General features: G+C 40.9%; 2 protein-coding genes across 5 annotated transcripts; one reads left to right on the plus strand and one right to left on the minus strand.

Annotated features, from left to right (window-relative positions):
- Positions 1-35779: 35779 nt before the first annotated feature.
- Positions 35780-41608, plus strand: anp32a (acidic (leucine-rich) nuclear phosphoprotein 32 family, member A). Of its 2 annotated transcripts, none has more exons than XM_068724388.1 (7): positions 35780-35940; positions 38595-38744; positions 38827-38949; positions 39044-39242; positions 39332-39477; positions 39524-39578; positions 40344-41608. In XM_068724388.1, exons 1-7 carry the CDS (start codon positions 35887-35889, stop codon positions 40409-40411), a joined length of 795 nt encoding a protein of 264 aa, XP_068580489.1. In that variant the 5' UTR covers positions 35780-35886; the 3' UTR covers positions 40412-41608. The 2 variants fall into 2 exon arrangements, with proteins under 2 accessions (XP_068580489.1, XP_068580488.1); XM_068724387.1 differs by having other exon boundaries at positions 39332-39441.
- coro2ba (coronin, actin binding protein, 2Ba) lies at positions 41596-86093 on the minus strand. Of its 3 annotated transcripts, none has more exons than XM_068724385.1 (12): positions 85639-86093; positions 57414-57614; positions 51049-51165; positions 50141-50290; positions 49324-49488; positions 48011-48127; positions 47788-47892; positions 46941-47037; positions 46683-46795; positions 46019-46109; positions 44661-44800; positions 41596-43862 (listed from the first exon to the last, which is right to left on the minus strand). In XM_068724385.1, exons 1-12 carry the CDS (start codon positions 85651-85653, stop codon positions 43728-43730), a joined length of 1446 nt encoding a protein of 481 aa, XP_068580486.1. In that variant the 5' UTR covers positions 85654-86093; the 3' UTR covers positions 41596-43727. The 3 variants fall into 3 exon arrangements, with proteins under 3 accessions (XP_068580486.1, XP_068580487.1, XP_068580485.1); XM_068724386.1 differs by lacking the exon at positions 85639-86093 and adding an exon at positions 60635-60783; XM_068724384.1 differs by lacking the exon at positions 85639-86093 and adding an exon at positions 60630-60783.
- Positions 86094-101789: the final 15696 nt, after the last annotated feature.

A 101789-nucleotide genomic window follows, 5' to 3' on the forward strand; every position in this document is an offset into this window, starting at 1 on the left:
TGTTTTTTTTTCTTCTTGGTGTGACTCATAGACAAACATGTTGATTTAATAACGGCACTGTTGCAGTGAGCAAATGAACCGCTTTGCAAAGAGATTAGATTGTGCTTGATGCAACCGCAGAGCTAAACAGGTTGCTGCCCTTGAAGCTCTAATCCAATCTTTAGTTAAACCACATCAGACTTCCATATTCAAGATGAGAAAGACAAAGCCGAGACCTTAAAGAGTCACAGTGGAGATAACCAAGAGTCTCCACTGTTCAACAAGGAGGAGCATGTCTGACAGTGGGAGAGGTATCTTCTGCAGGGTTACCGAAGACTAATAACTACTTTCACAGATTGGACAAGAAGGCCCTCTTTGACACCGTTCACAAGTTCAACCGTTTGTTCCTCAGTTTGTAACCCAGAGCGTCCGTGAGGCTTGGCTGTGACACTACTGCCACGATCAGACTGCATACGAATCTGTAGGTTCACGACTAAAACTCAACATAAATGACATAAATACGCCATAAGCTGTTTCTGTTTTCATCAATATCAGCTAGAGGTGCTCAATAATAACCATTTCAGATCTAACAATAGCTTTGAAAACACGTTTTGTTTTCATCAGATGTTCCTCACTTTCTCAACATGATGCTGACATATTAACATCCACCATTGTGTTTCCCTGACACAAACAGGGCATAGGGTGTTAATGATTAACCGTTTAACAGCGCTATCAGTTAAACTATTCAAAGAAATATTTTTAAAAAAAGCAAATACAAAAAGGGAGTGGCTTGATAACACCTGGTCCAGAGTTGTAGCGTTAATTCACTGCACACACACACTGTATAATGAACTATATTTACCCTCCGCCATCTTATCTGAGTGGCCAAATTCCAAGTGTGATATTTATGCTTGTATTTAATACCGTGCCCTCAAGAATTCCCACAATGGAAGAAAAAAAAAAAAGGTAATGTCCATGGCATGCACACTACCATCCATCAACAATCCCACAATGCAATGCATTGTGGGATTGTAGGTTAGAAGTCATCCAACACTAAACCCGGTCAGTAATTAGGAAAAATGACAGTTCATGGGGTAATGTGAAATGCCTATAGAGTAAAATAGAGTGAGTATTACATATGGAGCAGCTGGTGACCTACAGAGTTGTCCTCTTTACTGCAGCTGGAAACATAAATGACCTCATTCATTACCTGAAGACAGAAACCCGCCTCCATACTAGGCAATGAGGCTAAATCACAGAAATAAGTCCAAGGGGCCATTAAACAAAACCCTGAACAACAAAGAAAAACCCTCTTTTTATCTATAGATTCCTTTATCTACAACAACTCATCTAGATGTGCAGTAGCCTTCCCCTTTTTACTGTCCAGCACAAGCAAGGCTCTTTCCTCGGTTGTATAATCACAGTGTCTGTTTTATATTAGATGGATAAAAGGGGGTTGAAGATATGACTTTGAGATAGCGATGGTAAATCAAATTCGTCATCGCCAACAGGGCCGTCAGAGCTGAGCCGAATGGCTAATGCGCTACTCAGGCACGGGATCGGGTTTACAGTAAGAAGCAGAGAGGAGAGCGGAGACATGCCTGAGCTGTGATGGTACAGCAAAGACTATTTATTCAGCTGCTCTTCTTCTTCTTCTTCATCTGTGGAGCTCTACAGAGACTCACTCCCTTTTCTGCAGGCAGCATTCCCGCGGCTTATAGACTTTATAATGAGAAGGCAGATGTAAAAAAGGAATGTAAAAAAAAAAAAAGGGAAAAAAGAGGGATCATTAAACTCTCGCGCAAATGGTCATGAACAGCTCATACTGGCTCCGCGCTCACATTAACTAACGCAGGAGATCGCTGGTGGAGGAGGGCCATCTGAAGGAATCTGGATACTTGTGGATTGGCCAAAACATTACAAGTGACTGAGTGTTGGGTTTATTGGTTTTAACAACCACTAATCTGAAGGAAACTGAATTTAAAATGAGCTAAAATACAATTTGCTTTTTGACCAATCAAAAGAGGAATTCTAAAATCGACCTCAGTCATCCAAATTCTGATGTAGAAGGAAAGTAAAAACCCTCTTATGAAGGCAATCGACTAAAGCCTATTCCAAACTTTGAGAACAAAAAAAGGCACTTTTACATCTTCATCGTCTGGCACTCTGCTGAGACTTACAAGCAGAATAACACTTTAATAACTCATTGAATGCAAAAGCGTTGACTCTTGCAGAGGGGATCGATGGGCATTTCAGTGCGTCCAGTTCACCTGGCCAACATGTCTCTTGACTGTTGGAGGACGCAGCAGCACATTTCTAACAGATTCCACGTATTTATTCTGTTCAGATGCAGCAAAAGGAAGTGAAATACTTTTGAGTGTTTTTAGCTCAACGCCATAATTAACAAGACACGATGCAGATGGATCCGTATGTTGGTACAACAACAACTAAGATCATCTAAGAACATCCTAAGAACAGAGCCGTTGTTAATGGTATCAGTAACTGAGGCTAAATGTCTTCGTGTGAAAAAGGTAACGCTTTGTTAACATTAAAAAGTCTACTGGAAATGATAACAGAGAGCAAACAATATCTACGTTTCTGTTACAGTTGAAGCCTTACGGTAAAAAAACAGACCTTTCTCAGTGTGGGCTTTCGACACAAGTGCAAGCACAGGTGTAATTAATAACTTTAATGGAGGCTCGGATACATTTAGTTGTTCCAGTAAGCTATTCGAAATGAAGAGGCTGAAAAGATTGGGCAGTTTTACAGCAAATCAACCCACAAATGGGGGCTGTCTTGATCACAAGCAGTTAATCTTCATCTCAAGTTATTAGATGCTTCCAAGAGTCCAGACACGAGGCTACGGAAGAGAAGCTGAGACAAGAGTGCTGATGAAGCTGGAGCAGAAACTCTGCTGGGACAGCCTCCCAGCTTAATATGTCCAGCCAATCCAATAAAGACTTAACAGGTCTCTGGGGCCAAGGTCGCGCCTCCTACCTCAAAAGAAGGAAAACTTCATTTGCAAGCCTAATCAAGTGTGAATGTCACGGAGGCGAAGCAGAGGAGGGTTGTGGAAGACTCATTTTGTTAAAAGGGAAGATGAGAGAGCTTCAGTAGTCCCCCAGTTTTGCAATTTTGGAGGGTGTTGTGTTGTAAAGATGGCTATTACAACAATTAACTAAGACATCATTTAGCTGCACTGAGTAGGAAGAGTGGACGGCTCTCATGAGAAGGAAGTCAAATGGCAGCCCAGAGACAAGTTTCAGGCACTAAGCGCTTCAATTACCAAACTGGATGGAGAAGAACTGCTTCATATAAAACCATATATTGTGATTTGTAGGCATAACGTTATTCATCTGGCCAGATGCAAAGAACCAAAAAAAATTAAATAATTAAAAGGTATACCCATCATAACTGTATTAAGCCATTTGCTTTGTCTGACCAACAGTCAAGAACGTAAAAGTATTTCCTGTCATATAAGACAAAGAAAAAGCAGCAAAATCTTCACATATGAGATTCAGGAACCAGAGACTGTTTGGCATTTGTGCTTGAAAAATGTCTCCAACAATTAATTGACGATCACAACAGTCGCAGTTTGATTTCCTGCCGATCTATTATGCGACTAGTTTTAGCTCTATGGTGAATTCTCTCAAAACTAATCAAATAAACGCAAACTCAACGCTTCCTGCAGATGCTTCTTTACAAATATGTGATATTTTGATCTAATTTGATTGTGGCTTATGAGCATTATGCAATCACTGCATACATAAATAAGGTAAAGGAGACTTAATACATCCCTATTCAGTGCTGGAGGTCTAAACATGAGCCATCTGACACCACAGAGCACTTTGAATTATCATTTATTGAAGTAAAATACTATGCTGCCAAGTCCTCTTTTATGTGAAGACCTTACTCAGGTAGTTTAGTTTCTCTCTTTCTGGCAGTAATGGCAAATAGAAACTGAAATTATGGGTCATGCTAACTTTGCACAACTGTGTTGACTAACTGGCAAGTTGTCCTTGAAGTAGATCGCCATGCAGTTCCTTAAATGATCTCATCTGGGGCCTACTTCCTGATGAGTGTTAAGTGACATCACTGAAGCTGCCCAGATACATGTGTGGGTTTTTTTTTTTTTTTTGCCAGAGTCCTTGTGTCACAAATCTGGACAGCAGAGGTGGTGAGTCCACAGCATGACTCACAGTCACAATGGTCCACGGTTTTTGAGAATAAGACAATCTGACGATGCATAATGAATAACAAGCAGCAGAGAAAAAAAACCCATTCTATTTGCACAAACACCAACACGCAAGGAGTAGAAGTCAAACGAGCTTTTTGTGCAGCTGTTGCCAAGTTAAGTTTTTATGAACCTCAATTCCATTATTGACTACAATTGTTTGAACAAGTGAGTGACACAGGAAGTCTGCAGTGAGCTAAAAAAAACAAAACAAACAAATGAAGTGGGAAGCATTCAGCTTGTCAGTGTAACACAAGCCGTGTTATTAACTTGGGTTGCACAGAACACAAGCTGCGAGACAACCCGGTGGCGTCTCTGTTTACTGCCGTGGAATAGACAATTCAGACCGCTGCAAGAGACAGTTGCGGCCGGGAAAGAACGGCGCTACGTTATTGGCTTGAATGTGTGGCTAACCCCAATGTGTATGAAGGGAGGCAGGCAGTGGGGTTCTTGGGTTTGGGTGCCGACACCGACAGACGGCAAAGGCACAAGATCACACATGATCGCCAGCCAATCAGACGCTCTCGCTCCCCCCGTGGAGTGGTACAGTTCCTTGGACCTACCGGCTCTTAATCCACAATGCAAAATCAGTGTTGGACAAAGGTTTTTTTTTCTTTTTTTTCTGAAAAACTTGCTCACTGAAAGCCAAAAAAGAATGGTGAATAATGAGACTGGAGCGTAGGTCCATATCTGTCTGCATGGCTGGGGGGCAACTGGGGGCCATTCTTTTGTTGTGGGGGGGGGGGGTTGGTATTTAGTGTAGAGGAACGTGCCTGGGGGGTGGTGGGGTGGGTGGGGTGGGTGGGGTTATGAGTCCAAAGTATGCAGACATAAGCTGTCTGCGTGGTGCCTTTGAAGCCGGCCGTGGTTGGCTGTTCTACGAGGGTCACAGGGCAACGGTTTACAACAGCAGTGTCCCACAGCAAGCCCGGACTCATCCAACCCCCTCAACCCACAGCCAAGAATTAACACAGAATGAAGGCTGCGAAACAAAGGCGGCCATTATGAAGGGCTTGTTGGGTTAGTGAGCGTTCTGGAAATTTAAAAGTAGGACCAACTTTCAAACCGTGAAGGTCTACTGAGGCCAAAGTAGTTGATCGCTTTTTGACAATTCTAACAACAGCGCCACACCTTTCAACAACATAAGTTAGTTTATGAAATGTGTGAAGTCAATCGTCAAATGTAGATGGCAATCCTGGAGCAACAACATATGGACAATCTGGGAGAGGTTGTATGACAATGTCTCTAAACCACCTGTGCTGTGGCTGACAAGAGAAAAAAAGATCTTCAAACACTGACACATTAATACAGAGGTTGACACTCTATTATGAACATCTGCAATCCAATGCAGAGACCAGGCTACATGATATCAGCTAGATAATCACCTGACATGCCAGATGTAGGGAATGAGCGTTGGGCGCCCCTTTTTGAATTGCTCATGATCATCTCCAAAACACAAGGTATAAGTCTGGTCCCTGCAGAGTACAATCGAAACGTCACCTGGTCCTTCAAGTCTATAATGTTGAGTTCCTCATGAACTTCATAGAGAAGACAGAGGTTCAGGAAGTGTCATGTCCGTTGGTCTATCATTAAGCAGAAGGACAACCTGGCTTTTCACTGCATTAGAGACTTAAGTCTCAGCATGAGCAAGCTCAAGCAGCTACAGCAGTGGGACAGAAAATGACATCCTGTGGGTAGAAGACACATCAATGGCATTTAGGCTGAAGGAAGATGGTAGAACAGCTTGGTGCCAGCAACTGTTCTTTGAAATGCTATTCTGATGGAAAACCAAAGCAACAAATACAAGTGACATTCTTCTCTCTTTTTCACTTCAGTTCCCTATTTGTGCTGTGGACCTTTGTTTCCTCAACACATTACAGATTTGCATGGCAAGAATTTAAAACGGCACTTTATTTTCAATGGAAGCACCTATGTGGAGAGAAAGGGGAAGTTGACACAGAGCAGATTTGAGTGGGGAGTGGTTTAGTGCGATAATGAGAGATAAAACATCAGGCACTTTGCATTTTAACTGTATGAAAAGAGAGTAAAACAACCATCATATGACACTAACTTTGGAATTTCATTTCAATGACTTGCATATGCATTTTACGTCTACATTTATGCTGATTCTGAACTATATTAGCTATATATATATATATATATATATATATATATATATATATATATATATATATATATATATATATATATATATATATATATATATATATATATATATATATATATATATATATATATATATGAGCTACTCTCTAAGATTATGATTTTATAGATACAATAGAAAGATGATATATTTAGTCATGCTTTTACAATTCTCTGATTGTCACAAAATCTTTGCAGAAAAGGTCTTGCTGCTGCAAACATACTATAGATTTGCCATCTATCCATCTGACTGGCTATTCAAAGACATTGTGAAACTTCCTTCACAGGTCTTAAGGAGGACTAAAGAGTCCCAGATGGGTCAGCTCCCTGCTAAGAAGAAGAATGAAAAAAAAAAAAAAAGGTCCTTGGTGTAAAGTGGAGATAAAGCCGAGCCTGTTTTATCAATATCCAACCTCCACTCAGCCGGCTATTCAAGTGGATCCCAGCAATAAAGGGTCTCAAAGGACCGTCATACACAAGACGGCAGGTTTGACTGCTTCCATGCTCGATGGTGGGAGGTGAGGAGGTGAGGAGGTGAGGAGGCGAGGCGAGGCGAGGATGGATAATATAAAGAGGATGTTCTCGTCAACTTCAGCAAGAAAAGGGAGAATCATCAACAGTGGAGATGTCGGCCGCCAGCTTGGTCACAAACAACCCAGATCTGATCATCTCTCCTCTGCCACTAGGAGTGGGCAATATGGATCAAGTCTTAAATAGAAAATATGGGATTAATATCATAAAGTAATATATCAGGAAATATAGTCTACAGGCCTTTTTCTGGTAAAAAAAAATAGCCAGATGGGAATGTCTGTTTCTTTGGCTAATCCTGTGAATGAGGTCTGGGTACTTCATCCCACCGATATTACAGCGATAGCTACTTTGGTAGAAACACTATAATAAACTCTGCACTGGCTGAGGAATCGTCATTGTCTCCTGACGTGGTGCTCTGACCAACTCTATGTAAACCTCTCCCATCACATCATCACAAACCTGGAACAAAGACAGAAACGTTTAACTTCTGATTATTTAGTCAGTGAGAGGCGGCAAGCAAACAGACCTAAGGCTCACACACTGAATGCTGAGGACATTGACAGGTAGTATATTAGTAGAGTATATTGATAAATACTCTAATGTCTTATCATTTGGCAGCCTTATCTCTTTTTGGGCTGCTGGTAGAAGACAGATGGGAAAGCCTCAAGAGACCTTTCCGCGAAAACTTAATCGAGATGATAAACACAACAAACACAGATGAAAATAAATGATACATTAGATTTGCATGTTCAGATGAGATTTGTTTTTCCATTATTACAGATGTATAATTAGTTGATTATAATTGAAAGAAAATTAAACTTTTTAGAAATATACAAAAACTAACCTAATAAGGAGGAAGAAATGTCCTATATTAGCTGGCATCTTATCACACTGGCAGCTGCTTCAGAGCCAAGAACAAAATATGATTTGCTACATTGGAACCCTCATCTGGCTGAAGCAGCAGAGGATTCATCCAGAACCTCAGATCTTAAATCTTGATGCTGTTGGTTCTTGTTGAGACAGACATGCTAAGACTTGGCAGAAAGCTCAGGCCTAACAGCAGGATAATAGGGAATGATATTGGTCTACAGGCAGCTGGCTGATTCAGAGAGCAGGACTCAGGTACGCGTCGCACGGCTTCTACTTTGCTCCCACTGTGCAGTGAGAGTGCTCCAGAACAAAAAAAAGGAGACCGGAATGGAGTGGAGTTCAGTATCAAAAAACACACCATTTCACAGCTTTCCGTCCGCCTCGAGCTCTTAAAACGGACCCCGCATTTGAAACAAGACAAGAGAACTTCAGCCACAAGGACACTTGACTGCGTCAGGGCGCCTGGTGAAATGTGATGATTAAGGGCACTCATCAGACAACAGATTGAAATGGCTTTGGAAGGACTTACGTCAACAATATAAATCAGAGCACGGCGACACAAAACTGCACTCTGCCAAACTCAGCAGATAGCACTGGATATTTAATATCTCCTGCAGATGACACACTGAAAGGGAGGGGGGGGTTTAAAGCTACAACTGTGACATGTGAACGCCACAGAATCATAAGGGTTTGGCAGACGCTGCCGTTAAAAGACTCCAGGAACTATGAACGGCAACATGCTCACGGGTCAGAGCTGCATCTATAGGGGGGGCTGCGTGACTGTGCCTATGTCCATGTGAATGCACACGTAACTGACACGTATGTGGATTGTATGAGAAAGCTTACGTGTATTATGGAATGATGAAGCCAAAATATCACACAGTCGTCCCGGAAACTGAAGACTCAATAGCGGTACTGTGTCGCAATACATAAAGACATATCAGAATAGACAGTTAAATCAAATAATAGAAGAGAACTGTAGCGTGAACGTGGATTTAAAAACCATCACGCTGCACGGTGTTTTATCTGCTGGAAGACTAACTTTTGAAAAAAGGTGCATTTTGTAGCACAGCAGGAAACAGCCTTACTAGATCTAAGAGGGGCGTGTGGAGCTGTTGATCAATACCAGTGACTAAAGGATTACTCCGCTCAGGTGCTCAGGTTTATGGATCTCAAAGCTCTTTGTTTGGGTCTAAATTTGTTCTTGGCATTTCGAGTCTAACTCAGAATTCTCCTCTCTTACTGTTGAAGTCATTGCTTGTATTATCTATTCAATAGCGTTCACATATATTTTGCAACGGAACTCAGCCTTTCTAGGCATTTTTATAAACTCTGTGTTTTCCGATTAGCCGACTGCCTAATTAGCGAGCTGCCAACTTGTGTCAGTGTTGCAGCAATCTGCCCCCCCCTCAACAATAGCACTCACACTCTCTGGAACAGGGTTTGCTCAGAGGACACTTCTGGAAGCACTGCCTGACTATGAAACCATATACCAAACTATAAAACCATACACATACGTTCTCATTCTCCTTTCTATTAATTGTATTTTTTTGTATTTTGACCTTTTCCCCGACAGCCAGATGGTTCCAACTGGTGGACCAGTTAGTTTTAAGCAGCTTTAGGCGGTAAGTAGACTAAAGCTATAATTCTGCAAAACCAAGCTTAAAAAGATGCAAACCAGGAAATAAGCAATGGTTTAAATGTGCTGCTTAAAACTAGCACCATATTGTAAAACATTAATGTCAAATTAAATAACAAAAACCTACTAATTATCTACAGTAGTGTGAAAGAATAAGCAAAGGCACAATATGACCAGTGACATAGGATGGAAATGTCACATAAACTGTATATTTATTATATATTTATGCACATGGACAAACAAACAAAGCTATCATTGCCAGTGCATGAAGTAGAAAGTGTTTCATTTAAGAGTGAATATTTGCAGGGTGTGCATTTATATGTGTGTAATAAAGTGGTTAAGTCAAACACACACACACACACACACACACACACACACACACACACACACACACACACTGTTACTAGAATGTAAATGAGAAGAGTTAAATCCAGACAGAAACTGCGTATTTAGATGGTTTCCACGGATCACAGTGACACAACTCACCGATGACTTGAATGAATTGAATCATTATGACGAGACGAGTGTGTGCCAGCAAGCAGCGAACATATTGATGGCACAACGGAATACGATGAGCAATATTAAACATAAATAAATACCAGGAAACGATTTCCTTATTCACACCATGAAAACTACTGATCTCCTCTTCCACCTTTAAAATGTGAGTCTTCTGCTTCACTTTCCACGAGGGGGGGGGGGGCGACTACTGTGCATCGGCTTCACTCCACTGCCTTCTGGTTCATGTGCAAAGTCAGAGAATTAAATGAAACCAGAAAGCACCCGACAGCAACTTTTAGAAATGGTTGCCAGGCTGGCTGCCAGGGATCAATGACGGTTGCCAAAGTTGACAGAATGCCTGCCGTACATTTATAGATTGTAACTGAAGCAATATGATGTCTCTGGGTGATCAACACATCATATTTAAGTTGAAGCAAAGTTCACTAGAAACTAAAAAAAGTTTCAACCGCATCTCTCCAAGGAAAGAGAAAGTTAAAAGGGTAAATTTCAGTTTGAGAAATATATTTTTCATCTTGCAAAAGACTTGTGGAACACAAAGAAAGTGTTATTAAACACCTGAATGTATTACATTTGAAAGCTTTTGCAAAGACAGTCTGACTTGCCTTGTTCATACTCTGACGTGAGTCACTAATATCTCTGATCAGTCAATGGCGTGCACATAATAACTTCCATATTCAGTGTATTATCTTATCTCAACTGATTATAGTCAAATGATTAATGCGCATATATATATATATATATATATATATATATATATATATATACACTGGGGCATTTGTGAGGAAAGAAGTAGGCGTGTGATTAGTGAAACATTTAAACATGTTTCAGCTGGCTCTTGAGTGAAATGTGAAGCATTTAAGGTATTTGATAGTCAGTCAGCGTAATAAAAAAAGCCTATAGCCGGTGGTGTAGTCTGACGTATGGAATCTAAATCATAGCTGTATGCAGAAAGACCGAACGCAGAACATCCATCACGACATTTTGAATCTTGATCTCCCTAAAGCAGCCATAAAAAAAAGAAAAAAAAGAGACGCCGCTCTACTCGCTCCTTTCATCCGACCGGCTATTTGATAGTGTAGACGTGAGCTTATTTGTTGTATTCGGCAAACACACACGAGGAGAATCACAGACTCACACATTTTGCCAGGTTCAGCCACCTAGCCTTCATCAAAAAAAAAAAAGGGAGTAAACATAGTACATGAGGAGCATGTTATGTGGCCTGTGAACACTGCAGCACAGAAATGCCAAAGTAGAAGAACGCTTGTCCATCCATCCGTGATATTTCCACCTAAAAGCGCCACGCATTACTGCAGCTGTCCTCTTATTAGAGACCAAAAGGTAAAAGACCGCTTTGTGTAATTGTGCTTCTGGTAATACAGCAAGCGGAGATCCAGTGGCACTAAATGTACCGTTCAGTGGTGCGTTCAGAGTGAAGGGATCAGTATCACTATATTAAAAAAAATGCATAATTCATTGCTTGTAATTTGGAACATTGGAACCCAACAAATGAATTAATGCATTACACCCTCATTAGCACATTCCACTTTGTTTATTTCTTCATCTTTCTACTTTCATTTGACTAGTTTTATTTTGGTATACATGTACATTTGAGTTTACTATGTACATATATAGTACATTTATTTTGAAAGTCCATCAGTATGAATACAGATATATGAATACAGAGTATATGAATACAGAGTATATGGCCACTTAACTCAATGTCAGTACCCTGAAAATAGCCTCTTGCCGTCTACACCAGGTCCTCAACAATGCACACTGTTAACAGCTGTGTAGTTACCAAACATAAAGGGATTCGGCTGCAAAGGACTGGTCTGGAAAGACTACTTAAGATGTATATTCAAGGACCACTAAACGGTGCATTTAGTGCCACTGGATCTCTGATTGCTGTATTACCAAAAGCACAATTACACAAAGCGGTCATTTACCTTTAGTCTCTAATAACAGGACAGCTGCAGTAATGCGTGGCGCTTGTAGGTGGAAATATCACGGATAAGGGGGGGGGGGGATGGAGAAGTTACTGCACATTAGAAAGAGACACTAGTATCAGGGTAAACTTGCAATGAAAAGGAGCTATTTCGTGGCAACGAGTTGCTGGTGAAAACTCATCTTTATTGGAAAACAAACAGCAAAACTGCCCTTTAAAACCAAAGAGGACTGGACGTTAGCTAACGGGTGGCACAAGTTAAGTTTGTCAGTTTCTGATCTGGTCCATTCACAAAAAAGCCTGTCATCACATCGTCGCGTAGCCACAAGACCTATCCAACAGCACCACCATGTAACACGCTGATATTTCAGGTGAGGAGCTGGCAGGGAGACCTAGCCAAGCTAGCTAGTAAGCCAGCCAAAGGCTACTTTATACTAAGCAGATGTATCGTTAGCATACAAGCTAACAGGGGTATTGCATTCCAGAGAGTCAACACTGAGCTGGACAGAAAGGAGCCAACGAGACGTAACGTTAGCAGTCTTACCTGCAGGATTAAAGGTGTCCTAAAAAAAGCCGGTGTCTGTTTATGAGCCAGCAGAAGTAGTTGTTTTCGGCCGGTCGGTTAGTTTAAAAGACTCCTGTTTCACCTCCGGCTTGAATCAAGGTTCAAGCGAAGAGACTGGCTGACTGTGCTGCCTCCCAGCCACAACAGCGACTGACTACAGCTCGCTCAAGAGCTGCTTCTCACTGGGAAGGATCTGTAGTATCGCGAGATTAGGACGAGAGCGCGGCGATATCTGTGAACCAATCAGATTGGCCGGCTGGAGAAAGCTTTTTTTTGTTGTTGTTGGTGCTCTCTCCATGGTGCTCTGTGAATAAAATAAAATAAAATAAAATAAAATAAAATAAAATAAAATAAAATAAAATAAAATAAAATAAAATAAAATAAAATAAAATAAAATAAAATAAAATAAAATAAAATAAAATAAAATAAAATAAAATAAAATAAAATAAAATGGTAAATCAGGTAAATAAAGTTAAAATAGAAGTAAAAAATATTGTTCTTTTGTGTAAAATCACATTCACCTGTGGTGAGTTTGCCAAAATTCTGTTAAAAGAACAACTTGAATGTTGAACTGTTTACTAGATTTATACTCAATCTTTCCTGAAAATTACCATTCGAAAACTTAGTGCACAATTATATACATATATACATATATTACAAGATATAATGGAAGAAATTCATTAGAAAAAGTATGCTCCTAAAACTAACATTAAAGGAGCCATTGTCCTTGACACTGTTTCAGCTCAACTTCTGGTAGTAGGTGGTGACATGTGGTACACAGGTGGTACATTCCATTGCATTTTAGAGTTAGAGTTAAAATCATAAAAACAAAGCAACTCTTTTAAAAAGGTAACAAACAGCAATAAAGAAAAGGGTCATATAAACTTAAATAATTGAATCATGAACATAATGGTAATTGTAAAGAATGAAAACATCAGTAGTACAAATTCATCAAAAGCATCAATCAGTCAAGAGCAGAATCATAAAACCTATACATACTAAAGTATCACAAGAGTGTTGAGCTTCAGGATCTGCTACAAAGCAATCCCAGTATTTACAGAACCTGCAGCAGAAGTCAGTCTGCAGAATGTGTTGATGAATTACAGATGCCCAGGTGAGAACTATATCAGTTTAGGTGCATGACAATGTATTTTTATTTATTGAAACCCCTTAATCTCATGTCAAAAATACACTTTAGATTTAAAAATATATAATATGGCAGTTACAAAACAATATCAATTATGCTTTGATTTCATGACATCATAGAAAGACTAAATGAATGAAATGCTCAAATCATATTTATTTGGTTAATCAAAACAATCATAAATGAACCATTGGTTTTGGCATTCTGCTATCATCTGCTATCATTTCAAGTGCTGCCTTCCATCTCACCTCTGTCTCTCTCCATAATGCATTATTCACTGTGTTCAGGCCAAGCCTTGCCCATTGTAACTCTCCAGTTAAAAAGAGCGACACTTGATTCTAATGTGGCGAGGATGTGTCACCCTTTGGTGATAGGGTGTTAATGACATCATGCTGCATAATTGTAACTCCTTCAGTGGCAGAACTTGTTCAAGATCCTCACAAAAAAAAAAATCATGTCAAGTTGCAGCATTGTTTTTTTTGTTTTTGTTTCAGTGTGAGTGAGTTTCCCTCCACAAATTACTATTGTTGTGAAAGTATAGTGGCAATATAAAGTTGATTGATCTTCCAACATGCCCCCAGATCTCATCCCATCACCTCCTGTTCATCCCTTTAATTCATCATCCTGACTTTGTGTGGAGTTTCCATGTTGTCCCTATGTTTCTGTGCGTTTCCTTGCAGTATTTTGTTTTCTCTTCCACAGACTAAATTCTTATGCTTTGCTCAGCTTTGTTGTCAGCTTTGTGCATCATTTGTTCCCGGCACTGTGTGTAAGAACACAGAGAATCAATGGAAACTGGAGTCAAACATACTTGGCCAGTAAGGCTGTTTCTGCTTCCTATTCTGATTTCAAAGAGCAGCCTGGAGTATAATTCATCCTCATATGATTTTAAATGTGGAATCAGCCCTGTGACAGACTGGTGACCGGCCCAGAATCTCCTTAGCTTTCTCTTCAATCAAATCCACGCCTCCCTGCCACCGTGAAGAAGAATACAGGAAATAAATGCACTATTGTCAAGGATTAAGGCAGAGTGCGCTGCGGCATTTTTGACGACAATCAGGAAACAGTGCTGGAATGTGTTACATAAAGTGCAATTTTAATCTTTTCTTTGAGCTCTAATGCCTTTTTCATGAGGCTGCATGATGATATTTCATCAAAGACTAAAATAAATGAGATAATCCCCTCTCTTCAGTATATGCTGATGCCTAATCTTATGAAAAACACTATGAGAAAGAATAAAAGATTATATCATCACAGGCATGATGCAAGACAGCGACATCTCCCCTTTGAAAAAAACCCAAACTGTGTGTTTGCTCTCACACTCTCACTGTAAGTGTCTTGTATGCCCCTAGGGTTGACTGGTAGTGATGTTGTCATGGAAATTGTAGATGTTCAAGCCGAGGATGCTCATTAAAACCAGTCGGTGTAGATTCACCACATTCTACTTATTTTCTCAGTAATTTAAGATCAAAGTTGCATGCACTGTAGACTTTGAGACAATTCAAGCTTTTTATCTATGTATGTTTTACAAAAAGAAGTGTCTGACATTCCTATCATTCACAATAAATACAACTATTGCAAAGCCAAATGAGGAATTCATATCACAGGCGTTATTGAGACCCTAAAATATTGTCTATGTTAATGAGTTTTAGCCATATGGTGGTGTGGCTCGAGGGATGGCAATCTGTCTGGTCCAGGCTGAAATATCTCTACTATTATTTGAGGAATTGTGTGCTGACATTCACGGTGCCCAGAGGGTGTATTCTGCTGACTTTTTTTGATCCCCCGACCTTTCCTTTAACGCAAGTGAAATATCTCAAAATCAAATCTATGGCTTCGTACCAACTTTTGTACAGCGTTCATGGTCCCCAGAGGTTGAAGCTTAATGACTTTGGTGAACCCATGATTTTCCATCTAGTCCCACCATGAGATTTTGTGTGAAACCATTGAATGGACTCCCACGGCAATTGGTGCAGCCATGTGTGTCCCTCTTCAGATGGACTGTAGTGACTTTGGTGATCCTTCGACTTTTAATCGAGCGCCACCATCAGTTTTGATTCGTCAACATTTTTGAATGACCTGAAAAACGAATAAGACTGTTGCAAAACTAATGACAATGTTAGCATTGCCATTGTGATCATGTTAGCATGCTCACGTTAGCCAAAGCACCGCTAACAACAAACAACGCAGCTAGCATGGCTGTAGACTCTTAGTCCTGTTCTTTAAAGTCAGATATGAACCCAAACATGTGATGATCATCAAAATAATATTATGTTCATTATGAGGTGTTCATGTATTCCTTCAAGCAGAATTATTCTTAATGCTAGTTTCCCACTGTGTCCCATTCTTTTTAATATGTTGTTCATCCATACATCATTTAATATTCCTCTTTTACAAAAAACAAGGAAACTCCTGGTGATATTTTTTTCATCAAAGCATTGTGTGAAACTGACTGTGGGAGGACGGTGCTAGCCAGACAATGTGGAGCTTTTCAGTGTGATATATTGAGCACTGATTATGTTCAGCTTGCCTCGGATCTCTTTACTGGAGCTTTTTTATTTATTTATGTATATTTTACATTTTTTCAAGAAACCAAAGCCCCTGGGCTGTTTTTAATGAGAGGTTTAATAGGTTCCATCAATGTAGAAAACTTTGGATAGGATAATTCATTTTAACAGAAAAGACGAGACAGAAGGTATTTTGATTTTAAATTTGGTATTTATGACATTATACTGTGATTTAGCTAAAGGTAAAGACAAAACATTGCATCTTAACTGTATACACTCTATAATATAATTGCAAGTGATAACAGGTGTGAGGGTAATGAGACTGATAACATTAAAATGTAAAGGAAATGTGGCTTTACAGCTCATTTATCTACTCAACATGCACGCAGCATGATACAACAAGTCATTCACTGGGTGCAGTTGAGTAATATTCTGCACTATCACCTTTGAGAGGAAGATGCACTGCCAGCAAAAGTACAGATTTGGGATTATATAAAGTCAATTCAAAGCAGATAATTTCCGCTTTTCATTCCTTTCACTGTAGAAATCGTAACGAGAATGTGAGTCGCTTTTGGTGAAGACTCAACAAGAGTTCTTCAATCGGCAGAGAGTATTTCTGAGCTTAATCATATCTCTGGTTGACAAGCACCCTTCTTGCACTCGCTGTCGCTGAGGAATAACTGAGGAATTTAATGGAAATTATCCGGCTCTTTTTTTTAAATTCCACTCAAAGGCTGATTAAACACATCACAGCTGAAGAGATTTCTGGGTGTTTTTTCTTGTACCTCAAACTCTTAAAATCGATTGCTTACCTCTAAGTTCAAAATGTGGACTCACCGAAGCTGTTTAAAAAGAACTTCAAACACCGGTCCTACTTTTAATACCCGTCAGAAATCATAGGAAATAGGGATTAGCAGGCTTAATGCTCTGTCTTAAAAATCACATTCCCTCTTTAAAAATGCTGCAGAAACTGGAGTCGGATGAACCTTTCTGGAAAATGTCTCTTAGCAGAAGATTGGCAAAATACAGCGTGAGTAGAAAATAATTCTTTGAAAAAGCTATAAATATACAACAAAATATTGGATGCAAAATTGAACGTATGTGTGTGTGTGTGTGCAGATGTACCCCTATGTTTCCCCTGCAGCCAGAGGGATAGCTGGGTGGATCTCTGAGGTCACAGTCCTCTCTCTGGGTCTTTGTAGCGGCCGCCATCTCCAAACTGACTGACTGAGTGAGATAAGGCGCTCAAAATCCCTACCATTCATTTGATCTACGGCTATTGGTATTCTGAGTCTGTTTCTCATTTCAACTTTTGGAAAAGGAGAGGAGGTGCGGCGCTTTAATGTGGCGCTCTCCGTATCTGACATCAACCTCAGGCACAAGAAAGAGAAATGAGCTGAGTGACAGCGCTGTGTGGAAGGGGGGGGGGGGGGGGGGGGATCTCACTGCTCCCTTCCACAGCTTCATCAGTGTGACAACATCCAACCATTTCTAGGCCATAACCCCCGGAATGCCACTCAGTGATTTGTGTGCTTTATACCGGGGCCGATTTTGTCACATTATGGACCCCAGGAAGAGTAGTTAACAAAAGCAAAAAAAAATAAAAAAATTGCACTAACAAAGAGTTTCATTGTCTCGTAAAATACACAAAAACCCATGGAGACCATTCAGTTTCAAAACAGTTTGTTTGCTAGAAGGCTAATTTACATTCTTAGTCCTCGAGAACGCTAGTGTTGCTAATGGAAGAAGAAGGAAAGCAAAGGGAAATAATCAAATGCTAATTTTCACACGAGGCACCAAGGGACATAACTGATACAGGCCTGGTTGCAGTTGGCATTAGAAATGATTTCCCTGCAAGCTGTCTTGTTTTATGATATTCTTAAGTGGAAAAGTGTTGGACAAGTGTGTTTGACAGGGTACAGACACTCAAGTTAGACTGACATGAAGCAAGAAGTGATCTACAGTATGTGACCATAGTTAGTTAGCCAATGTTGTTGATTGTGTCGCGCACATACAAGTGCCACCAAAAAAAAACCCCCCACCAAAAATACTGTTCCATTGAAACAAAGAGTTTGTCTTCTGTCCCAAGTTAAAAAAATAAAATCTCCCACAAAAAAGAAACTCCCAATGAGACACGACTCAAGTTTCTCATACTAGCGTCTATCCAGAAGACTCATCATGAAGGACATTTAGTTTAAATGATCATATTATAAGGGAGCCCAGTGGACCTACCGCTTCTACAGCTAATGTATCTGCACACAGAAGTCTGCAATATCGTTGTTTTTCATGGAACCATATGTTCAGAATTGTGGTTTGTACCAAACATCAACAGACCATCTTTTCTTGTACATCTGTACTGGAATTTAAAATAAATAAATGAATACAAAATAAAGATTTGACATTGTGTCTGTGGATGGATCTGTGAATCACCACTTCATTCACACAACATCGTATCAACACTCCCTGCAGGCAAGTGATTATTAATACCTCTACAGTTCTGCAGATCAGCTGAAGCAACTTATTAGTCGGCACGAAGCAACAGCACTTTAGCACTCGACACTCTCCTCAAAGGCACCGAATGAGTCACACAGACGCTCCGATTAGGATTCCTCACAGAGATGAGTCCGTCTGCCCGACATTTGATTGATCTGAGTGTCCAGAGTCTTCCGTCTTTCACTTTATCGGCTCTCTCCGGGTCATAAAAGATTCATGTGCTGTGGCCTCCAGTGTTTTTCAATTTACTTAGAGCGTCCCAGAAAGACACCGGGAGAGAACAGTGGCGCGTTGATTTTATAAATATTTTCTAAGCCTGAAAAAAAAAGTTCTGTTTAACCAGAGAACAACGTGAGCGAAAGCTGGCTGGAGAGTAAAGAAGAGGAGCTCTTTAAACCAAAGTATAAAGGAGCAAATCGCAGTCATTTCTAAATGCAAATCTACTCCCAAGCTTTGAATGAATGCAAATGCAAACAAAGTCACTAGTTGTGTTCCTCAGCATCTCCAGTGCAGCTAACCGTAGCACAGATTCAGAGATTAAAGATAAGAGTTGAAATAATACATTTAAATGTGACATTAAATGTGATGACGTATTTTGTGAAAAAAAAATAGATTCATATATTAGTACTGGCATATTCAACCCGACTTAGATATATATGTGAAAACTCCCCCACAAAAAAAACTTTAATACTTCTGAGGCAATTACCATAAAGCTGCTCATTTTAGAGGTTATAGAACTGCTGAAGCAGGCAGCTCCTCCTGACAGCCGAATGAAAGCTCAGCTTTTTTCACTTGCAATCCATCATTGAGCTAAAGCGCGCTTTGACAAATTTGAGTCTGTGCAGTTTTCGATTCATGCATATGTTGTATCATCCACACTTGCACCGAAAGGGAACCGGTCGCAATTTGTTTTCGGAGCTCATCTGCAGTAAGCGAAGACTCCACTCCTGTCATCTTACCTCAGCATTGAATTAAAATGTATCATAATCGGGTTCTGCACATTAAAACAGCAACAGTTCTGCTGATAACCTCAGCTGGTAATTGAGGTAGCTGGTGCAGTCGTTAGGGGACGGGGGTGGGGGGGTAACTACAGGCCATGGCTCATTGTCACCAGGCCCCACCCTCCCTCACACACACCAGTCGATACACACCGGTGACCTGGACGACTAACTGCATTTTTCATGGTATCAAGAGCCAAAGACACACACGGCTACTTGAGTTGGTCGTGTATGTGAATGCAACTTTCTCCTCCGCTTGCTTTTTGGTTGCAGCAGAAGTGGATCGGTAGCTGTTCATGGATGAGCTGTTCGTTCCTAGTTTAAAAGGGGAACTGCACCAATTTGACATGTCAAAGTCTGTTTGCTGGTCTTTGGGAGTGCTGGGGAGAAAGGTTTTATGACCCCTTTTGTGGCTCCTGGAGGTAGCTGCGTTAAGTCTGATGAATTGTCTCAGGAGATGAAAGTTGAGTCAGCGTTGGTTGGGGCTGAACACTACAAGTCTGGAAATGAAAAGAAATTCTGGCCGTGAAGTGAGACCTCTGTAGCTCCTCGTCTCTGCTTAAGGCTACAAATACTATTAGCACAGCACACTCACATCTCAGACAGAACTGTCTGGGTTTGTGTTGCATTGTGGATAATTTAGGCGCCAGAAATGACAATTTCTGCTGCATCAATCTTGATCTTTATTTTCAAACTGTCCATCGTGAGTCTGACAATGGCACAATGCTGAATCTGCTGAGTGCTCTTTTAATACTAATTTCAAAGGAATAATTTGACATTTTGGGAAACATAATTATTTGTTTTCTTGCCAAGAGTATAAGATAAGAAACTCAATGCCACTGTTATATTTGCCCATGGCTAGCTTAGCTTAGCATTGAGACTGGAAGCAGGGGGAACGGATAGCCTGGCTCTGTGTAAAGATAACATAACCCGCTCACCAATACCTCACATCTGGTTTAGTTTAGTTGTTTTAATGCTAAGCTAAGTTAACTGTTGGCTCATGAGACATACCTAATGGACACAACAGGAGCTGTATTGATTTTCCCATCAAACTCTTAGCAAACTGACATTGAGTCGATGTCTGTTAATTGCTGAAATTTGTTTGTTCAGGACCAAAACAACAAAAGACCGTTGATTAATTTGAAGCTGCGGTTTTATTCTGGCAGGGGTTTCCAGCAGTGAGAAAACAGTCGGTGCTCACATGTTTCTCTGACGGCTGCCTGTGTCTTTACCTCCTACAGGCGAGAAGTCAGAGGCAGCAAGAGGTAAGGAGGAGACAAAACACAGAGAATAGGAGCGTATGAAGTACAGCGCTGCCATAAGCAGACATCAAGAAGGATATATTAGAGAATTTAAAGAGAAATTATTTCAGGACAGAATAAGCTTTTCAGAGGACTGACAATGAAATCTACTGTTCCTGTTTTGTGTTCTTCTTCAGTATACTGTTTATATATTATATATCTATTGTTTACTGTTAAATTCTTTAAAAATGGGATTAAAAAAGGCTTAAGATTGCCACAGAGAATTACTTTGTCGACCCATGAAACAGCTTGTTGATAACAAAGCGCTGGCTGCTGAGAGGAAAGCCACACATGGTTCATTGTAGTATCTTCCCATGAAAAAGGTTTAAGAGGCGTGTAAAATAACAAAACAGTGTAGGATAGACAACAACTTTGCTCAGTGAATCCTTAACTGTTAAATTTGGAGCAATATGGATTTGCTTCTCCATAATCTATGCCTTTCTTCTCAAAACTAAGTGAGCAGAACATTTCCCTACAAGAGGAGAGAACGGACTGATGAGTAGAGCAGCTTTATGAAGCTTCTTATGGGATAATGGAAATTATGCAAATGAGGGCCAGACTTTAAAAAAACATTAACAGAAGGAGAAGTCGTGAAAATTACAACAACAAAAAAAATCTTGATCCCAGATGAATTATAGTTTCATTTATCCCCACAGATTCTCTCTTTTACTGCAGAGATTATAACTTTTTTTATCCGGAGACTGAGGACAAGGTGCTTCTCTCTGAGAGCAACAAGTGGTTGCCTTCATGAATGTCATGTTATGATGGCTTCTGCTGCTGAAGCAAAGGCTTGACTAAGAAATAAGAGCTTGCGAAGGCCATTACACGGTGGAGGAAAAGGACTGAAAATACAGCCAGGCTAGTGTAAGATGAAATGTGTTTTAGTGAAGATGTATTTTAGAGATTGTTAGTGAAACCGTTTCCATTAGGTTCAGCGGCGTGCTACGCAATCCGACAGAGAAGTGCTGTATCACATTTATTGTCAGAGTTCTGTTGTCCTACAGTTGAAGTGGATATTAAAGTGAGAATCAGCACCAAACACAAACTACTGCTGAGGCTTTTGGGAATGAAATTAGTTTTGCAGGGTCAAAACCAAAGTGACCCGATGGTGACGGTGGAGTTATTACAATTTATTCTGAGTTGAGTGTCCGTCCCCAAATTTCAAGGCTGATAGTTGTCGAGACTGGTGGTGACCAGAAGTCAGAGGATCAGAAAAGTCAGTAGGTGCATCATCTGAGAACCATGAATGTCTCTACAAAATGTCCCAGTCCAATCCATTTCATGGATTTCGCTCCTGGTGGAGCTAAACGTCGAAGGAAAAGTGAGAGGATCACCAAAGTCATTCATTCATCCTCTCAGCACCACGGATACATGTGCCAAATTTAATGACATTTCACTTAAAGGCAAAAATGGTTGTCTTCATGGTGGCACTGAAGGAAAGGAAAGAAACCGTTCCGTACTAAATTCCACGGCAATCCTCTTTGCCTAATTCCAGCACACTGTACAGATGATCAGATCGGCGTTCGATGCTCCTCCACCTCATTATAAACATGGCGAGCCTGCTGCAGATTATCACTAGGCAAATATGTAATTATGCATCATCCACCGTGCTGAAATATGATTAGGCAGAGGCAGGGATGTTTTGTGTGAATGTGTGTGAGATAGAAATAGACAGAGACACGGATGGATGGATGTAGTGACCGTGTGTTCTGTCTGTATGAACTGTATGATTGTATGTGCACAACAACACTGTAGACTGAGCGAATCTCAGGAAGGTGAACACAAGCAAACAGTAGAAAGAAAAGAGGTGAGAGTTGAAAAGGATGAGGCAGAGCATGGCGTGTGTGTGTGTGTGTGTGTGTGTGTGTGTATTCAGGCACAGGCGAATGGTTGAGTAGGAGAAACAATGTTCTTTCCTTGATTAACGCTCCTAATGTTCTCATATGTCTCGGCTACAGTAAACCAAGGAGAGGTGCGTCTAAAATATTCCCTTGGTGTGTGAACTAGATCTCACATTGATAATCTAAAGAAATATCATCCTACTGAAGATGAAACGCAAGCACCATCTCCAAAGATCAAGATCAATCTGGGCTTTTTAAAGACGGCTGAATATTCATTTTCACGTGGTTTGTTTTGAAATAGCATGCCAGTGGAGGGGGGGGGGAAAAAGCTAGCAGGTGACGGGAAGGAAGAGGCTGAAGTGCAGAGAGTCTGCACAGTAACTGACTGCTCTAGATGAGGAGAATGGAGAGGCCTCATTAAATTTTAATTGCAACGCGATGCTGAGTGCATTGCCATCTACATCAAGATGCATGTGACCTTCTTTTATTTCCTTTTTTTAACTTCCACCAAATGTGAGTGTGCGCAATCGCGTTTGTCCTCTTGTGGCGCTTAACAGCCTCGTGATTAAATAAAAGGATGTTTGGGGGGGGAAAACACGGCCACAGTTCATTTTCACCATTTACATTTTTTAAACGAGTAACAGGAAAAGAAACTCAAAGTAATTCAGTGTCCCACAAGAATAAGCTGCGTTTGTATATATGATCATTTTTGCACCGGCGTGGTAAATGTTCTACATGTTACATGAGATATTCTGCATATAGCATTGCAATAAGTTACAAAAAAAAATATATATATATAAAATATGGGACGTTTAGCTCGATTAATATGTGAAACATTACACCCAAATGTTTTTTCAATATGAACAATTTCCCACTTGAAGACAAACAATATTCACAGCAAACACCATGAGGCTCTAACAACACAAATCACACTCCGGCATCGAGAATAAAACCAGAGTTCTTCACAGGTTGATGCGAGAGTCGTGCGAGCAGGAAGCAGCCCGCTCAGTATGCACGCTGGAGGAGATTAGTGTGTGTTTATCGTCTTCCTGTCCTGGGTGGGTGTTGCATTACAAGGTATTGTTTTCAAACTGCCAGAATCAATTAATATGAATAATGAATGCCGACTGACGCTGACGCTCGTGAGTGCTCGTTTTGTTCAAGCTCCCATTGTTTTCCGACGCATGCGGAGCGATTTCATTTTTGCAAGAGGTACAAGAAGCTAATTCTTTTTATGGCGAAAAGTACAATGTTCTTTATCAAGTTATCAAGCGCGTGAGTCACACCACAGACTCACGCGCTCCCCCAGCACGGCTAAACACGATCCATCCTGAAGGAGAAGGACGCCGATCTCGTCTCACGTGTGGACTAAAACCGCAGAGTGAAAACAAGAGACATCGATGGCATTACTCACGCTACTAACATCACTTTACACTAAAGCAAACTCAGCCAGGTGAACAGGCACTGACCAGTGGTCACCGAGCACTCAGCTGACATGTGGCTCTTTACGGCTTGCTTCAAAATGCTAATTTTCTGCTCGGTAATATCACAAAACATGCTATCCACTCAATCATTGACAAGGTTCAGAGTGTCGTAAGTAAAGTAAGTAAAATGAACTGACTAGTGCAACTATTATAGTGCAACTATGTTGAATAGTGCAACTCTGTCAAAGCAAATTGTTTTTATGTAAGGGACAAATCTAAAAAGAAAAGAGACTTCGGATCAAACCGACGTAGAGAGATGCTAGCAGCTGAGGCTCCACTGAGGCACAGCTGTGCTTTGAGCGATTATGTTCACTGTATTAGTTTATAACATTAATAATAATAATGAATTAAAGAAATGAATGAAATAATATAACGAAAATAAAATAATTTAGTAAAATAATTGAGTGAAATCAACAAATACAAATAAAACAGTAAAGCGACCTCATCAAATAAAGCCAGGGTGTAAAAATGTGTTTTAAGAAGTGATTTAAAAGAGATGATTGATTCTGCGAGCCTCAGCTCCTCAGGCAGCTCGTTTCCAGAGCTGAGGGGCCCTGATGGAAAAAGCACGGTCACCTTTCAGCCTCGACTTTGCTCTGAGTTTTGGTGTGTTAGCACGCTAACATTCGCTATTCAGCAAACACTCAGCTGAGAACAAAGTTGCCTCCAGCTGAGGCTGATGGGAATCTAACCAGTGTTGCAGGCGTTTGGTCTTAAACCAGGCGGCAACCTCCAGCTCTGAAGTGCCTTAATACAGATGATAAAATGAATTACAGTCACATTCTATTTAGTCATTCATTCCAGTGAGCCAGCATTCACAATACCAGGACCCTGGCCCACCTAAATGGAACAGGGCCATAATGAATGTTAATTATACTACTGGTACTGCTCACTAACAATCAAAACAAGCTCTGCTTTGCATGACACGCTTCCATGTCTGTTGCTATGGAGATCATCCAAGTAACATGGATGCATTCATTTTGCATGTCACACTCCTGAAGTAGGGGAAGAGGTTATAAAGAATTTATTGCAGTAGATATTAGTTGCCAGTGTCGTGTTATTGGTTGTTCTGTTGTAAATAATTGATATTCGAGGTGTTCACCTTTGACCCTGTGTCTGAAAAGGTAGAGCCCCGATTTAATTTGAGAAAAAGCTAATTTAAAGCTACATCAATGCATTTTTTTTCCTATATGTCCTGATGCACTGAACACATTTTTGTGCTTCATATAATATAAGTCTGTCTTGGCAGTGCAGCTGCTGTTTTCATTTTACACAGAATATGAGCACACCTGCCTGAATTCTGCATCTAAAAACCTGGTTGCTGCTCAGAAAAGCTGCCAAATTGCTCCAAACAACAGAAGAAACCCTTCACTGTAATCAAGTCCCTTCACTTTTTTTTTTTTAAATGTTCAGGCAGCTGCTGGTGGGAGATGAGTTAATTAGAGCCGACAACTAAGTAACATTAACAGAAAGATTATATGAAAAATCTTCCCGCGTGTGAGCACTTACATCGGGGGTTACCGCAGGCACAAAGTGCTGCCATGTGGAGAAAAGTGGAAGAGCTTGATTATTTCTGCAGCAGTGGTTCTTCCCCGCCATCACTGTGCCACGAAAACAAAGTGTTCACCTTAAACCTGCCTTGTTAAATCATTCATTAACGCATTAGATAAAGGCGTGAAGGTGTGATCATCTGAATGATTTTTTATTTTATTTGTTTCACACATGTGCTTTAACTTTTGCAATGTGGCTTTTTTTTTGTGTCAGCAGATTCTATTCAACGTTAAACGCGACAATATAATTTGTTTCCATTATTTCCAGAAGCTGCTCAACATGGACTGTTGATGGAATCTCTTTTGAACCAATATCACCCTCTTGTGGTACATTTGCTCTCTCACGAGCACATTCTCAAGAAGCCAGTATCGTTTTCTTTGGGCCGGCCGCCATTTCTGCCACATATGATACACACAATAACATTTACAAATGTTGCCCTTATTGTATTTTTGTGTAAAAAAGCCAACCGCATCGTACGAAAAATAATTTTCACCAATACAATAGAAGCGCGGTAGATTCTCCGGGACTGAAGTTTGGCTAAAAAGGATTTGTTCAACTCTACAGTGGGTTTTGAAATGAAATAACTGGTTGAAGAAAACTTTTAATCTTAAACTAGGACCAGAGGGTTTAAAGGTCCTGCTCACTCACACACTGGTGTTGTCAATCATTCTGGCTGATTAGACTTCTGAAATGGACCTATTTTGACCGGGCATAGGAGGAAAAGCACAGGTGTTACTCGTATAGCTAACGATGGCTCTGTTGTTAGCCACATCTTCTATATTTAATCAGGTTAACTCATTGAGATCAACATGTCTTGACCCGAGTACAGCAGATAAAATGAAAGAAACCAACAAACATAATCTGATACACAAAGGCACTTAAATCTCAGAGACCATTCCAGACATCACTGAAGAGATAAAGTTATGACTCAGTCTGTACACGCCCACACAGTCCTGAGCAGATGTCTAATGAAGCCAAAAACACCCGTTGGAGTGTATCAACATCGGGGCCTTTCAATGAAATCACCAGACCGCAAAATAACATTTGGTCACATTTTTGTCTGTAAAAGCTTCTGATTATGTAACACATTGCTACCTGAATTCAAAAACACCGTTTTCAGCATAAAAGTGAAACAGTGGTTTCAAGTTTTTGCAAAAACAGAATGACTTCTGAATGGCATCACTTGTCCCATACATGTACGCTCATATTCATATTCACTTACACACACACACACACACACACACACACACACACACACGCACAGACACCTGTGTTCATGTATACAGACACAAATGCACACAGTGTGTTTTGTTGATTCCGTTGTTTCTATCCTGCATCTGTTTTATCCCCTTATTCATTAAGTTGTTTTAACCTTAGCTTGTGTACATTACATCTGCTTTTAGTGATCTGTATTGTCCCTGTATGATAAACCAACAACTAAAAGTAGACGTCACCTGTACCATCCACACAGGAGACACGTGCACGATCTAAACACTACAGTGTCAAACATCAAACCTTATTCTTAATGCAATTATGCATCTAAATCACTTACGTATTTTCCAACATAGTGAATCTTATTGTTCCAGTGGGCAGCTTCACAAATCAGAGAGCTATGAGTAAAAAAAAAAAAAAACAGCATCTGGGTCAGATTTAAAAACACATGATTTGATAAAGAAGTGGACAATGCCTCGATAGAATTAGCTTGAAAGATCCAAGAAAAAATGTTTTCCATGCCGGCATTTCCTGAACATACAAGTCTCCTCTTTAAGATTGCATCTTAAACAAGTTGTTTTGGTAGATGAAGATCTAAATTCAAAGCCCGACAGCCGAGAATCTCCAACAGAGAACGCCTGCATAAGAAATCAGAAGATTTTTCATGTCTGCATAAAGACATCTGCAGACGCTATTTCTTTCTCCGGCGGCAACAACTTCTGAGTTAAATACATTTGGGATTATTTGGATTTGGATGAGCCACATATTTCTGCAAACAATCTAAAAGAAGAATGACTCTCTTGTGACAATGAACAGCTCCAGGCACATTAAACCATTTTCAAAAATTATTTCACAGAAGACACCAGTGGTAGTGGTGAGTCAACTGACATTACAAACAAAGGAATCAGATTATCAGTGGATTTCTGTCGTGTTGTCCAGAAGTAATAAAGTTAAAGAAGCATTTAGTGCTCCAGTATTCCAGATAAGTGACGTAATTCAAGCCAGACCTCCCCAATACGTGTCCTAACATGATTCCAGACTTGCACGGTGAGCTGAGCAGTCTGGCGTATATATTTATATATACACATCAAACAAATCTCATCTCATGTGGGTCTTTCTGGCAAGCTAACTAAGATTTATACAAACAGTATTGTGTTTGTCATGCAGGGGAGATTACAAACTCCAGCCAGAAACCTCTGCAGCTCTCTGCCAAGAGAAAACAAGCAATCTCTGTAAACAGTTTCACGGACAAGATTATTCAAACCATCTCCTCATGAACTCCACGTAAAGGAAACTAGATCGTCTGTCTTTTCTTCAATGGTGACGTCTGCCGCTGACAGTTTATATCAAATCTACCGTACAAGTGGATTAATCTGTTGTCATGGTGCTGCTTTGTTGCTCATTTGATCCTGGAGGATCATTTATGTTCTTAATAACTTTGTTAAGGATCATTATTAATACAAAGCTTTCATATAGTCTAGTGAATGCCTAAATTGGGGGGCTTTATGATTAATTTTTAATTCCTACTGGGATTTAAAAGACTGCAATTTAAAATGCTTCATTACAAGAAAAAGTCCTGCAATTAAAATGTCACTTAAGTAAAAGTATGTAAGTATTATTACAAATAAAAGTAGTCAGTAAAATTCCTGTATATTATAATATTATTATGATTTATTTATGTGTATTTTAATTTAAGCTATTTAAGAAACGGTTTGGTAGCTTAATATAAAACAAAAGAGCCAACACAATAAAATAAAATGGAGGAGAAGGAGAAGTCTCAGCTAAAAGCCTCTCGACATGTCGACAGCTGAGCCGGCGGCTCGCAGCTAACGGTGCGAACAGCGCTAACGGTGCGAACAGCGCTAACGGTGCAAACAGCGCTAACGGTGCGAACAAGAGCAACCCAAAGGTGGGCGCTACGCTTCCACGAACACGGCACCGACGTATTTATTTAATGCTCATAAGATACAAGTTTCTGTCAATGTGTGAGGCAGGAACCTTTGGCGGCAAAAGGAGCAGAGCAATGATGTAAAATGAGGGCATGTGATTGAAGAACCGCACTGCATGCCTCCTTGAATATGTACAACACCTATAGCTTGAATAGTTTATTCATGAGATTCAGGATATTTGACACAGTGACATGCTTCTGCCCATCAATTCTCAATGGGAGTCTTCCAGATTCTTCATGGTGGAGTCGCCCTCTGGTGGACGTGTCCCTAACTTCTCCATCCCAACCGTCTCCACTGCTGTGTCCCGACAGTACAAACTCATGCAGTGCAGCCAAACATTGTTCAAACCCAGAGATTTACTGTCTGTATTCAATCGTAGTGCAGATCCCAGAGTGTGCAAAGACAACAAGTAAGCGTGTTTAAAATGATGCACAAGACATGAATATGTCAATTTGATGGAACAGTGCAGCCGCAACAAAAACACAGTGTCTTTGGGTTTTAATATTTTCACTCACTCAGCTTTAATGAAGAGCTGATGCACAATTCATATGTGATGCTGTCAGACAGAATCACACGGCCTTCAATGCTATTTACAGTAAGAGGTATTATAAGATATAGAAACTGTATTTTAAGAGGTAAAACAGCTTGAATTCTTAATCTCTGTGTTTATTCAGTGTTGACGTTAAATCTCCATCTTAACAGAGTTTTATGATCTTGGTGAAGCAGACAAAGCCACATTAAGCAGCTACTCTGCGTTGCATTTATTATCTATCAACAATCTGTTTTGCTTTTTTTACACCAGATTAATAATACATGGAAAAGTTAGCCTCATTAACCGTGATGCATGTGTGCTGCTTTTCTAATGTGGCTTGTTTGACACTAATGGAGTAAAGCGGGGAGTTAATGTGGAGAAAAGGCTGCTGCGTGAAGCGAAGGGGAGAAAGGCGGCTGTCTGGCAGATCGCCTCGGAGGCTGGTGAGGGAGACGTATTGGCGGCAATAACGCCGTTATTGGCAGTTACTCACATGTCTCCTCATCATGAGCACGCGTGTTATTTGTCACGCGAATGAAGTTACATGGACGAGGAGCGAGACACTCCTCCCTTTAGATAACCATCGGCATGTATTTCTATCTGGCAGACAAATGCTCCATACATTCGGGCTATCGGTTTTCTCTTCATTAGATACTGTGTCTGTGCTGTGATGAGAGCCCCTCCTCCTCAACCTTTACTCATGTATTCTTTTTTTACATTTGTATTAAGAGGTCGTGTGAAAAATGTCAATTTAAACACACTAGTGATGGCCACTGGCTTCAGACGACTCTGTTTCCCTCTTGTGGATAAACTCAGCCTGAGCTCTACTGCCTGATCACTGGACAGAGGAATGCTGACTAAGTTTATTTTTCGGAAAAAAGCCACTCAGTGGAGGTCTGACTAACTGAATGCATGGTGAAAAAGTTGATTTACTAAGTGTTTGTTTGTTTATAAAAGCTTGAGATGCTATGTATAAAATATTATATAAAAAGAGATATATATATATATTCTCATTTATGATTTAGAAAACTAGAAACTATGGTTTTATTGTTATCTTACTTCATTTGAATAGATATTTACTATTTACTTTTTATGATTTTTATGTGAACTGATTGTTCTTTTGGTGGTGACCCCTCTAATGTATTACAAATAAATAATGCTTTTATGTTCATTGTTCTAATGTCTAGGCCTAACTATTTTTAACAAACTATACTAGGACTTTTCTTAGGACTTTTCTCACCATTTAATACGATGACTTTTTTCGGCATACTTTATGACTTTTTCTGACTATTTTTGACATACTATAATATGACTTTTTATTATTTATTTTTAACTTTTTTAGACATACTATCTTATGACTAGTACACCTTGTTTCGACATGCTATACTACGACTTTTTTAGAACTTTTCTCGATGTTCTACAATACATAATGACATTTTTCAGCATACTTTACTAGGACTTTTTTCAAAACACTACTAGGTCTTATATAAAATAAAAATATTTTTTGACATACTTGAAAAAAATACTTTTTTTTTACATACTATACTATGACTTTTTAATATCTTTTTTGGGGTACTGTGCTATGACATTTTTTCGACATCCTATGCTATGATTTTTATGACTTTTTATTGACATACTATACTACCACTTTTATCAACACACAATACTATGACCTTTTTCATAACATGCTGCACTCTGACCTTTTAGTTAATTTTTCATGACTTACTATACTTTTTTATTACACACAATACTATGACTTTGTAATTACTTTTTTATAGCATACAATACTATTACTTTTTTCAACATGCTAAAGCAATTACAGTTCAGCACATAAGTAATGAATTCAGATGCTTTGCAATGAAAAATGTATACAAAAACCTTTGCTTCAAGTAGGCTACCTTAATGACAAAAATAAATATCAATAAGACAACAAATCCGATGCAAGGTCCAAAATCAACAAAGCATTAGTCCGTTCTCTCAATATGTTACAACTTCCCTACAACCCCCTACTGAAGACGTATATCATTTCAAACGCATCAATCAATTTTTCTAACAAGGCTAACTAGTCTCTTAAGCCTCTCTGTAGAGGCATAAGCTGCAAAACCAATATGTGTTGGCAGTCAAACACTGTACAGATGCTTTTATTTCTGAAACAATATAGTGAACACTTGCTCGGCAGGGTAGAGGTTCAGAGATATTGTGTAAAAAATGTATCATTTGCAGCGCAGCCTTCAATGCTCACAACTCTTATGAAAGAGATATGGAGGACTGATCCTTGCAACAGCAATTATCTCTGGAAAAGAGAGTATATATGTGCACAAAGACCTTCTCATTTAAAGGCAGAGGCTGTACCAGGGATGCTCAGAAAGCCCTGGTGTATTTCACAGTGCCTTCGGAGATCATTTGGCTGATTTACATTGACCAAATGGTTCTGCCTTGTTTCAATGTGTTGATGGTATCATGATTTGCAGTCCCACAGAAGAAGCATGCAAATTAGATACAGTTGTCCTACTTACATTTTTGGCTAGCCTGTCTGAATTGCAATTTTTTTCCTAAAGTTTTATATCTGGGACATGTGATCACATTTGCACAGACTCTCGCGATGCCTTTGCCCTTTCTGACATCATCCGGGAAGCCCATTTCTCACCGTTGTCTCCTATCCATACTGCTCCCTAAAACTGTCTGAGTAATAAAATGTGATGCTCACACCAACGCCTCTGATCCCATTTCAACAGGAAATCCTGCAGAGGATGCTAAGCAAGCGGCTGCTTCAGGTTACTCTTTTCAGCTCACAACACTTATGCTAAGTGTGCTATACCACCCCCCCCCCAAGTGTTGGGCCTCATCTGGTGCAATTTACAAAAATGATGTATGGATGGGCCCAGACACTAGGCCCTGTTTGTCACACGCTCTCTTCCACTGTTAGGTCACGTCGAGATCATGTGGGTATTATGTCATTTGTATTAATTCAGCATGATAGAACGCAGCTAACAACGCAATATGCGTTGATTTTTCAATAAATTGTAAATACTAAAATGGCCCGTCTTGCTGTAATCTCAACCTGATGGTTGTGAGAGCTCAGAACCTCCGCCTTTCTCATAAAAGCAGAAAAAGGGGCACCTGTCAAGGCCTGGACCCGGCCTTGACATCTTAGCTCCATCCGAAAAAGGGAGTACGCCTGCAATGGGGGGGGGGGGGGGGGGACAAGATAATGTGCAGCTGGAACAAGCAGCTCAGCTTGTGTGTAGTAAATATACTCTGAAAATCCTTGACTTGTTGTTAGACCTCTGAACCATCTGTGGGGTAAGAGCTCTGACTATTCAGATGAATTATTCTATGTGTCTGTTTGATAAAATACTTAAAAGTCCTTTTTTTTGAGAGTTTTTCTCATCACGTTTATTTCTCACAGGGAAATTAATAAGACTCCACAGAGGACAGTAGTGTGTGGAGGACATTGTCCTGAGCATCCAGTAGTGTCAAATACAATAAGATCAGGCAGAATCAGATTTATTGTATATTTTCTGAAATGCATATTTTGGGAGGTGTGGGAGGAAACCCACGCTGACACGGTGAGAAAATGCAAACTCCACACAGAGATCCACACGCGCATGTGTAGAGGTCCCGCGCGTGCAAATCGAACAGCCGCGCACGTGTATTACTTTTGCGAGCGCTTTCACGTCACTCCAGATTATCCAGAGTATCTCTGCTCTAGCTCTACCTCTGGAGAGAACCATGCTTTGAGCGCGAGGGGCGTCCATAGCGCACGACTACTGTCACTGCTCTTCTGCTCGAGGAACTTTAACCTGTAGTAGTTTTTCTTTCTAACAGTAAGTGGGTGGACCCAGTCACCATTGACAGTAGTGTATGGAAGAAAGTATTGTGTGGAGGACAGTAGCACGTGGGGAGCCTCTCACCTGCTCGCTCGCGTCTGTGTCAGAGTGATATGCAACCAATTTAAAGGCGAGGATTGTAACCAATTAAAATGTAGTGATGCGATGGTGACTGGGTCCGCCCACCTACTGTCAAAAAAAAACAAACGAGCAGGTTAAAGTTTCGCGAGCAGAAGAGCAGTGATGGTAGTCGCGCGCTAGGGGACGCCCCTCGCGCTCAAAGCATGTTTTTCTCCTCTCAGGCTTCAATTTTGCTCAAAAGCGTTAGCAAAAGTAATACACGTGCGCGGCTGTTTGATTTGCACGCGCGGGAGGACCTCTACGCTCAAGCGCGCGTGGATCTCATTTGTGCTCACGGATTTTGACATCGATTTGCCTTCATAGCCTCAGCAACTATGGACGTATCTTCTAACCTCTTCTTCGTCGACAGTGATGCAGCAGCAGAATGACCTCTTGGCTCAGGAAAAGAAGCGCCTTCAGCACTTCAGTCATTTGCCACACACAATAACACATTAAATATGATTGAGTGAAGCATTACATAAAGTAACAGTGCATTATTTTTGCTTTAGTAGAGGGGGAAATATGCACAAAGTAATAAATAATAAATATACTTTGATACCAAAGTATTAACACACTCCACTGTCAGTCTAAACTGTAACTTGCAGCAACGAGTCGTGGTTCTAGACCTTTCCAAAATATATGTGTGTATTAATGTGTTTGTGTGTGGAACTTTGTACTTGTGTCTGTTGATCAGGTGTGTGATTTGCATGTTGGACACTTTCGGCGCTGAGCCAGACTTAAATCATGTAGCTTTGGCCCAAAAGCAAAACCTTGGGAGTCCATTTTGCAGCCTGAACGTGATCCCAATGCAGTTCTGCACCTGTATTATATCTTTCTGCTTCTTTTTGTATTCCAACAGCTAATTGAGTGATTGACATACGTTGCGTGACAAATCATGGGGATCCAAATAAATTAATGAATCACAAAATCCACTTACATGGGATTTGCAAAGGTAGCGCTGCCTACAACATCAATCAAAGTACAAGCTGTATGACTGGATCCAACCATCAACTGAGGTCTCTGACACCCCACATAGAAGTGATGTATTGCTAACAACATGTTAGCAATACATTCTTATTAAAATAGGGGAAATCATGACATATGGAGTGGATTAAACATTGCTAAGTAACACTGTTCAACAATATGAAATGTTCTGTAAACACTTAAAACACTGTGGAAGCAGCTTCACACGTTCCATGTCTGCATTTTGCATGTAAGAGAAAATGACGTACGCAACGTTTTATAGCCTTTCCCTATTTGAATTGAAAATGATTCAAACCCACGCTGTGCATGAGCTCTGACTGAAGGAGCTGAATTCATCAGATATTGTCCTGGTGTCGGCTGGCACCGTGTGGTGACAGTGAAGCAGTGCATGTGGTCACCATAAACCTCTTCGTTGCTTGTACGGGTTGGATTGTTTGGATTGGTTACACCCTCTGCAGCACAGTTCTTCAAGGGAAACTTCACAAAACTTTATATTCAAAACTGAGGCACCTATAAACCATGATCTGATAAACAACACTTCCTTATGAAGAGGCCTTGGATGGTATATAGGGGATGTATTCAAACAATTCAATTAAAGGGACATGTGTGCGTGCATTTGTATAGGCTGATATGTAATACCTTGAATAATTAAATCTTACATTTAAGTCTGTTATCAAGACTTCGGGCGAGCCAGAACCATTGTGGAAATAAGTTGTACTATATTTTAAGAGTAAATCAGCACTAAATCAACTTTATCTGAGTTAGTAAATAAAATATACAGATGTGGTTTTTATATATTTGTTAAAATAACTATACTTCATGTTGCTTCCATTCTATCGTGTTAAACGCCCTGGCAGCCCTTTTCCATAAAACAAATAAAAAGGGTGCATTTGCAAATTGTCTTCAGTTTTGAAGAAGGTAAAACATTTCATTTGTACAACTTAATGTTCTTCTTTCTTTGCATGTTCATGTCCCATGTGGGATAACATCTGGGATTTTTCTTTATGTTATTAGTATAGGGACAAACATAGGCAAATTGTGTGTATGATGCTTTATGACAGAATATTTTTAAAAAATCAATAAGATCTGCAAAATGACCAGGTTTATAACAAGACTTCACGTGTGGTGGATGATTAATAGTGATTATTACACACGTGGCATCCCTCCCCCATGGCGTGTATTCCGTGTAAACCTTTAAAGCGCCACATTAAAGCCATGTAAACTTAAGTTAACTAAACAACCAAACTTCGACAACAAAACCCCACCCAGTCTTATAAGGGCGTCCTCATTGGCCCGCGTGTCTGTAAATCCGTTCCCTCTTTATTTGGCGCGCGCCATTGGTCGGCGGTGACGACAATCCCGAGACGTGCTCCCGCCCACCGAGCGGATCAAGTTTGAATGAACAACAGCAGTCTGTCCTGGAGGTGGTAGTTGCATTTTGCAGTAATTATTTGAAAAAGTGTGCATCGTATCGAGGGGGGCGCGCCGATCGAGGATGGACATGAAGAAAAGAATCCACCTGGAGTTGCGGAACCGCACTCCGTCAGATGTAAGTCGGCTTCACGTCTCAATGGTGATGTTTTTTGTTACTCTCAAAGATAATGGAGAATCTTTCGTGTGATGCCTTGGCGTGGAGGAGAGGAGAGGAGAGGAGGAGATACAAAGTTTCTTTTGCAAGTTTAAAAAAAAAAAGATGACGGAGACGTCGGGTCACATTGTCGAACGTGTTTACAGTCGGCGGCTGCTGCAGGAACTTTTGTTGCACGTCTCTGATGTGCAGCTTTGACAAATGCACCGCGGCTCTTTTCATGCCAGCGGTATAAACAAGGCAAAGCGGTACGAGGAGCCATATTTGTAACTTTTGATCTACGAACGAGCCCCCTTTTTAAACCCCCCCGGTGCTCTTGTAATGTACTCGCTGTTTGACGATGCTTTGACTAGGGGGGCGCTTTTACTCAAAACATTTAAAGCCGTGCACTTGATGCGGAGACTCAAAGTCATGACATTACCAACGATGCGTAAAGATCAGAGCCTCGACTTGTCGCCTTACAGCTTGCATCCTATACCCTTCATATATGTCCTCGACCCGTCCGGTTGGAGTGGCTTTTTATTTCTGCAGAAAAGTGCATTCAAACGTTGACCGTCTCACACCGGTGGAGCCTTGCAGAAAACCCCCCACGCAGACTACAACCGGAGCCACCGCGCGCACAGATGGCCGAAAGAAAAGCGGTGTCAGCGTGGACCGTTACGCGCCACCAAGGCCGGGGCGAGAACACGGGGGGAGGGAAGAGATGACACGCAAACGAAAAAGCATCGTTTGGGTGTTTCATTCAGCCGTTTACATCGAGACTCTTTGTGCGGGGGGGAGGGGAGGGTTTCAGCAGCCATAATGAAAACAAACCGTCGAGCCGCGTTGTTGCTCTAGTTTTCCAGAACTAGGACAAGCCGCCATTTTACCGTGAAACAAAGGCAATCCGAAACACGCCGAATGTCCCGTTTCATTCGACACAAGCGCACACACACGACGAAAAGTTCTTCATACCTCCTCATTTACAGAAGTCTACACGCGCCACTCAATCCAATCGGCAACTGTTTTAGCGCGAGCGACAATGTAACGTTTTGCCTGGCAGCTTTCTAATGTGCTTCCGCGGCCCCTCCTACTCACAAATGACCCTGTGCACGACTCGTAGGTCTGATTCTGCCTCCGACTTGTTTTGACTAACCGCTCTGAACCAGTCTCACTCACACACACACACACACACACACACACACACACACACACACACACACACACACGCGCGCGTACATACACATCTCTTATTACGGTTTAACTCTGTGACCAGTAAATAATTCAAATAAATAAACGCCTACTAAACTGTCGCTTGATGTCTGTTGCAACTGGACATATTTACGTAATGGCCGGAGAGCCAATGCATCGCGATAACTAGAGCGTTGACATGTTTTCGACGGATTATTGATGGACCGTATGTTTTTATTGTTATTATAGTTCCGGTCGTCAGTGCTGATTGGCGGAGTCACGTTCCAAGCCGCGGTGAAATATCAAATATCAGATAACAGCACATCTGTGACCGCATTTCAGTCTAATCAAATATCAATGCGCCCGGTGAATAGTCAACACTCTTAAAGCCCACTGTCGTATGTGATGTATTTATCAGGGCTGTGTTGATGGACGAACTGTTTATCTGTTTAACTGTCGGGGCGAATTTTAATGGTCATTATTAAATAACTGACTGATTGAAATACTCGAGTAATGTACAAGTACCTCAGAATTGTACTTAAGTGCAGTACTTGGGTAAATGTTGCCTACTTAATTACTTTCAAGCACTGGTAGAAAAATAGATCTTTTACTTCACCAAAAACAGCAGTACAACACAATATAAATACTTCACAATTGTGCTTCAAGTCCTGCTTTAAAAGTTCAAGTATTTATCAGCTAAATTTACTTTAAGTATCATAAATCAAGATACTCAAGCATCAGAATGTTATAGTATAATGTATAATATATTACCAACATTATATACTGCTGATCTGTTGTGTATATATATGTATGAATGGATCATTATATTTGAAAAATAAAATAAAAACTGCAAAGTAAATAGTAAATATAGTGGTCACGTAGTGAAGTAAAAAGTACAATATCTCCCTCTGAGTGGAGTTTAAAGTGACAAAACATGGTATTACTTAGTAAAGTATAAGTACTAAATAACGTACTGTGCACTGGCAACAAGCCACTTTGACTGCAGATAAGGTTTTATGGTTGAAGTAGTGTGAACCATCCTGTGATAGCTTTCTCCTTAAATACACATTTTATTAAACGTTTTAAATTAAGAGGTCTAGTCAGGAAATGTCTTCCCAAAAGCTGAAACACAATCAGTTTAGAGTGGCACATACTACTCAACATTTTTACAGTGTATTTATTTCATAGTCGTTATTGTCCAAAGCGACTTACAAGTAAAGTCACATTCAACTTCAGTCGGAATAAGAGCTACAGGTCATCAACATTCTAAGTGCGTCCCTCCCAAATATAATAAAACAAAACTATTATCAAAAGAGTTTCAACCTTGAAATAGCTTAAACTTAATGTTCAATTTCTGAACACATACTTGTCATATTTTATGCACTTTGTATTTGTATTTTGAAATGTAAGAACTGCTGACAGGATGCCTTTGTTTGTTTGTGCAGGTCAAAGAACTTGTTCTAGACAACTGTCGCTCAAATGAAGGGAAGATCGAGGGTCTAACGGACGAATTTGAGGAGCTGGAATTCCTCAGCACAATCAATGTCGGACTCACGACGGTCGCCCACCTGCCCAGGCTAAATAAACTCAAAAAGGTGGGTGTTGCTCTGCGCAAAACCAGTCCGTGACTTACAGCTTCAAGGTTTTGCATATTCTGATTGTTTGATTGGCCAACAGCTTGAACTCAGCGATAACAGGATCTCAGGGGGGCTGGAAGTTCTGGCAGCGAAATGCCCCAAACTCACACATCTCAACCTCAGTGGCAACAAGATTAAAGACCTCAGCACAATAGAACCATTGGTAAGTGGGACCCAAAAGTACTTAGGCGAGGGGACACAGTATACAAAGGCAGCTGGCTGATATTCTTCATCAAACTTGATTCTTCGTTTGACAGAAAGAATTGGCGACCCTGAAAAGCTTAGATCTGTTCAACTGTGAGGTGACGAACCTGAACGAGTACAGAGACAACGTCTTCAAGCTCCTACCCCAGCTCACGTACCTGGACGGATACGACAAAGACGACAAAGAGGCGCCAGACTCTGACGCCGAGGTCTACGCAGAGGGCTTGGAAGATGACGAGGACGATGAAGACGGTGAGTTTTGAGGCTTTGCGTACCCGCCGCGTGTTCTATCTCGCGTCTCTTGGAAGTTGCTAATGTTGGTGGTTTTTACCAATATGTAGACGAGGAGGAGGATGATGAGGATGCAGCCCCAGGAGACGAGGAGGAGGAAGAGGGAGAGGACGACGAAGAGGAGAATGAAGAAGAGGAAGATGAGGACCTCAGTGGAGAGGTGAGAACAAATGCCATTTACACTTTGAAGTGCTCAGTCTGAAATAATGACATTAACTTTGTCTTGTCTGTTTTTCAAAAAGGAGGAAGAGGAGGAAGACCTGAATGACAAGGAGGTTGAAGACGAGGATGATGACGGTGAGTAAAATGGTGGCTGACATTTAAACTCAGCTGTCTCCCAATTCCATACTAGTGTATATCACATAAATTATGTACTTAGTGTAATAGTATTCATTTTATTTTTGGGAAACAAAATTATGTTTTCTACCTTCTGGGTTACTCTCCAAACAACAAAAATATTCAATTAATTTCTTTGCGCATAAAGCATCTGCAAATCCAATTCAAAATGATAAATCTAATACCGTATGCTGCTTACTTCCAATGTTGCTAGCTAGCTTTTGTTGGTGCCATGATTTTCACAAAACCAGCTCAGGAAATTTGCATCACAGTAGATTAAACTCTGGTCAGGAAGGATTTCCTCTTCCTTATTGAGAAAAAACATTTTGTATTGGATTTGTATTGTGCAACGAAATAGGGACCCACTGGTGAAACCATTGCTCCATAGCGCTACTAGTGGTCAAAAACTTCAGAATCCCATTGACTATTCAACTGAAGTGTTTTCACCACCGTTCACTGGTAGTTGTCATTTTTTCCAGCTGCGGGAAGCTCCTCCGTTCTCTTTGCTGCATTGCATTGTGGGTAGAATAGAGAGCTGACAGAAGATTCATTCATTTTGCCTCACTCAGCTGATTCAGAAAACCTTTATTGTCCACCACAAAGAAATGTAAATTTGACTTGTAACGTGAAAATTGCATACAGTTTGAGCCGGCGTTGCTTTTCGTTGCGACGAGAGAACCTGAACGTTTGTGTCCTTTTTTTAAAAATCCAACTGTTGTTTTCTAGAAGACGAGCGAGGCCAGAAGAGAAAAAGGGAGCTGGATGAAGAAGGGGAGGAGGATGAAGACGATTGAGAGTCCTCTGGAAGCTAAGTTGTGAACTGTTTTAAACTTGTATCTCCCTGTCACTTCCCAACAGCCCCAAGTATTTTACCCCCAGTTTCATATTGCAGTAGGAGTGGTTTTTGTTATTGGCCAGTCAGGTAGACGGGGTTGTCTGGGGAAATAAGTTAAATTTATGTACCTTTTGATGCTCCCATGTTCCAGTCTTTACTGTCCACTTTTAACTGCTTTGTGGACACCAATTTTGTAATCTCAAATAATAGCAAAGATAAACCTTTTTAAGAAATGTTTTTTCTTTTCTCACCGTTTTGTGTAAGACCAGTTTCTGATGACGTATGTATTTTAAAGGAGCCCCCTTCAAAAGAAAAAAAACGAAATGAAACAAAAAAAAGAGTGCATGTCTAATACATTTTAAAGTCAACTACTGGATTTCATGTATGGCTGTCCTCTCCTCGTCTTAAACTTATTTTTGCATTATTATTTTTTTTAATGTAAGTTATGTATTTGTAGTGTCACCAGTATGCCAATACTCTGCTGTCCTGGTGTGAAACTTCTGTCTGAACATGCACAGTGTGACCCCTCACCGGGCATATTTTTAAATCATAGCAAAAAAAAATGTCTGCCCTTGTCAAAGCTGCTCCTCCTCCTCCTTAAACCCTCAGCTTTGATAGTTCGGAAATTACGTGTTCTTGTAAATAATGACCAAATCTATTTTTTTGTATTCTCTTTGATGACGGCAGACATTGAACAGACAACTGAGGTGAAACTATGAATTGTAATAAGATATTAAATATGTATGCTGCTTTATCTAAACTACGCAGTGTGAAATTTCTTGGAATTTGAACATAACTTTGTATGCATAATCTTTCCATAAAGAGAAATGTTCAACATCGGAACTCATTATCGCTTTTTTTTTTTTTTTTCCACGTTCCTTTCTGTGACACACGGGTGGCAATGTTTGTGGTGGTAGTGTAGAGAAGTACTTGATATACATAAATGGAGGTTACAACCGCAGCTTATGTGCATTGAAAATGTATTGTTTCAAAGACTCTGGAAACGGTCAGTTATTTGGACTTTGTTTTCACTATTATATACGTACTGGTCAAATTGGCCTACCTCAGTGATTTTTCACACTATGTTAAATCCACTGTCATCAACCAAATTGTTTCTTTTTCCCTCCCATTCACATCAATAAATCCCTTTTATATATGTTTTGAAGTTTGTGATCCTTGTACAACACAGTCAAAGTCAAATGGTGATTCAGGATTCCAGTTGTAAGGTATTGTTGATGGAAAACTCATCTAGGATGCGTTTTCTGCAGAGTGAGACCTGGTACTTTAAGCCTTGTTCAAAATAGAGTAAAAGTACTACCAAGACCAAATTTAAGCTGGGGTTTACTTGCTTCCTATAAAGTTGATTAGTGCCCAACAAATTGGGAGGAACTGCCATGGTACTACTGTCTAAGCCAAAATTCATCCAACAACTGTACAAAGAGGGTTTCAGTCATTTTAAAAACCTGTTATCCGTCTGTCCTGTTATCCTACATTCACAAAGAGTTACCAGCTGCGTGGTTGGTTTTCATTCCACAGTACACCTACATGAGAAGCCCTGACATAACTCCAGCCCAACTGTAGCTGATCCATCTCTGGTAGATCCGTTTCCCACTGTCTACTTTCACTGTAGCCTTTAAACTTCTCCTGCAAGAAACATACGCATTTACCATTGTTGTCAGTGGCTTCAAGTCAACATTTAAAGGGTTCTGTTTCTTAACGGAAGCCATAAAGCGTTGTCCCCGCCTCAACTACTCACTTTCAAATTCCATTCTTGCTACTCATGCTGCAGATTCATCTTTTCCTTTTCTTAGTCCATCGAGAGCAGAATCAGTAATGTGACTGGGCCTGGATTAAAAGAATAGTTTTTGGTAGCAGAGTGCCTGGCTGTCATAATAGATCCAATCTCATGTGAAGCCAGTAACCACAAGGGAAAAACTGTTGAATGGTGAAACGGAGTGATTTAAGCTGCAGTATAGACTAAGACTGTTGGTGGTACAAGTAGAGGAGGAGAGGCAGATGACCTGGAGACTCTAGATCAAAATTACACATCTACAGTTAAACACATCTCACTAATAGTGACACTTAGTTTTAAATGTAAAAGGACGGTTATTATTACAGTTTTCTGCACTGTTAGGAAAAGGCAAGATTATATTTGTATACCTTATCTGCAGTTATGTTGTCGGAGTCAAAAGAACTAATACCGTCAAAGGTACAGTTTCACACAAATCTTGCATCTTTTCAATCGGAAAAACATTCAGCAAAAAATCTATCAAGCATCACAATCATAACTTGCGCAGCCACACCATACAAAAACAATGGGATTAAAAGATTTACATATTAGCTAAAAAAAGGTAACATGACAAATAAATAGAAGTCAATATACATTACGCTCCTCCGTCCTCAAAATGAGCCCTAAAATCCAATAACAGCCTGCAAAGCTTCCCTTGAGACTATATTCCAGTTACATAAGTGGATCAGTTTCTCCCCCGCTGCTTTCCCAATATTTAAATAAACAATAAAATACTGAAAGTGAATGAACTCTCCATTCTCCTTAGGAGGAAAGGCTGCACTCGGGTAGCTATGTCAGTATTGTGAAGTCAAATTATAACCAGCAACATCTGTAGGTGAGAACAGAAGCTACGGGATAAGCTGCTCTGTGGAAAAACATGATCCATGTCTGCACAAAGCTCGTCTCGTCTGTCAGGTTCAAAAGTATTTCACGCGGCAGCCATTTTGAAATGACGTTGCAGCTCGCTGCAGCAGGGTCTAAGGCCTTGAGGAAGGAAAACAGGAGCCAGTGACGGTCTTTTTGTCCTCAGCAAAAGAACTAAAAGGAGGATTAGATGGCAGTTTGGTCATTACAGGAGTGTAGGGGCTGTTTTTGAATGCAGACTAAGGTATTTCCACGTGAATGATAGGGTAGGCACAGTGAGACAAACTCTCAGGAGGTCTGGCAGAAACTAGATCAAGAGTAAGTTGTAAAACTAGATGATACCTAAATGGATTTTAACTCTTTCCTAGCATCGATTTCATGTTTAATGAATCCATAAACGCTTCCTTGTCTCCATTACTCATATTTGTCATTATTACAATATTCCAGTAATTGCACCAGTTAAGACATTATCCACCACTTATCATATTGTGTGCACTATGCAGGGCAGCAGGAATGAAGTAATGATATATCAAAAAAGAGGCATAGGAGGGCTCAGAAGCTTGTTGGAGGTCAGAAATTGGAGGCAAAGGAAGCGGCTTTGCCAGTCCAGGAGGCTGAGAGGTCAGACGTTGTTGGGGCTAACGTTCTTCAGGTTGTTGAGCTCCAGCTCCAGCTGGCGTATTCGCACGTCCTTGGTGGTCAGCTCCTCCTTTAGCCGCCGCAATTCATCCTGCTGCCGGAAGAACATCCGCAGGAGCTGCGTAAAGAAAAACAAGAGCTTGTGCATGTAAAAAAATATGCACTTTAACATTCAAGCACGGAAAGCTACCGTTAATACAGGACATTTGGAGAATGTACAGTCGCTTCTTCACCCATTCAATCAACTACATCGACCCGATCAATCGATCCCTTTCAGTGCAGCTCACATGATCCTCATTTGTCTTTTTGTCAATTGAATTTGGATCCCCATAAACTGTAATAGCTCCTCTTTGTTGGGTCAATAGGTGAAAACAGTCCAAGAAACAGGACATGATATATATAGCATGGACCACGCCCGTTAATAAGCAGTGCAATCAATGCTGTCAATAACACAGCCGCTATTGCTACCGTTATCTGCGCTGGGAGATTATGATATCGGTCGTGTGTGTGTGTGTGTGTGTGTGTGTGTGTGTGTGTGCCTGAGTGCGTTTGTGTGCATCTCTGTCTGTCCACGGCTAATCTCGCATACTGCTGCACCAAACGGCTTAATATCTGCAGCCTGCGCAGAGCCGGTGCCGACATCGGCCTGGATTACAATGAAAGCGCATGTTTTGTGTGAGCTGTGCGAGTAAAATTCAATCAAACATTAAAGCAGCGGTCGTTGCAGACACACCTGGCGGAGATGTGCACTCTACTGAGTCTCTAGTTCAGTTTGCTTCTCTGTTCATAGTTGTAAATGCTCTGATTCCTCCCTTGCAACTGTATTCTAAACCTAGTTTTATTAAATACTTTTATAATAGAGGAACAACAGGGTTGAGTAATGACAGTTGCGTAAAGTGATTAGCTGTTCACACACCTCGTTCTCTGTCCTGGGTGGAACGTTCTCCAGCAGGTCGATCCCGTTCACTACCATACTCTTCTTTTCCTTCACTGGGGCCTTAAACACTAACTGGTGTGGTCGCTGGTAACCCTCCTTCAGGGACATTAGGACCGGGTCTGTTAGCAAAAAGTGAGCAAAAAGATGTGAAAATCCACCTTCTAGAAACAGTCACCTCCTGGATTAAATGCTCAAATAGCGATGCTTTAATTTAAAGACACCATGAAATCCAAATCAAAGCCCAGTTCAAGCTGCATGATTTTGATAAAAAGGAAATATCTGTGGGAGTTTTCCCCATATTGGTAAAAAATACAAGCCATATGTTCAGTGAGAGCATGTGAAGAGTTGGCAATGAAAAACAAAACAAAAAGAAAGACAGTAATTGAAAGTGTCAGTATTTCATCGCCAGCCTTTACTGTAGCTTTGTTTCTTTAAGTTCCCTTTAAGTTTCACATCTCTGAACTGAGTAGTCCACTCTGCGTTGGAGGTTTCAGTTTTGTTTTCCTGGTGTTGTGTCAATATGTGACTGCATTTGTGTGCTGGACAGCCACTGGCTTTCAAATTTAAATCTAGTTTGCCCGGGGTATGCATGAATTTCAGATTTTAGAGATGTGCATTGACATCTCCCCCTTCAGTGGAGGGAAAACTTGCACCACAGTGACACACTTTGCACGGACACAAGTCAGTTTGGTCATGGTCAGACATTTTAGGAGACGTAAATATCAGAAAAATACATGTTTTGAGTGGAGGGTATCTTTAAATATTTGTAATACCTAAGAAATGACTTCCAGCACACCTGTGGTGGCCACAGCCCCACAAGGAAAGTTACCTGGCTGCTGAGTTCCCCTTCCTGGTCTGACAAAAGATGGGGCTGAGAGTGGAGCCTGGTTTTATGCAAGAGGCCAAGGACCAAAACCGAGAGCTCTGACAGCATGGGGGGGATCTGGGCAGTTTTGTGTTACCTTGTGGTTCTTGTCTTTGTTGTCCTCCCCTGTGTGCTTTCGTTGGTTTCCCTCAGTTTCATTCAGGAGGTTTATTGTTAATTAACGTCTTGTTTTGCTAACCTTATTCTTTAATAGAGTTATGTTTTTTGACCTCTTTTATAGGGGCCCTATAACTTTGTTTACTAAGTTATTGTTATTGGATGATTTTTGGGAAAATAAACCCACTTTTTGAATTTAAAGCCTGTTTCCTTGGTCCACGACAACATCACATCACCACATGCAGGATGATATGCCGGTATTAGATTAAGATCTTTGCCTGACATTGGTTTATATTTGGCAAAAAGAGGAGAGGAGAGTCAAACCAACCCAGTGTGTCTCTGACGTGTTGTTTACCTCTATTAATGCCGCTCAGCCATTCACTCGCTGACAGCGCAGGTTCTGTCCCTGCTGTCATGGGGTAGATGTCCTCCTGGTATGTGTCCGACTGTAAACCAGGAAACACCGCAGATGTTCTTATTTTACTCATTTGGAATCTGTTTTAAGATTTCTTTGTCTCAAAGCAGCTCTGATGAAGGTCCTTTAGACCGAAAGCTAAAAATAAAGTGTTCTATGCAGAGATTTAAGTCTGCGGGTATCTGTTCTACCAGTTTGAGCTTTTTGATTCTTCCAGCACCTTATGTAAGATGAAGCCGGGTGAAGCGGTGGTTATCCTGCATTTGTCTCGAAGCATAAAATGTAACCTCTCTGCATGCCTCAGAGAGGTTTGACACGTACTGGATTCTTCCTTCTGTTTTGGTCTCAAGTCAAACCAGTAAAGATCCATGTGCGTTCAGATGAATTACATCTGTCCCTGTTAGCTCTCAACTCTGTATTTCTGCACATTACATGACTGTATGTCAAAGTGTTGCCATGAAAAGGTTGATTACAATCAGACCAAAACCTACATTATAGCTCTTTCACCCATCATGTGCTGGATAAATGTGACATATTGCAGGAATGATTACTAATGAGAGAACAGAGGAGAATCGGTTCATTCCATTAATTCCTTCCCACTCACCCTTCTTGGGACAATCATCGAAATGGGCTCGATCAAACCCTTCAGAGTGACGAGCTTGTAGAAGCGGTACACCTCACAGGCTCCCACATCCAGCCCGTGCTTCGGCATCACACCTGCAGACAGGAACAAGAAGCGCGTGGTTCATGCAACCGCTTTGACAACATGACGTACTTTCCCAGAATTCACGGCCAATTGAAGTCACATCAACATGAGAAAAATAGCGGGAGAGATCATATTACTGGTGAACAAATGACTTACCGAGGCCTTTCTGTGGGGCCGGGGACCGGAACTCCGTCAGGTACTGGAAGTACGGCTTCTCTGTGGTGATCTCAAAGTAACGGATGTTGCCGTCCCCCTGCCGAGGCACCAGAATGTGTCTATTACACCACAGTTCAAAGAGGTAGCTTGAGTTTCAACCAAGCCACATTTTTTTTTACATTTGGTTTGTTAATGCTTTAAGTACGGCCTAATCGGATTTGGTGCTATGCAACGATTACCAGAATTTAAAATCCTTGAAGTTACTTAACACTAGAGCACTAAAAATGAATGTCTTTGAGCAACCATCTTACCAGTTCAGACATAATTCATTCATTGTGGGGCATTTCTCATCTGCACAAAATCCACATTCTATACAGCTGGAACGCACTAAATAAACATTTTGACGTCATGCATAGTGTGGATGGTGAGTTACTGTGTGATTCCGAATACAGCCTTTGACCTGTTTGTTTAATTCATTTATGAGGCATTTCCTCTGTATTTTGTGATAATGGGATGCTATATTGGCCACATTTTTAATTATTTATTCTGTTAATTAAGTATGTATGCTCTTGTTACTAAATAAAAGGCATTGTTAACATTTGTAGTTTATTACTTTGTTTGGTATTTGCCACATAAGATTTGCACTGATTGCCTTTATCCTGTTACCTTGTCAGGTAAATTCATAATAATTCAATGTGCTGAACAGTTTTGTTCATTTGATAAACTTCAGCGTGGAAAAGTACGCCAACGTGTCAGAGTTCAGTGTGGATAAGAAAGTGATAAATCTGAGAAATATTACAGTCCTGAAAAATAGAATCCTTGTGACCCAGTAAGGATCAGCGCTGACCTTGCCTGCCAGGTACAACATGTGTGTGTCGGCATCATAGAAGGGAAACAACAGTCCTGAGAGGCCGTCGATGTCCTCCTCCACAATGGGCATGGACAAATCCTCCTGAGAAGAACAACACGCACACTGGGAATTAATCACACACACACACACACGCACACACACACTAGCTCCACCCACTCTGGCATTACTTGCGCGCAGCCATATGGAGGTATTGTCTGACCTGATCCCAGAGAGCGATCTGCCGGGTGTTCCAGCGTGAAACCCCTGTGGTGAGCAGTCGCTTCATGTCGCCCAGGAACACCACTCGGTTCACACGGTGGTTCTTGCAACTGGCTTGCTGGTGGAGCAGCACACAAAGACAGAGCATTAATGATACGTGCAAGGTTCTCTTATATATTACCAGTATTTATTCTTGGGACTATCATATTGTTGTGACAATGCAAAGAAAGGATAAAAAAATACATTTTTAAGATTATTTCGATTTAGAAGATTTAGAACACCCAAGGGGCATTGGCTCTATAATGGGGGACCCTTCAATAATTTAATGGCATGAATTAAGATATGAATGTCTCCATGCAGTTTTTATGTTTAAATACAACAGCTAACAACTTGCTTTGTTTGGAGTCTTCTCGAAAGTAAATCTGTATTTCAGGTGCAGAACACTTTCATGATTTGTTGTTGTTTTATTTAACATTTCTTTAAGTAACCTACAGTCTATAGATAAGAAATTAATTTGACCAAAAGTTTGGCTTTAAAAATGAAAGTTGTGATCTCATGCAGCTGCAATTTCTGCAATGACCTTTAATGGCTCAAGACCTGCTAAAGAACCAAAGAGACTGCTGTATATGTCCATATATGACACCTGAACATTACACAATATGTGGTTGTTAAACATCAAATCCCAAAACCATCAGCATCAATCTGCTGCTATAACAGCCACTCTTCTGGTTTCAGGCTCTCCACAATGATTTCGCAACCTGGCTGCAGAGATTTGCTCCCATTCAGCCACACGAGCATTAGTGAGGTCGGGTGCTGATGTTCGGCGATGAGGCCTGGCTCTCTGTCGGCGATCCAGTTCATCCCAAAATGTGTGATGGGATCGAGGTCAGGGTTCTGTGCAGGCCGGTCAGGTTTTTCCACACTAAACGGGGGATTTCATTCTCTTTATGGACCTCACTTTGTGAGTGGAGGAATTGTCATGTTGAAACAGCGCCTCCCCCAAACTTTTACCCTGTTGTGTAAAATATCACAGTGTGCTGTAGCAACACATTTTACCTTCATTTGAACTAACAAACCATGGAAAACAGCTCCAGACCAAAAGTAAACAAAAGTACACATACTTTGATGATGAACTTGTCATCTACTATTATGTGGACACTATATTGTTAAAATAATGTGGTAAATAAGAGGTTCAGCAGAGGTGAATCATGTCACCATTATTATTTGATACAGTATAGAGGCCAGACAATTTAAATGATCATTATATAAACAGTTGTTTCTTTAAATTCATGTGCACAATACACTCCCGCTGACCTGAAGGACGGCCCCGGAGCGCGGCTCAATGACGCGCAGCTTCTTGTCTTTGCAGCTGGTGGCCAGCAGGCTGCCGTCTGTGTTGAAGGACATGCTGAGGATGACGTCCGTGTGGCAGTCGATCATTTTCACCGGCTCTCCGATCTCCAGGTTCCAGATGAGGATCTGAGGGAGGGATTGTTTGGGTGCAGCGGTTAGATGGCCGCGAGGCTTGATTCAGTGACGTGATTATGTCGTGAGCTTTTTGAATGGAATTTGACTTTTGTTTTTTGTGTGCTGTTCTCCAAACATCAAGTGAAAAAAGAGCCTAAATTTTATTTGGAAAGCACTAATTTAGTAAAGTAGGCCACTTGAGGGGAAGTTGATACACAGAGCTTCAACAAATGATACATTTCCATTATCGATTAATCTGTATGTTAGTGTTTTGGTCGATCTATTAATCGTTCAGTCTATAAAATGACAGAAAATAGCGAAAATGCCCACCACAATTTGTAAGAACCGAAGGCATCATCTTTAGAATTCATGTTGTATCTGACTAAAACCCAGAATATTCAATAGTCAATGATATAGAATGAAGAAATTGATCAGGTCCTCACAATAGAACCATCAAATAATGCCTTTAAAATGTATCAACTCATAAAAAATATTGCAAAACATGACAAAGAAACTCCTGAAATGAGCTAAATGATACACAAAATCAATATCTAACAGTATTTGAGTATCTAAGAGGGAGTATTTCAAGGCAAATCACTGAGCTGTCAGTGTTTCTTTGTGTCGATTTGAGCTCGTTCTGTTTGCTGTTACTGATGCGGTATACCTTGTAGTCGTAGCCAGCGCTGAAGAGGATGCCGCTGCTGGTGGGGTGCCACTCGATCACACCCACCCGTCTGCTGTGGCCGTACAGCTCCAGCACCGCCTCCGTCATGTTGCGTCTCAGACCGCCCTCTGGGATCTCCCAAACTCGCACCTGCCACGTTCACATGAACACAGTGAATATAAAGGAAATACAAGGCGCCTCATCATAAAGAGCACACACACACACACGCATGTATAGAAGACGTCAAAAGGTACAATGCTTTTGTCATGAAGGCCTCTTCATCTTGTATTCAATGTGAGCTCTAATCTACAATCAGCATGACACAGCTAGAGAGCCCTCTGATCAAAAATAGCACACGGTATCAATGCAGCCCATTGCATTAGGATTAGACTGGATTATGGCTAGAGGCTCTGTGTTGGACCAGAGGAGATTATGCTTCAACAAGTGAAAGTACTACACAGGACACAGTGCTACTGTGGCTTCACTATGCTCGGTAGAGCAATGTAACAGGCGCACAGGTTGTTAGTATGTGACATGTAACGTCTGAGATTAAGAGAATGCGGTCGGTTACCGAACCGCTGGTGGATTTGTGCTTTGCTCAAGAGCATCTCGCATCCGTCATTTGCCATTTTCAGGCCACTGGCTCACAACAGCAATAACAACCAGAGCAGCTGCCAGACGAAATCCACTCACAAGCTTGTGTCCAGCATTAACGCTCTGACTCAGAGGGGTCATAATAACGAGATGACCTCTTTGTCAACCTCAGCATCTCGCAAACTCACGATTTAACAGATACAGTATGCTTTTTTTTTCACATCTTCTTACAGCATCATCACCCTCTATAATCACCCTGAGCATATACCTGTTTGGTAAACAGCATTCAAAATGAAAGAAAGTGGGTCACTTACCGAGGTGTCCTCCGAGCAGGACGCTATGATGTTCTCAAAGAAGGGATTCCACTTGATGTCCAGTACATTGCCTTGGTGGCCACACACTTTTGGGTAATGAGAGTCCAGACGACCAGACTGAAACAGAGCGACAGAAGTTATACGTTATGTTACATTTGCTGTACTTTTTCCTGTTTTGGACTGGGAGCCACACCATAAATATGAAAATAATATTAGTGAGAATTAAATGGAGTAAAAAAGATTAGATGTATGCATGTTGTTTTTGCACATAAAAGTGCATAAAAGACACCCTGTATACTGCCTCTGTGGTAACACAGAAGAGTGAAAATGATGCAAAACAATAGCAGCAAAGAAAAGAAAATATCTCTTCCAAGACTTAATAAGCAGTGATAAAAAATTATAAGAATAAATAATTTATTAAATCATTTGTTCCTGGACACAAATAATGAATTCATCTATTCAGAACAATACTGAACAATATTCTTTTCTTTTTGAACGTGGACATGAAAGACCAACATGATGTAATAAAAGTTCAATCGCATCAGTGAGACGACTTGATAAAAAAACAAAACAGACCTGCTTATTGTACAGGGACATCTGAGCCACTTCAGTGTTATTGCAATAACCCGTAGAGCCCACAGAGGGGCAGTGGCTCATAACAACAGACGACAGAAAGCTCTTAATGTCGGTCATGTTGTCATGAATGTTTTATGTCAATTAAATCCACTGACCTCTTTTTTTATTTCCTCAGAGATTTGTTTCGGAGCGTCGGGTCATGAAATCCCGCATGTTTAAATGAACTGTCCTCACTGAACCCTGAAGATTCACTCCAGATGCTTTATCAAGCCTCACAAACTCTACGATGAAATAATTCAATATAATATAGATCCATAAGAAAATGCTATTAGCAGCATCTTTGCACCTTAATCCTTAAAGAGAAAAATGCATTTTCTAACTGCGCCTTTGTGCTCCTCCCCCAAACTAAAAACAATACATTTCACTTTATAACAGCAGGAGGAAAAATGGTGAAATACAATCACACATCCTTACTGTGTACAAGGGCTTTGGGTGAAAATTAGCTAATCAGCTAGTGTTTACCCATATTAATCAATATAAATATTGCTACTGACAAATAGCTAGCATATTGTCATCAATATAATCTCAGCAACATACATAACCGATACATTACTTATCAACATATACACTAAAAAAAGCAGATCAATAGATACTTTTTGGATGTCAAAAAAAACTAAAAAGCAGCGAGCGGGAAGTCTGCTCACAGAAAAATGTTTGCCAAAGATACTGAAGTCTTCACTAACAAGACCAGGAACACAAGCCAAAACCAATAGTGACCAACGTCTGCCAACAGTGAAGAGGGACATCAGTTTAGGAGACGGTGTGACGGAGCGAGACAGAATGATTCATAATCAGAAGCAACTCGAGTTAGCATTGAAGGCTCTCCTACATGTACAGATGTAGAGATTTCAGGAAAGTAAGAACAAATGTAAAAACAAAATGACACGCCAGGATTGATGCCAAGTTTTGACCACGCATTATCTTTTTTTTTTATTTAGAAATCTTACAGTGACCGGGCGGTTTTAACATGGCCTCAAAACCATTAATAACATGCGATCATAAGAGACTCCTTATTAAGGTGGAGCTAATTATCTGCAAAGAAATAATGTCTGTTGGGAACCTTATGGGTTCAGAGGGTTCATGAGGTATTATGAGTCAGAAATAATCATGATATAAATGACAGACAGCTATCTCTCCTCTACCACAAAGAATACAAATAAGAGAATCTGAATGGAAATAGTGGTTGCTAACGTTTATCTGGATGACTCTACACCAGGCCTCATCGTCTTTCTGCAGCTCATTCATCAGGCGAACACAGATGTGCAGGCCCGCTGCGACAGAAGCACCACAGCCTGTTTGCTACCAACGCTTGTTGATCCGTAATTCCCAGTAAATCCGCGTTAACGAGGCGGTTCAACGGCTACAGTAGCGGTACATCTTCTTCTAACAGCAGCATTCTATGACTCCTCCGGCTATAAGATGCAATAATATGAACAAATGAATTACAGAACAGGAGGGAATTAACAACTAATGAGGATTCAATAATACAAGTTGAAAATTAGCAATTGGGTCTTTTCTATTCTGCTGTCATTGTCGGTTTCTTTCTAATGAATTCACTGTTCCCTGAGAAAAGAACATGCTGAGTCATGCTTATTCAGTTTATCACATGATAATGGTCCAATGCGTGCTGATGCAGCTTTCATACTGTGTGCACCAGCAGCACGGTCTGCAGTGTTGTCGTTGGATCACTGCTTAGAGTTGTTTATAATCAATAACATCCTGGTTCATGACTATAAGCAAACTGCACAATATGTTGGAAATATCCTTTTTTATAAATGCTGTTAAAACATGTACACAGGAAATCACTCTACATAGATGCCTTAAGAATAGGCATACAGGAGATTACAGGCCTGCAGGTGAACCAGCAGTTAAAATAAGCTGCAGTAGGTTAATTAAAGTGTTTAATATTAGCTGGCAGCAGCTAATGATTATTTTCTTTGTTGATTCATCTTCTGATAATTTCCTCGAAAACTTGATTGGTCGTTAGGACTATAAAATGTCAGAAAAAACTGAAAAATAATCGTCATAATATCATCAAGAGCAAGGTGATGTCTACATATTTCTATTTTATTTTTTTTCGATCAGCAGTTTAAATCCTAAAGATATTTATTCTGCTGTCACATCAGACAAGGAAATGCAGGAAATCCTCATGTTTGAGAAGCTGGAACCAAAAATGATTTTGGCATTTTTTGCTGGAAAAATGACTTGAATGATTATCAAAAAATGTGCAGATTACTTTTCTGTCAACTATCAACTACATAATCGAGACCTTGATTCATACAACTCTCATACACAGTAAAAGTCTCGGTGATAGTATAACAGCAGTAGTAATGGCAGCAGTGAAGTAGAAAGGCACCACACCCACAGAGCTCTCAGTCTTTGTCTGAGGTGATGAAAAGGTGTTTGTGACCTTATGTGTCGATTTCTGGGCTGGGGTGTGTGTGTGTGTGTGTGTGTGTGTGTGTGTGTGCCAGGTGGTGCCAGCGGTAGTCCTTCCACTTTCTACTTGAATTGTCTGGGGGGGGGGGCAGCCATATGGCCGTCTCGCCGGCTGTCAGCGTGATATGTCAGTCGTTCTCACACCTTGCTATTAGCCAAACCCTCCCCAGATTAGTTTGTATTTTTAATGGGTGAGCTCATTTTGAACAGGGGCTCATCTTTTCACCCTTAGTCTCATATACATGAACACAGACTGCCTCTGATGTCGCCAGCTATTGATTTCAATGAAAGTAAATAATCAAAGTGAAATCGCTCTGCATACCATACCGTAGCAGAATGTGCGTTGTATTGTATGACATCACACTCCAGTGTTCGGTGATTGATCATTTTTCTTTTCTTTTCTTTTTTTGAGATTATTCCATTTCTTCAATAGTGACAGTCAGGAGGAGGGACGACATGCAGCAAAGGGCCGTGGGTCGGATTCAAACCCCACACGTACATATAATATCTAAACTTAACTTCTCTACACCATTCTTTTCAGCATAAACAATAACACAAGTCCTCTTCTGTACGCTGCCATAAAAAAAGACAACATTAGGAGCCTCACAAAGTGTAAGGTCACCGAAAAAAGGAAAAAAAGAAGTTTGCTGTTTTGTTGTTTTGACAGGAGGATACTGCATGAAACAGCAGCGATCCTCCCGGCTGTCATCTGAGCTGCTGAATATGAGGAATGCCTTTTCTGAACTCGTCAACTCAGCAGAAACCAGAGGAAATGCTAAAGTGCTAAAATACTTTGACAAGGAGGAAATCGATCGAGTTATGGCCTTTATGTTATGTTTAAGTTATGGTCATGGATAAAGTCTTTGCACAGCAGGAAAAATATCACTTTAAGAATGACTAGTTACTGTAGAATGACAATGTGCAATATGTATGTTTTTAACCTTATAATCAGAAGATGCCATTAATCATTCAAAGAGAAGATTGTCTCGTTGTTTAGCGTTGATTATTTTCACTTTCTTGAGATTAATTACTTGTTTCCTCTGTACACCTACCGTTGACACATGTCATCTATTAATGTCTTTCTATGTAAATCCGCTATAATTAAGATTAAATGATACTATACCATATAAATAATGTTATTATTGGCATTATAAGTAACCTAGTAGTCACATGTGAAACCAGCCAATATGACCTTCTCGTTCTATATTTACGAGCGCTATGAATCAACATGATGCCAGCAGGCATTACTTTAATCATATGATGCTGTGCAGCTCTTCTTCATGCGCTCAACAAGCTCAAAACAAAGTGAATTTCATAAACAAAGAGCACCTAGAGACCTCTGTGTATTACCTTCAGCCTCACCAATTTGAAAAGCCGCATCTGAGGTACAAGCAGTGTAGGTGGACGAAATGAAAACCCACCTTTGCGTAAATTAATTTCTGAAAGGCTATATCAAGCGATAAAGTGAGCACTTGTTATGTGCTCTGATGTTATGTATATGAAATGATACGGAATGACAACAGTGGAGAGAGGTTGCTGATGTAATACTGTTTATTCTAGGGATGACGTATTTTTGTAGGCCAGCCTGGAAGTTAGCATCTCACTGGTTCCCTCCATAATCCAATGGGATTTGGGATTTTTCCATTGGATTTTGGATTATTACAGAAAATAAACTCTGTGGGAATCAGACGTTTGTGATATTTACACGTTTGGTTCGGCAAGATAATCTTTACAAATCAACATAACTTTTAGAATTTTTAAAGCGTAAATACAATCGTAAAAAGCTGACGTTGGGCTATAAATGAACAACACCTGAGCACGAGTTTACACAACCGCCTTTTTAAAAACACTTCACACGAGGTGTGTTTACTGATGTATCTTATATCGTTGAACAAAATGTCAAAATCTCTTAAGCTTGAGTTAACTGCAGACCTTATTTTAGGCATCTAACCAAAAACCTATTGAAAAAAAACCCCATTGACTTTGAGATGAGGGAACCAGAAGTTTAAAAAATGCTGACTCATATCTGGGTTTTAGTTCTCATTCCTGCAGCACTCAGTAGTAGAACCAGTCGTATGTCTTTTTCCATGACGGAACACCATAAACTAATGAAGACGTAAAGTAAAATGTAGCTGAGGTCTCCCTGCCTCACACAACATCACTGCTCGGCGTACTGAATACTTCTTCTGCCTGATAACAGCTTGACTCGACCCTGGAGATCAACCAAGAGCCTCCCGAACACCTTCGGCAGAGTCGCTCTTAAAGAGACAGGCAACATTTAGAAACTATTCCACACGCTTCATATCAAACCTAATATCGACGCCACATAAAATGTGAGCAAACACATTTTCAGTTAAATGCAGTTCTTTTGAATTATTACTCTCCACCAAAGTGTTAGAAGATTAATCACTCTACTATCTGCATAACATCCTCTACAATGTGCGACTGCGAGGCTTATCGTCCATATTAACATCTGCACTACTGTTGTGTAATGAATAATCCAGTAAAGCCGAATGTTTCTGCTGAATGTGAAGTCAAAATAAATGCATTCCTATCATGAGAAAAATTATTTCACGTCTTTCAATTTCAACAGTGCCCTTTTGTCTTGTTTTTAGGAAATACCAATATGCCTTTATGTGATTCTATTGGCAAATCTACCCTGTTTCAACTTTGGCTTTAAATTCTGCCTTGAGTTTTTAAGGCTGGCATGCAATAGAAGGCAGGGAGGGTCTGTGGTGAATTTGTGTGAAAACTGTGTTTTTAAACTCCAGATCTAACTGTGCTGTCAAGTAGCTGAAACAACAGTAATCTGGTCTAAACCTTACATTATTACATTACCGTCTTTTATCCAAAGCGACTTACAAATCAGATTCTATCACATCAGGCCGTAGACACAGGGTTAAGTGTCTCGCTCAAGGCTTGCAACTAGCAGAGCCAGAGTCAGGGATGAATGAAGAACGGCCCTGCTCTCCACTTAGCCATGGTCGCCCAAAACAAATAGTTTTAAATAATAGTTATAAAGCATAGTTATAAAGCACCTCAACATCCTAAATGCTTTGACTCTCAGTGAAGCTGCGATTGTTAACTAAACATTTTGAATTTTGAATACAAATACTCCGACAGGACCAACAATAGAGAAACATCACATATCTCCTCCGACACTGAAATGTACAGTCAAGTGGAAAAAATAACCTCAGGGTTCTCCAAAGAGGGAAGAAGACCCCATTTATCTTTGACCCTGGTCACCATGACAAAAAACAGCAAATCAAGAGTGTGTCGGTGCCTGTTACCTGGGATACAGGTATAACAATGAAAGAGCCTCCGCCGGCGCTCTCGGTGACGACCGCCAGGAACTTGGAGTTGACGGCGCAGAAGTGGTTGTCATGGACGTTCTTGGTGATGGGGAAGCCGTCGAAGCAGTGCTCCCGGTTGCCCACTTTTCCGTAGACATTTCGAAACTTGGAGCTTCGGTAGGTCGGACGCCATGACATCTGAGGAATATACACAAACACATGAATCAGTTGTTTGTTATTTTACAGGACATCCAGATAGATCACTTCTTTAGCGGTTAGGGATGCACCATGATGTCGGCACATCATCTATAAAGGCTTCAAAATGAAATATCGCCATCGGCCAGAAGTGAACGTTTCCTCCGATATGACAAGCTGATAAGACTTGTCAATGCGCACCATTGACGAAGCAGGTGCAGAAACAAACATGTCTGCGGTAAGGATTGTTTTGCTACTTGCAAATTTGCCCGGGTCGTTCTTTATTTTCAGGATTGTACAATATATAGTTTTATTTATTCAATAAAGAAGAACAGCTCTGACCTGGATTTGCCCTCCAGAACAAGTATTTTGTACATTTAATGTATTGTGGTTAAACTACAGGTATTCTTCGGGTGACAAACATGCTTTTGTACTGTTCAGTGTGTCCAGTGTAACCGTGAGAAGGCAGAAGAGAAGAACATTTAGCCAAGCTGGGGCAACATCATAAAAAAAAAGAAAGAATCACACTGTAATTAAAACAAGTGATCTATTTCCTTCAAGTATTGGTTGGCACTTGACATGATTATGATAATGCACACAGAATTTATGAAGCCTAATGTCAATTTCCCTTCCACCAAACCCACAGTTGCAGGATGGGCTGTCCCATCTGTGCAGACATGATAACTGTCACACATACAGTTGTGGGAAATCGTCCAAATTGATCATGCGTGTTACACTTTCAAAGGGTGAGAACTGGGTGAAAACTGTGTTGACACCATTTAATGTTGCCTTCGAGCCTGTGATTCATGTGTCGAGAAGGAAAAGCAAGAGTAAATATATTTTTTCCCAATAACATAATCACAAAAAAAGACAGCTGTGTAAACCAAAAATGACGTTTTGAAGTATGTTGTTCGTCACCGTATTTTGGCTCATGTGGATCTTGTACTACAGAAAAGAAGCCTTTGTTTGCAGTCGCCACACACAACAAAAGACAAGTGGTTACATTTGACTCAAGACACTTCTTTTGTTTGTCACTCCACCACAAGAATGCATTGATGGAGCTCTTCATCTGTTTTGGCGTGACGATGCCCCGCAAACGGACTCAAAGGTTGACCCAGTCACAGGAAGTGGACGTCAAACGCCCTTTGTCCCCGTGAGGACAGAAGTTGGTGTCATTTCTCTCTGATGAATGTGGCTGCATTCTGAGAAATCTTCTGAAACCGGATCTGTTTGTGAGACTAAATTCCAGTGACACTATTGGTGGACTGTATCGGTTATAAAACAGGATCTGGCGGGACAGGATTTACGATTCTTGTCAGATCAGTAGCGGCGGTGCCGGATGACATCAGGCAATCCTCTATTCAGCATTGTTCTTGGGATGTGGAGGGGAACTGGTGGGAGTGGCGAACACATGCAAATAGAAACATCCTCAGACCATGCGGCTGCCATTGTCTTTCCCCGTCCCTCCCTGTCTCAAACTAGACTGGAGAAATGGCATCCAGTGGTGTGGGGGATCACGTCGCCCTCCACTTAAATGTGGCAGCTGTACTGAGCCTGCAGCAGCATTACAGTACCACTGATTTTACAGCGTCGCAGCCGTTCTTTTGTGTTTTACATACAGTATGTGCTGAAACTATTGCTAAATAATTTAAGGAGGCAAGATAATAGTTTTCTGCTTCTTTACTCCTCTACTTAACTACATGTCAGAGGGAGATACTGGACTTTCATCTCCACTACATAGAGTTAGTAATTACTCTTTCAGATTAAGATTTTACAAACATCAATAAAACATGAGGTATTGGAATAGATTTAGCAACCTGCACTGGCTATTTGTCCAGAATCTAAATCAAATAACTTTGAAATCAAAAGGCGAATGAAATGTACACAGACAAAAGATGTCCACTGGTAATGCAGATGTTTCTGTTTGCTTGTGGTTTATTTACCCAAAGAAACAAACAAAGAAATTATAGCTCCTCCTGCCTCACTTGCTCTGGTAGAAAAAAAATAAAAGGATAGACCCTCCCAGGTGCATGCTGGTCCTATACCTGCCCACCTAAACAGACCTGAGGTGCCTGTAGTGTGAAAACATCTGGAATAAATCAGTCCCAACGGTACATAAAATAGTTGAAATTAACTCCAACTGGGCAAGCTACAACATTAAACTGCTGTGTACACCTAATGCATATTATTTATATGTATATAAAATATACATATACATAAAGCAGCCACTCTGCTTAACAACTGCTTTGGTATTTGATAGCTTACTTCTTTACTTTTACTTTTAACTTTGAAGGTAAGGATCAAAGTACTTTTACCAACCACTGTTAAATGTGAGGATTTTATTATTATTATTATTATTTTATTTAACATACTTGGGTTTTAGACTGCTGGTCAGACAAAACAAGCGATATGAAAACATGTGAATAACCGTTAGTTGCAGCCCAACATGATTCTATAAACGTCTCCCCGTGTCTGAAGCCCCATGTCTGTATGAGCAGCATAAAAGCAGCTTGTTAGAGAATTAATGTAGAACAGAGGAGCAGCAGAAAGTGGCCTGAGGGACGGTTGGAGGAGAGGGGAAGAGGAGACTCATTCATTGGTCACCGGGGGCACGGCACAGAGAGGATATCTGTGTCTTTCTTATCTCACGAGGGTTTGCAGCAATAAGAACACACACACACACACACACACACACACACACACACACACACAGACCATGAGCAGCGGCGTGCCCGTACACAAAAACACACCAACTGAGACAAGAAAGTGACTTTGTATCCATCGATGCGGATCACAAGACTTGTGCGTTGTGAGTAAGATCCCTCTTGGGTTAAACAGTCCTTCTTAGCTTTGCAGACATTTGTTGTTGTTGTTGGTTTTTTTTGCATTTTTTTCCCCATAGAAAAAGTTTTAATGGCAAGTTGGATTCAAATAAAGACCCCCTTCATATCCAATACGCAGTACATATCTGTGCGCCACACTACCGTCCTCGTAATGACCCTGAAAATGCCGCCTTACCTTACCAGTGTCCATACAGAGACACTAAAGTCGCAGTGTTGCTGCGGCCTTCTGCAAACATCCACCCTCCGTCCTCAACCAGCCGCCGGGATTCTCCTCTCTCCCTTCCTTCCCCTTCAAATCCAAGCAGGCAAGCCAGTGTCTGCTCTACCTCCTTCTCTCTCATGTTTGCCCCCCCCCCCCCCCCCCCCCTTTAAACTCTCTCTTCTCCTCCTACTGGTACTGATAGCTGGAGGGCTCACACTCCCCCCCCCCCCCCGCCCCTCTTTCCTCCTCTCACCCGTCTCTCCCATCCTGCCACTCAGCCGGCCCTCTGTCTCTGTCTCTCTCGGCCACAGTTCGTGCTCCAGCCAGTAGTAGCCATTCATCCTCTTTCCTCTCCCACACACTGCTTGTTTGGAATCTCAAGGCCCTTCTGGGGCCGATTCCCAGCTTCCCAGCACCACCAGCAGTGTTTCACTCCCCCTCCATCCTCCCCTCCTTTCAATCTCTTATCTCCACTCTAATCTTTCACTCCACAGGTATGAAACCTACCAAATTTATGTCAAGAAAGGTGAACGTCTGCAACTGTTGGCCTTGTAGCAGATGGTAACAATTTCAGATATACTACGAAGCAATAAAACATTTTAAAACATGAAACATTTATTGACATGGAATGTAGAAGACATCTTCTAAAGAAGGAGTTGCACAATCTACAGTTGCCTCAAAGCTAAAATGAAATGTCCTCTAACTCTTCTGTATTTTATACATAAAGCTTATGTAATGTAGCTATATGAAGACATGTAGCATCATGCCTTTGAGGTTTTCCTTTTTTTGCTTCATGTAATGTAATAGTTTGATTAAATATATTAATTCTTCCATCCTTTAAACAATCTTAGTATTGTAAAAGTAGGCAGATAACATCTTTTTCCCAGCATTGAATGATATAAAGTTAACTTTTAACTGAAGCGATAATTAAAGTTAGCTGTTAGTTAAGGGACATAAGCGTTGACATTTTGTATTTTGTTTCCACATTTTCCTCAAAAAAGATCTTCTCACATGGCTGTGATTTCATACTCTATTATTATGAGTAATTACTTCATCCTGCTCTTATCATAAAAAAATGAATTATTATGATAATCGTTGATAGGCGTTACCAACAATGTATGTTAAATTAAGCTTTACAAGAATGTATTTAGAAACTAGAATAATGTCCTTTGGTGTTAAAGTCTATTTTAGCTATTTATTTTGTTACAGTGATAATAATACTTAGGAGCTGTGTAAGACTTGAGTGCTACGCAGTTAAAGTAATTAATAATATCTTTGACACACATATTTCCGTCGTTATGTTACCAGAGTCTGAGATCTATCAACAACACTTGAAATAACTGAAGTTAATTTGAGCCTCAGTGTTTGTTCCTATTTAAATGGATGACTCCATTAGGAACAATAATTACATTCATAGATACTCATATACAAAATGCTGACTAAACATCTTTGCCAGGAAGATGTGAACTTTATCCAATGACAAACTAATATTAGAAAACCTGTAAATCCTAAAAATGTCTTTTTCATCCTATATTCAAATGGAGATAATTGTGTGAATGATGAACTGACGGACCCTGGAGTCATTCCTCTTTCACTACCAACAGTTTCTGAAACGACCCCCGGTCAGATCGATGCACAGGCGCAGGTGTTATAGTGAAAATTGCATCCCCTGACGATTGTGTGTTTGAAATGTAGGTGGAGCCCTGCAGGTCCAATGTGAAGGTGGTTCTCCTCGGCCTCTTTGCCTCTTTGCGTGTGTGTGTGTGTGTGTGTGTGTGTGTGTGTGTCTTTTTCATGTGTTGTACACGTGTGTGCGTTTCTGTGCCTGCGTCCATGTCCGACCATGTGTTGTGTGTTTGCAGCAGTATACATTTACTGTTGTGTTCGTAGCTTCAAGGCAGACCACTCCAGAGAGTAGAGTGTGTTTATTGAGTTTTTTTTTGTTTTACGTCTTGCTTCAAGCCACTGCTGCTGCTGCTGCTCTGTGCACACTCAATCTTTCTCTTTCCTGCTCTCTCTGTGGGGTGTTAAACCTCTTTTCAACATCCTAAAAGCAGCACATATTTGAGTCTCAGTTAAAAACAATATTATAAGAAACAAAATATAAAACTAGCTGTCGAACTGCAACAAACCACAAAATAGCAACGTCTCTCGGCATCCCAGCTGCAGTCCTCTCCCTTCTCGAACTATACACAGCAAATGGCAGCTTACTGACTCATTATGAATCATAAAAGGCCATTCAAACATCATCCATGGGTTAAACTACTCCAATCAAGATTTTCTCAATGTCGGTGCCAAATGAGGAAGTAGGGCCATCGGAGCTCACATTCAATAGACACAAAAGGGAAATCCGCAGGGCGACTGCATGTCTCGTCACTCAGACATAGTGATGTCCTGTCAAGTGTCCTGTTCCGTGTTTTCCTCCTCTCCCTTGGCAGTGGCACCGTCCACTCATTTATGATGACTTCCCATCTCCGTGAGGCGCAAATACCACAAAAAGCGAGATATCCTATTGGTTCTTTTAACCAAATGTTCTCTCAGCGTGAAGTTGGATCTCACACAGGAAGTGTCACAGCTTGGCTGAAAGCGCTGGAATATTTTCCACACTACGATGGCAATGCCTGATGGGACAACTGTGGTCATAAACTGCTTTTGTGGGCGATGAAGTTGCAGACTATTAGAGCAAAGTATTTGCAACCCAGTAGTTATCAGCTGACAATCTGCATCCTAACCCATAGAGAAGTCACATTTTCTCACAAGGTTTTCTCACTTATGAATATGCATTGTCTAAATGTGCAGTAATAACGGGCTCTCTTGCAGTATATATAAACCCTACATGCAACCTACAAACATGTTTATGTGTTGACGTTTTATTTATGATGTTGGTCATTGGCACTTTTTATATATATTCATAATTACAACTATTTTTCCACATATTTGTGTCCAGCTTTGTTGTCTTTGTTAACTGTTGACTGATTTTGTGTAAGTAAACTGGGAGCAATGCAAAAACGTAAGTCAGATTTGTACACATACTTTGCCAATAAAGCTGAATCGTATTCTCTCTCTTTTTTTTTTTTTTTTTTACAGCAATTCGTGAGATTGAGTAAAATTAAGGACGCAAAAACTGTGCAAAGATTTAAAAAAAAAAAATGGGAACATATTTTTAAAGAAAAGTCAGTCAGTCTACAACAACAGTGTAGTCTTTCCTTGTGAAAATACATGCTGACAACTGTGTATGTTAACATGATTTTACAGGACAAATCAAATGCATGTATTGCAAAGCATGAAGATTAGGCTTTGGTGAATATGACGGTGATGATGACATAAGAACCTGCGCTGCAGCGCTTTCTCTGTGCTCACAAAATGTGACTTGTCTTGGAATATGGAAAATAAATCCCAGGAACACGCTGCATTTACCCAGAAAGAAACGCCGAATGAGAGATTGCATTGAAGCCAGTGGAACAGAGGATTGACTGGACGTGACGTCAATGCTTTAAGCGAATCAAGTTCATTTCTACAGTTGGCAACAATGACCGGCGGCAGATGTCAGTCAATAAAGGAGAATTTAGCACCCCATTGCACACTTAAAAGTTTCCATGAAGCAGTAGTCCAAAAGCCCACTTATAGAGCAAATCTCACTTCATAAGACAATCAGCTGAAACTGCATAATGCCTGATGCAGACAGCCACGCATGCACTGTTTGCTTACCGCATCACATACACACATAAGTGAACGGAAGGCTCTGCCAACTCTGCCAGGCGATAGCAGCTGTGAGCAAGTGGCAAGAGGAGTAAAGTGAAACAGAACGGAATAGATTCAGCACACCTGCTCCAAAGTGAATCAGTCCATCTGGATTGTTGTCGGATTTTTCCAGATGGCCGGTTCAGGAATGTTGGAAAGGTAATCTTTTATTTGGAGCCTGCATTCGTTTCAATCAGTTGAAAAAGAGAGGTCACATGGGCCCTTGGAACACACTCCGGCCCATTACTGCCCATCAAATCCTTTCTGGAGTTTTTCAAACAATTAAGAAGACGCACTAAAAGCTGTGGTCATTCTAAAGCGTTTTACATTGACTTCAGAAGTGGCAGACAAAAAAAAAATTGAGTGGCTGGTAAAAATGTTCAGTGACCTGACACTGTGGTAGGTGAGAAAACCCCTTTTACACACCCCAGTTAGGAGGCCACTAAAGTCAGTGTGTTACATCCATTAGGGACCATGAATGTCTGACTGACACAACATACTGAGTGCATGAGGCTGAGTGTACTTTAAGCATTACAACAAATACATTGTCTATCACCGACAGGCTAAATCTACAGCGGATTGAGCTTTTTTAAAAATTATTATTATTTGAATCACTGAGTCAGTAGAACCGCTGCCGTTGTTTGCTTGCTAACACTGTTAGCTGCGAGCCGTCGGCTCAGCCGTTGCCATTGTTAGCATAAGGCTAAAACTAGCACTGCGCATCAACACAGCCTCACAGGGCTGCTAGCATGGCTGTAGTCTTGTTATACAGACTGTGCCAGCCACTGTTTCGGTGTGCCGTAGATAGTGCATTGGAGAAAAAGGAAATATTGTTGCAGCTGTAATATTGTCCAAAAATGCTCAAAAGCTAGTGGCCGAAATTTCACGAGTAGTACGTTTAACCTTAGTTTACAGTAACACAATCATGAAACTCATTGACTCCATCTTTGTTAATAACTTTGTAACAAAAAACCCCCCAAAGTAGACAGTTAAGTATTACTTAAGTGTTCCTTTATACAGTCTTTGTGCCATGGCTAGATGGTGAAACAGCTGCCAGTGCTGTTTGAGTTTTGGAGTGTGCGTTCATGATGATAGGGTATTACTCAGCCATAATGACAGGAGATGCAGGAGCTCAGCTAATGGCAGCTCTTAGGCCTTTAGCCAGCCCCATTAAGCAGCTGTAATGGTGCAATGAGCACACCACCCAAGGACAGGAAACCCAGAAACCCAGCTGAAGGGCACTTATCAGAGCACAGGCATGGAGGAGTGGGTGTCTCGGAATCCATCCATCCATCGCCCCGTGGTGTCAAAGGACGTGGATGACAGCAGTGTTATCGTCCAGCTAATAAAATCACTATGGATATATACAGTACTGTGGTACTGTGTACAACATACAATAGTTCACAATCAAATGCAGACAGACACATTTATTTCCAATTCCACTTAAAAGGTCAGTCATTGAAAACCAGAAGGATGGTCTAAATTAATAATCTCCCTTGTGCTTGCCTTTCCTTTTCCCAGAGGAGTTTTTCTGCCATGTGCTTTTTGGAGCATAATGATGTGAGCTGGCCCTCGCACCCCGAATGACAGGGGGGGGGGGGGGGGGGGGGACTCAAGGTAAAGGAAAAGTCCAGAGGAAACAAAGACACAAAAGAGGACATGTGAGGCACAGTGACAAAAGAGAAACAGAGATGATGTGAGGCGAACGCCGCCTTAAAGAGAGAATAAGGGCCTCGAGGTGAAGGAGAAGACGAGATAAGAAAAGAGAAGAAGAAAAGGCAGGGGAAGACAAACAAAAGAATGATGAAATATTGAAAGAAACAAAGGAAAAAAATCAGACAGAGAGGAGGAGCAGAGGAGGTTTTTACCAGACAGAGATTAACTCCCCTCTGTCAGACCACCTGCCTGCACACACCGCTCTGAGCCAACTGAAACTGTCTGGAGATAAATGGATTGATATTTCAGTATCTTAAAAACTCACAACTGAAGCATCAAAATGATGAAAAAAAAATAAAAAATCAACTTCCAAGAAGCATTTAAGCTTCATCTTTATGTTGTCCTTATCCTGACGGCAATTCCCTCAGATGTAATGCCAGTGAGCTGTCATTTAATACATCCTCATACCTGCAGATTATACTTTTATATAAAAGTTGAGCAGCAAAAGCTGAAATAATTTGATTTTGTTGTCATTTGAAAACACAACTTGAACCACAGTTTCCATTCTATACATGGTGGACATGAGCAAAGATGATACGTAAGGATGAATGAAATTGTGCTTTAGGAGAAAGCTTCCAGACTTTTTGGAGAAGCGACACTAAAGAAAGTTGATTAATGTCATAGTACACAAATCTCATCAGCTCTGAAATGAAATCCCTCTGGCGGTGGTTCAAATTGAGAAAGCCAAATGGCACTGAGCCAAAGAAGCAGGAGCACTTTCATCAGATTATTGAAATCAATCATTGAAGTAAGATCACAGAAACCATTTCTGTGGAACGATTAATCATTCGGTCAGTTATGATTTCAGATCTGTTAAGATATTGCCCTCCAAAACTTCAAGGTGATTGCTGAGGGTGCAAGTTGACGGGCATTATAATTACCTCTTGTGAGTCAAATACAAGCAGTAGCTCTGTCTTGGCTTTTTCTGACCAAACAGTTCTGGGAATTTCCTGAGAGGAACTGCCCATTGGGAAGGTCCCCCGAGCATTAATTACCTTCAAGGGCTTTTTATCCGTTTGCGTATGCAAGTGGCGTCGCTCGCTGCTCTCCCAGATGTGCTGGAGCGGTGAGTTTGCTACCTTTGCTACAAACTCTTTTAGCTTTTTTTTGTTTTATCAGAATAAGTGAACAGCTCTGTTACAGGCCACAATTATGTCACAAAAGTATCTGTCGCTATTTCTGCTCGAATCCGCTTCTTCAGCTCAGTGGGTGTGCTTTGTGCTACCGGGTTAGCCTTTGTGCTAACTTTAGTGGGTTAGCGGTTGAGTTACTGGGTTAGCCCGCTGAGCAGAGGCTCTCACTTGTTCTTTAACTCAGTGGGTGTGTGGTCATGAACGAGTTAACTGGCGGTCCATCTGTCCGTGTTTTCTTCCATTTCTTTCAATCTGAGCTTTTTGTCATTGTGTTGTCTGTTGTTTACACAACTAATTGGTTGTTAAAAATTGCTGTTGCCAGTGCTAAATTGGCTCAGGTGTTTGACCAATCCCCGCACTCATGCGTCACTCATAGTTCCTCTTGTTCTGGAAGAGAACCTACTTACTCCAAAATAGGAGCTAAACAAATCCTTCAAAACAACATTCTAGGAACAAGGATTGTTCCTAGTTCTAGTTCAGAAAAAGATCGTTCCTAGATTATAGTTCAGAAAAGGATCGTTCCTAGTTCTAGTTCAAGAGATCGTTCCTAGTTCTAGTTCAAGAGATCGTTGTTAGTTCTAGTTCAAGAGATCGTTGTTAGTTCTAGTTCAAGAGATCGTTGTTAGTTCTAGTTCAAGAGATCGTTCATAGTTCTAGTTCAAAGGAGCGTTCCTAGTTCTAGTTCAGAGGATCGTTCCTAGTTCTAGTTCAAAGGATCGTTCCTAGTTCTTGGGGTGCGGACACCCCAAAAATTTGATTGCTATGAACTATGAAAAAGTTCCCCTGGTCCAAAAACTACTTTTGATGGGTATGCTAACACTTTAGCCGAACTGTAGGCGGATGAACGTTTTTTATTTCAAGTGAGCTGAGGTGTGCTTGTGTCTTTGTGCAAGAGATGATGGTGCCTGTTCCTTCATTGGTTATTAGGTGACCGAACTTTAGCCCAAGGTTTAATGAGGAGCCCAACCTTGACTGTGACTTGACTGACAATGTAAAACACATGACATTACGTCTGTAGCTTAAGTTACGTTACGGTCGATCCTGCTCAATTGTGTCAATGACCAGATGGACTGAACACCCGTTCGGTATCTCTACCACCTCGATCTATCACATGTCTCCTTTCTCTTTCTGCTGTGTCCTCTCACTGTCTCTTTCTCTCATTCTGTCTCCCTTTGTAGGACTGATTGGATGGATGAGCGTGAAAAAGAAAACCTTGACAGAGAAAGTGGCCCAGCTAAGTGCCAGACCATCTGCTTGGCCAAGGACTTCTCCGTTCCAGACAGTGGCCAACTGAACCTTGGCAACAAGGACTTGTGCTGCTAGAATACTGATCTTCCTATCATCTATGTGATACTGCTTGGAAGGACATGTAAGAATATGATAATTAATCCAAGAAGGAACTAAATCAGAAAGATCAAGTAATCATCAATCCAATAGAAAAATGTTTGCCATCTTGGTGCAAAAAAAATACATTTACATAAAGCTAACAATACTCATTCATTTTTGAGATAGTACTTTGATTAATAATATATATACACAAGCACGTTTGTACATGAAATTAAATGGTTACATTAAATATGAAAGCAACTGTAGACATAACACCAAAATAAAGGAATACACAGAATAACAGTCTAAAGCATCGCTGGTGGTTCCTAAGCTGCAAAGTTCCTCACATCTGACAGCATGGACGTGATGGAGAAACAAAATACATTTTTTTCTTGTGTACAGGTGGTCATTTTGGTCAAATGCTGGTGCTACACAAACAGTCAGGGATTCACCAGAATCTTGAGGAATCATCATTGGTTTACTTTGAATTTTCACAGCAAAACGCTGTTTTCACCAGTCCTTCCAGTGGTCGTTGAGATATCTTGTATTCAATACAACAAGTATTGATTTACTGACGGACAGAAGGTACAGATGCTGGATACCAGTCGCGGAAGGATATTATATAGCCATTTGTCTGATACAGTTACCCAGGGTAAAGAGATAACGAATGTCCTTGTACAGGAACCTCATACACGTCAATATCATATTAGAGCACCAGGTCAGGTCTCTGTAATCTCTTTATAGTTACTGACTTTAATGGAGTAGTTGATTCACATTGTTGGAGGGTCCATGGAATAACTACAGGTTCTAAGAAATGCAGAATGTACTTGCACTCCATATTATGAATGAATTCATCATTTGGGAAAGGTGAGCTGTGGTTTGTTGATGTTGGAGTAAAAATCCAGTAGCCAGAGGACAGGAATTAAACAGCAGTAACAATTTAAGAGAGCATAGATAAAGCTTCTTCCTGACGTTAAGAGGGCTAATTGGGCCACAGGATTTTTCTCCTTCTGTTGGTTCTTCAACGCAAATTAATGATGTCACAAGTCACAGTCTATTATCATAGTCAGCATACAAAGAAGGGCAAATCTGTGAGAGACAAACCGATTGCAGCAATGTTGGCACTTTTGCCAGTTTTAGAGTGGGGGCAGGGAAACTCCAGATGTTCCTGTTTATCCAGAGCGGCGGTTGTGACGAAAGACTTTTAATGTGTTTTTCTACCGCAGTAAGCAGGTTAAACCACAATTATATTATAGAAATCAAGCCGGTGCAGATCAGAACATGTGTGAAGATGGCGAGATGTGTATTGAGATAGTGCTGTTTAAAACAAACATATGCACTCCTGCACATCTGGTATCATTTCTCCAGTGTCTCTTCAATATTGTCTTTCTCAGCTTTCTGCTCCAATCAAGAAAAAGAAGAAGAAGAAAAAAGGCATACCTACTCAACACTTCAAAAATGTGCACACACACACACACACACACACACACACACACACAGAAGGGAAAGAGAAACAGGCAACAGTAATCGCCTTTGCACACGTGTGAGCTTGTTAAGCAACATTTGAAATGACAGTATTCCCATATGTGGGTGAAGGTTAATGTGTTGTGAATTTGACCTATTTCAGGGGAGCCACTCTGTTGATGAGATCACCCCGAGAAATCTAACCACAGGACTGCAGTATTTAATGCTGCTGTCATTCTACATCCATATGCCTCCATATGCTTATTATATTTTGTTCCATTTATTGGAAAGTTTATATAAGAGCAGGACTCTCGCATGGCAGGACAGCGTTTGTCTAGCTAGCAATAAGTTGGATATCAATCAATGGTCACTCATGCACATTTTTCCAGTCTGTTGCATTGATCTGTTTATTGCCAGCCTGTCATTTGGACTTCTACAGTACAGCAGACCTATGTGTCCCAGTTAAAAAAAGGCAGCTGTAATACGCAAGACCTCATTCCACTATCCTCTATGGACTAATATTTAATTTTGGCCGTTATTCCACGAGGGATTCTTTATTGGCACCGTCTACTCCCTGCTGGATCTGCTCGCTTCCAGAGTAACACTTTAGCTTACGTTTTAATCTTTACCACCCTCCATTCCGTGTATCCCGTTTTTTTGTGTGTATTACAGTGGCTTTGGTTGGACTAGGCAGTAATCTTGTAAAACGGATCAGTGATGTTGCAAATCAGAGTACACAATTACTAGATATATTTAGAGCTGATCTGTATGACGAGGTTGTCCTTTAAAAGACGTATTTTGTGTGAATATGAGAATGAGTATTTTTCAGTAATAATAATGTTATACTGGAGGTACATTTTCAAACACCGACACAACATTTCTTAACAGTGAGCTTTCTAGAGAGCCCTTGATACAGGTTTGAGGGCATAAAGGTAAGTTAAAGGGTAAAGTTTCATTATCACCTTTATTGATATTTCATATTTGCACTCTTTCCTACTTTGTACTGCAACTGCTGCATAAAAATTTCCGTTTGTATGAGTACAGTTCTATCTTATCGTACCATAACTGATTAGCAGCGGCATGGCATGGGAACAACATGTCAGAAATCAGAGACAGATCCTCTTAAAATGTGTAAAAGAGTGTAACATGTGTGCGGGTAAAGCTAATCTATTTAGTTCTCTCATACACGCAAACCACATATTGTTGGTTGTGTTATTGTTCAAATTAAAACTAACCAATGTCCATAAACAATACATGACACACATGAACGTCTCTTTTCTATCTTCTTCACATCATAACAACTCATATGGGTTCTGCACTGCAGTAAATTACGTTACTTAATAAAGTCATCATTATACAGCACAACTTACAACCAAATAACCTAACAAGCAACTCCTAGACTTCTGCACAGGCTGCAGAAAATACAGTCAAATAGGTGGTTTAACAACTAATTAATTTTTTGGAAAATTAGTTCAGATCCCAGGCAGGCCTGTCTATGCAGTAGTTAGGCCTCCCATCAGTTCCATGCTGTCTCTCCTGGTTGTTTCATCCAAATGACCTATCTTTCTGTGGTTTCATTGATGTGAAGACACAGTGGCTCCCTTATTAAAAAAATGTTTCCAGTTAGAGTTCTACAGTGGCATAAGGTTAATAATCGAGGGATGCCAACTTCACCGAGCAAATTCAAGGGCTGTGCGGTACGGTGGGGTTGGATCAGATATATTTGCAGACTTTAGAATGAAGATTAACATTAAAGCTTCTCATTCTATCTTTTCACGACACGGTGACCTGCTGTATTTTTACATGCCTTTCTTTGCTGCTATCCTCAGCACCTTTCCACTCGAAACCACATCAGCCTTACCTTTTCCCCCTGACTACGTAAAATAATGTCTTTTAGTGTTGCCAGGCTGACACAAGGAACGAATTAACTTGGGGGAAAATAACTATAATACCTGTCTAGCAGATTGTCCAATGATTCTACATGAATCTGGAAAACAACTCACCTAACTGGTCTTTTTAAAGGTAAACAGCACCAAATTGATGTTAGTGGAAGATTTCTTTAGGCCGTCAACATAATTCCGCCTCATGTGTTTCGCCTCATATGTCTACAATTGTGTGGGAGGAGATGTTGTCTTACAAATGATGTGTTGGCACATAACTGCATGCTTATACATCCAGCAGAAAAAGAACAACATGGGCTCATTGGAGTGTATGTTTTCCTGATGTGGTCATACAGCTCATGAGAAAACAATATGTGTCTCTTTGGCGTCAAAGATCTTTGGCTTTTCTTCACACGTCAAATCAAAACAACGAGCTGAAAACTGCACAGAGCTCAGGATGAGGTGTCAACTCTCAGTGGGATCGGCAGCACTAACAACACTTTTACGTGACGTTTAATGACAAAAATATATTTGAATGGTGCTTATTTTTTTTCCTTTGAATTTTATTCAACAGTGATTACAGCCTTTCCTAAACTAACGTTTAGTTGCATAACCTTACCCAATTATCATCTAAACCCAACATTTATAAAACGTATTGTTTTACTGGCTATTCGGTACGTTTTTCATGTGTGAATTTAGGAAAATATAGCATCCAAATCTTCCTACTTCATCTCTTTCCACGAACCCTCTATATAAATAAATGACCTTGGCACATCAGCAGAGACCCAGCAAACCCGCTCAGCTGCAGTCGCCACCCACGGTGAAGAAGCAAAGGGCCGGAATGCAGACACAGCTGACTCTCAGCTGGTGAATCCGTCCAGTAAACAATAACACTAGGAGAAATGCATACAGTAGGTCTACATACAATAATGTGGTGTCCGCAGGATTTCCCTCAGCACTGGGATTTGTTGTCCTTAAATCCAAAGTGTTTCGATCTTCCTAACACAAATCCAATACAAGATTTATACAAATTTGGGGTTTGAGAGCATTAAAATAGTCCCGATCCACGGCGTCGTCACAGCAGCGTATAGCACCCACCCGCCATGTCCCCCTCAGGTACACACTGTTAGCTCTGTCAGCAGCTTTGCCGTTGTTTACACTGTTCGTACTGTTAGCATCATTAGGCTGCCGCAGCCATCACCATGTTGAGAGCCATGTAGAGTCAACACTTTCTCTCTCTCTCTCTTTTTTTTTTGTTTTTATAATGTCAAACTAAATAAGAGAGCAAGTTGAAGTAGCTTTCTAGACAAAGGAATGTGCAGGTGCAGGACTAAGTCCTTGTAAAGTAGCATCAAGCATGTTAATTCATCTTTTTTATATAGAATCCTACATAAAATAGGTAATTTATCAATATGTTTCATTAATGCCATAAAACAATGTTGTAAAAGCTCTATGAATAGCATTGACAAAACAATTCCACAAGTAGCAGAGAATACAGTTCATGTTTGACATGAATGGAGAAGCATGAATTCCAATGTTGTAAAGGCTCTTTGTTTCTCGACTGTTTCTCTTTAGACAGTCACTGTGTTACCATAGTGACGGCAATGGAAATCCACACGTTAAGAACAGATTCTCCAAAAATAACGACGGACTGACATTTGACGTTTCTCATAAAAAAAGTATGCGGCAAAAAACTCTGAAGGAAGAATCGGATAACAGCTCTGTGCAACGAGTATAAATGAAACCTCTAGTGGTGCAGTGTCATGTCGCTGCCTACACAACGGTCTGCAAGACAAATATAAAGTAGCTTTCAAATTACATACTCAACAAATCAGCACGTAGAATGCTTGATCTAAGATAATTATTTTGTCTTTTCTCCCGCTACTAACTATTAGTCTGAGGTGGGTGTAGAAAGTCGACGAAATGACTCTTGCGATCGACACGGCCGTTCTTTTTCACCTGCCAGCTCACCACAGCTGTTCTGTTCACGCTATCCACCCCAGAACCCATTCACTCCGCAAGACGCCCTGACCAACCACTAGGAGTCACTAGCAGCAAGAAGAGCGCTCAATTTGACCAACTTCCCGTCTATGAACACTGCCGACACAGAAATGAGGAGACCCTGGAGGACTTCTGAACTGAACCCAGGTTTCTGCAGCAACGATAGGTTCCCTGTGCACCACCTGGCGTCTGATCTCTCCAAACGCCAACTGATCCCAAACGAGCCCGATCGGTTCGGCAAAAATCATTTCGGCAAACTGCTGACACACCAGGCGTTATCTGTCGTTTAGAGCGGACACTTTCACCATCTACCGTAGCCTTTATTAGAGGCTCTGTATCTCATTTTTTTAGCAACATTGAATATGTTCCATACAAAAGGAGAGGGAACAGTAGAGACATGTAGTAAGAACCAAAGCACATGACAAAAGGAAAGACTGATATCTATATTTACACTGCTATCAACGCCCATAGGCGAAATACAGAGCTGAATCTGACCCTGATGTACTCCCATGCGGATGTCTGTGTGTGTGTGTGTGTGTGTGTGTGTGTGTGTGTGTGTGAGAGAGAGAGGGAGAGAGAGAGAGAGAGAGAGAGAGTGGGTGGTAGTATCATCCTTCATGGATGTGCTCTCACTCGTTGCCCCACTCCCCACTCATTGCTCTCTTGTGTGCACTCAGCTCTCGACTGTTCCAGTCAGTGCAGAATACAGTTCTACCTCCAGCATAATGCGCACAAAGATAAAATCATAGTCTGTATGTTCAAATGTGATACGTCTCATGTCTCGAACATGTGCTTTACCAGCAGGACATCACAGTTCGTCATACCTGACCACCTGACCACCTGACCACGTGTGAGAAACAAACAACTCACAAACCATTAGGCGTCGGCCCCGCTGATAGAACACATCTCAGATGTGAGCCGACATCGCACAAGCAAGCAAGAAGTGAAAACCCAGCACAGTATACAGCGTCGCTATTGTCAGCCTCACGCCTGGGAATGTGATCGTGGGATCAAATTACGTAAGTAGATTCCACGACACTTCATCAAGTCTCCCAACCAGGCAGCTACTGTTCCAGTGAGAAAGCGGACCACCCTGGTTCTCACTGCAGTGGCGCTGCAATGGCCTGCATGGTTGACGCATATTGACCACTGCAGCTCCACCGGCTACACTCAAAATAAATACAGAGCGCATTCCTTTCTCAGTGCCTCTGTCGTTCACCAAACTGAAACTTAAACGAGAAGAGCTCCATATATTGAGTCATTGGGACAGTTAAAAGGGACGGTTGGTGTCTGGTGTCTTATGTCTTATAGCCATTATTCCTATCGGTTACAATACATTTGTACTCAAGTCATTTCTGAGATCTGGGAACACGGCAACATCAGCACGCCAGTCTGATAATAAACAAAGAAGCATGAGCAGTCAGACAGTCAAACCGACATGTTTGGCAGATTAGCCAGTCACATTTTTGGTATGTGACAAGAGAGCCTCTTGTGTCGCTTCAACTCTGTTGTAAAGGCCACAGGAGTTTTAGGACGCCAAAGAGGGAAAGACAGACAACGACGAAGACAGACAGATTGCTCGACATAAAAAAAGGCAACAAAATGGAAATTGAGAAAAAGAAAAAGAAAGAAAAGATAAAAATGAGAAAGGGTTTGAATCCATGATGGGGGAGAGAAAAATATTGTTTCTTGAATTTTCTGTAAAAATTCTTGAAGAAACTGAGGCTGAAGTATGAAACGTCTTTGTAATAAAGTATTTACCTCGTGTTACTCACACTCCAGTTGGGTTGGAAAAACTGGGTTACTCAACGAAATGCAGTTGTAGCCCACTCCATTCATGCTACACAAGAAACCAGCAGTGCATTCATTTGTTATATTTGCATCGGGAAGATTATAAACAGCAGCAACAAAAACACTGATGAATCCTCTGGGCAGAATATTTGGCTGGCATCTTAACGTTGAAAATTGGGGAGTCCATCAACTTTGACTATGCTTTTAACCACACAGCCACTTACACACAATCATACACACATCCACCTGTCTCAGTGCACTTACTGCCTTGGCCCTGGGCCCACAAACAGGAAGCACATCGTATGTCCTGATTGTCCAGACTACACACACACACACACACACACACACACACACACACACACACACACACACACACAGAGTCGGGTTTCCATCGCGTTAGAGGACATTACATTGACTTACCTTCATTTCCTGGAGACTGAGCCAAAGCTTAACCCTAAGCCTAACCTTACCCTAACATTAAACCAAGTCTTCACCTCAAAATGTAATGATTTACATTATGGGGACGTGCATTTTGTCCACAAAAGTGAGGCGAGTCCCCGTAATATGACTGTATTAACAGATTTATGTCCCCACAACATGAGTAATACACACACACACACACACACACACACACACACACACACACACACACACACACACACACACACACACACATTCCATGGGATGTGCACCTAATCTCAGCTGGAGGGGAAAAGGGAGGCTGGAAATGGTCACTCTCCCCTGGATCTGTATTTCCGCTGGAGGATATTCATAAATAATTTCACATTATTGCCTCCTCTTTCATTTCAGCGACCTCCCAAACGGGGAATCCAAAAATGAACACTTCTATCCAACAAAAGCCACAAGAAAGCTTTCCCCTGTGCACTTTTCGCAATGAATTCAAGTCCTGTACTTTGGCGAGAAAGTCACCTATTATGTGAGAGCCTGGACTGTGTGTTTGCCTTTACAGTGGAGGAATGATTTGTGCAGTGACACAAGGAAGGAAGAGTTCCCCAACTGATTCTGAAAAGTACAGTTTTTACAGACGTTGAGAAGGGTATAGGAAGCTCTCTGACAGGCCATGAGCTCATGAGATCTGAATGTCTTCCTGTGGTGAATGCTTCTCTGTGGCTTTCTCACAACCTTCCTCTTTTTTCTCACACTTTTTGTCTGCCCCCCCCCCCCCCCCCGCCAACCCTCCTCACACACACACACACACACACACACACACACACACACAACTTGCTCTCGTCCGTGTTAATTCTTTTATCTGCTCCATTTAGAGTGAATATAAGAAAGCAAAAAGCCTAATTCTGGATTTAGAAGTCTTAATCTGCTAAACTGTTGTGTGTTTTTCCTGCTCCAGGAATAGCAGGTTTTGGGTTGCTAGGCTGGCGATTTAGCTCTCAGTTTAACGTGTCTGCCTGTGTGTCGGTGTGTGTGAGAGAGCGTGCGGGTAAACAGTAAGCTTGACAAATGGCCAGTGGTCTAAATCAGACTCACTTAAGATTTATGGTGGGCGAGGTGCCCCGAGTACAGACTTTAAGACAGCTTGAGTGTGGATGCGCTTGGATTAGTGTGCATCAACGTGCACGGCCTTTCTACAGCAAGTGTTTATTTTCTATATTGATTGGACAAATAAAATCATTATAAAAAGCACATTGGTCAGAGCTTTCATATCTTGAAAACGTATCTTGAATCGTTTTATGCTACGAGAGTCTAAACAGCCTCACAGTTGACAGCAGAAGCCGTACCGTAAACACTCCGAAAATGGCTTTCAGACGTCTTTCCGACCGCATGTGTGCGCCTGACATCGGAGCAGAGTGGGCCTCCTTCATAATTGGGGTGTTTGCAGATATGTAATTGCAAACACACTTAACACAGCTGGAATGCTACTTTGAATTATATAGAATTCACGTCAGCGTGGTTAAATGTAAAGCTTTTGCTAGAGAGAAACCAGTGTGTGCACGTGTGTGTGTGCACGTGTGTGTGTGTGTGTGTGTGTGTGTGTGTGTGTGTGTGTGTGTGTGTGCTTGTGCTTTTATCTTTGTGAGAGTTTTAGACCTACAGAATCAAGACATTTGAGCAAAAGAGAGAACATTTACAGCTCATCTGGGCTTTAATAATGTGCAAAAGAGCAAACCTCAAAAAGCATGTGTACAGGAGCAGGAGTACGTGGAGTTTTGATAGAAACAGTAGCAGGTCTTCATCGGTTTCAAATCAAGTCTGACCTTTTTGCGCGTTCATTCGGGGGGGGGGGTGTCCTAATTGGGTAAAAGCATTTGGAAAATCGTATTTGAGGAATAGGCTTTTATTTCGAAGGGTTAAAGCTAAAATGGGATTAGGGCGAGGTTAGGGGCTCAGTGCAGATGGTGAAGGTTAGAGTTATAAGCCAGAAAATGAATATAGTCATAAAGGGTCCTCTAAAATATATACAAACATAAGTATGTGTGTGTGTGTGGGGACGTCCTCTGGGAACAGACGGTCACTTCTCACCACACGGGACTCCCTTTAGTGTCAGCTGGGGAGCATTTTTAGCTGGTGTCTAAAGGAACAATAAGGGGTACTTCAAAAGCCGGTCCTCCCCCTCCTCATCTCGGACCCTCCTCTCCTCCCTCAGCGTCCCTCTGTCCTTCTCCCCAGCCCCCTCCCCAGCCCTGGCACACTGCTCTTTCTGTGGTATCCAACCAAAAACAACTGGACCATTTTTTGGGGTTGCCGTGCAAATCGCAGCTTTCTAATCAAAGGGGTATTCAACAGAACGGTCCAAATAGTCTGTTCAACTTCTTTCTATGCCAGCAGCTTGCCGTTTATGCTTTATGGCACGGTTAAATAGCTTCCTCGATGCTCAGAAACTGGCTTGAATATGAAACGGGGTTCAGTCCTTCTGCGCTTTCATTTCCCAACGTCTCTGGTGACCTCAGCCTTCTGGAGAGGTCATGTGTGTTGCGCAGGGAAATCCCGCTGAGGCCATTATGCCTCTCCCTCGAGCCCTGTGGACTGAGCCCAAACGAAAACTGACAGGAAGGTAACTCAGGGCAACGATCACTGCTATGAGCTAGCCTCTGTTGCCCCCTGTGTCGCTGGAGGACACAAGTGGTCTTCTATTGATCCGGCTGAAGGCTGAGTAGTTTTACTGTATGGGTTTGTTCTTCCCACTTATTCATCTTATGTAAGGGAGCAGCTGTGAGCTGCAGGGTTTCATTGAGCTACTTTGAGATGAAGTCGAACAGCCTTGAGGATGTAGACACACACAGTCACACAGTCTCAGGTCGAAAGACAGCAGGTTTTTCCTTTTGCTGATTTTTACAAGATCTCTGATACTCTGTGCCGTTTTAGTAGTAATGGAAGTGTTCCACCCCACCTACACATAATGTGTCTGCCACCCACCCGCGCTCAGACACAGACATCCACGCAATCGCAAAGCAAATGAGAACAGAGTGTCCAGATATAGTGATGATAATCCCTTGCTGTGCCCTGATGTGCTAGCTGTGTTGGCAGTTTTCTGCTACACTGCTGAAAGCAGCATGCTGAAAGCAGCATGCTGTATGCAGCGCTAAGCATCTCACTCAAGAACAACATTGAATTCTTTTTACTTTCATTCAATATTCTACTTATCTTCAGGATTTAGAGAATGAATATGCTGCAGATTAGCAAGCTTCTAGTGTTGTATCTGCAACAGCAAGATTTTCAATGGAAATGAATGGAAGTAAATGTACATACTTTCAAGATTTAAAATGTCATTTTTAGGGGTTAAACGTGTAAAAACACCAGTTTGACTTTTAGACAAAAACAGGTCAAAAAGGGGTTTTCTGTTGATTGTGGCTAGATGTTTTGCAATAAGGACTTCAGAATACAAACACTGAATGAGTTCAGACATAATAATCATGTGTGGGGTTTCATGGATGAACATGTAATGGTAATATCAGAGTCAAAGGCCTTTATTTTACCTCATACCCCTTTCTCTATTACCTTTCTGTCTCTCTGTGATGTACTTTCAAACAAAGGCAGACCAGAAGAACACATTACACATCTATTTCAGTAAGTACATTTATTATTATTAACTTTGTATATTAAGTAGGTTCATCTGCAAGCATAACCTTCTAAATATGTGATTTGTTTTTGAATGAAATCACCTCTTGGGGTTTGTAGGGTCTATTTATACAGACCTACTTAAGACTTGATACAAGTTTGATTATTGTTTTTTTTACATATCTATACATTGATGAAGGTCTTGCCAATTGGGATATTTTTGAGGCCTTGCTGTGTTTATCATGGTGGTTTTATTTAGTTATTGATGCATTTTCATATGCTATGTACATCCCTACAGATTAATCAATTGTAACCTAGAATATTTGGGGATGAATCTTTTTGAGAATGCATTTTAGCCTTTGGGGCTTTAAGTCTTCATTTGACTGGCATCAACCCATTTAATGTCAGTATTTTGGGGCGAATTTGTGATTATTTCTATAGTGTTTTCTTTTTAGCTCCATATATGATATTGTTGATTTTCATATAGTAAATTAATGTTTGGTATTTATGCCTTCTTCTTGCATGTGAGGGATGAAATGTGTGATTAATTGCAGACACTCCTAATGAAGATGGTTTGTCATTGTTACAAACAATTTCCCCTGAAACGTCACAAATACATTTACTTATTTTATTAAAAAGGCAAAAACATTTCTAAAAACATTACTTGTACTTTGCAGTACTTTGTATTGTGATTCATAAAAACTCTAATAAGTATTGCATCATCCATCTCCTTAGGAAGTCTTCAGCAGTCCTTGTCCCAGCACTAGATTACACACAGTCATAAACCGTCAGTATAATCTGACATCATTTAGGGGCTGCATCCCCCTCACGTATTTTACCAACATTATGATCTTCAATCTGAGGTATTGTGTTATTTGATAGCATAAACCTCCCGGCCCAAAGACATTTTTGCCAATAGACTGAAGTGTCTATGTTAAAAAGCTAAAGAGCTTATGCTCCCGTCTCACAGAGGAATCAGTCCAGTAAGGCTTGTAATGTTTGAAAGCAAAGGCCATGGATTTAAACAGGCACTGACCTATTTTCACTGTCCGCATTATGTCAGAGAAGTGAATGGTAGTTTCTCTCTCTGTTTACTTGTGTGTCTGCAACAGTGAATAATAAATACATACACTGTACATCTCATTTTGAGACTCTCAATATCTTACACCAGAGGTTCCCAAACTGTTTTAGACCACGGCACCCCCTCAAAAGGAAATATGTTAGCTTATCAATTTAACAATTTTAGGTATCATATTGAATATTTAATTTCCTCAAAGTTAAAAGTTAATTTCTAGTTAAGGTGTACAAAATACAAAAATAGAGCAGCAGCCATGTTATGGGACATGTGTGCACATTCTGATGTATGTAGGGAGAGAGAGCACAACCTGCAGGCAAGGTTATTATCGTTAGGTGAGGTAAGGCAGAGCCTCACCTGTCATCATGAAAAATAAAAAACAAATAATCATAAAATAAAATAAATATCAATATTTCTCTACTGATCTGTGCTATAAATGTAAATTCTGTATGATTCCAATCATTTCAAGCATTTTTATAATCAAAATTGCTGAATTAGCGCATGTCCTGTTCAAACAGAGGAGACACGTGAGGTGAGACAGTGACGAGCTGTTCCTCACCTCAGACTGTGAATCCCTCACTAACTGGGTTGAGCGCGTGACTTTTGCTTTCTCATTGTTTGTCACCACTGTAATATTTGTAGACACTTTTATTATACGTCCTTTCTTTCCATAGAATAGGTAATATGTTTCACGTCTGTGTAGAACATATTTAGTGTTGCTGATCTGACATTAAACCGCAATGAAAAAGCACAGAGGGGCAAACAGTACCTCTGCCTCACTGAAGGGGGCGAGCGAGAGCCCACGGGTCGGGTTCATGCTTGTTCTGTCGTTGCTCTTCTTCTACACTTCTCTTCTTTAAGATTATACATCCAAGCTTAAAAATGTCTCAAAAAACAAGGAAATATGAACAAATCAACAGCAATTCAACGTCGGACAGGTAAAGTAACCTTTTATGTGTTTGTTGTTCTCTTTATACATCCGGGGTTGTTACGCAGATTATCGCGTGCGCCCGCTAGCGCTCCGCTTCTAAAACGCTCCCGGTGGAATCAAATATGTACCTATGTGTGTGTAAAGAATGCTGATATGAAAAACAACCAGTAGTCAATGTGCAAGCTGCCAGTTGAATGGTGATGTAAGCTTCTCTATTGGGTTCATATATTTGTAAATGTGACTCATGTAGTGTCAGAGACTCACCGCACGTCACTGTACTGCACCGCTCTCTGTATCCTCTGTGTGGCGCTACAGAACACGCCCCAAACATGCGTTATGTTGCTCTATATCGAGTGCAAACCACATAGTGTAAAAGTCATGTAAATCAGATTTACTTGGTCTGTTGCATTGCGCGGTAAAGAATAACACTAATACTGAAACTAGTAAAAACTAAACTCAAACTAAGCATTTTCAAAAAATAAACTAAACTAGCAAACCCGCTTTAAAAACTAATCAAACTAAACTGAAATTGAAAACAAAAAGTAAAAACGAAATAAAAATAAAAACTAGTGAAAAATGCAAAACTATAATAACCTTTCCTGCAGGTCAGTTTTGTTAGAGGGATTCATTTGAGCTCAAGTCTTTCTATCGCTCTGTGACGACCGGCAACCGTGAGTTGAGACGTCATTAGCTGTGGGATAACTGCTCATTACACCCTTTTTAATGTGATGATTTTCATATATATGACATTTTTTTCTTCCGTTTCGATTTATTCGAAGATGGCATGCACTTTGAGAACCACAGCTTGAAACTACTGGCCACTTCTACCATCAGCATATGTCCACCAGGTTCACATTCATCCCCACTGTGATAACATATCAGTTAGTCAGTAACTAAAAATAATAATTGTTTAAGGATGAACAATAACCAATACACAAATAACTAGCCACAGTATCTTCATAGATGTATAAATAGAGGTGGATCATGGTGTACGGTAAGAATCCTTATTCTCCAGAAACAGAGCAAACAGACATTCAGGACAGTTACTTTGGGAAAGTGTCAACACTTTAGATTTAGAAAAGATGTTACAACGTCAGGAACACAACAGAGTAAACCAAAGGACCACCACAACGTTGTTATGATCATTAGAACAGATTTCATTTACAATCTGCAGGTTTTCATTGTTTTTCACTGAATGTCCTGATATGATATTGTATACGGAATATTTTGATATTACATTTTCATATAGACTACATGTGCAATGCATCATATACATGCTTAGACCCGTTAAAAAAAAGTGCAGAATACCAATATAGTAGCATCTCTACAGAGAAAATCTGATGAATAAGATGCACAGCAGCCCAAAATAACATTCAATATAGATTGTGTTTTTATAAATCTTTTCTGTTTGTTGTTTTGGTTGCGAGCCCTACATTTGCTAATTTGCCACAAAAAAAAATCCAACTGCAGTGCTAATGTGAAATATGTTATATCTGGTGATGCATCATCAACATCATATTTCTCCTTTTGTCCCACTTAATGGGTTGTTGATGCACAATGTTTTACAGCAGACTTTCCCTTTTGACAACTGCTGCGCTAATCAGTCCGAAGAGATAATCCAAGACGCATTACTTCAATAAATGCAAGCTTAGCTTAAATGCATGAATGTCTTTGCCTCAGTTGCAAATCCGAGTAAATCTATATTGTAATGCTAAGAGGTCATGCCTGACAACACAAATCTTGATCTGATATTAAGCAGGCGCTGCATGGAGTCAGACTGGTGTCAGTGTGTGTCTGTGTGTGTGTGTGTGTGTGTGTGTGTGTGTGTGTGTGTGTGTGTGTGTGTGTGTGTGTGAGGGGTAGAAGGCTGTTCAGCCCCGTCAGCACAGAGGCTCTTGTCCTGTTTCCCTCCCAAGGTGACTTCTCTGCTGTTGGCAGGCAAAGCCACGAAAACAGCTCCCTGGATACCCTCTCTATCTCTCTCTCTCTCTCTCTGTCTCTCACTGTCTCTCTCTGTGTCTCTCTATCTCTCTCTCTCTCTATCTCTCTGTCTCTCTCTGTCTCTATCTCTCTGTCTCTCTCTCTCTCTCTCTCCCCTGCCACATACCCATTATCTTTTAGATACTACCGTAACGTGCTTTTCTTTTTCATACAAAGCAACTTTTTGTCTTTCCTTTTTTCCCCCCCTTCACTCCTACCTCCTCCTCACCTCATTTCCATTCCATAATTGCAGGTAGGACATCAATATGCAGGCAAAGACCAAAAAAAAAAAAAATCTGTATGTATTCATTAAAATTCTCTGCAATGCCTTTGGCCTTGTCTACAGTCAGATTTAAGTTTGGCTCAGTGCCAACACACAAGCACCTGACCTTTTTCCTCTTCCAGCTCTCGTAGTGGGGAACGTCCACCTACGCAGCGGCGCACACACCTCCCACACAATCTCTTTCACACACACACACACACACACACACACGCACACGCAGGCAAAACTGTACTTGGGAAGCGATCGTCTGTGAATTTGTATCGCAGGCTGGAAATACAAAACGGTGCCGTTCTGTATGAACAGAAACGTTTGTGTGGAGCTTGCAGGTGTGTGTGACTGTCAGTGTGAGTAAATAGGCCATTGTCCTGTGTCTGCAGTAGGTCATCTATTTTGGTCCAGGTTAATTCTCTACATGGGAATAGGTGTGCTAATTTCCTCTCTCTGTGTCTCTTCCGGTTTCTCTGTCTCTCTTTGTCGCCCCCCCCCCCCTTTGTTAATTGATTAAGAGGATTTAAGCGGCCGCTGCAGAGTTAAGCACAGACTGCAAACACCAATACACACTTAACAGTCAAGCAGGCCGACACACCTACTTTCAGATCAGCTTGAGGCTGCTAAAATACACACACACACATATGTGCTGTTCATTGACTTATATCTACTTTCATAAGACTTTGCACAATCTGAAGAACCACATTGCTATATGCCTAACCCCAACACTTACTTTGCCTTGTGGGAACCTGCTTTACTTCCCTCAACGGGGGCTGAGTCCCCATAATGCCAGCATTTGAACAGTTATTACATTATTCATTTGATGATTAACATAACGAGGTACAATCCAAGCCACAGTGGATCAAGGAAACGCCACAAAAATGAGCTGAAGCACACCGACACTGACAAAATCTGAAATCCTCAAGTTATGATTTCTCGTGAAGTCCTTAGAAATCCAGCGCCAGGCCTAATTTGCATATCATAATGGTAATCTTTCTGTTAATTAGCATTATAAATCACTATTTGTCAAAGCCACCCTCAGGCTTTAGGCGATACACTTTACTCACTGCAGCTGCTAGCAAACAAAACGTCCGACCTGCATAGCAGCTCGTATGTAGAGAGAAATGAAGAAAATACCTTAAACAGTCAAACCTACTACATCTCTCAACAGTCCTGCTCATGCAGTATGAGAACCCAGCTTGAAAGGAGGTCGTATACAAAATCACAGCACCAAAAAGAAACGGTTGTCTTGAAATGCCAGGCCTGAGGTTTAAATTCTATTCATCTAAATAAAGTTTATATAGCTCCTACACAGATACTGTAAAAGGAAAAAAACTTCCTCAAACCCAGAATGAAATATTGCCGGCCTGTAATGCAGATTAAAGAGAGTAGTGACAGAAGTTGATTCTGGTCTCATCAGAACCAGACCGCATTTCTAATAGGAACACGCATTAACATACATCCTCAGGCGACTCCAAAGCCTACTCAAAAAAACTCATCTTCTCCACTGAAACACACACACACACACACACACACACACACGAATAACACCTGAAATAACCTTCACAGTACAAATCCAACCCCCGAGACCAAATCACTGGTGACGTCCTGGAAGTTGCACCCCATCCAGAGCGGTCTTACCTTTGTGACAGTCATGCAGAATCAGTGGGTGAGGAGCAGGCCAGTGTCCCCTTCAAGCAAAGAGCAACGCCGCAGGAGTGGCAGAGTGATGAGGAGGAGAGGAGGGCAGCTCTGCTGAATATGCAGAGAGAGAGGGAGAGAGAAAAGAGGAGGGGACAGACAGGTTAGTGCGTCTGGCTCACTAAGTACGAAAAGGGCTGATTGCTGCTGCAGTGAAGTAATGGCTGGCAGCCGGTGTGCGGTTGGTTACTACAACAGGGAAAAGCTCCCCGCTAGGATACACCCCTCCCTCCCCAACTGCACACACACACACTCACACACACACACTCACTCACACACACACACTGACGATGCACACAAAGTCTAGCTGCCCTGCTCTCTCTCCCTCTCCCGTCTCTCGCAATATGATTAGTGATGGGCTAATACAGCTTATTGATGAGCAGTCAGGCAGCGCTGCAGGAAGAGGCGGGAGCAGTGCTGCCTGGGACAGGAGAGGAGAGGACTGCAGAAGGAGAGAGAGGAAGGGAGGAAGGGAGGGAGGGAGTTGGACGCCGTGTCGCAGTCTGCTACTTAGGCACGGAGCTAGCTGCACGTCATCTGGTGTGTATAAATGTGTGTGTGTGTGTGTGTGTGTGTGGGTGTGTGAGAGTGACAGAGGCATTGATGGGAGGAGACAAGAACGTTTTAGATTTTTTGCAGTCCAGACTACACTGAATCTAGTTATTTCTATAAGTGAAAACATTTTAGAGAACTAGGCGCATAAATAGGGACACAGAAAATAATACACACACACACACACACACACACACACACACACACACACACACACACGTTAAAAGTTGTAAAGCTGTACTTATGAGGACACTCTTTGACTATGTTTATCTCCTCACCCTTCACCCAATCCCTGCATGTATCCATCAATTTAACCCTGAACTAGGGCAACCGTTCAATATTATTTTTTGGGGATTTTCAGTGGAATCAAATTGTAATATTACGATTGTGATTTAATTCCACAACATTCTGCTGTTTAAATCAGCGCCTCCAGTGAAATTTGAATTAAAATATGTTATTAAAGCTTCCGTTTTGCACACACGAGTTTTGTCTGAGTGGAACACAATCAACTGCAATGAACCAGTTTCATTTGATCCAGCACACATTTGCCTGATTGTGATGGATCATGAGATATCATGCAAATGCTTAAAACTGTATTTGTGCACTGACAGTGTGTCCTGACTCTTTACCTTCTAATCTTAAATTCAAATATTGCTTTAAGTCTTAAATCCAAATGAATGTTGTTAAGCCCACAAAGAGGAAAGGACACGAGTGTAGAAGCACAAAGGCACCCAGCCGCACTCAAAGAGTAACACATCTTTGTCATACTAATTGTGTAAAATAGAGGGAGGCGAGAGACAGCCAAGATTCCAACTCAGTTACCATGGCTTAACTTCCCATAGCTGTGTGTGACACTCTTCTCTAGGGGCTGCAACACACAATACTGGCTTTGTTTTGTGCATCTGCCTACGTGCGTGTGTACTGTAAGTGTCTGCATGTGCAGGAGTAAAAGACACTAAAGACAGAAGGGATCCACGCTGAATGACATGGTAGCATTTTGTCCACTGCAGGCTGAGCATTATGGTGTTCTGTCCTGCCGCGGTTTTATCGCACCATGTTGTCACTGGGTGGTAACTTCGCTCTTCAATCTCAGTCTTTAGGAGTGTCATTTGAGGCTCCACTCTCAGAATTTCCTGTCAAGAACAATAGCATTTCCTGTGTATGTGTGCGTGCGTGGGTGGGTGGGTGGGTGGGGGGGTCTTCACAATCTATAGGAGAAAATATCTGGATTGCAATACTGACCCACTAACGTTGGGCTGTGATAGCACTTAGTTGTGCACATCGGGCAAGTTTTATTACATCCAAAAGCTAAAATAGTAATATGGCAGGTTGTGCTTCATGGGTGCGTTGACATTCCTAAGACTCACTTATTTATTAAAAGCATTTTTAGAACAAAATGTCAATTCTTTAACCTGCATGAGTATATGTTGCACCATAGCACTGTGCCATTGGAGTTCAATTCTTCAGGGTGGTGGAAGGATGTCATCTTCTTTCCAATTGACATCATGAAAAGGTGTGGGAGGGGGGGGGGGGGCAGACTTCATCCACTGGATGGGTGGAGCTGGAAAATACAGGGACCTGCAGAGCCATCATGTCTCACATGTTCCACCAGACCTCACCATGATCCTTTAAAGAAAATGGAGGTGAGAGGAGAGAACTTTTACAAAATATTCATAGAGAAAGTCTCCATGAATGGGAGTCAAAAACATTCATTTTGATACGTTTTAATAAACAGCTGTCTGGCTTAGCTCTATGTTTTGAATCCACAATTCCTTCCTCTTCCAGTAAATTATGGAAAGTCTGTTGTGAATTAGGAATTTCATTTCCTACTTTCCTAGTTTACCATTGGACTCTCTGACAGCGCTGTGACCTGAGGGGAATCCACCATATTAAGTGCTTTGCTGCCATCATGTGGTAAAGTCATATTAATACCTCCAAGCAGTTTGTCTCTGGTGTTGCCAATGTATTTCAAATGTCCTAATGTTCTTTTGGATGACTCATTCGTAACACTTTTAATAAGATTAAAACCCCAAAGCAAAAGGCCCCCCACAGAGTCAACCCTGTTATAGGCACAGGCAGCCCCTCTACAACGCTACACCACACAGCACTGCAAGGGAATTAGAATAATAATGCACTGCACACACAGCATCAAATGCACAGTAATCAGGACACTGCACACTAATGGAACACAATAAAACATTTTCACATGAGACGTTTGGACTTATCGTGAAAAGTGAGGCCTTACGGGTGATGGGTTGGTTACATCAAGTGTTCCAATAAGCTATTCTAGTGAAACGGCATACGACCAGGACCCTCCCTAAGTGGAATCAAGCCCTCACATATTTTTACACCGGTGCTGTTCCTATGGTGACTGGTTAAAATGTCTGCTGTGAAAAAGGTCTATATTAAAATGCACAGCAATCAGAAGGACCACTTGAGTCAGAACCATGCCTACCATTAGGGGAGGCAGAGCCCCCCCCCCCCCCCCCGCCGACACCAGCATTGCCTCTTCAAGAGCAACTAAACCCCATTTTCCATAGCCAGTGTGGCATTATAATCACAGCACAGCTCTAGCAGTTTCTCTCTTTCCTGTGGACTTGAAATTAAGCCACCAGAACCTTACAAAATCTGGTGAATCATTGTTAATGACTGATTGTCTGGAAAAGTGGTGAAGTGCTATCCTAAGATGTGACAAAAGTGTGTGGGTGAAGCATTACGTTGTTTAATGTTACTCATTTAGTGGCTGGCTACTTAGCCAGCTAGCTTGCTTATTGATTGCTGATTTCATGTTAGTTACAGAACATAACTACTGGTCTTAGTCATTTTACCTTACATGATAGCCATTACCTTTTCAATTAGCGCTAGTCACTAGCACTAATGCTAGTCACTAGCATGCCGACTATTGTTATAATTGCTAGGTAAGTGCTGTAAAGTATGGGAGCCCATTTCCACCAGTTAAATTTAAAAGCATTAATTAATGTAGTGAATAAGTATATAACTGAATTATGTATTCAAATATTTAAACAATCACAGCGTACAAAACTGCACGTTGTCTTTTTGACTGCAATTTGCTTTAAATTGCTACAGCAGGAAGCCTTTAAAGTAACCCATCAATAGGCTTATTGAATGGTTCATAATGACAAGATGTCTTTTGGTAAATAATGAGAGCGCTTGAATAGAGTAAGTGAAATAGTGCTTGCAATGTTAAATTAAAAGAATACGTCAATCTTAACAAGATTGGACAATAGACTGAACCAAAGTGCTGAAATAACTCCTGAAGTTAGTTTCAGTCAGAAAATCACTGATTGCTAATTGCTTAAATGTTGTGTTTTCAAACTAGTAAAACAAACAAAGTGTTTTTAACTTTTCACAAACAAAATAAATAATAATAATTACAAAAAAATGAAATTGTTGTAGTGAAAAAACACAGCATAAACTCTTCTAAACATTTGTGGATTTGAGTTAACATGTAAGGCTGGGACATGTGTATGGTAGCGATTAGCATTAGCACTAGCTATGCGTGTGCTAGCGATTAACGGGAGCGAGTCAAAGGCTAGCGTTAATCGAATGGGCAACGGCTATCCTTTGCTCAATGTAGCTAACGTTACGTCACCTGGCCCCAAATCGGCCCAATAGCAAAATTAAATTGCGATAGCCAGGTTTCAACTAGTAGAGAGCAGTCGCGATGCATACTTGTAGAATTGAAATACTCTAAAATGTCAACATTAGAACCCGAATCCATCAACGCTACTTAATTAGTCATCAGGTACGTGTGAATTCTCCCCATCTAGTGTCCTGTAGAGATGGAGACCCTCCCCTAGATTTAGCAGCTACCTGGGAACAACCTCGGCTTCCGAGACAGGGTTTGTCATCTTGCCAAATCCTGTATAAGATTACTGTAGATTATGTGTAGTAATCACTCGCCTCTCAGACAGGTTTGACAAATCTACCCAAACAAACAAGGGTCTAAAGGCTACAGCTGAGAGCTGCTAATTGTCTGTGTATAGTAGCTGTCAAAACACTGCTGACTTATTAATGTGTTGATTTATTGCTTTCAAGACATTATCAACAGCGTCTTTGATAAACATGAATGTTGTGTAAAATGGAGACATTTACTTCACTTCATCATTTACTGCATATTTTATACACAGCAGATGGAAGCCCCTTCATACTCACTCACAATGTGTAGCTTCTACACAAGTTAGAAACATGCATAGCCCTAAGATAGATGAATCTATATAGGCTACTTCTGATTGTACATTTTTCTGCAAGCTTGTCAAACTGCTTAATGTGCTCTTAAACTGCTTGAGAATGTATTCTTTTGATTCGACACCCACTAGAATGCAGCTTGTGAGCTCTCCTCGGATGATAAACCCTGTAATTACAGCGTTTCATAAAACAATTGGCCGCAATAAGATGTGCTGTCAAATATCTAGAAACCTGAACCTCTGCCGGCAGACCTTACATTTTCTAATATGTATACGTATATATATATATATATATATATATTCCCTTCATTGACGCACATCAGTGGAATCCCTCATTAATCATTTTCACTTGAAGTAAAGTATCATGTATTCTGTAAGTCATTATATAATTGTGTCCGCTCAGCAGATGACTGCTACAAAAGACTAAACAGGTGAATCTGATGTATTCATCCACTGTGCAACAGACTCAAGATGACTAATAAACCATCAGATATCAGAAATCTCCTGTAGGGACCGCTTTGCTTTGCTTTGGCCCTTCAGCTGACTCATCATTCAGAAGCCACATTATACGATCAGTCAATGCGATGACTAATCGTGCAGACTAAAGGCTGCTTGCACAGGCAATTTAAAAACAGCAATGCAAAAACAATTTTCTGCTTGAGGTGAAGCTGACGTACAGGGGGGGGGGGGGGGGGGGGGGGGCTCGAACGTCCCATGCAGCATTTCTGAAAACACACGGACCATGTCTGGACTGTGGCAGTTTACCTCCTGGGAGCACTGCTGAGGTGTCTTTGAGCAAGGCACCATAGCCCCAAACTGCTCCACGAGCGTTGTACAGTAGCTGCTCACTGCTCCTAAAACTTGGGTTAAATGCAGAGGCTTACTTTCACTGTGTGTGCATGACGAGTGTGACAGTAAGAGTGTATTTAGATTTAATCCAGAGTCAGTGACTCTCCTCGGCTGCTCTTAGAGCTGCTTTTATGAGCTGAGGAAAGCCCTCATTATAAATCCGCTGGTAAACTAGTAATGTGCCTTGCAACAACATGTGCTGGATTGAAGCCTATCCACAGGTGGTGCTGTGTTTCCGTGTCCTGAAACACTCACACACACACACACACACACACACACACACACACACACACACACACACACGCTGCACATACTCTTCTGCTCTCATACCTAATTCCTGTATTTGTGTTTAGTTTTTCTGGCCAGCTGACGGCAGAGAGAGAGAGAGAACGATAAGAATGATGGAGGAGAAAGAAGAAGAAGATTATATGAGACAAAGGTGCGCGGTCATATATTAATCCAGATATTTATGACATGCACTCAAACCAACTCAACCACCAGAATGGCCCAGTTCTTATTTAGAGTCCTGGTTCCCCCCATTACTACCCCCAGCTCGCTCTCTCCTTCCTACCCCGACTGAGCCCCCCCCCCTCGGAGCCTTTAACACTGGCCCACCGCATGATTTCCCCTCACAGAAATTGTTGCTCTAGTGGAACATTTAATGCACATGGGCTCAAATTTCGGCTTCCCCAGTGCACAGCGCTGTGTTCCAGCCAGCCACAATCTGCACACAAACCACTTCCTCTATCTGAAGCAATGTGAAGAAGAAGAAGAAGAAGAAGAAGAAGAAGAAGAAGAAGAAGAAAGAAGAAGAGGGTAGGGGGCGAGTGGGACTTTTAAGAAATGGAAAGAGGCAAGCAAAGCAGCTGAGAGAGGTCGACAGAAATAGGAAGCAAGTGGGAGTGATTGAGGTTCTAATCACACTGCGTCCTCATCAGCGCGCGCCTCTTTGTGTCGGTGATGCGTAGCTCAACCATGAGTACACAATTCCACAGTTTATTCGCTCGACGCTCAAACGTATCGCCTTCTCTTTTAGGTCATTTTCCACCGTTTTTTAAATTTGTCCAAGTCTCCTCTCCAGCTACGTTTCCCTTCCTGGAGCCTCTCATTTGCTCTATTTTTTCACCTGCCGTTCATTGGGGAAGATTTAAGGAGTCCTCTGATGGGGAAAGGTCCCCATCCCTCCCACACCCTCAGACCGTGATTCATGTCAGTGTCAAGGAGAGATGCTTCTAAACTTAAGGCTGTTATTATGTTGTTATCATTTATATATATATTAAAAAAAAAACATTTCTATTGTTTAAATTGACCTTGGTAACCCTGTTGTTGAATTAAAGATTCATAAAGGGAACAGATGATGTAATTAAGAGGTTTTAAGGAGGGAGATACATCGGTGATTTATGGTGATTTATGGTGATTTATGTCGCTCCTGTTTTTGGAAAAGGATCCAAGCGGAGTAACCAGACACATCTACATTCTCTCTTTGTCATAAAGTATTTGTCTCTTTTCCTCCCTCTGTCATACACATTCACCACACACGGTGTCTGGAAAACAACACACTCACATTAAGTCAATGACAGCAGTACAAAGGCCTAACATGTGGTTGCAGTTAAGCAGACCTTTGCAATCAAATAGACCGAAAATACAGGAAAAAAGAAATTACTGGCAACACAGCACACAACTTCATGTCAAATATATGTACAGCAGGAAAAAGATAACTTTCACCATTTGTGCTCCGTTAAGGTCTGATACAAATGTTCTTCCATTACGTGACATTAGAGACAGAGAAGCAGAATTTGCTACCCTACTCTAGTTCACTCATTTTCTCTTCATAATGGCCAAAGACCATATATTTGGCTCTCATAAAAGTCAGTAGGCAAGGGGAAAACACATTTAAAACGTATTATTCTCAGAGGATCCCTCACTGAACTGAATGAGTCAGTTTGGCAGACACTGTACATTTAAATATTCCTTTGGTCAGCTCTGTCCCCACCAATGAATATGAAGTGTCTTTATGTACATTTGGTTTCTATTTAGGTTACCACACTGGCACCTGACTCATATTTTGTGACTTTTCGGTGCTTTAAAGGTGCTCAGGCAGTTATTGATATCCCACAGATAATTAAGACATTCAACAAATCTTAGTATAAAGACATGAAACGGAGAAAAATATGTATTTTTTTTAAATAATCACCCATGATTGATGAGTCGATGACAATGTAAATCACTTGTTTGGTAAAAATACCTTTACAGATTCAATTATTACCATCTTTTTTGAGTGACACCATAACTTGGACTAAAGGTCGTCACATTTACATCCACGTCCTCCACCAGTACAAAAACACACAAAAGTTGAGGAACTGTTCTGTGTTTTTATTTCTGTCTTCTGAGATGATGGTGTTCTGTGGTCTTCCTATCTGAAAAGCAACAAGGAACGGCGAGGCTAGCTCTTAGTCCAGCGCTAAGTCCAACGCTCTTTCTTCAATTAGTGCAGCTCCCGTCATTGCTTACACAGCTTGTTGGTCAGCTTGAAGTTTTCACTCCCAAGCTTGGCACTAACAGGCAACGGCTTATCACAAAAGCAGTGGAATGCTCTTGAACCTTTCTGTAGAAGTCTGAATATCTTCCAGTGTGCCGCCACAAGTGACGACAAGAAGTCTCGAATCATGTTAGCCTACGGTTGAGGGTCAAAAAGTCAGGTCAGTTGCTCTGAAAGCTCAAAAAATGCCCAAAGAAAAGGCATAATTTCTGACAGAATAAGATCTACCTCTGGGTGGTTTTGGAATAAAAAATCTCTCTGTGGTCTTTAAAAAAAAAAACCTGAAGGATTTGTTACAATTTTTGTAATTTACAGTCTGCTAGTTGACTCCTTCTGTTTTCTGGTCTGTTACGCTGTTTACATCTGACAAGCTATATCTTCATCAAATAGCTTGAATCCTAACTGCAAGGGACTGATTGCCTTCCAACTTCCCTCCTGATTGTTTTTGATTGTGCTGGTAATCAAACTTGCGAGGTCTGATTAGTGCCAGCCGCCTGAAACCAGTGGCATATTCTTGCCACATGGAACAAGTGACGCAGTCTTGTTCAATCCGGAGCATTTGCCTCGATTTATTATGACATAAAGCAATTTAGATGCAATTTCTGCAGGGCAAAAATATCAGATCATATTAAAAAATAAACCCCGAAGATATACTTCAGGCGATGTACTTGTGAATGCTTTATTTTGTACTGTATGCATTTTGTTATGGATTCATTCTGATTTTAGATTTTCCTGAGAATATTATTTTCATAATTTAAGATTCTGAGAGTTGATGACTAAAACAAACATTTCAAATAGTTTAAAGGGTCTAATTTAGATTGACAAGTGAGAAATTAATGCACAGTGATTGAGAGAGTCTGTTGTTGTTCAAAAAAGTCCATCTGCAATCTGCTTTGCCTAATGAGGGTGTGTAGAAGTCCCTCATCTAATGCTCCATGAAGTCCCAGCTAGTAGCTCATGTGAACAGTCACATCTGTATGGAAACAGCTGGTGGTAGGGAAGTATTTGAAGCTCTGAGAGACAATACAACCTCACTAACTCAGTGAAAGGCCATCATTTCTCTGCTAAGTTGAAGACCAAAAATAATAATTGAATCGTCTACAGTAAATCTGGTCTAAAGTCTCTTAAAGCAGACTCGTGTTCGGTTTCTCTGGTCAGACAGGCATAGAGGCCGATGAGCTGTAAATGATGAGAAACGTGATGTTCTCAGGACATCTGAAGGCTCGTGACCAGTGATGCGAAAGCAGACGGAACAGTCTTCAGGTGCAAAATGGACTCGGTGCTCATAAACGGTGTAATTAAACAGGGGGTTCCAGCTGCCATCTACAGGGGGCATATTTACCTGAGCCTGGCAGAGGAAAGACGCTCAGCATGCAGGGACCCTGTGCAGTTCTGGACCCTGCTCCTGGAAGCGGGCCACCCTCTTAACAGTAAATCACAGAGCAGTAGGGGTTGTTGAAAAAGTTTTAAAAGTCTGAGTTGGTATTTCCAGCTAAACATCTCATTCCTGGACACCAGCTGTTTGGCAGAATTAAAAACGGGGCACCGACCAGCTATATATCTCGGTGGTTTTCGGTAAAGGTAAGCGGCGCCATTTTTTTTCCCATGGCTCATTTTCGGACTTTGTTGTGGATATAGCCCATGACTTTACGTTCAATCATATAGCGTAATCTTAGCCTGTTCAAATGTCCCTTAAAGTGGCATGGTTGGTCCAAAATATTTTACTGGACGGTCACTCCTGTCCCTTTTCAAATTGTTGTCGCTGAACCATAATTAAATGATAACTGCTATCTTGGAAATACACTTTTGCCCAGAAGATACACCGCTATAATATTTGATATGATCATTGTCACATTTTTATCTAGCATCACAAATATGTTTTTTCTTCTGTTTCTATCAATGCAGGAGAAGGGTTTTATTTATGCTGAGGTCACCATATTTTCATTGGTTTTTTTTTATTCGCTACCTAAGCAATGAGTGCAGGTTGTTCTCTCCGAGAGGCCTTCAGTCTATTCTTGCCAGATGCTTTTGAACACAATGTGCAGCACAGACTATAACTGGATTAGAACCCGTTTAGGGTAGACACCTTGTGCTGGCCAAATGAAATAGCTCTTTGAAAAATACAAACATAGTTAGAGGAACTTAATCTGTCTTCTACTGAGCAAACGAACTGCCAAGCCTGGTACGAAAATAAACAGATGGTTTAAACTCTCGTTGGAACAGTAGCTGCCTGGGTGTAAAACAACATCAAATACCATCACACGTAGACTTTCCCTTTGGAAAGGCCACACCACAAGATGTGTTGCGCTAAGCCTTGATGTGTTGTCATAAGGATTGCATTTAAAGAGTCTGTGAGAGGGACTTAACTTGGTGTCTGAGTGGTCAACCTGCAACAGACAATTGGGTATAAGCTTCGTGAAACCTAATAATTACAAGCAGAAAATTGTAGACAGTTTGGTTTTCCTTTGAGATCCAAGCGGAGGAAAAAAAAAAAAAAAAAGCCCAGTACAATTTTTCCATCTGTCTCGAAAATGAATGTAAATGCAAACGCAATGAAAGAGGAGTGTGTGTTCTCCACCATGATGAAGACGTGACGGAGGCAGACGCTCATGTGAGACCACAGGACGTTATGACACATGTCTGCGTATGAGGACTGTTGAGTTGTGCGTTGCTTGATTGGATATAATGTGGTGAGTGACCGTAAATCATCTTTTATACATTTTTTTTTTGTCCTGGACAATAACACAACTTAATAAATTGCGGTTTGTGTATAAAGAGCTGATTGTAAACTATATGTCCATGACCGTCTCACACTCAAGACTATATCGTATCAATTATGGAAGCAGACTAGGGGGGGAAAAAAAATCCCTCCTGACATATAGCGCATTACTACATCCATGGAAGCTATTTCACATGGGCAGCAGGGCTTTGTGTTAAGACGGGTGTCGAGAGACACGGCTTTGCCCCGAATCTGGATGTGTGAGCTTTGCGGCGTTCCATTGTCGTCCATCTTGTGGCGTGTGGCTTTAGTTTCCACATTAGTTTATTTCCCACTATTGCTATTGGCACAAGTCAACCTGCACAACGCTCTGCCAGAGATCTGGAAAAGTTAGAATGACTCACTCGAGCTCAGACAGAAACATTAACTTCTCTCTTTCTCTGTATGTGGCTCTTTAATACATTCATATTAAATATACAGTATATTGATACCTTTTTAATAGGCGTTAAACTAATAACAAGATTGTGTGATTGTGAGTAGTTGTTTTATTCTTTGGGAAATCATGCAATGGATGCGTGGTAACAACCAAAACAGAGCTGAATACTGTGCTATGGAGGCAAGTTGACTATTGGCTAAACAGCATTTTTGGGAACCACTGGTAGATCCACGGTTCCTGTGATGATTGTTCCTCTTTCAAACTCCTAAATTGATTTGGACCACCACGGTGGATCGAGCAGCACCAGATGTCTGAAGTACCGCAGCGAGCCAAGTCTCAGAAACACTGAGTAAAGGTCCTCCGAGACTGATGAATTTACATCCCCGGACAAACTATGAAGTGGCTAATAACACAGTGCTGTAGATACTTCAACCAAAGTTGTTCTTCTTCAGCTAAACTGTGAACAGCATAAGTACTGTGGTGACGTTTGTGTTTTGGACACCAACTGGACTTTCAATGTCAAATCGAGAAGAAAAAATAAAGTTCTATCCAACAAGTCCAGATTCATTACATTGAGTTCCTGATGAGAAATGTGTAGTTGGGTGAATAATGACGGCATGAAAGTTAATGGTTCAGCAAGCTGATAAAATGTGCTATTATAGCTAATATGTTACACAAAATATTGATTAGTGATGCTTAAGGATGCTTTAATGTATTTCTGTCATCACCAGCTTATGAAGCTGATTAAGATTTAGCAAACATTTACTTACTTTTACATCGAGCAGACGGAACATTTACATACATTTGGACTTGTCTTCAACCTGCTAAATCTCCAATTACTAACATATAGTAAAATCCTATTGTCTGACTACATTAAATATGGTTAAAAAAGACTAGACTTCATGTTTTTCCTCAAGTTGAGCATCCCTTTCACATGAGGCGGCTGTGGCTCAGCAGGTAGAGCGGATACTCCTCTAATAACAGGGTTGGCGGTTTGATCTCTGCTTCCTCCTGTCCAGATATTAAAGTTTCCTTTGGCGTTGAACCCCACATTGTTCCGATGGTCAGGCCAGTGCCTTGCATGGTAACTTGCTGTCATCGTTGTGTGAGTGAATAAGAGGCAAATTGCAAAGCGCTTTGCAAAGCCAAACCGCAGTCTGTTTAAATTTCAAAGGACAATTAAATTTAATGGGGTTTTTTTAGGAATATTGATAATGAATAATGTTGTTATAGGATTTTACAGCTTTTATCGAATTTTGTTTTTCAAGCCAGTGCTGAATAATTATAATAATGATGCACGTTGACTCTATTTGAGTTGCTGACTGACTGAAGACTTTTCTGTTTGCTGCTGCCTTTGATTGAACCACATTCAAGGATTTTAATCAATTTCTGCATTTTACTACTACTGTATTTTATTTCTTAAACTGCACTGCAACTATTATTCTGTTTTTAGCTTTTTACTGTTTTTAATGTTTCAATGAATGTTCTTAATTGTTTTTAAATCTCCTTTTCTTTTGCATTTTGTTTTGATGCTTTTAATGGTTTTATGTGAAGCACTTTGAATTGCCTTGTTGTTGAAATGTGCTATACAAATAAACTTGCCTTGCCTTGCCTTGACATCTGAAAAAATGACATTAAAAAGTGCCTTAAGATGCAGGTCCTCTAATGGCCGCTAAATGCAGCCTCAAACAAGTATCTACTGAAGGGAAATGACTGGGGAAACCCTCATATTCTCTACAAAGTTCAAAATACAAAGTTGGCACGAGGGATAATATTTACCTCAGTTCTGAATGCTTGGAGACTTTGCCATGAAGCCATGAATTGCGCCTGCCTTTCTGTGCCAGGCCTGTTTGACATGTTTGTGGTAACGTTTCTGCTTTTTCTCTCATGCATCTTAGGGCAGGCTTCAGCTCTTCATCACCATGAAAGGAATAGTTGGGCAAAGAAAAAAAAAAAATGATGGAAGTTGGTCCCTATTTTCTAGCCAGTGCTGCTTATTTACCCCCAAAATTAACAGAAGCTCAGCGCAAAATATGCAGTTCCCAAAGATACCACAGTGACTTGTGTGTGGAATGTATTACGTATTTCCAGTTGGACAGCCTTTGAAGCTTAAAACCATACAGTAGATCTCGGTTTGAGTTTACATGTATGATAGACTGTTTATTCTAAATGACATCTTGTGGAAAAGATGGTTTTTAGTTTAACAAACAGACACAGAGAGAGATCTTTGTTATGTTTATTTACTCATCAAAGTATAACTTTGCTTGTGGGTGGAGTATACGCATCACTTTCCTACAACAGAGGAAACTTCAGCCACATTCATACTCACAACATACAGCAACAGCAAGAAGGTTTTTCAAGATACACTGAAACCCCCGAAAATGATTTCAAAAACACTGCCTGCATTCGGTAAAGTAACAGGATTTCTGCATGGCAGCCTGAAAAACCACTGAATTCCTCTTGGCTTGCAATCTGTCACTCAAGTTCTCCTCATCCAAATCCGCTCGCATTGCTTTGATTTGCATTACTTCAACATTGGTAGACCATCCCCTCTCATTCCTGAAAGATGATTAAATACATTTTGGCAAAAACAGAAGACCCGGGTTTCAATCTTTAACCATAATAGTCAAGGATACAATTTGACGCTGTATGCTTTTACTATTTTGAGACGGTTTGTTTAGCTGTTGTTCAACAACATCATTTGCATCAATAGAAATTAACAAGGTAGATTTACTCAAATACATAATTAAATCAGCTTTACAACATTGATCTAAAAGCTGTAGATACTGGTTAAACATACAACCTTGTAAAAAGGTGTTATTGTTACAGATTTGACACGTAACTGTGTATAGGTTGTTTAAAGTTGTGCCATCTACAACATTAAAGTACTGCTTACTCATTAATGGGTTAATAATTTAAAGTAACCCTCTTAACGGTCTCATCTGGCATTATGATTATTCCTAGTTTCAATACTGCGGCTCAGCCGTCGCCATGTTCAGAGCTGTTGACGGGTAATAAATATGCTCAGAGCTTTGGGTATAGCACCTTTTTAAGTAACATTTTGAAAGCAGGACTTTTACTTTCAACGGAACATTTTTGGTACTTTTGCTTGAATAACAGATCTGACTGACTCCTCCATCTCTGAGCGTTTGTCCAGTTTGCCTATTTTCATATTGACATTGGTGGAAATACATCAGATTACAGAAATGCTAACCTGTGTTTAAGCTGTCAAACCATTTCCATTTTGGACAATAGATGGAGTCTTGTTTGGTTCATGTATTCTGCAGCACATAATGCTTGACAGAGAGCTTCCTGCAGATGACCTCCCAACACTTTCTCCAGGTTAATGCTTTCAGCAGGGCTACTTGCTGGAACTGTGCAGTGATCTGTCCCTGCCGTCCTCACAGCCGATGATACGGGGCCAAAAACGAGCTGCTGAAACAGCAGCATGTTTTAAAAAAAAAAGCTCCTTGGAGGACTTTGAGTGTGTGCTCTTTTGCTTTAAAAAACATTCATTGTTTCATCCTGCCCCTGCCTTACTTGGCTGTGATTTGTGGAAAGTAACATCTCCACGGGCAATAAGCTTCAGCATGTACAGTTGAATGTTTAAAGAACGACTTCCAAGAAATATATTAGGCAGTCGGAGAACTGACAGGATATGGGACTATGGGCATAAAGACTGCATGCGTATCTTCCAGGGTCAGTAGATGGTGGAGGCTTCACACCCATGTCTGAGATTCTGAATTTGTTCTCCCAGTGGGTTCATCTTTTTGAGTCAAAGGGTGAGCACTCCCTTGCATTGTTTTGGTGCTTCAGATCCCATGTATACTTTTGGGGAAGTCCATCCTCGAGGACAGAGTCAGATCTGAGAGCAGAGCAGTAAAGAGAGGTACATGGTTTTCTCAGTTCCCAACAAAACTGAAAAGCCTTTGTGTATGCTTGGCTTTGAAATCAAAGGTCTACTGTATAACATTGATTATAAGCAGGTTTAGGGTCAGGGAATGTACTGTCTTTAGCTCTTAGTGGTGGTCTTAGTCATCACTATTTGTATTCTTGTCTGTTCAGAGAAATTAAAAGAACATAAATTTGTTCTATGTATAAAACTGGAGGCGTTTTCCTGTTTTGTTTGTTGTGTTGTTGGAATTGTTGAGATATTATTGAAAACTTACATCCACCAAATTGACTAATTTGTTCAGATCCCAGTTTGCAGTAAAGCATTGGGAAGAATTGCGTGTGGCATGGCCATCCAAAAGTCTGCATCCTGGCTGTTGAACTAATGCCTAAGTAATGATGCCTCAGAAAGAAGCAATGCAGAAGTCGTTGAGTAAAAGCCCCAGAGACCAGGCCTGGAGGTCTCAAACGTGACAACATTATGACGGGTGAAAGGGTCTCAACATGAGGCACGCACACCGCTCTGAACTCTGATGAGGGTCGGCTATTTGCCTCTTTACGTCTAATCCCAGAGGACTTTTCTTGTGTCGGGCTGAAGCTCCCGTTCTTGCCTGCGGAGACAGTCCATACATCGCACACAAACAGATAATCCTGGGGTGATTGAGGTAATTGCTTGCAGTTGTGGTATGGTGTTGGAGAGGGCCCTGAAAAGGTGTGGTAAGTACAGCTCCTGTTCAGTATTGATTTCATGCTGCACTTCACAGTGGGACTCTGTAGGAGGGAAAAGGAATAGGATTTCAAAACCCAATTTTTCACACTTGTTTAGACCACCTCTGGTCCCCCCTAACTCTAAATATCTACATGGCAATTTAGGTCTGCAGCAAAGCATTGGGGAGA

The sequence above is a fragment of the Cebidichthys violaceus genome, unplaced genomic scaffold, assembly GCF_023349555.1.
Source record: "Cebidichthys violaceus isolate CVI_PGR_0920_01 unplaced genomic scaffold, fCebVio1.0.p SCAF_30, whole genome shotgun sequence".
NCBI lineage: Eukaryota > Metazoa > Chordata > Actinopteri > Perciformes > Stichaeidae > Cebidichthys > Cebidichthys violaceus.

Excerpts from the sequence above, each read along its gene's own strand:
- coro2ba (XM_068724385.1), bottom strand. Across the intron at positions 50,291-51,048 it reads CCTGCTCGGAGGACACCTCG|GTGCGAGTTTGGGAGATCCC; the intron begins GTAAGTGACCCA and ends TGAACGTGGCAG. Across the intron at positions 48,128-49,323 it reads GCTCCGGGGCCGTCCTTCAG|CAAGCCAGTTGCAAGAACCA; the intron begins GTCAGCGGGAGT and ends CTGCTCCACCAG.
- anp32a (XM_068724388.1), top strand. The coding sequence starts at position 35,887 with ATGGACATGAAGAAAAGAATCCACCTGGAGTTGCGGAACCGCACTCCG. Across the intron at positions 38,745-38,826 it reads GGCTAAATAAACTCAAAAAG|CTTGAACTCAGCGATAACAG; the intron begins GTGGGTGTTGCT and ends ATTGGCCAACAG. Across the intron at positions 39,579-40,343 it reads TGAAGACGAGGATGATGACG|AAGACGAGCGAGGCCAGAAG; the intron begins GTGAGTAAAATG and ends GTTGTTTTCTAG.